This window comes from Balaenoptera acutorostrata, chromosome 10, assembly GCF_949987535.1.
Source record: "Balaenoptera acutorostrata chromosome 10, mBalAcu1.1, whole genome shotgun sequence".
In the NCBI taxonomy this organism is placed as follows: domain Eukaryota; kingdom Metazoa; phylum Chordata; class Mammalia; order Artiodactyla; family Balaenopteridae; genus Balaenoptera; species Balaenoptera acutorostrata.
In genome coordinates, this window is record NC_080073.1 from 44,800,179 (window position 1) to 44,943,638 (window position 143,460).

General features: G+C 43.6%; 5 protein-coding genes across 13 annotated transcripts; all 5 read left to right on the forward strand.

Moving 5' to 3' along the window:
* The first annotated feature begins 25,502 nt into the window (after positions 1-25,502).
* Positions 25,503-60,053, forward strand: ENTPD3 (ectonucleoside triphosphate diphosphohydrolase 3). 2 transcript variants are annotated; one of them, XM_028161682.2, is made up of 11 exons: positions 25,503-25,563; positions 26,368-26,419; positions 29,786-29,913; positions 37,882-37,999; positions 45,353-45,503; positions 47,645-47,804; positions 48,721-48,957; positions 53,805-54,077; positions 54,248-54,358; positions 55,671-55,808; positions 58,674-60,053. In XM_028161682.2, the coding sequence occupies exons 2-11, from the start codon at positions 26,380-26,382 to the stop codon at positions 58,908-58,910; spliced, it is 1,593 nt and encodes a 530-aa protein (XP_028017483.2). In that variant the 5' UTR covers positions 25,503-25,563; positions 26,368-26,379; the 3' UTR covers positions 58,911-60,053. The 2 variants fall into 2 exon arrangements, with proteins under 2 accessions (XP_028017483.2, XP_028017484.1); XM_028161683.2 differs by lacking the exon at positions 53,805-54,077.
* A 28,569-nt stretch (positions 60,054-88,622) lies between these two features.
* On the forward strand, positions 88,623-92,111 carry RPL14 (ribosomal protein L14). The gene is made up of 6 exons (XM_007193427.2): positions 88,623-88,718; positions 89,232-89,333; positions 89,929-90,023; positions 91,309-91,408; positions 91,503-91,556; positions 91,770-92,111. The coding sequence occupies exons 1-6, from the start codon at positions 88,716-88,718 to the stop codon at positions 92,049-92,051; spliced, it is 636 nt and encodes a 211-aa protein (XP_007193489.1). The 5' UTR covers positions 88,623-88,715; the 3' UTR covers positions 92,052-92,111.
* Positions 92,112-94,554: 2,443 nt separating this feature from the next.
* On the forward strand, positions 94,555-106,122 carry ZNF619 (zinc finger protein 619). 5 transcript variants are annotated; one of them, XM_057555644.1, is made up of 5 exons: positions 94,555-94,755; positions 95,313-95,395; positions 99,263-99,389; positions 100,668-100,781; positions 104,553-106,122. In XM_057555644.1, exons 2-5 carry the CDS (start codon positions 95,375-95,377, stop codon positions 105,995-105,997), a joined length of 1,707 nt encoding a protein of 568 aa, XP_057411627.1. In that variant the 5' UTR covers positions 94,555-94,755; positions 95,313-95,374; the 3' UTR covers positions 105,998-106,122. The 5 variants fall into 5 exon arrangements, with proteins under 5 accessions (XP_057411627.1, XP_057411628.1, XP_057411629.1 ...); XM_057555645.1 differs by having other exon boundaries at positions 100,671-100,781; XM_057555646.1 differs by lacking the exon at positions 94,555-94,755 and having other exon boundaries at positions 95,312-95,395; positions 100,668-100,762.
* Positions 106,123-110,626: 4,504 nt separating this feature from the next.
* ZNF620 (zinc finger protein 620) lies at positions 110,627-120,095 on the forward strand. Its single transcript, XM_057555764.1, is given in 5 exon segments — positions 110,627-113,962; positions 114,124-114,197; positions 115,726-115,852; positions 116,325-116,438; positions 118,989-120,095. Coding segments are annotated over 4 exon segments (1,269 nt in total). The 5' UTR covers positions 110,627-113,962; positions 114,124-114,173; the 3' UTR covers positions 119,993-120,095.
* A 4,627-nt stretch (positions 120,096-124,722) lies between these two features.
* Positions 124,723-142,563, forward strand: ZNF621 (zinc finger protein 621). Of its 4 annotated transcripts, XM_057554858.1 has the most exons (6): positions 124,723-125,089; positions 125,526-125,611; positions 128,550-128,618; positions 137,940-138,066; positions 138,646-138,753; positions 140,297-142,563. In XM_057554858.1, exons 3-6 carry the CDS (start codon positions 128,616-128,618, stop codon positions 141,355-141,357), a joined length of 1,299 nt encoding a protein of 432 aa, XP_057410841.1. In that variant the 5' UTR covers positions 124,723-125,089; positions 125,526-125,611; positions 128,550-128,615; the 3' UTR covers positions 141,358-142,563. The 4 variants fall into 4 exon arrangements, with proteins under 4 accessions (XP_057410841.1, XP_057410842.1, XP_057410839.1 ...); XM_057554859.1 differs by lacking the exon at positions 128,550-128,618 and having other exon boundaries at positions 137,882-138,066; XM_057554856.1 differs by lacking the exon at positions 128,550-128,618.
* The last annotated feature ends 897 nt before the right edge of the window (positions 142,564-143,460 follow it).

Here is a 143,460-nt window from a genome sequence, read left to right on the forward strand (position 1 = left end):
AAGAAAATGAAAACACTATTTGAAAAGATATATGCATACCTATGTTCACTGCAGCATAGTTTACTACAGCCAAGATATGGAAGCAACCTAAGTGTCCATCAATAGATGAATGGATAAAGAAGAAGTGATATGTATATATACAATGGCACCCTCCTCAAGCTGGATCATCTTCACTGCGTCTGTCACTCTCCTCAACTAGTGTATTTGGAGATATCAGGTGTTAACATAGTTCTTTGAAGATAGTGCTTCTTTTTCACTTTCTAATTCTCTTTGTTGCTTCTCTTTGTTATAGTGTGGCAGGGATATCTTTTGTAAATTTACTAAGTTGAAAAAAAATAGTAGCTGCAGTACCAGCATATGGCCAATAGCTAATGCTATTGACCTGTTTAAAGCCAGCCCTTATATTTCCTACATAGTCATCTAGTTTGTTTGCTTGCATTTGAGTTTGTTTTAGAGAAAAGGCCTAAAAGTGAGAAGAGATGGAGAGGTTCTACGATACTGGCTAAACTCTCAAATGCTCCAGGCACTCAAGAAAAAAACATAATAAAAACTTTGGTTTAAAAAATGCAGAAAAATGTCCCTCTGGGGACTTATTCCAGAGGTCCAGGACCCCAGCAGGAAGAAGCATTTGCTGCCCTGTGTCGTGATGTCAGAGTGGCCTGCTCAGCCATCCCCTGGAGATGCTTCCCTTGGTGCAATGGCCTGGCTGACTTGCTTTGGACTGCAGAGGAGCAGGCCTCCCGGAACTCACTTTCAAGGGTTAGAAAAGTTCAGGTCTTTAGTTGGGAACGATTTTCCACCAGAATGAGATTGAACGTGGAACTGATGGTATCTGAGAGAGGGTGTGTGTCCTCCTTGGAACAAGTGTAAATCAATACAACTTTCTGGAATGAAACTTGAATGAATTTCATTTGAACAAAATTGCATGTCGAAGGCCTTAAAATGTTCAGATCTTCCACCTTCAGGTATTTTTTAAAGGAAATCATCAGAGGGGAGTGTTAGGAACAATGGAAAGGTTTTGATCGTTTATTTATTTATTTATGGCTGCGTCGGGTCTTAGTTGCGGCACACGGGCTCTTCGTTGCGGTGCGTGGGCTCCTCTCTAGTTGTGGCACGCAGGCTCCAGAGCACGTGGGCTCTGTAGTTTGCAGCACTCAGGCTCTCGTTGAGGCACCCGGGCTCTGCAGTTGTGGCGCACAGGCTTAGTTGCCCCAGGGCATGTGGGATCTTAGTTCCCTGACCAGGGATTGAACCCGCGTCCCCTGCATTGGAAGGCAGATTCTTTACCACTGTACCACCAGGGAAGACCCTTTTGACAGTTTTTTGTTTTTCTTTTTTTAACATCTTTACTGGAGTATAATTGCTTTACAATGTTGTGTTAGTTTCTGCTGTATAACAAAGTGATTCAGCTATATGTATACATATATCCCCATATCCCCTCCCTCTTGCGTCCCCCTCCCACCCTCCCTATCCCACCCCTCTAGGTGGTCACCAAGTACCAAGCTGATCTCCCTATGCTATATGGCTGCTTCCCACTACCTATCTATTTTACATTTGGTAGTGTATATATGCCACTCTCTCACTTCATCCCAGCTTACCCCTTCCCCCTCCCCATGTCCTCAAGTCCATTCTCTAAGTCTGTGTCTTTATTCCTGCCCTTTTGACAGTTTTAAGAAGGTGATTTGGCCATGGGCCCATGAGCCCCATAAGTACCCCACATTTGTCAATCTAGCCATTTCTTATACCCATGAGATCCCTGAGGGAGCCGTGTACATAAGGAACAAGGGACATATAGGACATGAAATTACTGCTTGGTCACTATGCACCTCGTGCCTGCACCTCCCTCTGCAGGTCTTCAGGGAGTCTTGCTCTTAGTTCCTGGCCCCAGTTTCCTTCTCCCAAGTCCAGCTTCTGAATGAAGAACACAGGGACACATGAGATGGAGAGATGGCCAGGTTCCCCCTGAGACCAGGTTTCCCTGAGTGGTTGAGAGGAGACCACTGCAGAGAGAGGCTGTGCTCAAAAGCACCAACTTTTACCAGCCATGCTTGGTCCCATGGAATGTCACCCTCCACCCCAACCACCAAAAAAACTCATTATTAGACTAGAGCAGAGGCTGACTCACCCTAAAATACATGCACTGAAGCTTCAGGAGGCCTGAAGAGGCCTCCTCCAGGTCCCTGAGCCCAGATTTGCATTCATATGTTTTATTTTTCCTTTCTTAAAGAATGTCTCTAAAACTGTATAAGCAACAGGTCCCTGCAGACCGGGGATGTTCCTGCTCTCAGAAGTTTGTGTTGTGAAACTGGGAAATAATCAAGCAGTGAGTAGCAGGCACTGTGGCTTTCTGAAAGGAGGCATGTTAGAGGTCCTGAGGGGAGCAGGAGCAGTGGGCAAGCCAAAGCTCTGTCTAAGCTGGAATGATGAGGCCTCATTAAGTGGGGAGGGCTACAGTGAAGGTGAAAGTGCCTCCCAGGGTTGAGGTGGGGAGTAAATGAGTAAACGAGATGATGTGTATAAAGGTCTGAGCATGTGCTCTACGGAGTCAATGCTTGCTAAACTTTATTTCTATTATTATCACTATTACTATGATTATTATTATTTGCATTGTTACCATGTTACTGTAAAGATCTGCCAAGTCCATTTGCTGAGGTCCCTGGAGCTTCCGTGGACCCAGTTTCAGTCACTTCTAAGGCCTGGCACAACTAAGGTTTCTTTTGCTAATTTCCATGAGAGTCTGTCTCCTTGTGTTCTTGTGCTAAACCCCCATCTTGCACGGATAAGGCCTAACTCTGGCAGGCACCATCTCACTGGCACCTCCGGCAAGGTAAGGCAGGTGACCTAAGCCCCGTTTCACAGGTGAGGAGACTGTGGCTCCAGGAGCTTCTGGGCCTCACAGAAAGTTCCAGAGCCAGGGTGTGATGAGGCCAACACTTGACCTAGATAGAAGGTGCTTTTTCTGATCGTCCAGTGACCTCCCTGAGCAGTTCGGTCAGCTTGGCAGTGGCTATAAAAACCACCCAGCGGTTTGGACAGTCATCTCCGTGGCACCTTCCTTGCTTGGGTTCCATGTACATATCAAAGTGCCTTTACTTCTTTCTTAATTTTGTTTCCCAAGTAAGTAGCCCCTCCCATTGGTCCTCTTATTCAGTCGGCTTTAGGTGGTTTGTGAGAGTGTGGGCAGCGTGGACCAGTCCACCCCGGCTCTGCTCTGGATGGAAATCCAAAGCCGCAGAGCTGAGTGCACCCCCTCCACTCCACGCCCACACCCACAGCAGGTCATCAGGCTAAGTGCTCCTTGACACCCATGAGAGTCAGGTCTGTCCCCAAGAAACCTTTTCCACCTGGTCTTTTAAAAATGGCTGCTTGAGGGGCCCAGGATGGGGAGACTGCAAGGCTTGGGGACCAATTTGATTATTAACCTGAGAAACCACTCTGCATTTGCTACCCCAGACTCTCCCCACACTGGTTCTCTGTGTTTTCATTACCATATCCTTCAACATCTTTTTATCCCCTTTTCAAGAGAAAAAGAAAGGTGTCCCACAAAATTGCCAGGGGAACTGACTACACACAAGCCCGGGAGGGAGGTTCAATGTTACCAGGAGTCCTTGTGCTGCCCTTTCGAATGCTCACCTGCACTAACGACCCAAGAGGAAACAGGCAGCCCCATCTACAGTGGAGTTTCACCTTTAATTAAACTTTAATTCACTCATGCCTTGTCCCTGGGGCCACATGCTGCTGGAAATCAGCGCCAAGTAACCTGGACTCAGGCCAGGGCCTCACAGAACACCCAGAGGCATCACTGAGTAAAAATTGCTTTTCCTGACTATTAAATCCAATGATCTGCTCAGGGGGTCAAAGAGAACACTCCCAAAGGAATCCCCTGGAGCTGCCTATGGGCAAAGAAGACAGATGCTTTCATAAACGCCCCCACACCAACACACACACACACACACACTCACACACACACACACACTTGAACAAATTGTGATTATACAGTTATCCATTTAAATTCATCTCATTTCCGGTGGAAGCCGCTGTTAATACTTTGCACCTATACAGTTTTCCTTCAAAGTGGGATTATACCGTACGTATTGTCTTGTAATCTGATTTTTTAAAACTCCATAGTATATCATGAACATTTTCCCATGCCATTAGACATTGATATGACTAGTTACAGTCACACTGTATTTTCCATAGATGCTAGCACCAGCATATTATAATCCCATCCCGCATGCTCCTCCTGCAATGTGACATTGACATGCCTCCATCGAGAGGTGGCATCTTTGTTTCCTTCCTTTCAACCCAGCCAGACTTTTGTAACTATCACAATAAGTAGAATGTGGCACAGGTGATGCCGTGTGACTTCCACAGCAGGTCATAAAAGGCAATATGGCTTCTACCTGGCTCTCCTTTCTTTTCAATCTTGCAACCAAGCCACCACATGGTGAGAAGTCCAAGCTACATGGAAAGGCCACATGTGATTGTTCTAGCAGACACACCCAGTTGGGTCTCTAGCTGATTATCAGTGTCTGCCAATATGAGAGCAAACAAGCCTTCAGATCATTCCAGCCTTTAAGTTCTCCAGCTGAGGCCCCAGACAACACAGAGCAGAGATAAGCCATCTCCACTCTGTCCACAGAAACCATGAGTGATAATAAAGGATACGATTAGATAACTAAACAGTGCTGCATTGCATGAATATATAATAACTCCCCTTTCTTGGGCTCCAGATTGTCTCCATTTTTTTGTTATTATAAATAACACTGAAATGGGCCTCCAGATAGCTGATTCTTTGCCTAATTAATCAACTATATTTTAAAAATAAATTTAAAGAAGTGCAATATCTAGGTCAAAGGCTATAATCATTTAACCAGGAAGCAATGATTGAGTCAATTTACCCTCCCACCAGTAGTGTATGAGAGAATGTGAAAGCATCCAGTGAGTTATTCTTAGTCACCATCCTCTGGCAACTTCACATTTCTTTTCCTCAAATTGTCATCATCACCTCTGTTGACCGCCTTTTCAAGAATACAGTTCTGGGGGCTTCCCTGGTGGCGCAGTGGTTGAGAATCTGCCTGCTAATGCAGGGGACACGGGTTCGAGCCCTGGTCTGGGAAGATCCCACATGCCACGGAGCAGCTCGGCCCGTGAGCCACAATTGCTGAGCCTGCGCGTCTGGAGCCTGTGCCCCGCGACGGGAGGGGCCGCGATAGAGAAAGGCCCGCGCACCGCGATGAAGAGCGGTCCCCGCACCGCGATGAAGAGTGGCCCCCGCTTGCCGAAACTGGAGAAAGCCCTCGCACGAACCGAAGACCCAACACAGCCAAAAATAAATAAATAAATAAATAAATAAATAAATAAATAAGAAAATCCTTAAAAAAAAAAAAAAAAAAAAGAATACAGTTCTGGGGTTCAGAAACAAATTAGTGGATGCCATGTTGGGAGTTGCTCAAGGCAAGGAGTGGATGGGAGCTGCTGGTGGTGTGACCATGAAGCCCAGCAGATTTGCTGAGAACAAGGGGTCCTAGGGGCTGCCAAGGCTGATCACACTACAGACCAGAGGCTTCTCCTGCCCTGATGAAGCATGAATTGTACAGTGGAATTAGACTCAGCCTGAGGCAAGAGGGCTGGCCTTTTATACCCCATGTCAGTCACTCATTGACTGTGGGCTGCCCTGGGTGGACTGGGGGGGTGTAATATTCCAGGCCAGATGGCTCCTGTCTGCCAGAGCAACTCTCTGAAGCGAGCAGTTGTGAATAATTAATCACTAGCACTCCCAGCTGCTGGGGTTGGGTCCACTGGCCTTGTGGAGGCATCTGGGTGGGACACCAACAGTGTCCACTACAGAGAGGACGATGTTGATTACATTTTTTCATTATGTAAAATGTAATGCCTATCTATGCATTGGATAGCAGCTTTTATTCAATTAGTTATTTAATTATTCAATTAGTTAAATAATATGACCAAAGAGCAAAATAATATCAATATTAATAATAAGATGGGGAGATGAATTAAAACTATCTTTAAGCCTTTCGTAGGACCTTGGTGATTCTTTTAGGGAAAATAATAAGAAAATTAAGTCCACATTTTAAGCTGAGTCTTTCTCAGCAATGCCCAGGGTAGTGAGCGAATTTAAGGGAATGAGGCTGAATACTGTAAATTGTGCTCGGTAGCTGGAGAGTGCCACATCTACCAGGAAATCTTTGCCTCCTAAAAATGGAAAGTCAGGACAATTAAAGCCATTAATCATGTGTAACTGAAAGCTTGTAAGAGAGCAAAACGGGAGTTGAAAACTCCAAATCTAATTTGTCAGTAATGGACAAAAATTATGTCCATTGGGACATCCATTGCAGATAAACAATGAGCAGTACTGGTCCAAATCTTATGCTTTCTTCAATCTAAATTGACTTTGCTCATTAGGAACTGCAGCTTCACTGACTGCAAAAATTTTACAAGCATTAAGGAGATGTCAAACCAACTCAAAGCCTTGGGAGCTCAGAGTGAGCAGTCCTACTGTGGTCAGGGCTGGGGATTAGAGGTCTGCACTACTATAAGAAATGGCCTGGCTTGGTTTTTGTGTTGAGGAACTGAAACAAACACACACCCATTTCCTCCTACACACACAGAACTTACTGTCTGCTTTAACATGACTTCACTATTCCATTGTATGCATTAGTATAACTGCCATGCCAGGAGACTCCTGCTCAGGAAAATAATGTGAAAGTTCATTACATGACCCTCCCAAAAGACACATCAGTGCCTCCATAGGAAGCATCAACAGACAGCTTACTCCCTAAGATTCTTCGAATCCCTCACCTCAAAGTCCTTACCTTGCTGTTGCCACCAATTCTAAACCACCAGTCATGATCTTTACCCAATCCTGATCAAGCATCACACTGAAAGACCCGCTCTGATAAAACTTTCAATTCTCAATAATATCCAGCTTTGCCTTTGCCCCTTGAAGACACAGCCAAAGTTCTGTTGCAGTGGTGTTGGTGTTCTCCCTTCCAGGGTGAGCAATCAATTTAGCATTGTCTTATCAATAGGTTGCGTTGGTGATATTTGGGGAGCTTGCATTTGACAGTGCTTAATCGCTGTAGCTTTTCTCAGGCATAAATCTTAGTTCTTGCTTCTCTCTCATCCTCTGTCTCTTACTCTCATTTCTTTCCCTGCCCTTAATATTATAGTGTTTTCCATTTTACTCTAAGCTCTCTTGAAGAAAACAACAAGGAGATAAATAAATTTTTAGAGTAGGTAAAAGACAGAGAAAGACAAATATCATATGATATCACTCACATGTAGAATTTAATTTTTAAAAAATGGTATAAATGAACTTATTTACAAAACAGATATCCCCAACCCAACTACTTCTATCTACCTCTACTGCTGCCACCCTGATCCAAGCCACTATCATCTCCCACCTGAACAATGATAATAACCTCCTAACCATCTCCCAGCCTCCACTCTTGTCTCCCTACAGTCAAATCTTCATAAAGTCATCAGTGTGAGTCCTGAAAAACTGAGATCATGACATTACTCTGTCCAAACCCATTTCACTAAGAGTCCAAGTCCTGCAAAGCCCTACAAAGCCCTTCAGGAAGTGTGCACACCTGCATACACACACATACACACATACCTCCTCGACCCTCACATTTCAAGTAGGCCTTCCCTGACCACCCTACATTAAATTGCAATCTGTGCCCCCATCCCACTTACCTTACTCTGCTATCTTGGAAAACATTTGTCACTTTCCATAGCACATGTAATATTACTTTAAAATTTGCTTATTCATTGTGAGTATTGCTCATCAACTGCTTCCTCTTGCTTAAATGAGAACTTCACATGGGCAAGGATCTTTGTTTTGTTCACTCTTGGATCCTAAGAATCTAGAACAGTGCCTGGCACACCGTAGGCCCTCACTAAATATTTGTTGAACGAATATGCACTTTTTTCTTGCTAGGATGAAACATTAGCAAGTTTTGACCATTAGGTCACAAAGGGAATGTAGACAAATTTCAAAAAGCGGAGATTATAATGATCAAAATGTAATATAATTACAAATTAATAACTAAATAATGTTTTAAAGATCTTTCTACTTCGATATTTTAAAATATTTTGACTTCTTTCTTTTCTTCTTCCTTTCTCTCTCCCTAGCTCAACTTGCCCTGTAGCCTCCCAACAAACTTGTGATTCCCCAGGGACACTCCGTGTTTTGTTCTACCAACAGCCACTCACACCCTAATACAGAGCACAGCTTGTTCATTAGATCATTGGCTCAATGACGGAGAAAATTGCAGAGAAGGTGAGGCACAGCGTTCTGCGTAGGGACAGTGAGTACTTTGTTCCGATCTAAGATATGATGTGCCCCACAGCAGGGAGTCAGGCAGAGAGCCCGCACCTGGAGACTGGACTGGGCTTTTCACACTGGCTATGAGCACTGGTCCATCTCTGTGTAAGATGGTTATATGGTCCATAGGTCTCCAAGAGCAGTTGTGGCCATGGGACTTCTGATGCTCATCATGTTCTCTTTCATTTTACTTTACTGAATACACTTTTAAAATTGAAGCACACATTCAGAAAAATGTATAAATCATAAGTGAATAGCTCTGCTATGGACTGTATTGTATCCTCCCCCACTAAAAATTCATGTCTTGAAGCCCTAATCTCCAATGTGACTGTATTTGGACATAGGGCCTGTGAATTGCCATATGATCCATATGGATCATATATATATATTAGAGTTGCCATATGATCCAGCAATCCCACTCCTGGGCATATACCCAGAGGAAACCATAATTCAAAAAGATACATGCAGCCACGGGTTTGAGCCCTGGTCCAGGAAGATCCCACATGCCGCGGAACAACTAAGCCCATGCACCACAACTACTGAACCTGCGCTCTAGAGCCCACGAGCCACAACTACTGAGCCCACGTGCTACAACTACTGAAGCGTGCGTTCCTAGAGCCCATGCTCCGCAACAAGAGAAGCCACTGCAATGAGAAGCCCGCACACCACAACGAAGAGTAGCCCCCGCTCACCACAACTAGAGAAAGCCTGCGCACAGCAATGAAGACCCAACACAGCCAAAAATAAATAAATAAATAAATTTTAAAAGAAAAGATACATGCACCACAAAGTTCATTGCAGCATTGTTTACAATAACCAAGACATGGAAGCAACCTAAATGTCCATCGACAGAGGAATGGATAAAGAAGATGTGGTACAGATATACAATGGAATATTACTCAGCCATTAAAAAGAATGAAAAATGCCATTTGCAGCAACATGGATGGACCTGGAGATTATCATACTAAGTGAAGTAAATCAGACAGGGAAAGTCAAATATCATTGATATCACTTATATGTGGAATCTTAAAAAAAATGATACAAATGAACTTATTTACAAAACAGAAACAGACTCACAGTCTTAGAGAATGAACTTATGGTTACCAGGGGGCCAGGGTTGGTCGGGGGAGGGATAGATTGGGAGTTTGGGATTGACATGTACGCACTGCTATATTTAAAATAGATATCCAACAAGGGTCCACTGTATAGCACAGGGAACTCTGCTCAGTACTCTGTAATAACCTAAATGGGAAAATAATTTGAAAAAGAATAGATAGTTGTATATGTATAACTGAATCACTTTGCTGTACACCTGGAACTAACACAACATTGTTAATCAACTATACTCCATAATAAAAAAAAAAAAAAAGAAATAGTCCCAGAGAACACACACACACACACACACACACACACACATGCATTAGGATCAGCAATAGAGAAACAACTGCAAATATGGAAGAGTTTTCTAAAGGATGAATCAATGATGTGAAACTTTATATGAATAAATAAGGAAAACTAGAGCAAATGGATAATTTTTAGGGCAATACAGATGATAAAAATTGATTTAAGAAAAATAAAACAACCTAAAAAGAAAAAGCAGTCAAAGATCTATCCTAAACAATGTACCTGGGGCTAAATGATTAAATAGGACCAGCGAATTTTCATGTTACATAAATTGTTCTACAGCACAAAAGAAGATGGACATCTCCCCAACTCATTTATGATCGTGGCATAAATCTGATATCAAAATTAGTGAATTAGAAGAAAGGGATCTATCAGTTTTACTTAGGAATATGGATGAAAAAATATCCTAATAAAATACTAGCAAATTGAGCTTGGCAGTGGATTAAAAGAATAATATATTGTGGGTTTATTCTAGAAATGGAAAGATGATTGAACATTAAGATATCTATTACTGTAATTCAGTACAGTAAGAGATTAAAGGGGAAAAATATCATTATCTCTCTAGATGCTAAAGTACCATCTGACAAAATTCAACACTATTCTTATTTAATTTTTTAAAAAGCATCTCCTAGCAAAACAGAAATTCAAGGAAACTTTCCTAACTTGATGATGGATATCTTCCAGAAATTTTCAGCCAGCAAGAAGGGGAGGAGGAATCAGCCACAGCTGAACTCAAAGAAGCAGGATTTTGTTTTTATTTTTAAATTTTAAGTTAATCTATTTATTAGTAGATGATGTTTCATGCTTTAAAATTCAAAAGACATAACAGGGTATAGAGTGAAAACCTCTTTCCCAGCCCATCCTCCAGCCACTCAGTTACCTTCTCTAGAGACAAACAGTATTATTACATTCTTGGTTATCTTTCCAGAGCTAGACTGTGCATTTACAAGAAAATTTGTGAGTATTTTTTACACAATGACAGAAAACACTAGTTCTTCTTAGCAATGTATCGTTTCATATCAATACGTAAAAAGCTTCTTCATTCTTTTTTTCTGACTAAAAATTATTACCTTGGGTAAATATATCTTAAATTTGTTCAATTAGCACTCTGCTGAGAAATAGTTAGGTTGTTCCAGACCTTTGCTATGACAGACATGCTGTGGTTAATAAGCTTTACATGTGTGTCATTTTGTACACGTGTGAATGGATATGTAGGATTGTGTAGAATTTGGCCCTATCCAAAGAGATAGTCTGGCTTTTGCCTCCAGCTTCTGGAAGGTAATCTATGTCATACTTGATAGTACTGTCTTTGTTCAGGGTGGAGGCTGGCCACACCCAACAGTGCTAGGGTAGGGGCTGGCCATGCCAGAAAGACCAACCATATGACTTAGGATTGGGGCTTTGGGGCATGCATTATCAGTTGACCTGGAGACTAAGCTCAACCACATAGGCAATTAATCAATCAATCATGCCTATGTAATAGAGCACCAATAAAAACTTTGAACACTGGGCTTCCCTGGTTGGTGATACTTCATGTGTACTGCCACATGGAGATGTTGGGAGGGGAGCATGCCCTGACTCCATGGGGAGAGGACTGTGGAAGTTCATGTTTGTAACCTTCCTGGGCTCTACCCTATGCTTCTCTTCCTTTGGCTCATCTTAATCTGTATCCTTTCCCTGGAATAAACTGTAACCATGAGTATAACCACTTTCAATGAGTTCTGTGAGTTTTTCTAGTGAAAAATCAAGCCCCCAGGTGTTTTGGGAAACCTCTAAACTTGCAGTTGTTGTCAGAAGTGAGGATGCTCTTATGTGGAGACCGTATCCTCTAACCTTGTAGTTGGCCCTAAACTCCTCACAAAGATAAAACCCTGAAAGTAGAATTTCTGGGTCAGAGATATGTGCATTTGCAAATTTGGTCAAGATTAACAAACTGCCCCCATATAATTGTCCCAAATTATATTCCCACCAGGGAGAGAGCACAGGTTTTTATAAGAGGTGGGGTGAAAATAATAATAACTCCCCTACCATGGATTGTGAGAGAATAAAAGGTGATCTGGGGGAAGGCACCCTGGTATACATCAGGGGGTTTGAAGGCAAGGATGTGGGGAAAATATTCCCAGAAGTGTTTAAGGTGGGAGTCATACACAGGGTTTGAGGAAGTGGAGAAGAACAGTGGCTGCATCAAAAACTAAAAACAGAACTACCATACAACCCAACAATCCCACTACTGGGCATATACCCTGAGAAAACCATAATTCAAAAAGAGTCATGTACCACAATGTTCATTCCAGCTCTATTTACAATAGCCAGGACATGGAAGCAACCTAAATGTCCATCGACAGATGAATGGATGAAGAAGATGTGGCACATATATACAACGGAATATTACTCAGCCATAAAAAGAAACGAAGTTGAATTATTTGTAGTGAGGGTGATGGACCTAGAGTCTGTCATACAGAATGAAGTAAGTCAGAAAGAGAAAAACAAATACCGTATGCTAACACATATATACGGAATCTAAAAAAAAAAAATGGTTCTGACGAACCCAGGGGCAGGACAGGAATAAAGACACAGACTTAGAGAATAGACTTGAGGAAACGGGGAGGGGGAAGTGTAAGCTGGGATGAAGTGAGAGAGTGGCATGGACATATATACACTACCAAATGTAAAATAGACAGCTAGTGGGAAGCAGCTGCATAACACAGGGAGATCAGCTCCGTGCTTTGTGACCACCTAGAGGGGCGGGATAGGGAGGGTGGGAGGGAGACGCAAGAGGGAGGAGATATGGGGATATATGTATACGTATAGCTGATTCACTTTGTTATAAAGCAAAAACTAACACACCATTGTAAAGCAATTATACTCCAATAAAGATGTTAAAAAAAAAAAAAGCAAAGGGAAAAAAAAAGAACAAAGTGCAACAGAACATGACAAAGCAATGGGGCAGTAGAGTGCCATCTTTAAAACAGGGTACTCATGCTCCTGGGTGATACCAAGGGATTTCTGAGAGAAGAAAGGATTCCAGATCCTCAACTTCCTGATGTGTTCCTTCCTAGTATAAATTTGTCTGAGAAGAAGCTTGCAATCTTCCATTTATCCTTCTCCTAATTTACCAAGAAAGTCTCATCTCTCACATATCCCAAAGCTTCCAAAGGGAATTATCCTGGGGCACAAGCACCTCTGGGGCATCCAAAAACTGGACAAGTAAAGAATGAATTGCTCCTAGCGGAGACTCTGGCCCTACCTTTTCTGTATAGTGATGTGGTTGTAAAGGAATAGGTACTGCATATTTATTCGAATTTTAAAATGCAGCTTTGGGACTTCCCTGGTGGCACAGTGGTTAAGAATCCACCTGCCAATGCAAGGGACACAGGTTCGATCACTGGTCTGGGAAGATCCCACATGCCGCGGAACAACTAAGTCTGTGTGCCACAACTACTGAACCTGTGCTCTAGAGCCCGCGAGCCACAACTACTGAAGCCCGCGCGCCTAGAGCCCATGCTCTGCAACAAGAGAAGCCACTGCAATGAGAAGCCTGCGCACCGCAACGAAGAGTAGCCCCCGCTTGCCGCAACCAAGACCCAATGCAGCCAAAAATAAAATAAGTAAATAAATAAATTTATTTTAAAATTAATTAATTAATTAAAATGCAGCTTCTTCTGAGTAAAAGTAAGGCTGATTTGGTGGATAGGTTTAACCATGAGGACTGGCATTGCCAATTAGATTGTATGGCAGACAATCCCATAGATTGAATAAGATAAATCTGCAACAACGTTTTGATAAAAATATATTTAAGGCTCATATATAATATGTGTACCTTGGGAGATTCCATCCTTTGCAGTTACTTAATCTTAAGATGAAAAAGAGTAGGTGTTAACTTAAAAATGTGTGAAGGGTACATAGTTTTACAATACTCTTTAGGCACAAGAACTAGAATAAAACTACAGTAGAAGTCTGGTGATGTGAGCACCAGCTAAAGAAAATAGAGATTTTTAATAATCTCTTGGGGATGGAGGTGGTGGGGGGGTGGACATGGGGTGGGAGAGCTTGATTTATCCTAATGGGAGATGGTGGAACCAGAAATCTCAGACTCCACAGCTATTGGGGATGGGGGGAGGGAAGGATAATGGCAGATGAGGAATCTTCATGCTATTCCTTTGAAATCTCACTTGTCTCTCTTGAGAGTGTCTTTTTTCTGTCTTTCCTTTTCTTTCTCTTTGGGTCTCTACCCTCCACCCTTGTCCTTCTCTGTTTATTTCTGTCTTAACCGTATCCTTCCCCCTTCAGATTTGCTTCTCTTCCTATTGACGTCCCACACCACCCCCACCCTTGTTTCATCCCAGCAACTGAATTAGTAACAATACTGAATGAATGATTATGTTCTACTGTTAACTGCATGTGCTAGTGTTTCAGGTTCTCAATTCTTACTTCCAAAAATTGTGTGAGATGTACTTTATTTCTCTCTCTTTCAAAGATGTAATTCATTTACCATTTACTTCTGAAAGATTCCTGCTTGCTTTATTCCCTATGGATCAGAAGCTCTTGACAAGGTAGAAGAAAGCTTCCCATCCTTGTCTTAAGTATATCAAACGATATGCTTCTCCCTTGGGGACAATTCTTTCCATTCTCATAGAGACCTGTGAACGCAGCAGTTCCTGTGGAGTTCCTCCTAAGTGCATGGCAAGCTTCAGGCTTCTCATCCCTTCTTTCCACATACTTTCCCTTCTTTCTTCCACCTTCTATGGATGTCACTAGAGAGTTTTAATTTTATTTCTGGTTTTTGCACTTCTTGATTCTCCCTTCACAGTTTCTGCTGTCCAACCATCACTTCCCAAGGCTCTTACTGCCATGGTCTCCCTGCCCCAGCACGGCTACTCAGATAGACCACGCAGTTGGCCTGGAGGGTCAGGGAGGTTTCTGACCCTTGGGGGCAATTCCTTTCCTCTTGACATAGCTGTTCAGTGAGTTGTTCAATCTGTAAAAAGTCGAGGAGCCCATTCAGTCATGTTTCCAGAACCTCACTATGAAGAGAATTACAGAATGTCATTGCCTACAGCTCTTTTACACTTTTAATAATCTATTGCATGGACCCAAGTAGGTTGGAAGCTGGTCTTATATATATATATATATATATATTTGTTTATTTATTTATTTTTGGTTGCGTTGGGTCTTCGTTGCTGCACGAGGGCTTTCTCTAGTTGTGGCGAGCAGGGGCTACTCTTCATTGCGGTGCACAGGCTTCTCATTGCAGTGGCTTCTCTTGTTGTGGAGCACGGGCTCTAGGCACGTGGGTTTCAGTAGTTGTGGCATGCGGGCTCAGCAGTTGTGGCTCGCGGGCTCTAGTGTGCAGGCTCAGTAGTTGTGGCGCATGGGCTTAGTTGCTCCACAGCATGTGGGATCTTCCTGGACCAGGGATCAAACCCGTGCCCCCTGCATTGGCAGATGGATTCTTAACCACTACGCCACCAGGGAAGTCCTGGTGGCTGGTTTTCATCTCAGTTCTGCAAATACCAGTGAGGCTCTGGGCCAGTTGCTTAATTCCACTGAGCCCCAGCTGGAAAGATAACTTCTAAGGTCACTTCCCGCTCCAGAATCTATGATTTCATCAAGTCCTTTGGTTAGTTGGCATCACAAAAAAATAAAGAGCATCTTGCCAGTGAGCCCTTGTCTGCCTCACTCCTCCTCTGTATAGTTCCTAAACATAGCCCAGTGGTGACACAAGGTAAGCAGTCAATACAACTTGATGTTTGAATGAATGAATAAATGAACAGAAGGAAGATTTTAACAGACTATCTGGAGCCTTTTTTGTCGTGGATGTGGCAAATGATGCGATGGTCACAGAGTTATAAGGACTGGGCTTCTCACTATTTACAGTAGCCAGGTCAGGGAAGCAACCTAAATGCCCATCGACAGATGAATGGATAAAGAAGATGTGGTACATATATACAATGGAATATCACTCAGCCATAAAAAGGAACGCAATTGGGTCATTTGTAGAGACGTGGATGGACCCAGAGACTGTCATACAGAGTGAAGTAAGTCAGAAAGAGAAAAACAAATATCGTATATTAACGCATATATGTGGAATCTAGAAAAATGGTAAAGATGAACTGGTTTGCAAGGCAGAAATAGAGACACAGATGTAGAGAACAAATGTATGGACACCAAGGGGGAAAAGCAGGGGGCCGGGGGGGTGGGTGGTGATGGTGGTGGGATGAATTGGAAGATTGGGATTGACATATATACACTAATATGTATAAAATAGATAACTAATAAGAACCTGCTGTATAAAAAAATAAAATAAAAATTCAAAAAAAATGTGTAGCAAAAACAAAACAAGAAAAAGGACTGGGCTTCTCTCAGCCCTGTTTACAGGACTGTTTACAATTAAACAGGGTGGCCTTTGAGATGTTACTCTTTCCCACTCCATCTCTCCCTCAGCCTCCTCCGTTGGACATCATGCTTAGGAATGAATCCTTAGAGCCTTGGGGAAAGTGTTTAACAAGACTGGATGAAACACCCTGTACTTAATAACAAGTTAGGCTGCCCCCCAAATTGCATCTTGCCTTTACCAATATTTGTAATTGACTTTTAGGTAAACCTGCAGCTAAACTTACCATTAGCTCTGGGAGAGGAATCTATTATCAAGTGTAAGGACAGAACATTTGGCTTGAAGTCAGCATCTTTCCCTTCTAACAGTGGCAGGAGATATAAGAAAATTAAAATCTGAGGCCCATGCCTCTAAGAAAGAAAGAGAAGTTGTCATTATTGCAAATTTGTTGATTTTTAATTTAATGACATAATTATTTCTTCAAAAATGTTATTAAAGCCATGGTATGAATTACTATTGAAAATGTCAAGGAATTAGGACATTCTATTAATTTTCTGCAAAAGTCACTTCACTGCATTAAGATAAAATTTATTTTATTGGACCATGTCAACTACATACCTCAGCAGATTTTCTTTTTGCCCAAACTCCTTTTAAACTAATATTCATTTTAGGGCTTCCCTGGTGGCACAGTGGTTAAGAATCCGTCTGCCAATGCAGGGGACATGGGTTAGATCCCTGGTCCGGGAAGATCCCACATGCCGCGGAGCAACTAAGCCTGTGCACCACAACTACTGAGCCTGTGCTCTACAGCCCGCGAGCCACAACTACTGAAGCCCGAGTGCCACAACTACTGAAGCCCGTGTGCCTAGAGCCTGTGCTCCACAACAAGAGAAGCCACCACAACGAGAAGCCGGCGCACCACAACGAAGAGTAGCCCCCGCTCGCCGCAACTAGAGAAAGACTGTGTGCAGCAACGAAGACCCAACACAGTCAAAAATAAAAATAAATAAATTAAAAAATTTTAATGTCTAATTAAAAAAATATATTCACTTTAATAAAAACAATATAATTAAATTGTCTTTGGAACAATGCACAAGGAAAAAATGTTGAAGGCTTTTGCTGAGGGGAGCCAGGTCGGAAAGGACAGGAAAGAAGACAGACTTTTTACTGTACCATTTGAATTTTGAAACATGTGAAAATACTTTTTATTGTAAAAAATTAATAATAGAATAACAGGCACATTATTTAAAAATAAATAGTGTTAAAAGACAGGTCTCTGCCCCACCTATCTCCACCCCCACCCTTGCCCTGTCCTTCTTCAGAAGCATCTACTTTCAGCTCTTTCAGCTGCTTCTTCTCATACTTAGTCTCACATTTCTAAGTAGTATGCTCTTATTGCCTCTTCTAGATCTATCCATTTTAGAGTGTGTCAGTTAATTCCCAATTATAGTATTTGAGAGTTTCGTGCTCTTATATGTCATGACCACCTGCTTCCTCTTCTTCATCTTAATATGGTTAAATCATAGCTTTTTTGGTTGAACAAACAGCCAATGTAAGTATTATTCACTGGTGAGCCAAGTTGTTCTATGATTTGCTTCCTTCCCTTTACAGTTTTCTATTTTCCCCCCGTTTTTATTTGCTTAATTTTCTGTATTTTTTCAAGTGATCCAAAAGATCTGTTACATGTCTAACAATAATTTTTCCAAATGCCCAAACACATCAAATTTCCCCCAGAATTTTTTTTTTTATTCTGCCTATCTTGAAGATTACCAACGCTGGTTATCAGCTGCAGTACCCAAGGTGATTCACTCTCTTCCTAAGCGCCTCCTTTGTTCACACTAACTTTTCACAGAGACTCTGTTACCAACACAGTCCTACTTGGAGAAAAGTAAATTAAATTGTTTCCTCAGGAGACATGCCCACCTTTCCAGGGGCTGCCAAAACACCCTGAATGTTTTTCCCTTTAACTCCCTCTCCTGCTTCACAAGGTAAGTGGGGCTCAAGGTGCAAATATGCTTCATTCACAGCAGAACACATTTTGACATAACAAGCTGGCTTCACCAGTAGATGAGCATTTGTTTTGGTGCCTAGTATCATAGTGGATGCAAAGTATCAGACATTCCCTGACAGCAAAGACTTTGCAGTCAGGCTCATTAGCACAGCAGTGAAACAGAAATAACAGTTCCTAAGTGCTACAAAACTGTTTTTTCCCCTTTCCATCTCTGATTGATATTTCTTTTACACCTAAAACATAAGGAATCTTTGTCAAATTCTCTTTTTGTTCTTTTCTTCTCTTTACTCTCTTACCCTGTATGACAGATACAACGTTAACATCTTACTGCATGATCCAAGTATTTTCATAAGTTTTTGGAAACTCATTTTGCCTCCAAAGTTTACTCTCTGCTTGACCTTTAACAAGTTAGTTAATCATGTTGCACTTCAGTTTCTTCATATGTAATTGGGAATAATAGTAAAACTTATAAATTTGTTGGGAGCATTAAACAAGAAAGGTCAATGTGAAGAATTTAGCTTACTTCCTGACACTTTGTAAATAGTCAATAAATATTAGCTATTGTTTGTATATTGGAATTATTTTTTACCATCATCGCCATTTTACTTGGTCACAGAAGGGAATCTTAATGCATAATTTCACCATCTTCTAGTATTCAGTGTTATTATTAAGAGGTCTGATACCAATCTGATTTCTATTCCTTTGTAAGTGAACTGTTTGTTCTCTTTCTCCTTCTCTCTCTCTCTGTCTCTCTCTCCAATCTTCTCTCCGTCATCAATGTTTTGAAAATAACATGTCTTCTTTGCCTTTTTTTTCATCCATTGTACTTGGCACTCAATTTAGCACTTTCAATCTGGACATTATTTTTTTCCAATTCTGGGGTTTTTTTATTGTATTACTTCTTTGATAATCTCTCCCCCTCCATTTTCTCTGCTGTATTTCTGGAACTTGTTATTGGATGCTGTACTTCCAGAATTGATCCTCTTTTTCTTATAATTTCTCTTTCCTTACCTTTGTCTTTTTATAATACATCCTAACATATTTCTTCATATTTATTTTCCAAACAGTCAACTGGACTCTTCCCTTCATCTGTCATGTTTTAAATGCCCAACAGAAGTTTTCATGTACTCTAAATAGTTCCCGTTCCATTGTGTTTCCTTCTTGCTTAATGGATACAGTATCTTCAAGTCTCTCTGAGAAGTTCAGTGATTCTGGGGTTTGTTTTTTACCTTTTCTTCTGCTACTTGCATTGTCTTATTTGTTCTATGAGTTCCTTTTTTCTGATCAGTTTTTGTTATTGCTGTTGTTTTTGTTTTCTCTCTATCATGAATGTTGGTGGCTTTGCCCTGTCTTGGCTATTGGTTCATATTTAAGATTCACCATTCAGCCTGGTGAGATCTTCAGTCACCACCAGGCACCAAATTAATCATATAAGTCATACTCCTAGAATCCAGACTGTTTCTAGGAGAACCTCAAAACACCCATCTATAACCTCCTGTGATGAAGCCCTAAAAGGCTCTCGTCATAAGAAATGGAATGAATCAGCCTGAACCTTTTTAGATGGCTCCTTCAGACAAGGTTCTTTCTACAAAACATCCCCAAACACTCCTTTATGACCTCCAAGTCAAGCCCATGTCATACCTTAGAGGAGAAATATGATCACTATTAGCCATCTTTTCTTGAATTTCTCCACATCCTAGGAAAGTTTTCCTTCCTAAGTAGACATCACAATTTACTCCAATTTTTCATTTAAAAAATTATTGTTCTGCAAACTCAAAAGTAGTAAAGCAAGTGAAGATATGCTTTCTGCAAAGAAAAAGCAATGAACCCAAATCAGAAGAATTGCAGAAGCATGGATCAGGTGCAGGGCAGGAAGGTGAGAGCTGAAACTCTCAGGAAGGTGACATTAGTAGATAGGGTCTTGACCTGACACTCAGATACCCCAGCTGGAGGGGCCCCAAAAGGAAAAAGTGCAAGGCATCGTTCTGATGGGAAACAGGCACCAGCAACAGTATGTTGGTAATTTTGCAGGAGAAATAAGTAAACCAAGAAAAAACTTTAAATATTAACAGTCAAAAAAGAAAAAAAGACAGAAATATTAAATTCTTGGAAAAATCTGAAATTTTTTCAGAACAACATTCCCATTTTTTATAAGAAACAATTAAAATGCAGTTGTCATTGGAGGGAGGCTTACTTTCCATCATATATCCTTTTGCGAGACTTCTGTGTGAGCAACAAGGGTGTCTATTTATTTAAACTGGCTGACGGAGACCCCACCACTGAGCAGGAGCTGAGGGTCTTGGTGCTGTGGGGCCGAACAAGCCGGTATGTCCAGGTAGCAGAAGGCAGAAATAGCTCAGCTGAGCAGCATCAGGGGCAGGACGAGCAGGAGAGGCCAGCCCCACAGGGCACAGACCCAGTGCGTGTCACAGCATAGAACCTCCTCCTGGGGGCTCCCTAGGCCAGGAAGAACCACATCTGGGTGCAGTGACCGCTCCCTTGGCTGCAGTTGGCTCCTGCTGTAGGAGCAACCCTTCGATTTCATTGCAGAGTGGCAGGTGTGGGAAGTAGAAATCGAAGGGGTGGCAGGAAGCCCCACTGGACACTGGTTACGTTGTGCAGCACAGTTCTAGGTAAAGTAGGTGCAGCAGTTTTCCCACGAGGACTGACAGTCATCTTTGCAGAGAGGCAGGTCCAGATCGGCTCTCTATGCCCACTCTGGTCCAGCTGCTGGACCCAGGGCCCCAGGTTGAGGAAGCATTCATAGAGGCAGGTGTCCTGGATGAAGGGGCGTTTGCCATCTCTCCACGGTGGTTCCAGTGAGTCTGTTGAGGCAGGACATGTCTTTGTGGGCTTCCTGGAGCAGCCAGCATTTGCCTTCCAGGAACTGCGCTGTTCGTGCAGCTTGTCCTTGGAGCCTGGACTTCCCTTCTGGTGCTTTGGCGTCCATAGGAAACCAAGCAGGACCCTGCAGGGCCTTCCTAGGGATATACCCCCCCACCGTGTCCCCCACCTCTTATTGAGGATTTGAGTCTGTATCCACTGAGAAATGGATGGCACAGAAGTGTCTATTAAGGATGGGGCTGACACAGTGAGATTTGTGTTTTGAAAAGAGGAGGCTGGTAGTGATGGGAAAATGGATCAGAAAGGGAGAAATCGAGACCATTGTCCATATCCAGGAGAGAGAGAATGGTAGCTTAGACCAGTGGTTCTCAAACTGGGAAATCTCACCCCTCAGAAGACACTTGGCAATGTCTGCAGACATTTTTGGTTGGTCCACTGTGTGTGGAGGGATGTTACCGGCATTTTGTGAGTGACCATCAGGGATGCTCCTTAATCACGATACACGGGACTGTCCCCAGAGCAAAGGATTATCTGGCCTGAAGTACAACTAGTGCCTAGACCAAGAAACCCTTGCTCAGACTGTGGTGGTGGTGGAGATGGAGTACATATTGGAGAGATAATTAAGAGGTTAAAATCAGCAGTAATTAGTGACTGATTATGAGGAAGGAGGGAAAGATTACCAAAGATAACCCTCAGCTTTCTGGCTTGCCCACCTGGGTGAGTGGGGGTGCCATCCACTGAAATTAAAAATGTTGGAGGAGGTGATGGTCCAGTGGGGGAGGATAAGGAGCTCAGCTTGAAGCCTAGTAAACTCAGATGCTTCTAAGACATCTGAAGAAGTCAAACAGGCAAGTCTCTAAGTCTACAGCTCAAGGGGGCAAGCCTGAGCAGGAGACGCACTGGAGAGGCTTCTATGAATAGAACACAAGCCGTGGGCATGGATGAGATTACCTAGGGAGAGAGTACAGAGTGACGAGTAAAGAGGGCCCGGGACTACATCTTGAGAAACTCCTGGCAGAGGAGCACAAACCAGCAAAAAGCATCTGGAGAGGTGGGGAGAAAACTAGGGCATGTCACATCCCATAAGCTTCGAAAGAGCCTGTTTCCCCTACACCTTCTCCAGCATGGAGCATCACATATCCTTTGTGGTTGTTGCTGTTATATTCACTAGTTTGTTGTATTTTTTAGATTCCACATATAAGTGATATCATACAGTATGTCTTTTCCTGTCTGACTTATTTCACTTAGCATAATGCCCTCCAAGTTCATCCATGTTGTTGCAAATGGCAAAATTATTTTATATATATATAGACATATACACACACACAAACACACACACACACACGTATCACAGTTTCTTTATCCATTCATCTGTTGGTGGACACTTAGGCTGCTTCCATATCTTGGCTATTATAAATAGTGCTGCTATGAACATTGGGGTGCATGTATCTTTTCCAATTAGTGTTTTTATTTTTTTCAGGTATATACCCAGGGGTAGAATTGTTGGGTCATATGATAGTTCCATTTATAGTTTTTTAAGGAACCTCCATACTGTTTTCCACAGTGGCTGCACCAATTTACATTCCCACCAACAGTGTAGGAGGGTTCCCCTTTCTCCACATCCTCGCCAACACTTGTTATTTGTGTTCTTTTTGATGATAGCCATTCACAGATATTTTTAAGCTTTGCTAAACTGATCAGTTAAAAAAACCTTATTTATTTATTTATTTATTTATTTATTTATTTATTTATTTATTTTGGTTGCTCTGGGTCTTAGTTTCAGCATGCGGGATTTTTAGCTGCGGTGTGTGGACTTCTTAGCTGCGGCATGCATGTGGGATCTAGTTCCATGACCAGGGGTCAAACCCAGGCCCCCTGCACTGGGAGCACAGAGTCTTACCCACTGGACTACCAGGGAAGTCCCCCCAAAAATCTTATTTAAAGATATTAAAGTTTTAATTGGCAACTTTTGGATAAGTAATGAGATTAAACATCTTTGCCATGTTTATTGGCCATTTATTCTTTTTAAATTGGCCAGTGCTTGTCATTTGTCCACTTTTCTACTTTAGATATTCATATATTTCCATAGATTTGTATGACTTCATTATATATCATGATTTTTTACTCTTTGCTATCACATTCTTAAATATTTCCCCACAGTTGATCCCTTTTTTTAGGGGGGGTGTCTTTTTCAAGGCAGTTGTTTTACATTTTTATGGATGCAAGTTTGTTTACTTTATCTCCCTGCTTTAATCTCATGCTAGAAGAGGCTGTTCCTTCCCAAGGATCATAAAAATATCCTCCTTTATTTTCTTAGTATATTAAATCCTTTTTTCTATTCAAAATTTTAATCTACATAAAATCTATTTTTATGTCTGATGAGTGACTGGAATTTGTTCCAAAATATGAAAAGTAGAGGTTTCAAAACTAATTATTGGATAATATGTTCTTTCAATTTCCTCTTGATGCTATACTAGATCCCATACCCATTAACTAGTCTGATACTGAACTATCTCTTATGTTCTTCAGCTCTCTTGGTATATTCCTGTGCCCAAACCAGGCTGTTTTAATTACTGTAGCTTTATAGTATGGTTTGATGCCTGGTAAGGCAAATCTGTATTATTTTAAAATCAGGAAAAACCATAAACCTTTGCGTATGTAGGTATATGTATGTATCTGTGTTTGTTCCTGCATGTGGAGGGTTGATGGGGAAGTGTATGTGTGTGTGTGTGTGTGTGTGTGTCCTTATACATGGAAGGTTGAGGGAGAAGTGCCTTTGAATGACTAGAACTAGTTGGGGAGCCGCAAAGAAGTGTGAGATAGTGCCTGGAACAGAGAGTTTCAGAGAAGTTTGGAAAAATAAAAGTAGATTTGGGGTCTCAAAGGAGGTGGGTGCTCACAATTCCAGGGCCTGTAGATTGAGGAGAGCATTCAAAGTATGAACTGTACCAACTGAATTTCAAGGCCCTTTAGGCCCAGGAAACTCTTCTCAGCTCCTGGGAAACCACTGGGGATGTTAAGGTCAGCGATTCATCCCTCAGAGCCAGTGTTACTGACCCCAGGCCTAGGTGCAGCGTCAGCAGCTGTTTGTGGGTTTATGGTCCCGTAGGTGCAAAGAGTCCCTCATCTTTCAATCCTATGCCTTGTGTTTCACTGACCCACAGCTTTCAATGAAAAGAATTCTTGCAATTTAGCAAGTATTTACTGAATGCCCCACTGTAGACTCCGTACAAATTTCCTGCAAGGGTCCATGTCCATCAGATTCGGGGTGAGTGACTGGTGCTCTTGCATGCCTGTGTGTGTGAGTATGTGCACGCACATACACACACCCAGACCTCTCTGGTCTCAGAGGTCTCAAAACAGGGGCATTGTTCTCTGAAGACCCTCTTGCCTCATGAAGGGTTTGGTCCTACCTGCACAGGACAGAAAACTAGCGGTGCACAGGGCCTGGCTCCCAAGGACATAGTTGGGGCCTCAGCAATTCCTTCCAGACATTCAGGAACCACAAAGAGGGATGATCCAACAGAAGCCTGCTTATGGGACTTCCCTGGTGGTCCAACAGTTAAGACTCCATGCTCCCAATGCAGGGGGCCCGGGTTTGATCCCTGGTCAGGGAACTAGATCCCACATGCTACAAACTAAGATCCCGCATGCCGCAACTAAAGATCCTGCATGCTGCAACTAAAAAGATCCTGCAGGTCACAAAGAAGATCCTGCATGCCCCAACTAAGACCCAGCGCAGCAAAATAAATAAATAAATATTAAAAAAAAAAAAAAAGCCTGCTTATGCCTCTTGCTGGGATCATTCCAAGAGTCCTTGGGGGTCACTCAGAGGGGCCAGAAGGCTACCTGCTGCTGAATTAAAAACAGACTCCTGGGGCATTTGCATGGCTGCATTTTTGTCATCTTTCGTATTTGGCCTCTTCCAGGCAGTGCTTGCGCTGAATTTTGGCCTAATGACACACATATAAAATGCAGTGGGGGAGAGCACTGCTCAGTAACCAGTGAGAATGTCCCTGGGCATAGCCAAGGTGGTTCTGCTAAACTATTTGAGAGGGAACGTCTCTGTATACTTTGCTCTCCTGGTCCAAGTGACCCAGGGACCAGTCTGCTTACTTGCCTCACCCCCAACATGACAGTTGTTTACTTGTCTCGACTTCACAGAAAGGTGGGGCACAGGGCCCACCTGTGCATACCCACGGAGTGCCCAGTCTCTGCCCTGCCCTGCCCCCACTTCCCCTCCACTTAGGCTTGGGGTAACAGTGGTGGAAACTAAAAGACAGATCAAAAGGCTCTTGGCCTCGACATCGAAGACGGCGGCAGGCAGAAGACATCGCCCCTGCCCCACCTTCCCCAGGTAGGTTCGGGCGGGATCGCGGGTGGAGAGCCAAGGCCTCGCCGCGCCTCCCGCCCCTCCCCACCCCCACTTCGGGTGGTGATGAACTAGAAGTGGGAAGGTGAAGAGGTGCTTGGCCTGGACCGGCGCAGGGGGCGGGCCCCGGACGCGGCAGCCCCACCCCCGTCCCGCCTCGCCCCGCCTCCTCAGGAGCCTCCTGCGCTCTGGCCGCCAGCTGGCACTGCGGCAGCGCCAGTCGCCTTCCTCGGGTCGTCTGCGCACAGGTGAGGACAGAGGTCCCCGTGTCCGAGCCGCCGCGGAAGGAACGGGAAGCTTCGTGAGGCTGAGATCTGGGAGGGAAAGAAACGGAATCGGATTCCGCAGGGGGCCGGAGGGAGGGACCGAAGGACGCGAGCCCCACATCCTCGGGCGGTGGGGAGGTGGTCCCCGCCGTGCCGGGAGAGGTGGACACGTCTTTACCAAGCGCTTCTTCGGGTTCGGAGATGCGCTGGGCGTTTGGATGCCTTGGCTGTGTGGAGACGCAGCCCAGCGTGGGGCCTCCCATATCCTGGGGCGCTGGATGCCGGGGGCCCCGACATCCTCTTGCAATGGTCGCCAGCCAGCAGCCACAGACAACCGTCCTGGGTCTTGAAAGGGCGACCTCGGGCTCGCGGGCCGCGAACACACACACAAGCCTCCCTTGCTGGTGTGCTTTGAAGAACAGCCCTTCCTCAGGCTGTGAATGTTCATAATAGGTGAAGGATTTGTTCTTCCCCAGGAGGTGTGTACAGGTGGGAAAATCTGCAGGAGAAGCTTGACTTCTTAGAAATCTTTTTGAGTTTAAAATTCAGCAAATCCGTTCTTCTTCCTTTCCTTCCATTGGTGGGGGGGCGGGGGGGGGGGAGTTGACCTTAGAATGTAAGCCCAGCTTTGGGTCTGTCTTGGAAGTTCTAGGTTCATCTGTCCCCTAGAAGCTTTTCCTTCGGTAGAAGTGAAGTGGCTTTGTGTTTTAACACGGTGCAAGTTTTTGGAACTTCGTAAGTCAGGGGCCACGGAAGCTCTGTCATTCTGTGTTCTCTCACCTGCAGCTGGAAGGAGAGATGTTCACGGTACTGACCCGCCAACCTTGTGAGCAAGCAGGTTAGTATCGCTCAGCAGGCAGCAAATGTGATTTTGTCACATCGCCTGAGAATCCCAGCTTCAGCCCACAGCTCTTCATCCATGTCCCCAGCAAATGACGGTTTAACCTCTTTGGTGTGAGACTCAGTCGCTCACCGGGCTTTCACCACCCGGCATTCCACAGATAAAAGTAATTCTTTTCCTCAAAGCGACACAAAACAAGGACTAACATGCTTGTTTCGCTTAAATGGTTTTTCCGGTTTGCATAATCCATTAATTTGGCCCTTGTCGTTTCCCTTACCCAGCTGTGTGGAAGGTCTGCTTTAGAATATTGTTGATTTTGTGATGAATTGTAAAGCACTTGGAGAGCTTGCCTCTCTTCCCATCCCAGTGTTGTTTCTGGCAAGATGCCTACAGCATCCCCCCCGCCCCCACCCCCGCCATGGGTCAGCGTTGTTACCGCTGATACTGCAGGCACATGTGTAGAATGCTCACACACACACTCACACACACACACTTCCAAGCTTGCCCTGCCTGCCTGCCTGCCTCTGGAGCACATTTTGGAGTTGCTCGTGTGGAAGCCCAGAAGGGTCTGGCCTCTCCACTTTCGGGAGGCACCTGGTAATTACAGTGCTTGTCCAGCCCTAATGACAGCACAGCTCTAGGCTGCGTTCCCTAAATGAACGAGACCTGGTCTAGTCCATTTTGCTTTGTGATAGGCTTTTCTGCTGGGGCAAGGGTTTGCTTAAGGTAATCATAGCTTTTTACCTGAAAACTGCTAAAGCACAGAGGACTTCGGAGGCCAGCCTCCTGGCTGTGGTCAGGAGACTGCTTACATATCACCCCCACTCCCGCCCCGTGGACAGATGTTCTTTAGTGGTGCCCCTAAATTGGGTATTCAAAACACTTTGAAATTTTAACACAATATACTGTAAGGTCACACATAACAGACTAACGTTACATTCCTTCCAAAGGACAAGTTTAACATGGCAGATTAAACCTCTACCTTGTCTTGTTAGGGGGAAAAAAAAAATCCCTTAAACTATAACTGACACTGGCATATGCATTGTTTAAAAGTTGATGCAAAAATTTGCCTCTGTGGATAAACCGGTTTCTGTCTGGGTCATATCCTTTGATCTGGAATCACAGAAAGGTGATCCAGGACCCCTTCAGGGGCTCTTAAGGTTAACTCCACAGTGGCTGGCCTCCCTCCAGGTGCTATGACAAACGATTCTGCAATGAGTAACTTGGTGTACAAGTCATTTAACACACTCGGGGCTAGTTCTGTGGAATAAATTCCCAAAAGTGGGATTTTGAGGCAGATGGTATACACATTTGCAATTTTGATAAATACTGACAAGTCCCCCTCCAGTTCACTCCCAGTGACAAGGTAGGAGAATTAAGGTGTTACAGACCACCTTTGACATCAGGAAGTGTCTGTGGCAGCATCTATACTGCAGGGGAACCAGATGAGGTGGTAAGAGTTGGCTGTTCTGAGCTATTGAGACCCACTGCATGACTGGCCTCCCCAAGTAGTGAGCATTGTGATGAGATTGGATATTGAGGCTGAATCTAACTCTATATGGTAGTATATACATGCTCTTTTTTTTTTTTCTTCCAAGAAAATGTCTCCTAGAAATAATGAAGGAGTAGTAAAGCATAGGTTATGATGATCTAAAAGTATATGTTCTGGAATAGGACAGGATCTACCCCATTGCTATTCAGTTGAACTTCCTGTGATGGTAGAAATGTTCTGTAGCTACACCGCCCAATATGGTAGCCACTTCAGGTTACTGAACACTTGCAATGTGGCTAGTGAAACTGAGGAACTGAGTTTTTAAATTTTATTTCATTTTAATTAATTTACATTTAAATACACAATTAGTGAGAGAAATATTTGGATTCTCTGAATTCAGTGATCTTCCTGTTATGCTAGTGTTTATCATATTTCAGCCATTTGAGTGTCACCACTTATGTTTATGCTGTAATAGTTCTACCAAGACTATTATTTAGTCAATAGTTTAATTAAATATCTTTTTAAAAAATTAGGTATAATTTATATACAGTGAAATGGATAGATCTTAAGTTGTGTCCCTAAATTAGGTATTCTTGCCTTCTGAAAGGATTATGTTTTTTGAATAGGGACAATTTATAAGAATCTTTTTTTTTTTAAAGGGAAATTGTACCTAAGGAGCTGGTTTGCTTTGATTTGCAGTTTTTTCCAAAGAACTTTGGAAAATTTGATAAATTTTGAAAAACGCACGCACCCATATACCCCACAATCCTATTAAGATGTAAGAGCATTTCCATTACCCCAGAAGGTGCCCACATGTTCCTTCCCAGTGGACCCTTGCCCCAAACCCCCATGCAATCACTGTTCTGATTTCTGTCACCTGCCTGTTTTAGAACTTAACACAAATGGAATCATTTCAGAAAGTTTCTTTCTTTTCTTTTATTTTTTTAATAAGTATATTTGCTACTTTATGAAATTTTCACTAGCCCACTGATTTGTTAAGACCCAAGTAAATATTTGCTCATAATCATCTAGTTAAGAAATATTAGTTTAAATTTAATAAATAGAAATAGTCCATTATGATACATTATATATTACTATATAATGCATATAATTATATAATTACCTTTATTCAGAGGCTATATATTTAGTTGAAGACTATTCATATGCTACAATTTTTCTTTTGCTTTTAAATGGATAGATACAGTTTACATAGATAGATATAGTTATGATTAAAATACAAATACCAGAGATTATATGACCACTTTGGGAGGGAACATGTGGATTGGGGTCTAGTTACTCTTTGTTTGTGAAGATGTAGGGGAGACCCTATGCGTTTACTATAGACACAGGAAAAATGACTGAGGTTGAATTCTTACTGGGAACCCACATATCTTAGGAATTCAAACGCATTACTATTTGCTTGACGGTAAGTCACCATGTACTGAACTTTATAATCATTAATTACATCTGAAATACAATATGAATTTCTTTTTATTTATCTGAGATTATTTTCAAATGAAATGTTATATCACCTGCTTTAATAGAAAACCCATAGTTTTCAAATCTACATTGAAACAAATGTTATTGTAAATCATCTCAGGGATGACCAGTAATATGCATAACACACTTCAGGAAATACCAGAGAACTAAACCATGCATACCCTCCCCGCAAACACTGGTTTAGTCCACTCTTTGGAGGAAAGATAAATGGGTATTGAGCCCAGTTGCTGCTCTAAAAGTATTGGTCTCACTAAAGCCAGAGGAAGTGACTTATGCATGTGGTTAAGCATCCAGTCCACAGAGTCTACAAAGAAGGCCAGGACCTTGTTCCCAATTCCCCCTCATGTGTCTTCTGGGTCTCCCCATTTTAGGCCTCAAGGCCCTCTCCCGAATTTCAGCCATCATCACCTTGGTTTTCTTGCTTTTGAGCATTGTGGTGCTTGTAGCTGTCACACTCATCCAGATTCACCAGAAAGAGGTTCTCCTTCCAGGACTGAAGGTAGGTGTGAAGGGGTTGGCATTGAAGGGAAGAAATGGGCTCTGACATCAATGATTCTAAACTCATGAGTTAGAAGAGAAGAAAATTCTTGCCCCTTACCTCTAGCTGGAGCCAGGGAAAGGTGTGGTAAGAACCCAGGGAGAAAGACTGGACATGCTGGGTTTGTGATGTTTGAGGTGAAAGACTGATAGTGGTGACACCTTCTCCTAGGACTGTGAGGTCTTGCTTTGACTCCTGACTGTTAGAACCAAAGCTAGACTCTGTAGCCAAGAATTATAGATGGCTACCAAAGATTTACCAGCTTGTCAGTTCCTCTAGATGACACAAACTTGCTCATGAGTGAAGACCAAGAGACCCGGGCTCTTCTTCTGGCCTAGGCTGGGTAAACAAAATCAAGGACCTGAAAGGACTTCTTGAGCTGTGTTGTGCTACCTCTGTTGAGTCTAGAAGTATGCCATGATCCCTCTGGCTCTTCCCCCCACAAAATTACTCAGGACCTTATGCTATGTTCCAGAAGCCTCTCTCAGCTCTTGATAAGTCCATCCCCAAATGGATGGTCTCTGGTAGGCTGAGAATTGTATGTATCCCTTCTGCCTTGGCTATTAAGGGTGATAGGAGGTGATCCCATGAGAGACTGTCAAATGAAAGGTGAAGAGAGTCAGTGAGTCCTTCAACCTTTTTGGGTAGAAGTCAGCAAACTTTCTCTGTAAAGGGCCAAACAGTACACATTTTAGGCTTTGAGAGCCGTTTATAGTCTCTGTTGAATATCTTCTTTTGTTTTTGTTTTTGTCTTCTTATGACTCTTTAAAAATATGAAAACCTCTCTTAGTTGGACAAGGGCCATAGGAGCTATGTTATTTGAATCTCATTTAGTATTTATCCTTGACCTTAGAGTCCTTTCTACATCTTCCTGCTGTTAGGGAGTGTTCAAAGGCTATATCTGAAATAGAGGTTTTTAAAAGGTAAAAAAGAAACTAATATTGCCTTGGCTGCATGGGTGAGTTTGCTCTACCATCCTGAGTTCACTTTTCTAAAGGATTAAAGTAAAATCTTTTTTATTTAATTAATTATTTATTTATTTATTTATTTTAATTAATTTATTTTTTTTGCCTTCACCGTGCAGCTTGTGGGATCTTAATTCTCTGACCAGGGATCCAACCTGCGGCCCAGGCAGGGAGAGCGCCAAGTCCTAACCACTGGAACACCAGGGAATTTCCTAAAAAAATTTTTTTAAATTTATTTATTGTTTTTGGCTGCGTTGGGTCTTCATTGCTGTGCGCAGGCTCTTTCTAGTTGTGGCGAGCGGGGCTCTTCATTGCAGTGCCGGGCTTCTCATTGCGGTGGCTTCCCCTGTTGTGAAGCACAGGCTGTAGGCACGCAGGCTTCAGCAGTTGCAACTCTCAGGCTTAGTAGTTGTGGCTCGCAGGCTCTAGAGCACAGTCGCAGTAGCTGTGGCGCATGGGCTTAGTTGCTCCACGGCATGTGGAATCTTCCTGGACCAGGGATCGAACCCATGTCCCCTGCATTGGCAGGCGGATTCTTAACCACTGTGCCACCAGGGAAGTCCCTAAAATCTTTTTTAGATAATGGAATTTGGTTCTTTTATAAGGTATTTTACTTAAGATTCTCAGCCCCCCATGAATAGCATGAATAAAAAAGAAAAATAAAAAGCCTTATGCAGCTGTCTAATGGTGAGAGGAAAACAAGTTATCTGGTTGTCCAAAGACATTAGCTAAGGCCTAGAGAATCTGTTTTCCCAAGTTCCAGGCACTGCCTTCTCCTATAAACTATATAAAATCAGGATTGCAACTAGGGGAAATACCATCCCCTTACACTTTGTAAATTGCTATTCAGTTGAGTGAGCATTTTTCCCTGAATTATCTCACTGAACTCTTATGCCAACTATGGAAGGAGGACAAGCACTGTCACCACCACTTTGCAAGTGAGGAAACATAGGTCTGACCAGTGGATGGCAGGACCAGAACTGAAACCCGGACCCTCTTGTTCCTACGGCTCTCTTCACTTACCTCCCGCTGTTCCTTGATCCTAAGTTCTGAACAGGGAACCCAGGAGGAGATACTGGCCTCTGCTGGGAAAACACGTCCTCCTTTGCACAGGAGGGAAGGAGGGAGGATGGATGCAGAGGCAGGAAGGTGCTGATTTGGAGGAGGGACGTGCCTCCCAATTGCGGAGAAGGCTGGTTCCACTTAGACCCCAGTAACCATTCTTAGACCCCAGTACCACCCTTAGACCCCATAAATCAAATAAACCAGCTCTAGCTGCGTTCCAGGTATATCTCTCCATGGCACAAGGGAATGTGCCCACCAAGAGTCATGCTTCCCTTCTAGAACATGCTGTGGTGCCTGGGACCCCAGAATCCAGGGTCTGTGTGGGCCTCCTGCTGAGGGCAGACCTCACCACTGGTCTGAGGGGTGGCAAAGGGGCAGCTGCTTGCAGGGAGAGTAGACAGAGCATGGGTGTGGGGTCTGAGTTAGCCCACCCTCTACAGTCAACATACAGGTGCATGAGGCTGTTTACTCTGTGGATTTGCCTGGGGGTGGGAAGAGGACAGGTCGGGGTGGGGCAGGGCGGAAGTCTTCATTTATAAAATTTTCCCTCAGGCCCTTTAAAAGTGAGGGATGAGCTGGTTAAGGCAGTTGTTTTGGGAGATGAGAGGTAAATTCAAACTGGAGGGATATGGAGGAATTAGAAGACTTGAAGAATAAACTGAGTACAGAAAAGTGGGTCCCCGAGCAGTATGGAGGGCAATGTTGAAAGAGGAGACCACACATGTTTAGTTCTGTGTCAGAGGGGTTCCCCTAGTCAAAGATGCCTGTGCAAGATGGTCATCTGGGGGTGACCCCAGGAAGAACTGTGGGGGGATGGGAAGTGAGACAGAAAGGAAGGCAGCCAATGCAGAGGCTATTACCCAGCAGGTTACCACTGTGGGCAGCTGGAGCTGTCCTGCTAGGGATTTCTGGGAGCCAGTGCAGAACTCTCACCTCAGGGGTGTCCTCTGCCATGGGCGTATAGAACATCTGCCTCACAGTCATCCTACTCAAGGGCGAATTTACACACCAGCTTCCATTAGTCATTGGTTGAGGGCTGCTCCCTGGGGAACATTAGCTCTCTAGTATTTCTGGCATATTGTGGGCTCGGGTAGGTTCAGCCAGTGGAGACAGCCTTCAGGCAGGTAGAAAGTGCATGGTTGGACATCACAGTGGTAAGGTCTGAGGGCTTGTGGGCAGGGAACCCTCAGTGACTGTTCCCTGTAGATAGATTATTATTATTCCCTTTTTTTTTTAATTTTTTTATTTATTATTTATTTATTTTTATTTTTGGCTGTGTTGGGTCTTCGTTTCTGTGCGAGGGCTTTCTCTAGTTGCGGCGAGTGGGGGCCACTCTTCATCGTGGTGCGCGGGCCTCTCACTATCGCGGCCTCTCTTGTTGCGGAGCAGAGGCTCCAGACGCTCAGGCTCAGTAGTTGTGGCTCACGGGCCCAGTTGCTCCGCGGCATGTGGGATCTTCCCAGACCAGGGCTCGAACCCGTGTCCCCTGCATTGGCAGGCAGATTCTCAACCACTGTGCCACCAGGGAAGCCCCTATTATTCCCATTTTGAAGATGAGAAAACAGAGGAACAGAAAGGGCAAATAGCTTCCCACGGTTACACAGATTGGAAATAGCAGACTTGGCATAGAAGGAAGAAAAGAGAGCAAAGAACATTGGCCTTAGGCAAGGGTTTGGAAGGACCAGTAGACGTACCCTCACCAATTAGAAGACAGTTCAGAGAGGGGGTTTTTAATCTCTTCAGAATCTCGCTGTCGGGCCCCAGTTGTAGGGGACAGGAAGTTGTATAACACAGGAATATTGGCTCAGAAGGCCCATTCTGCTTCACTGAGTGGGTTAGTTATAAGAAAAGACAGATGTCCTGGGCCAGCTGAAGCAGGAGCAGAATGACAGCTTGGAAGGGGGCGTTCCACATGCAGCTTTTCTCAGGCTGCCCAGAGACCTTTTCTTTTGTTTTGCAGTGTGTGCTAGGGGCAGGAAGGGCAGTGTGGAGGTGGAGACCAGTGAATATAAAGGCTTTTTCATTGTTTATGCTTTCATACCTTGAGCCTTGCTTTGCCTTTTTGTGTGCTGCTGACAGTTGGTTTTGAGGGGCCAGCTCCACAGTGGCCTATCTGAGGGGCCCTGGAATGTTCCTCAAGACCCACAAGAAAAGTCATGATATCTGGCTATTAAATCCAACGTTGGCCTACCTAACCTTGGTTTATCTGAGTGTAAAAGCGGAACTATTAAAACTTAGCCAACGGTGGAAATATCCCCAGTCCCTTTTTCACTGTCACTGGTCTGACCTGCTCTATCAGCTTGAAGAGTAAACATGATGACGTCGCCTTTATTTTTCACTCAGCACCCCCCACCTCAACCCCGCCGCTTTATTAAGTCCAATATCTTCCTCTTGATGTTTCGCCCTCCTAACCACGTCACAGTTGTTTAGAAGCCCTGGAGCTTCTCAGACCCATCTGATCAATACCCCACTGCCATTGCCACTCGCAGCCACATGGTGCCACTGTTGAAGAGGGGCCTGCAGGGTCCCAGGTTTCAGGGACACTCCTTTTCTGCCAGTCAGATCCCCACCTTGGGTCACATGACTCTCCAAAGCACAACAACTGGGCCAGGCTGTGTTAAAACCATTTCCTTCTAACCCTCATCCATTCTCAGTCATCAGCCTGGATATCTAGTGCCCTGTGGCCCACCCTGGTTTACCTCTTGGAGAACAAGAGTTGGGTAATTGGTTTTTTCCTTTCCAGAAGGCCCTGGCTCCTTATTCAAATTGGTGATTCTTCTCTCCAGCCAGATCTGCACACCACTTAACCAAGAGTTTGCTTCTGAGGGTCTTTGTCTGAACAAAGAAAGTCTGCCGTACCATACCAGGCACCTTCTTATTAATCAGTCATCCTGTTAAGACTTGTTTTCCTTGGAACTCAGTGAAAGCACAGGGGCTATGAGTATGGGTTTGAGAGTCAGTTAGACCCCGGCTTGATCCCAAGTCTGTGACCTTGGCTAATTATTTAACCCCTGTGAGCCTCAGTTTCCCTATCTGTCAAGTGGGGATGATGATAACACCTGCCTTATAAATGCAAAACTAAAGCCCTTTGTGCAGTGCCTGGCATATCATAAGTGTTTGCCAAATGTTTATTACTACCACTATTCTCATTATTATAGTAAGAGTAATAATGATGATGATGACGATAATGATAATAATGATAATAATAATAAACACATCTAAGAAAGCTGATCTTATGACCTTTGCTTTTGCTTTTGTTAGAAGCTCACAAAGTTCTTGAGTTTCGTACCATGGGGTTCATATGTTTCCTTTTGGTTCACCCACTGACTGTATCTTCAGCTCCACATTCAGACCATGTTTGTTTGTTTCTTTTTCTGACACTGCATTAAACAGAAGGTGACTTAACGCTTCTCATCCAAACACCCCCCACCTAGCTGAACTGAATGACATTCACTCTCCCCTTCCCCCTCCCTCCATGGAACCACACTGAGTTGCACTGATCTAGGCAAATGAGCTCTGAAAACTGATTAAAGACCAGTTTTTTCACTTTTGAAAATGCCAGTGAACGATGGTGGGGTGGGGGTGGATCGTCTTAGTGCAAAGTAGCACTGGGCCTCAAGGCTGCCCCTGTCACCACATCAGCAGGCGCCCAAGGGGCCGCCATTTCTCCTGCAAATCTCAGAGCAAAGTCTCTGGCTGCTGCCCATTCTGGTGAAAACTGAATCCCATTTTCCTGGACTTACAAATGAGAATGGACATTCTTCATTCTTTCTGATCTTGGCCCAGCAGCCTCGCGCATTCTTCATGAAGGGTTGGGATAAAGAAGATTTGGGGACAGACAGGCACCTTCTGGAGTAGCTGCCCTTTTATGCTCTCTCTCCTCTTATCAGTACCAGTCATGGAGGGGCTGGTGAGCAGCTCGGCAGCAGAGGGAAGGAAAGAAAGCAGACTGATACAGAGGCTCAGACCTCTGGAGTGCCTGGTTTCCTTCAGTTTCAACCTGTGCTTTAATCTCACGGGGAGCCTCTGCCTGGAACAGATTGTGAACAATGCATCCTCTGTTTGCCATGGGGGGTGTCATGTCAGGATCCCAGGCAACACGCACCAGACTGAAGAGCTGAGGTGAAGAGGCTATTCAAGTTCAAATACCAATGTACACAGGATGTTCTATCTTAATAGAATGGAGAAGCTGGAGTAACATTTCTTTATTTGCTCCTATTTCAAATGAAGCAAGCATTCGTGATAGAAAGTTTAGAATCAGAGGATTGGTTAAATCAGCTACTGTACATCTCATAGTGAATGTGATGAATGGCTTAAAAATCATGTCAGTATTTTCACTGGTAGGGAGGGATGTTCATGATATACTTTTATTTATTTATTTATTGGCCACGCTGCACGGCATGCGGGATCTTAGTTCCCCGACCAGGGATCGAACCCGTGCCCCCTTCAGTGGAAACGTGGAGCCTTAACCACTGGACCACCAGGGAAGTTTCCCATGATATACTTTTTAAGTAAGAAAAGGGCATTGGAGAAGATTATGTGTAGTGTAATCCTGTGTTGATTTAAAAACATATGTCTAAACACATATGTGTATATGTAGTTGTATGCACAGAAGACCACTGGAAAAGATATATAACAAGGTGTTAAAACAGTAGTTGGATTTGAGGGTGTTATTCACTTTTTTTCCTCTTTTTCTTGCTTTGCAATTTTATTTATTTTGCTTCACTGATTTTTCTATATAGCCTGTATTTATTGAGCAGCCACTAAGCATCAGGCAAATGGTCTCCTATTTACTTCTGAAAGGAAGTTGTCTGAAGACGAGGGAACCCAGAGAGGTTAGGTCTCTTATGCAATATCAGAAAAGTAGGAATCCATCTGATTTGACCTGCCTCCAGAACCCAACGTCATCTTCCCCTCTGGGACAGGCTAGGCTAACTCAATGGTGGGGGAATTGGGGGAAAGGTGCCACCCAGAAGCCTCTGATACCCTGGGCTGATTCCAAGCCCAACCAGATAGTGACCTAGGTCAGCATAACTCATTCCAGTGCCCCTAGGCTGCTAATGAATGCTCCTTCCTAGGCAGGCCTGGTCCAGGGCCTGGGCTGGGCCACACCTTCAAGCGAAGCTCCCTGGCACCTGCCTCAAGCTGCGTGAGATGGCTGGCAATACCCTCCTGTCCATTTGTTCACACACATGTCACCAAAGTGGGATAATATGTCAACATTCGTTTGTATTTTAGTTTTTTCCTCCTTAAGCAGGAATACTTTCATTCTGAAGGCCAATGCAGATATCAGTGTGTCACTCCCCTGTGAGAACTTCCTACCTATGGTTTCCTTTTGGTTGTTTATCCCAGGCTGATAGGCCAGGAAGTTTGGAGAATAGAGGGCAGCAGGTGACTGACTATATTCATTGTACTCCTGAGACCAAGGTGGCTTCTGACTGCCCCCCGCAGAGTCTGGATGAGGAGGACTCAGGAGACTGTCTTTGCATGCAAGATCTTTGGGGTACTCATCTTCAACCTTGGCTGCATACTGGAATCACCAAGGGAGCTTTAAAAACTGTTGGTGCCTGGGTCCACTGACAGAGATTCTGATTTAATGGGTCTCAGGTGCAGCCTTGGCACTGGGAGTTTCAAAAGCTCCCCAAGTGATTCTAATGTGAGGCCAAGGCTGAGAACTGCAGCCTAGAACACCTGACCCATCTCCCCCCAACCCCTCCATCCAGAGTCCATGGAGACAAAGTTGGTTTAGAGAAAATAGTTTTTTCTTTTTGGTCAGCTCCTACCTAAATGAAGCAGTGTGGGTTAAGCTCTTGGGAGGACTCAGGGTTCTCGGTGGCCCCCTGGGAAAAGGGGTCCTCAGATGCCTGTCTCTGACTCTCCCTCCCCGCCTTTTATTCAGTATGGAATCGTGCTCGATGCCGGGTCTTCCAGAACCACAGTCTACGTGTATCAATGGCCAGGAGAGAAGGAGAATAATACTGGAGTAGTCAGTCAAACCTTCAAATGTAGCGTGAAAGGTAAGGCCCAAGGGAAGCAAGGGAATGTCATAATGTCCTTCAGAGGCCTGCAGGAGTCCTGAGATGCTGCCCAGAGGCAAGGACTGAGCACTGGGCTGGGTGTCGGGGAAATATGAGACCTTGAGTTAGTGCTGCTACTCATCAGTACAGTGACCTCAGGCCAGTCCCTTCCCTTCTCTGGGTTTCGGATTTCTCATCTGTAAAATGGTGGGGGGATGTCAAGAACTGTGAATGGTGTGAGATTCTACCCTGCTGCACTTTCATGGATGCTGGTGGAAGACCCAAGACTCCTGGGTCAGAAACAAAGGAGAGTTTATTACTCACAGAGACAGCTGTAGCCCGAGTATCAGCATTTTCTTGTGCTGGTTCTGAGCCCCAATTTGCACAGGATGATGTAAAAAGGGCCAGATGGTACCTGCTCGCACAGTGGGTTATGTTACAGAAGAGGAACCCTGAGATTAGGGAATCTGAAACATTTATAATGCATACCTGCCTTTTGCTCTGGAGGGAAACACTATATCTTCTGAGCCTGTTCATTATGCAAATATCCTTGAAAAAAATAGTCCAGAACAAAGGCAGTCAGTGCCTCTGCTCATAATGCATAAACATGAGAAATTCAAGGAAAACTGTATTCCAATAGGAAAATTATATTCCAGTTGGCTGTATATGGTGGGGAAGTGGGTAGAGAGAGATAGACAGAGATGGACAATCTGTAAACCAGTAGGCGTTTGTGGCTCTGTTCCAGTAAAGCTTTCTTTATGGACCCTGAAATTTTGAATTTCATATAATTCTCAAATGCCACAAAATATATTAAAAAAAGATTTTCCCCACCATTTAAAAATAATGTAAGAATATCTTAGCTCACAGGCTGTATAATAGAAGGTGGTGAACTGTATATGGCCAGTGAGCTGCCGATCCCTGACACAGAACAGCATCAACATCTTTAATGACCCTCCACGCACTCCCTGCCTCCTCCACAACATATTCGGAATGTTAGATTGATGGTTTACTTGTTCTTCTTTAGTTTTGTCCTTATGCATTTAGTTTTTCCTGGTTTTGAAAATGGAATCAAGCACATATTTATTTAATTAGAAGCAAACGTTTATTCTGTAATTTGCTTTGTTCACTACCACTGGGTTTTTAAGATTCATCTATGCTGCAATGAGTAGCAGTATCTGGTTCATTTTTCCCTGTTGATGGATATTTGTATTTCCCTGGTAACTAATAAGGTTAAGTATATTTTTATATATTTATGACTCTTTCTATTTCTGTGAAATGCCTGTTCATGTCTTTTGCTCATTTTTCTACCAAATTGCTTGAATTCTTCCTTTTGAGTCCTAGGAATTCTTTATCTATATTCTGAATATGAATGCTTTGCTAGTATTATTATCATATTGTTGCTAATATCCTCTCACAGTTTATGGTGTGTCTTTTTAATTTCTTCATGATATCTTCTGACAAATAGAAGTTCTTAATTTTTATGTAGGTACAATTATCAATCTTCTCCCTTTTGGTTTGCACTTTTATACGTTTTATTTAAGAAATCCTTCCCTATCCTGAGGTCATAAAGATATTCTTCTATCAAAAGTTTTGGACTTCCCTGGCGGTCCAGTGGTTAAGACTTCACGCTTCCACTGCAGGGAGCATGGGTTCAATCCCTGGTCAGGGAACTAAGATCCTGCATGACGCATGGAGCAGCCAAAAAAAAAAAACAGTTTTATAATTTTGCCTTTTACAATTAAGCCTTTAGTCCACATAATCAAGCCCAGTTAGTGAGTGTGTATGTATGCACCACCCTCTTTAGAGCATTATGATCTTTGACTTGGCCTGGATCTTCCCAACCAGTATGTCCTGAATGGGTTACAGGGATACCCTCAGCCTATAGGACAAGTTATAGACTCTGAACCAGTCCTCCCAACCCAAGCAACTTCCTTCATTTCCCTCAATGAGCTGCCCAAATAGAATACTTTCTTGCAGGTCATGGCATGGAAAAAGTTGGGAAGCAGAATTAGCCTTTCCCATAGGGAGACCAAGCGTCTTCTCTGGATAACCAGGGTGCGTTCTGATCATATGCCCTTCCATGGAGGGCAGCCAGGAGCTCGCCTTCCCTGGGACATAGGTGTCACAGTTAAGATGTCCAGACAGAGTCTGGGATGCAAGGGAGTGATTAGCAATCCGCACCCATGGAAGGAAGGCGGAAGAAGGAGGATTGGACAGAAAGAGAAGTCAGATTGCAACCCAGGCCTGACAGAGCTCCAGCCAATTAGAGATGTCCTGCATTGGGTATGAATGGGCTGACATGGCTGGGCTGTGATCCCCCCGTCACTGTCAGTCATTGGATGTTGCCATCCTGGGAAGAAGATGTTGAGCAAGGCAGCTCTCTGCAGCTGAGGCAAACCCCGAAGGAGCTAACTGCTGAGACACTAAGCCTTCCTTTGAAGGGGCATCTGCATGGCACCTCTCTGGGCTCCTCACAACAGGGGACTTCCATGTTTTCTGAGTACTGCTTGCATTGTTCCCACAATTCATAAGCGGCAGCACCGTCGCTCAAACTTCAGCCAGAGATCCCATCTCTGTTCTCCTAACTTCCGAGCCATTTCTTCACCCCCAAGCATGAAAGAGGATGCTTTCTTTAGGAAAGAGAGACCAGTCATTCCAAGCGGAGAGGATAGTGTAGGACAGTGATTAAGATGTCACCTTATCCCTACTGCGGGAACTCTAGAAAGTTATCTAACCTCTCTGAGTCTTGACTCACTCATCTCTAAAATAAAAAGCATAATAATAGTAATACCAACCCCACAGGAATTATTTGAATATTAAATGACATAATATATATAAAGCAGGTAGCAAATGCCTGGCATACAGTAGGCACTCAATAAGTGTTAGCTATTATTAATTATGGGGCACCACACTTTAGAGTTCCTGGTGGATATTCTTGCTAAAAGGTTATCCTAACATAGCTGTAAGATCTGCCTCTATACCCGGGAGGGCAATTCAGCCAAGTCAGTCCTGATGGCCTCGGACTGTAGAAAGAGGTGGCACTTTCATGGGGAGGGACCCAGGCAGTCTCTCAGGGGTAGGGGCCCTTGGCCCACCCTGGATGTGATTTAGGGGAGGGGCAGGGTCACGGAGCCCACACCACATCCATAAATGGATCTTCCCTTTGATCACAGTAGCCTCAGGGATCCATATATACTCGCAATGACCAGAAGACCAAAAATTACAGCTCAAATTACAGAGTTAAAGTTTGGCAAGTGTCATCCCCTGGAAGACAGGCAGCTTCGCCAAGCATAATTTGGGTTTCTAGTTTCTCAGTTGCAAATTTCCCCAGGTCTCCCCTGCCTTGGCCAGTTTGAGGGGTTGGTGAGTGCTTTCTTGCCCAACAGTGTTTCCCGAATGCCCAGGGCCTCAGAAATTTCTTTCTCAGGGGGTCCCTGGTGAGTATCCAGGCCTCAGGTGCTGTTTTCCGTGAGTTCACTGGGTGCTGCTTTAGCTGCTGGTCCCCACGCTGGTGTCTGTTGCTCTGGCTGCTTGTTTTAAAGCCATTCCCTCAGGGTCACTGGTTCCTTGCCTGCCCCTCATCTCTTTTGCAGGAGGCACTGCTTATGGTTCCTGCTGCCTTCTCTCACAGGAAACATTCATGTTTTCCCTTTAAATCAGCAGTTAAAAATTCTTTAAACTCCACTAGAGCCTAAACTTAACCATCTCCTCCACTGAAATACCTTAAAAGAGTTGCTCTAGGGACCAGGCCACTACAGTATTGGAAAGTATCCCTTGCTCATGTCTTTTGCTTTTGTCCCACCTCAAGTAAGTCTTGTGCCAGCTGTCCAACCCTCTCTTCCCAGATTGGAATAGCAGTTTTAGCTCTTTTCTTGGGATTGTGGATCCCAGTATCCCATGAACCTATGAATCCAATCTCCTTTTCCCTCTGGGAGGCTTAAGGAACCTTATGCAAATAGGCCCCCGAGGGGCATGCTCAAATACCCCACATTTCCACATTCTAGCAAGGCTCCTAACCTGTTCCTATCCAGAGACCAGCTCTGGCAGAATATATTTTGTTTGCTCTAGATTGGACTACACAATCCCCTTACTATAGTATTGTGAGCTGATGTGAAAATCTCATTGACTGATTGACTGATTGATTCATGCACTTAATAAATATTTATTGGGTGCCTGCTGTCTGCCAGTAACTGTTCTTGACACTGGGAATTCTAAAATAACCAAAATATACAAAGTCTCTGCTGTTACAGAACTTACAGTCTAATGAAGGAGACAGAATAAATGGGTATATGATGTCAGGGAGAAGTGCTGTGAGGAGAAACTAAGCCAGCTAGGTGGATAGAGAGTGATCATTCTATTTCATGGGAGAGCAAAGAAGGTGATAGCTAAGCAGAGACCAAACTGAGATGAGAGAGTGAGCTGTGCACCTGTTTGAGGGAAGAATGTGCTGAGCAGAGGGCGTGGCAAAAGAAAATGCCAAGGGTGACAGCTGCTCAGCATTTTCTAGGAAAAGCAAAGGGGCCGATGTGGCTGGAGCAGAACGAGTAAGAGAAACAAAAGTGAGAAATGAGGCCAAAGCTGTCACCGAGGCCAGCTCATAGAGGACCTTGAGATGCAGTAAGGGGTTTGACATTTACTCAAATGAATTTTCTTCAAAGTATATTGGGAAGCCATTAGGAGATTCTGATCAGGGAACTAACACGATACGACATAATTTTAACAGGTCACTCTGTCAATGTAGAATACGTAGTCAAGAGACTAAGATTAGAAGCAGGGAAACCAGGGCTATTAGAGCAGTGCAAGTGGGAGGTGACGTTTTGGTGGTCTGGCCTAGACTGGTGCTTCTCAACATGGGGTGATGTTGCCCCCCAGGGAATATTTATCAATGCCTGGGACATTTTTTGGTTTTCATAACTGGGGTTGGCCATGCTGCTGGCATCTAGTAGTAGAGAACAAGGATGCTGCTAACCATTGCATAACTCACAGACAGCCCACAAAACAAAGAATAATCCAGCCCAAAACATCAGTAGTGCTGAGGTTGAGAAACACTGATCGAGAATGGTTCTGGGAAAGGGAGTGAGAAGTGCTCAGATTTGAGAGGTATTTTGAAAGTAGAGCCAACAAGATTTTTATGATAGATTCAATATGCAGCATCCTGGTTGATGGTGCCTGAACATTAGTTCTGACCTGAGTAACTGCATGCATGAAGGTACCATCTCCTTAGAGTGGGCAACACTGAGGGTAGAGTAGGTTGGGGCCATGGCAGGGATTAAGGAATTTGGTTTCAAATATATTAAGTTGGAGATGCCTATAAATCATCTAAGTCAAGGGACAGCAAACTTTTCCTGTAAAGAGCTAGAGGATAAATATTTTTCATTTGTTGGCCATATGATCTCTGTTGTAACCATTTAACTCTCCCACTTTAGCATGAAAGCAGCCATAGACAATATGCAGACAAATTAGCATGTATGTATTTCAAGAAAGCTTCATTTATGGACACTTGTACATGCCTAATAGGATACACCCTAAGGACAAAAAGAACTTCAAAAAATCTTAAATTGTTTTCAATAATCCTATAATTGGTGGTAGTGCTTGTCATACTGAGACTGTTGTGTGTGGATTGTGAAATAAAGCAAATGAGTTATTAAGTTGGAGGGGCTGGGAAACAGGCTAGGAAAAGGAAGATAAAGATACAAGATCAATGAATTCAAGGAAGAACTTGAAGTTTTGAATTAGAAATACCGCTAAGAATTCATGATGTGTTTTCTCTTGAAATAAAGTTTTCTCTAGGTCTGTCTTCTGGAAAGGCTTTCAGTAAGCAACCTAGCTTCCAAATTTTGAATGCTAAATACTGTTACTCAATAAAAGAAACCAGGATTCCTTGGAGAAACAGCAGATTCCAGATCTGGGGCAGGAAATATATAGGTCATTGATACATCTCATCATATCAGAAAGCAGAAAAGTTCTTAAAGGTTTCTGAGATCATGTCAAAAGGACTCAGCTGCCAAATTGAAGAGAGCGCCACTGGACAAGATAGGCCACCAATAAGAATAGTAACTGCAATGAATTGAAACATATCAAATATATCTTTAGATTCATATGCCCTTAAACAAACAAACAAACGAACAAAATCCCTTATTGGTTAAATTAGGTAGATACTAGCGATGCAATCTATATTTTTTAAGCTGGTAAATAAAGGGAAAGAATCAAGCACTTATCCCCTGCCTTCCCTGTACAAACTGTACTGTAGGGTAATCAAATAGTTAACGATGAGGAAGTTTTCCTTTTATAAAAGCATTTTAGGTAAAAAGTGAAGCAAGAATGATGGAAATAAAATATCAGCATTTCATAAACCCTAATGAATGGAGTAATGAATGGATCTAAGCAATGATCATTGATGCTTGTTAACAGCACAAAGAGAGAAACAACCAGATGCTTGTGCCTCTTATTGGAAATGCACATCCCTATAAACTACTCTTTCTGAAAAAGTTCAAACCTGAATCTGATTAAGCCTCTGCATTCAGTTACCAATTTATAGAAAAAAACTGGGACCAAATAACATGTTAAATGAATCATGGGGCTGCAATCAGCGAATTCTAGACTGTGGGAAACTATAAGACAAATGAAATTGCAAGGAAAAAAATGTTTAATTACAAAGAAAAATTAGAAAGGGGGGGCAGAATCTATATATTAAAAGAGACTTAAGAGACATGCCAACCAATTATAATGGATGGAATTTATTTGGGCCCTAGTTCAAACAAACTAGAAAGAAAGAGAGAGGTGGAGGGAGAGAGAGGGAGAGAAAAAAATATGAATATGGAGGAAACGTGAACCTTAATTAGATATTTAATTATATTAAGGGATTATTTTTAACATTTTTAGGTAGAATAATGAGACTATGGTTATGTTTCTTTAAAAGAATTCTTATCTTTTAATGATACATACTGAAATATTTATAGAATGAAATGATACCATGTCTGCAGTTTGCTTCATGAGGAGAGAATGGGAGAGTGCAGATGGAGCAAGACTGATCATTGTTGAAACTGGAAGATGGGTGCATGGGTTTGTTATACTCTTCTCCCTACTTTTATTTATATTTGAAATTTCCATGATGAGAACTTTTTTTTAAAAGCAGGTCTTGGCTCATTACTTTTTTCACCTTTGTAATTCTTTCCTTCCATATTTTGGGAATTGACTCATCTGTGTGACCACGTGGAACTTAGCACATACACAATTTTCAGCCCCCTACAAAAACCCATTAATTTCCAGAGCTGATTTATTTTATATTTAAAAGTTGTACTGCTCTTGTTGGTTCCTGGGAAGGCTAAGAAGTGCTGACTGCTTGCTCTTCAGGCTCTGGGATCTCCAGCTATGGGGAAAACCCTCAAGATGCCCCCAAAGCCTTTGAGGACTGCATGCAAAAAGTCAAGGGGCACATTCCAGCCCACCTCCATGGATCCACCTGCATTTACCTGGGGGCCACAGCTGGGATGCGCTTGCTGAGGTAAGGGCTGGAATGGCACACAGGAGCCCTTTGGACCAAAATAACCAGGAATGTGTTGAATTCTTTCCAAGAATGTAACTCTATTTCTGGGAATAAATCCAAAAGAAAGAAGCCCATATTCTGCCATAAATTTAGGCTTTAAAAGTTGGGAAACTTTTAGTCTTTATCTTAATACTCAGAAAGAAACAGTTCTATATTTGATTCCCTTCCCCATGGTGATTTTACTGAGCACTCTGAAAATAAAAAAGTGACAGGAAATCTAATCATGGGATGTACCTCTAGTTTTCCAGAAAAGTAGAAACTGTTTTTGACTCCTGGTATTTTAACACCTGTGGACAACCGTCTCCACTAAATGCAACCCACTATACTACTAAGCTGTTTAGCTTCTACCCATGTACAAAATGTCACTGAGATCTGCTTTCAAATAATGGGATTTCTGCTCCTCACTCCAAAGCCTGTGGCTTTACATAAAAACAAACATCTCATTTCATTCAATTAAGCAGTTCCTTCTAAATTTGTAGCCATGACTTTTAGCCCAGTTGCATTGTTTTTGAATGTCCTTTCTCTTCATTTTTTTCTCCATGATAATATTTCCTTGACCTTGAAATAAAAGAAAAATAGTTTTTAAAAAAAACACATCAAACTTAAATCTACCTAAATTAAAGGGTAGATGCTGCCCTAAACTTTGATAATAAGGCTTTCTCCCCAAAAGATGACACTCATTCTGCTTCAAAGCCACTTTGTCTGTGATCCCAGGAATGTAAAATTACATGTATTTTCTTCATGTGGGCATGAAGAAAATACAAAGGAACAACAGAGGCACTTTAAGATGATCATCAAAAAAAATCATGAAGCACTCTCAGTTGGACTGAGCCCTTTCCTTGTAGTTTTCCTCTCCTTTTTTCTATTCCTCTGTGCTGGTTGACCAAGTAGAATGCGGAAAGAAGTCAGATTTCTTTGCTTACTCTTGGAATCTGCAGTGTGTTTTCAAAATTATTGTGTTTACCTGAAATAGAAATGTCATAGAAATCCCCTTCTTCTGCCTTTTCTTTCTTACGGAAACAAAGAACTCAACTTTTTCTTGGTTGCTTTTTTCTCCCAGTCCTCTCGGTGAGAAATCATTCAAAGGCTCTGTAATTTATAGCCCATGACAAAAACCATGGAATACAAAAGTTTGCCAGTTGGGGAAAAAGTGAATGTCGCATTTGAATAAATTAAATATTAATGCCTCCTTGTGAAACTTTCTGATGGTGATCCATTTCTTCTGAGGAACTAGTTGATATTTTAATTGCTAGAAAAGTCAAATATAGAAAAAACAATAATTTGAGAATCTCTGGGATGGGAATTAATAAAACTAGGAAAATTCTTAATTATTTTCCAAGCGGTGATAATTTGCTACTGAACTGGAATGGACTTCTGCTTGTAGCATTTCTCTTTCTTCTTCTTCAGCCAAGAGTGAGCCAGTGCCCCTGGCTTTCTTAACCCACTGATGAAAGGGAAAAGAGTCTCCCAAGTGAGCTTTCTTTCATAAAATGGCAGCAGATGAATGATAGTATTACTCTACATCATGGGTGACATGAACGCTATGTTACCACTCCTCCATGGGTCAGCACACCAATGAATTTCAATTCAGTGACAGCCATGATGGCCATCATATCCCCTCACGATGAAGCCCTCCCAAAGAGCAAAGCTGGGACAGCTGAAAACTCAACCCTCTTCCTTTCCCCCTCCCTCCTAAGCTCCCCTTCCTTCTGGCCTGATGAGGGCTTCTTTATATGGTGCCCCAAGAGATTACTTATGCCACTCCTATGCCTTCACCGATCTCCTTTCCTCTGCTGATCTGAGACAGAGCAATGGTGACTGAGTAGGAGGCTCTTTTCATTAGCTGGTTGCTAGAGAGAGGGATAGGAACAGGTAGGGGAGAAGAGAACAAGCGGTATTTTTACTGGTAGCTATTTTCCTGCTTGGCAGTTTGACAGGTAACAAGTGCATCCTGCCTTGCCTGGGAAGCTTCAACTTGTACAGGGGGTTGCCATGTCTTATATACATCTGGAAAACTGTCCCTGCCTGAAGGGGATGGGGGTGTTATTTTAAGATTGTTGTCTGGGCACTCAGCCTTTTGTGTTCTGTGCCTTGCATAGGTTGCAAAACGAAACAGCAGCTAATGAAGTCCTTGCGAGCATCCAAAACTACTTCGAGTCTCAGCCCTTTGATTTTAGGGATGCTCAAATCATTTCTGGGCAAGAGGAAGGGATTTATGGATGGATTACAGCCAACTATTTAATGGGAAATTTCCTGGAGGTGTGTGAAAACAAATGCATGGTTTTTAATCTTGCTGTTTATCCTGTCCCCTGTGGTTGGTAACTTAAGCAGAGGTACATGCCAACAGGGCCATCTGTCCTGCATTGTTCCTATCATGTAATGAATTAGGGAAACATCTATGATACAACAGCTAAGAAAAGACACGTATAGCTAGGACAAAGCCGTGGATCCTAAACAGGACCAAATGCATGGGGGAGGGGGAATATCATCATTTTACTAGCTAATAAGAAATTAGAGGCAGGGGAGGATCTAAATCTAGCAGTGGGCTATGAGTCTTTTGAAGGACACCTGGAAAATGACCCTTCCAAGAAGTCCCATAGCCATCTGGAATTTACAGAGCCCTCAGGCAGCTTTCTTCCCAACTCATTCTGTGTCCTCAGGTCTCCTCACATTCCAGTCTCCATACTTCCTGCTCCTTTGGTGCAGAGGACACCATACTATGTTCAGCCTAAGAGCTATTTTCTTCCCCCTTGAATATATTTTTAATTAAATTAAATTAATTTAGTTAATATTTTGGAAAATTCACATAAAAATCCACATTTCTGCCCCCTTCACTCCCCAAAAGTTGGAGGAGATGGTCACAGCAGACTCACATTCCTGCATGGCAACAACCAACTGGAACAGAGTATAGCTGATGCATTCCCCAGTTTGTCCCAGGCCCCACCATTCCCTACAGTCTACACCTCATTCCCTATTGTCTACTCACTCATTTATGTTGCCTGTACAGTCCCTGTAAGCATTTGAGTTCACCACCCCTGAAATAAAGGAGAGATCTGGCCCTGAATGCTTCCCATGTCATACTTAGCAATAAGAGATGGGTCTTGGGTGAAGAACCCTAGCCAATCAGAGATGGTACCTTTGGTCTTTTTTCTTGTTTCTTTTTCCCACTGTGTAGAAGAGCCTGTGGCATATGTGGGTGCATCCGAATGGAAAGGAGACCACAGGTGCCCTGGATTTAGGCGGTGCCTCCACCCAAATATCCTTCGCGGTGGAAGAGAAGAACGTGGGGCTGAACACCAGCGACATCGTGAAGGTGTCCCTGTATGGCTATGAGTACACACTCTACACACATAGCTTCCAGTGTTATGGCCGCAATGAGGCTGAGAAGAGGTTTCTGGCAATTCTCCTTCAGGTACGTGAGCCAGGGGGCAACGGGTATTCCCTCGGGGGTCTTAGCTGAGAGGAAGATGCCTTGCCTTCTGGGGTCTGTCCTTTCCACTCCAATTAGAAGGTGGATGGAAACAGCAGCATTTTCCTGTGTACTTGTGGGCATCCAAGCTCTCTCTCTCTCTGATGTGTTGACCATTTCCAGTGTATTTGAGTCAGAAGTCCAGGGAAATTCCAGAGCTCCAGATGTTTTATAAATGATTCAGGACTTGGGATCCCTTTATGGACACAAGCTGTTTTAAACCAGTAGCTAAATAAACCTGAGAATGTTGAGACTCCCCTGAGTGCAGACAAAATAATAAAAGTGGTCACATGGGAAATGCTTGCTGACAGGGGAGAGGGCAGAGCCCTCCCCAGGCTCAGGCTTCTTTTACATGAGCCTATATTAGGCAGATTTCATGCCCTTTATATGGTGGGATCTTAGAGCAGCCGAATTCCATCACATCAGTCAGTAATTCATATGGTAAATGATGAATTAGGCACAGATGGCTACTTCAGGCATCAGCTAGAAGGCTGTCACTAATATGAACTTGACATTAGTACTGTATGTGTCAGCAAGGGCACTAGCACCATGGATGCGACCCAAGATCCCAAACTCCAGTGCTAAGAGGACATCAATCTCAGCCATGGATGAGAAGGGAAGATGAAGACGAAGGGAAAACGAAGGGAAGGAGGCTTGATCACCTAGAGGGGCATGGGGCCAACCGGAGGCCACAGATCCTGGCTTCTGATGGGGCCCAGGGGCAGGAGACAAGAGCTGGGTCAGCATATGAACATAGTGGACACAGCATCAGTAGCTTAACCCCCACCACTGCAACCTACTTTGGTCATTGAAGAAGGAAGCAGTATTCCCCAGCCATTAGCCTGTAGAAAATTGGGTTGGTTCACAAAAGTGTCATCAGCAGAACTCACATCTTCAGATCCCTGTATTTACTGAGTAGTCATGCAGGGTAGGTGGTGAGAATTCACCCTCCAGGTCTGGCCCTCTTCCCAAAACTTCTCTTTCAGCCTCACAGGAAAGGCTGGAGCCCCAGTACACATGCATGCCACATGTATTGTTGGGAGAGCCTGAGCACTCCTGGGAAGGACAGAGCGGAAACCCTGCAGGCAGCCCTGAGCTACACTTCCATGGCTCAGGAGACTCAGTGCCCACCCCAGACTCTCATCCACTCTACACTCAGCCAAACCAAACCCCACACAGAGCTTAACCAACCCTCGTTAACTGGGGCTCCTCTTTTCTCTCTCTCCTTTTATTTTTAGCAATACTTATTGCCCCTTCCTCCAGCTCTGGCCCTGGTGGGGGTGGAGGGTGGAGCAGGGGCTCCTCTGAACTTTAGACAGGAAAAGGGAAGCAGGTGAAATCACCCTTTTTCCAGGATGAGTGGAGGTTTGAGAAGCTAACCTCTTAAATTTGACTGGCCCTGAGGAAGAGAGAGTGTGTGTGTGTGTGTGTGTGTTTATGCACACACTCCTACAGTGTTTATTAAAGAATGTCTATGTACCCAACAGTCTACAGTAGAGAAGTGAATACTCCACCTGGGTAAGGTCTCATTTGGGTTTGAGAATGCAGGTCTCAAGGTGTGAGCCCAGGACTGGGGGCAGAGGTGGGAGACCCCAGCCCCTCACTATAGATAGTCAGGTCACAGGGACAGGGTGTGTCTCCAACTTGCCTGATAACATCTGGATGCCTGAGAGGGTGGCTCTGCCCTCTAAGCCTTCTGACTCAGGTGAGGGGAAGGATCCAGGTGTGATGAGGATCACCCACAAATGCATGTCCCAACTTGCCTGACCAATACTTTCATGTCCCAAAGATGTGTTGCCAAGCCCCAACTTAGAAGGTTCTCAAAGATTACTGCATCATGAACAGGCTGAGTAAATGCCACCAGTCCAGGACTCATTTCCCGGTCTGTAATATAAGGGGCTGTAGCCCCTTATAAGTGTGGTGAGAGTGACACCTAGATATACACTTTGCAAATTATTTTCTTAATAAGGAGTCTCCAGTCACCCCAGGGCTCAAGTCTCACTCTGAGAGCATGTTAGACGTTAGGGACATGAATTCACTTTCTCTTCCTCTTTAAGTAAGACTTAAGTATTTATTTATTTTTGGCTGCATTGAGTCTTCATTGCTGCACGTGGGCTTTCTCTAGTTGTGGCGAGTGGGGGCAACTCTTCGTTATGGTGCGCGGGCTTCTCACTGAGGTGGCCTCTCTTTGTTGCGGAGCATGGGCTCTAGGCACGCAGGCTTCAGTAGTTGTGGCACGAGGGCTCAGTAGTTGTGGCTCGCGGGCTCTAGAGCTCAGGCTCAGTAGTTGTGCCTCATGGGCTTAGTTGCTCCGCGGCATGTGGGATCTTCCCAGACCAGGGCTTGAACCCGTGTCCCCTGCATTGGCAGGTGGATTCTTAACCACTGCGCCACCAGGGAGGTCCTCTTCTGTTTTTAAAGTAACACATGTTCAGTGAAAAAAAATTTAGAAAATACAGACATAAAAAATATAAATAATAAACAAACAAAACCTGGAATTAGCCACCATCAACACAGTATTGCATTTTCTTCCAGATTTTTTTTTCATGCAGGAATATGTGTAGTATTTACAAATTTGGCTTCATATGGTTTATATATAATTTTATATCCAGCTTTTTTTTAACCTAAAAATATATTGTGAGCAGTTTCCTGTGTTGTTAAACATCTTTTGAAATTATTACTTTTATAGGTGCATAATATTCCAAATACCATTATTTAAAAAGAAAAACTATATTGGTCATTTTATTATAAAAGAAAGTACATGACCCTTTCATGCCAGTGCCCTGCAAACACTAAATTCAGGGAAGATTTATTGAATGTTGAGGGCCTAAGCAACTTGGCACACTGGCAAATTATATTCAAGGAATGCCATAACAAATAATTCACACTCCAAAGAGAGAAGTGAAATAATCTTTACTGAGCTTCTTCTGCCAGAAATAATTTATATTATCTTGCTTCTTCTCCAAGCCAAGCCAGAAATGATTTAATTATTTAAAAAGTATAAGGCAGATTTGGAGGGAGAAACTAAATAATCAGTTGGTTGATTTGATTTTTTTCTTTCAACGAATATTTCAGCCATAGGGTGACCATGGCATGATACGTTACAAATTAGACATAACACCTTTTGAACACCATAGATTTTTTCATACCACTGAGGCAGAAGGGGGCCTGTTTGCTGCCTCCACAGAGTCATACGAAGATCTTTCTGCAGAACACTCATGTCAGTTATACTGGATGAGTGTTGGACTTCTGTAGGATTCTGTGTAGAATCCTACCACTGCCTTTTGTTAAATGATTACATTGTTTTGATGTGTACCTCAGTTTCCTCAGCAGTAAAATGAAAGAGTTGGGCTAAGTGTTTTCTGGGTCAAGATTTTACAGTAGGGGGTAAAATAGGCCTTGGTAGCTTTGAAATTAGAGTTTGAATCCAATTTCTTGGGAAAGAGAGTCCATAAATAGAACCAAACACATTTTGGAATTCAGCATTTGATAAAGGGAACATTTTTTTTTTAAAGGGAACATTTTTGACCATAGATAAAAATTGGATAATCATCTGGAAAAAGTAAAATCAAATCCCAACCTTAATACCAAATTAATTACAAATAGATCGAAGATTTCTATGTAACAGGATATTTATTACAGCATTGTTTTGTAATGGCAAATGATTGGAAACTACCTAAATTTTCCTCTAGAGGGGACTCCCTAAATAAATTATAGTTTATTTGTACAGTGGAGTGCTATGCAGCTTCTAAAAAGCCACTCTTACACTTAAAATGAAAGGAAAATCTCAAAGACATATTTTTAAGTAAGAAAAGCAAGGGGCAGAACAGTGTGTATACAGTACTACCATTTATGATTTAAAAATTTTAGGGACTTCCCTGGTGGTGCAGTGGTTAAGAATCCACCTGCCAATACAGGGGACATGGGTTCGAGCCCTGGTCCGGGAAGATCCCACATGCCGCAGAGCAACTAAGCCCATGAGGCACAACTACTGAGCCTGAGCTCTAGAGCCTGCGAGCCACAACTACTGAGCCCTCGTGCCACAACTACTGAAGCCTGCGTGCCTAGAGCCCGTGCTCAGCAACAAGAGTGAAGTCACCGCAATGAGAAGCCCATGCACCACAACGAAGAGTAGCCCCCGCTCGCCACAACTAGAGAAACTCCGCACGCAGCAACGAAGACCCAATGCAGCCAAAAATAAATAAATAACTTCATTAAAAACAAAAATTTTTTTTTTAATTTTTAAATTTTGAAAAGAAAGAGAAGGTAAAAGAAAATATATTTGCACATGCATATAAGAAGTATACACAGAATCTCTGGTAGAATACACAAAACTGGCAATAGTGGTTACTTCCAGGGAGGGAATCTGGGTGGGGAAAGTGGGTGGGAGGGAGCCTTAATTTTCATAATATATTTATTTGTACCTTTTGAATTATTTTTTTAGGTGGATAGATAACATTCTCTTCAAAATGGTCAATGAATCTAAACATATCTTGTTTTCTCATCAAAATGGAGTTCATAAAATCTGCTTCACAGGGCTGTGGTAAGGGCTGGAGCAGACAGTGTAAGCAAGAGCCTAGTGTTGTGCCTGGTGCAGGGTGACCATTCCCCCACCCCGACTTGAGTTATCTAGACAACCTGGGAGCTCCCTTCTACACTGACGCAGAATGGCCTTTTTTCCGTTTCTCTCTTGGCATTGGCGGGGGACAACAGTAAGGATTTGCACTGAGGATTTGTACTTGGGCCTCCACAAAACAGTGATATCTAACACCTCACTCTTGTACCTACAGAATTATACCACTGAAACCACATTTGCCAACCCCTGTTACCCTCGGAATTACAAAACCGCCTTCACTGAGGCACATGTGTTTGGCAGCCTGTGTACAGAGGACCTGAGACCTGAAAGTTATGATCCCAACAACAACATCACTTTTGAAGGAACCGGGGACCCATCACTGTGTAGGGAAAAGGTGGCTTCCCTATTTAACTTCAGTGCTTGCCATGACCAAGAAGCCTGTTCCTTCAATGGGGTATATCAGCCAAAAGTTAAAGGGTCATTTGTGGTAAGGGCAAAACTATGGAAAGATTCCGTTTTTTCCCCATTGAATATTTCTTTCTCACCTTTCTGTTTTTCCTCTGCTAGCTGTTTCCCACTTCCTTATTCAGTACCCTGAAACCTCCATATTATATCCCATTCTGAGAACTGATTTCCTTCTGCACGACTTCCTTACAGGCTTTTGCAGGATTCTACTACACAGCCAGTGCTTTCAACCTTTCGGGTAGCTTTTCCCTGCACACCTTCAACTCAAGCACCTGGAATTTCTGCTCACAGAATTGGGGTAAGGTCAGTATTTAAAGAGAAAGGATCCATATTGGTACGAAACAGTAGAGCAGAGTAGATTCCATTTGTGTGCATGTGTGTGTATATTCTGAATTTGGCTTTTATGCTGTCCTCCTTTCACCATATCCGTAAGATGGGGGTAGTAAGGGACCCCACCTCATAACTGCATTGTGGATTAATGTTCTAACCATGGGCACAATGATTATAACAGCGTTTGGCACGTCATAAGCACTCTATAAACTTAGATTGTTCTTCTGTGATGTTGTATAGGGATTTTTATTTTTTGGAAATATAGGAGATATGGTGTATATGTACAATGGAATATCACTCAGCCATAAAGAAGAACGAAATTTTGCCATTTGCAACATGAGTGGACCTGGAGGGTATTATGCTTAGTGAAATAAGTCAGATGGAGGAAGACAAATACTGTATGTTATCACGTACATGTGGAATCTCAAAAATAAAACAAATGAACATAAAACAGGGATATTTTTATCATTGTATTATTTTATAGTAATTATAATTATTAAATTCTGGGTGATAAGATTCTTTAAAATATGACGGCTGACCTAAGCTGTTCTGAAATGTGGTTTTCTTTAATTTTTTAAATTTATTTATTTTATTTTTGGCTGCATTGGGTCTTCATTGCTGCGTGCCGGCTTTCTCTAGTTGCAGTGAGTGGGGGCTACTCTTCGTTGCGGTGTGCAGGCTTCTCATTGCGGTGGCTTCTCTTGTTGCGGAGCATGGGCTCTAGGCACGTGGGCTTCAGTAATTGTGGCGCACGGACTCAGTAGTTGTGGCTCATGGGCTCTAGAGTGCAGGCTCAATAGTTGTGGCACACGGGCTTAGTTGCTCCACGGCATGTGGGATCTTCCCGGACCAGGGCTCAAACCCGTGTCCCCTGCATTGGCAGGCGGATTCTTAACCACTGCGCCACCAGGGAAGTCCCTGAAATGTGTGTTTTAAAACCTGCCTCCAGGGCTTCCCTGGTGGCACAGTGGCTGAGAGTCCGCCTGCCAATGCAGGAGACACAGGTTCGATCCCTGGTCCGGGAGGATCCCACATGCCGCGGAGCGGCTGGGCCCATGCACCGCAACTGCTGAGCCTGTGCCCTAGAGCCTTCGAACCACAGCTACTGAGGCCCGCGCGCCTGGAGCCCGTGCTCCGCAACAACAGAAGCCACCGCAATGGGAACCCGCGCACAGCAACGAAGACCCAACGCAGCCATAAATAAATAAATAAATAAATTTATTAAAAAAAAAAAAAAAAGAAATGTATAAAACCTGCCTCCTCCCTGTTTTGAACCTGCCTTCAGCTCCCACTGCTGCTCCCCCGGTTTGATGAGGAGTATGCTCGCTCCTACTGCTTCTCAGCCCACTATATCTACCACTTGCTTGTAAACGGATACAAATTCACCGAGGAGACCTGGCCCCAAATACATTTTAAAAAAGAGGTAAGTCAAAGCACAAACTGTTTCCTCCTCTTTCTCTCAAAATAGATGTTTGTGTGTATGTGTGTGAATGAAATGTAGAAGATAAGCGGGACTTGGGGATTTAACTTGCTAAATGGAGCCAATGAGACTTGACCCCTGGTGAGCTTATGAGAAGAGATGATTCTAGGGGAATTCAGAGGAAGTGGTCAGTGGAAGAAACCTTCCACATGAGTCAAGGATTGGATGCCAAGCACCATGGCCTCTGAGCTCCGTGGCGGCAGCACTTGTTTTATCGTCCTCATATTCCTAGCATTCAGCACAGGGCTGAGAACATGGAAGGTGCTTAGTAAATGTTGTTGAGTGAATACATAAATATGTTAAGGAACAGAGACTTTTCATCCTGACAAGAAGCTTCAAATGTAACAATTTTGTTAAGAGAATAGTAACTAATTGCTCTCCATTTTACACAAATGTCAGAGTGAGATCTATGCTTCAGAGAACAGGGATTAAATAAGCAGCATTAAATAAGAATTTGATCTTAGAATGAGCCTGAGGTCACTGTATTCACTCTCAAGTGTCCAGAATGGTCCAATGCTGGAATTACAGCTCTTACCAGGTGACTATTTGGTGAGGGGCCTCTGTACCTTGCTTTCAGGACTCAGCCTTGCTGATATTTTCATCCAGCACTCTGTTCCCCAGATTCTGGAAGGGTTTTCTCATTTCAGGAATAGCAGATGTAAAGCCTGAAGTATGTCTGGAGTCAGTCTGTTCGATGTTAGCTTCGGCAATAATTAGATTAAAGCAAGCAATATCCAGCATTAGGCCTGTGACTGTTTACTTTTACATAGATAAAACTGAGTCATCTATAAAAATTAAGGATGTCTGGAGATGTTTAAGGACTGTTGGTGGCATGTACTCTCCAAGCTTTGTTTCTAATCAATCTAATTACCAGGAAAGTACATTATGAGAATGGGGAATGATTTTCCATTAAATACCAATTTGGGGGGATACAGAATTCTACGTTTCCAGTTCCTTTCCTTTATTTATAAAGAATTTAATACTCAGTCAAATTAGTATTCAAATGTGAGGGTATAAAAAGACTTCAGAAGATTTGCCATGCAAAGATTTACATCCAAAATATTTTTGGAGGACGTGATCAAATAAGGAGAGAAATAAATCCAGATGTATAAAAATATAGGAAGTAAGAATAAATGATGTTGTGGCTTAAAATTTATATTAAAAAAGAAAAAAGAAAACTAACACCAAAGAAAAGTAAAAGAAAAGAATCCATTTATAACAACCCAGAATTCTAGTATAGCTAATATCCAATGTGATGGGGGTATGGTTGAGGGTCATAGGATACAGGGACGTAAGAGTGGCCTAAAACTCTCATCTTGTAAAGTGGAACATATTTATATCATTTTTAAGGCAATAAAGGAAAAAAATAAACATAGGGAAATAGCACTTATTGAAAATTTAAAACTAAGGTATTAGAAAGCAGTCCAAATATATCAATAATCACAATAATCATAAATGGACTAAACCTACCAGTTAAAAGGCACTGTCAGATTGGATTTTTTTAAATGAAGTATATGTTGTTTATAAGAGAAACAGTCTTTAAGGACATGGAATGTTTTTTGGGTTTTCTTTAAATTTTATTGAACTATAGTTGATTTACAATGTTGTGTTAATTTCTGCTGTACAGCAAAATGATTGTTATACATATATATATTCTCTTTCGTATTTGTTTCCACTATGGTTTATCATAGGATATTGAATATAGTTCCCTGTGCTATACAGTAGGACCTTGTTCATCCATCCTATATATAATAGTTTTCATCTGCTAATCCCAAACTCCCAATCCATCCCTCCCCCACCTCTCTCCCCCTTGGCAACCACAAATCTCTTCTCTATGTCTGTGAGTCTGTTTCTGTTTTGTTCATTTGCAAAGGACATGCCAAGTTTGAAAGTTAAAAAAAATTTTTTTAACTATCAGGCAAATACTACCCAAAAGAAAATTGGTGTAGCTTTTTAATATCTGACAAAACAGTCTAAGATAAAGAGCATCATTTAAGATAGAGAGGATAGAAGATTACAAATTTGAAACATTTATACATCTAATAAAATAGCCAAAAAACATGTAAACAAAAATTGATGGAACTGCCAGATGAAACTGACGAAGTCTGCTTCCCACTTAAACTGACCTTCTTTTCTTTTTTTTTGATTTTTATTATTATTATTTTTTTGATATTTATTTGGCTGCACCAGGTCTTAATTGCAGCACGCGGGACCTTCATTGCTGTGTGTGGGATCTTCAGTTGCGACATGCGGGATCTTTTTTTTGGTTTTGGCATGTGGGATCTTTTTTTTAGTTGCGGCACGCAGGCTCTTAGTTGCGGCATGCAGGATCTAGTCCCCTGACCAGGGCTTGAACCCGGGCCGCCTGCATTCAGAGTGTGGAGCCTTAATCGCTGGACCACCAGGGAAGTCCCCTGACCATCTTTTCTTAGAAACTGGTCCTGGGTTCAGTAAAACATGCATCACCCTCTTTCTTTAGCTATAGGCACTTCTGTACCCGATGACAGAAAAACTTTCACTGTTATTAACTGTGCCCTCTTCACGCTTGGCTGCGACGAGGCTGTGAGGATTAGTTCTTCTGGCTGTTTCCTCTGCAGTGTGGGAGATTGGGCCCTTGAGCCTTTGCAGTCACAGTGATCTGGGTTCTAGCCCAGTCTCTGCAGTGTCTGAAATTAGGCAAGTCCTTTGACCTCCTTAGGCCAAAGTTTCGTGGGGGTGTCTCAGGAGGGTGACCATGGTGTGCCCTGGGGATGTAATCCGTGCCTCAAGCCCAGCCCTGAGAACTGAGCCATCTCCTCTACTCCACAGGTGGGGAACAGCAGCATAGCCTGGTCTCTCGGCTACATGCTCAGCCTGACCAACCAGATCCCAGCCGAAAGCCCCCTGATTCGCCTGCCCATCAAGCCGTCTGCCTTTATGGGCACCCTCGCCTTCTTCGCAGCAGTGGCCTTGCTGTGTCTGACATATCTTGTGTACCTGTGTGTGTCGTCCAGGAATCAGAGGCGCTCCCAGCACGCCTTGGACAACACAGTGGACTCTGAGTGAGCCTCACAATGTGGCTCCTGGAGCCTGAGGGCTGCCCATAACCAGCCTGGGGGGCACCAAACAATGCAAGCGAAATGTCCATCTTCAGGAAACACAGCTAAAGTCCAATGCCTGTGTGCCTCTCAGATACTGATTTATGCCAAAGCACCTCTTGGGGAGTCTCTCAACTGTTCTGTGTACATTGCTCCGCCAGAGACCCCACCACCCACTAGCTGACCTATTGGGGAACAGAGGAGAGACAGGCCATCAAGGTCAGGCTCTTTCATCCAAGTGCCCCAGAGGAAGAGTAAGTTGAGAATATGACAGTTTAATGTTAAAGAATATGCCAGTTTAACGTTGAAGAATTGACCTCAGGGCTCAGTTTGCATTTTCCCTCCTTCAAAAATGCCGTATTCCTCCCAGCGGGTTTGGAAGCTGTCAGGTGTCTAGTAAGCATCTGGCCCCGTCAGATATCTCATTTTATGGCTTCCTCTCATTGGTCCTTAACTAAGACTTTCCTTAACAACCCCCAAAACATTGAGCTCCCTCAGACTGGGAGAACATTGTATCTGGGGGAAAAGCCTCCTTTACCCCAAGGACAGTGGCCCCAGCCAAGCTTCTGTCATGTAGGCAGAACCTGAAGGACAGAGACACGCAGAATGTCTACCAGAAAACTACAGGCCATTCCTGAAGTGGGATTCCCTCTCAGGGCTCTGGTCGTTAGATCGCCACCTGTGTGTGTATCATCCTCCTTGCCTCCCCTTCCCATTGCTGTGTTCCTCTGTAAAACGTTTATTCCTAGCAAGGCTATCATGTTCCAGATCATTCTGCCTTTGCTAGGCTTTTGCTTACGGTTGGCTTTCCATCGTTACACCGTACGCATTTCACCCACCATTCCGACAGGTACACCTGATGCTGTCACAAGACATCCTCTTCTATGATTTGCTTACCAATTATCAGTACTTTCCTAGATGGTAGGCCTCTGCATAGTAGCCACAGTTCTTGACTTTGGGAAAAGAAAAGGAAGCTGCGGGGACATTTAACTCCAAAGTGGGATGGGAAAGAACTCTAGCAAGTCCAATGGCTACAAATTAAAAATAAACATTCTTTCAGATTATAGTTTGTTCGCTAAATACAGAATAAATGACTCTTATTTTATTGTGACTTGCAGTATGTGTGTTTGTTACCTTGCATATGGTACTCTTTCTCCTAAGGACCCAAGGTGGCATTTATGAAAGGACGTTTTAAAAAGTAAAAAAATTTTCTTAAGGAAACGTTCCTAGTGCATTAAGAAAGACATGCATTAATATCACCTTTATTCCAGAGAGTTCAAAGTGCTTCACTTTAATAAATCTTTGTTTCCTTAAGATAACTGAGTCAAACATTTCTTTACTTTTTTTGACATTGCAAAGCTTCTGTGAGGCTACAACCTGCCACTCAGATCTTGATTCCCACCCAGAATGGCTGCTCCTGTCCCAAAGTGTACCTTTGTTCACACAGTTCTTCCTACCTAGACTGTGGGTCATCCTCTCACCCATCCAAATAATATTTCTAAAGGCCCAATCCTAGCTCTACTTCTTCCACAAAGCATTCCTTGCACACAAATGTGCACGCACACACACACACACACACACACACACACACACAATGATCTATCTCTTGGACTACTTTTTAAAAACTAACTACATAAATTCTTATATTGTTGCTTATCTTTGTGTGTGCATATGGCTTATTCTAAAATACACAGTAGGCTACATAAGGGCAATTCATCACTCACACATTCATTCAACAGATATTTAAGAAATACCTACTATGGGCCTGACACCTTGCCAAGTGTGATCTTAGATTTGGATAAGTGCTATGACTGTATTATATACTCAACATATTTGTTGATTGATGGTTCCATAAATGACTGAGGGGTGGGCAATAAGCTCTAGAGATATCAGATAAAATAGCATCCAAGTCACCAAGAGTTTGCAAATAAAAAGATATGTCTGTGCAGTAAAGAGGGTCAAAGCTCCATGAAGACGAGTTGTAGTCAACATTTCTAGCCAATTTGGGAATTTGGAATGAACTAATGAAGTATTTTGAGTTTTCTGACATATATCAAAGAATTCTTTTCAGACAGACCATCTCGAAATCTGCAGGCTAAGTAATGTATCTGGTACTACCGTGGTAGGCAAAAGTCTAACATGGTCCCCATCACCTTCACCCTCTGGTGTTACTCCTGAGATTACATCATTACATGGCACAAGGGATGTGCAGATATTAATCAGTTGACCTTAAAATGGAGAGATTATCCAGGTAGGCCTAATTGTATCACATGAGCTCTTTAAAAGCAGAGTATTTTCTCCAGAAAAGGAAGTCATATTCAAAGCATGAGGAGGATTTGACTATTGCTAACTTGAAGATGGAGAAAGCTAGGTAGAAAGGGCCTGAGAGCAGCCCCTAGGAACTAAGAGCAACCCCTGGCTGACAGCCCGCAAGGAAGAGGGACCTCAGTCCTTCAACTGCAAAGAACAGGGTTCAGTCAACAACCTAAATAAACTTGGAAGCAAGTCTCCCCAGAGCCTCCAAATAAGAGATTGACCCAGTTGACATGTTCATTTCAGCCTGTGAGCCCCTAAGCAGAGAACCCACCCATACTTCTGAACTCCAGAGTTGCAAGGTCAGAAATGGGTGCTGTTGTAGGCCACTAAGTTTGTGGCCACTTGTAACACAGCCATAGAAAATTAATACAACTACAGAACTCCAAGCCCCAAGGCTCCAAACAGAGCAAGTGCTTACATTTGAAATACATAGTAATGATAAAATGATTAGGTGTCACAAATTGTGCCTATTCCTTACAATAACCATGCAAGAAAAACATGGGCTCAGAGGTAAAATAACATGCCAGCATTGCCAGCTGGAAGCATTTTTGGAGATGGAGATTGTGAGTTGAGATTCTAGTTAAGTCTAAAATGCATTATGTCCATCATATTTCCTTTCACAGACAAAGGCAGTATCGTGGCACTTACGAGTTCGACTTTAGAATTTTGTAGTCCAACATACCCATTCACATACAATTGCATGATTTATGACAGAGGTGTCACATCACAGCAGTAGTGGAAAATGTGGGACAATTGGATTTCCATATGGAGAAAAAAGGAAATTCAACCCTTTTCTCTTACATTTTCAAAAATCATTCCCAGGTAGTAAGTGTGAAAGACATAAGTGTGAAAGATAAACCTACAAAGGTTTTAGGATAGAATGGAGGAAAAAAAATTAAGATCTTGAATAAGGGAAGGGTTTCTCAAACACTACATAAAAAGCATTAACCATAAGAGAATACTGGGTATGGTTGATTACATTAGATTAAGAACTTCTGTTCATCAAAAAACACCATTAAAAGAGTAAAAAGACAAGCCATAGAGTGGAAGAAGGTATTTGCAACATATATAACTGATAAAGGACCAGATTGTATGAAGAACTATAAATCAGTGAGAAGAAGGCAGATGATCCAGTTTTTCTCAGTGGGCAAAAGGTTTGAAAAGACATTTAACAAAAGAAGAAATCTAAATGCCCAATAAATATAAAAAGGTACTCAATCTCATTAAATAGATAAGGGCAATGCAAATTAAAACTATAACAAGATAGCACAATATACCCATTAGTCTGGCAAAATATAAAAGCCTGACAATACCAAGTGTTAGTGAAAGTATAGAAAAATGGAACTCTCTTACAGCAGGTGGGAATGTAAGTTAGTCTAGCACTCTGGGAACCTGTGCTATTGTCTAATAATGTTGAAGATATGCATACCAGATAGCCCAGATATTCCAGGCCAAGGTATATACCTTTGAGATGTGTGTTCTAATGTACATTAGGATACATGCCTAAGAATGTTCTTACCAGCAACCAAGATGCCCATTCCATAAAATGGAAGAATAAATAGTAATATATTTGTACTAGAAAATACCATACAGCATAAAAACGAAAGAACTACAAATATATGCTCAATATGCATGGATCTTACAAACATAATGTTGAGCTTAAAAAGCAAGTCATAAAGTAGGTAAGTAGATAGATAGAATAATTCCATTTATATAAAGTTCAAAAACAGGTAAAACTAAACAAAGAAGGTAAACTCTAAGGAAAAGCAAGGAAATTATTACTCTTAAATTTGGGGGAAGATAGAGGTTGTGTTCGGAAAGAGATAACAGATGTCTTAGTCAGCTACGGCTGCCATAATAAACTACCATAGACTGGGTTGCTTAAACAACGGAAATTTATTTTCTCACTGTGCTGGAAGCTGGGAAGTCCAGGATCAAGGTGCTGGCCAATTCAGGTCCTGGTGAGAGCTCTCTGGTTTGTATACAGCTACCTTCCCGCTGACCTTTCCTCTTTGCTTATGCAGAAAGGGAGAGTGAGCGCTCTCTTTTTATAAGGGCACTAATCCCGTCATGATTAGTGGACCCCCCTCATAACCTCATCTAACCCTAATTACCTCCCAAAGGCCCCATACCCAAACACTACCACATTAGGGGTATGCTTTCAGCATATGAATATTGGCGGCACACAAGCATTCAGTCCATAACAACAAGACTTCTGGGGTGACAGTGATGTTCTATAACTGGGTATAGTTACAGGTGTTCCCTTTTTTCAACCATTCATATACTTTCTGTATGTCCTATATGGCATTTAAAAATAAAATTATAGATCTGGGGTAACTCAAGGATTTGCTACTTGCTACCTCTATGATCTTCACAAAGTCTTTCAATCTCTTTGACCCTTAGATTTCTTCATGTATAACGGGGATAATAGGTACCTCATGGTAAATTTTTTTAAAAGAGAAAATTTAGCACTCAGCTAGTACCTGGCACAGAGTATAGCCAATGAATAAAAGTATAAAAAAGTATTTCCTTCACCCATTTATTTATTCACTCATCATACATTTACCAAAAGTGTATCATGTGCTAAGTAAACCCTGGGCTGGGAGACTGAGGTTGGGAGAGAAATGATACGTTACTTTCCTCTTGAAACATGAGACACTACTGCCCCCTGCTGGAGCCATGGAGAAAATCCTTCCTGGTTGTGCTTTTTTTTTTCTCCATAACTAAAATGCTGAAAAAAACTCATAGTTCAAAAACATTTTCAGGGACTTCCCTGGTGGTCCAGTGGTTAAGACTCTGCTTCCACTGCAGGGAGCACGGGTTCGATTTCTGGCCAGGGAACTAAGATCCCGCATGCCATGTGGCGCGGCCAAAGAAAAGGTTTTTTAAAATTTTATAAAATAATGAGACAATTTGAAATTTAAACATTTGATATTATCAATGAATTGCTGTTAATTTTTGTTTAGGTAAGATAATGGTATTGTGGATTTTTTTTCAAGAATCCTTACTGTTTGGAAACTTGCTCAACTATTTCAGATGAAATGATGTATGTGTAGTATAGCAGTCAGGATTTAATCCGAGAAATAGAACCAATAGGAGATACATTGATACATATAATTTCAATTTCATAAGAAATTGTTTTTGCAAGAAATTGGCTTATGTGATTGTTGGGGCTAGTGAGGCAAGTCTGAAACCCACAGGGCAGCCTCACCTAGATTACGTAGGATAATTTCCCTTACTTAAAAATGACTGATTATGGTTTTAATCACATTAGATCAATGAATAATGGAGGATTGTAGCCTAGCCAAGGTGACACATAAAACTGACCATCACATCTGTGAATTGATTCAAAATAACATGGAAGGGAGAATACAGATGGGACAGGACTAGTCCATGGTTTGATGGTCCTTGAGGCTGGGGTGATGGGTACATGGAAGTTTGCTATAGTTTCTGTCTGCTTTGTGTATTTCACAATTTTCTACAATAAGAGGGTTTCAAAATATACTTTAAAAGCACTCAGAAACTCACTGCTTTATATTTGATATCTTTCTGGATCTTTATCTCTATACGTTTTCACATAGTTAAGATCATGCTGGAGTTACATCTTTATATCTACTTCTTTCATAGCATTATACCATTAGCACTTTCACATCTCATTAAAAATTCTTCCCAAATATCAATCAAAATGATTAATAACTCAGGCTCTGACATCACACAAACCTGGTTTGAATCCCAGTTCTGCTATTTGTTGCTGAGTGACTTTGGTCTAAACTTCTTAGGCTCTCTATTCCTCAGTTTCTTTTAATATATTCCTTCATTCATTCATTCAGCTAATATTGTGAGTGTCCTGTGAGCCAGATCCTGTTCTTGGTGTTGTGGCTACACTCATAAACAAAATAGACAAAGTCCTTGCCATCATGAACTGACATCTGTGGAGGAAACTGACACTAAGAAACTAAATACATATTGTATAGGGGGTCGCAACTAATCCAGAGAAAAATGAAGCATAGTAAAGGGGATAGGGAGTGCAGGGATTGCTACTTCATACAAGTAAGTCAGCAAAGTCTTTTCTGATAAGGTGACATTTGAACAAAGACTTGAAGAAAGTGAAGGGGTCAGCCATTTGAATATTTGTTAGAAGACCATTCTAAGGAAAGGAAACGGCATATGCAAAGGCCCTGAGGTAGGAGCACAAGGTACAGAGAGGAGGCCAAAGTGATTGGAGCCGAATGAAAAACTAGAAGATGTGGGAAATGAGGTCAGAGAGTTAGCAGGAAGTAGACTGTGCAAGATAGAGTCATTAGGGGGTTCTGAACAAAGGAGGGACATCTATCTGGCTTCTGGTTTAGAGGGTTTACTCTCTAGCTGCAGTGACAAAAATAAAGTGAAAGGGGCAAGGGCAGGAACAAGAAAAACAACTGGTAGCCTATTAGAATCACCCAGACAAAAGATGCTGGTAGTATAGACCAGGGTGGTAGTGCTAGAGGCTCTGAGCAACCGTTAGATCCTGCATGTATTTGAAAATAGAGCCCACAAGGTTTGCTGAGTGTGTATGTGGGGTGAGAGAGGGGAGGAGTCTAGGATTATTCTAAAATTTTTGCCTGAGCAACTGGAAATATGGGGTTGCCATTAACTGAGCAGTGAATGCATCAGAGGGAAAGAGTTTAATAAGGAGGAGGTTAGGATCCAGACTGCTTTTAAAAAGTCTGCTCGTACCAGCACAAATCCACAAGCATGGGAGAACAGGACAGAAGAAAATGGCAACAACATATTTGACACATAAAAAGCTGATGGACCAGGGTTAATGGCTTAGCAAACCAAGAAAGCCTAATCCTAAATCAATGAGGAAATTGAGAATCAACCATTTTAAACAGCAGCATCTTCAGAAAGCTCAGAAGTTCATGGTATCATGTACAGCTGGAAGCTGGGTTGGGGGGTATAAAATAAGGATGATTAAAAGATTAAAGATTAAAACAGTTTAAAGTTGTTTAAGAATTAGTAGCTCCCTAATCCCTTCTCCCACTCTTTGCTAATGGATGACTACCTCTCCCCAACTCAAGCAGAGGACTTGAAAGCACAAGTCACAGTTGAGGTTGGAGGTGTCATACCCCAAACAGCAGGATTTAGAGAACCAGAGCATATTCAGTGTTTAGACCTCAAGCCCACTAACCCCATCAACCCTCAGGTTCTGGCTAACTCTCCCTCCAAACAGGCCTTTAGAAGAGTTTTCTATTATGGGGAACCCAAACAGCCCAGGAGAAAGGACAAAATGTGCTGACATTTGGAGTTCCACAGTCAGATCATCCAATAGTGAAGCTTGAGTCAACAACTCAGAACTTACATCACCTTTTTATCCCACCCACGCTTAAAAATGAGATGATAAACAAGGATTGCCAAGTATCTAAGCAGAGCCTTATTTTATTTTTACTGGAGTGTCAGGAAAGAATACAATTATATGTTTGGGTTCTATCATACATCTTTACCCAGAGTCTGTCTGTTGTTATTCTTACCACCCCTCTACCTTTTGTCCTTTGCCCTATTCTTTCCTTAAAAAAAAAAAAAGTGATATTCCAAGAGGCCCCTGATTTTGCTCCTTTGTTCTTGTCTGCCTAAAACTCACCTCTGAATCATCTTAGAACTTGACCTTTCTTCAGGGGGAAAGTCACATTGCTTTTCTCTGGATTTCAGAACCATGGTCAGGGATAAAAACACACTCCATGGGGTGATGTGGGCTCCATCAAGCACTCCTGATGGGGTGTAAATTGGTGTCAACATTCTGGAAAATTATTGGTAATATGCTGCAAGACTTTAAATGAGCAACCCAACAATTTCTAACTTCTAGAAATTTATACTAAGGAAATTTTTTAATGTGAACATTATTATTAGTGATACATACTGAAGTGTTTATGGATATATTGATACAATGTCTAAAACTTGCTTCAAAATAATCATATTTGGCGGGTATGTTTACATTTTCTCATATGGAAGCCACTAGGCACATAGTCCCATTTAAGTGTGCTATAAATGTATAATACACACTAGATTTTTAAAAAAATATTTATTTATTTGGTTGCACTGGGTCTTAGTTGTGGTACGCAGGACCTTCATTGCCACGCACAGGATCTTTGTTGTAGCATGCAGGATCTAGTTCCCTGGCCGGAGATTGAACCCTGGCCCCCTGCATTGGGAGCGGAGAGTCTTAACCACTGGACCACCAGGGAAGTCCCTACATACTAGATTTTGAAGACTTGATACCAAAAAGAAAAGGTAAAATATGTCATTAATAACTTGCATAGGGCTTCCCTGGTGGCGCAGTGGTTGAGAATCTGCCTGCCAATGCAGGGGACACGGGTTCGAGCCCTGGTCTGGGAAGATCCCGCATGCCGCGGAGCAACTGGGCCCGTGAGCCACAATTGCTGAGCCTGCGCGTCTGGAGCTTGTGCTCCGCAACAAGAGAGGCCGCGATGGTGAGAGGCCCGCGCACCGCGATGAAGAGTGGTCCCCACTTGCCACAACTAGAGAAAGCCCTCGCACAGAAACGAAGACCCAACACAGCCATAAATAAATAAATAAATAAATAAACGTGAATTTCTTTAAAAAAAAAAAAATAACTTGCATACTGGTTATATTGAAATAATATATTGAAATAATATTTTAGATATACTGGAAAAAATATATATACCATTAAAATTAATTTCACCTATTTCTTTTCTTTTTCAAATGTAGCTACTAGAAAATTTTAAATCACATTTAAGTAACATTTTTAATTATAACTGTGGCTTGCATTTGTGGTTTACATTATGTTTCTATTGGACAGCACTGGTATAAAATCTATATACAGTCAGCTCTCCATACCTGCAGGTTCCAACATCCTTCGGATTTCACCAATCTCAGATCAAAAATATTCAGGAAAAACAAAATTCCAGAAAGTTCCAAAAAGCAAACTTGAATTTGACATGTGCTATTAATGATTTACATAGAACAGCTGACCCTCCAACAACCCTAGGGTTAGGGGTGCCAACCCTCCAAGCAGTGGAAAATCTGAGTACTGTATAACTTACCGTTGGCCCTCCACATCCATGATTATTGCATATTTGACGTCCCCAGCTATGGATTCAACCAACTGTGAATTGTGCGGTACTGTAGTATTTACTATTGAAAAAAATTCAAATATAAGTATACCCCTGCAGTTCAAACTCATGTTGTTCAAGGGTCAAATGTATTTACAACTATTTACACAGCATTTACATTGTGTTAGGTATTATAAGTAATCTAGGGATAATTTAAAGTATACATACAGGAAGATGTATGTAAGTTATATGCAAATACTACATCATTTTTTAAAAGGTACTTGATCCTTTGCAGATTTTGGTATCTGTGGAGGTCCTGGAACCAATCTCCCATGGATACCAAGGGATGACTGTTTACTATCAATAAAACAAAACTTTCCATTAAACATGAACATGTTTGGATGACTGACCATAAAGGGGTAATTACTGAAACTAGGTGATGGGTACACAGGAATTCATTATATCATTTTCTATAGTTTTGTATATGATTGAAATTTTCCATAATAAAAGTTTTAAAATATATGACTAAAGCTGTTTTCAAAAAGGTGTTCATTCCTGTTTATAGTAAAAACTGAGGAAAAAAGGCCCAGTGCTGATAACAATAGAGGACAGAGGACTGGTTAAGTTACTTATGTTCATCTATGTGCTGTATGCAGTCACTAAATAGTAAAATAAAAGTAACATCTAACATTTGAAGTCTAATTATATTCCTGGCTCTGGGCTAATATTCACAACAGCTATATGAGGTTGATAAAATTTGTATCCTCTGACCTCTCCCATTGACTACAGATTTATATATCTAATAGCCTGCCAATTGACATCTATTAGCTGGAATATAAGGATAAAGAACAAAACAAATTAACAGGAGAAAGTGAATTGAAAGAAATGGAAACTATGCATGGAACAGAAAATTTTAAACAAAAAAGTAAATTTTGATTAATATCCTCAGAGAAATAAAAGAAAATATTGCTTCTACTAAAGAGCAACAATTTTTTTAAAATATGTATTTATTGGGACTTCCCTGGTGGTGCAGTGGTTAAGAATCTACCTGTCAATGCAGGGGACATGGGTTTGAGCCCTGGTCCAGGAAGAGCCCACATGCCATGGAGCAACTAAGCCCATGTGCCACAACTACTGAGCCTGCGCTCTAGAGCCTGTGAGCCACAACTACTGAGCCCATGCGTCACAACTACTGAAGCCTGTGCGCCTAGAGCCCATGCTCCGCAACAAGAGAAGCCACCACAATGAGAAGCCCGTGCACCACAACGAAGAGTAGACCCAGCTCGCCACAACTAGAGAAAGCCTGTGCACAGTGACGAAGACCCAATGCAGCCACAAGTAAATAAATAAAATAAATAAATTTTTAAAAATGTATTTATTTACTTATTTGGCTGCATCAGATCTTCATTGCGGCATGAGGGAATCTTTTGTTGCAGTGTGCGGGCTCCAGAGTGCTCGGGCTCTCTAGCTGTGGCACGCAGGCTCAGTAGTTGCAGCGTGCATGGGCTTAGTTGCCCTGCGGCATGTGGGATCTTAGTTCCCTGACCAGGGATCGAACCCACATCCCCTGCACTGGAAGGGGGATTCTTAACCACTGGACCACCAGGAAGTACTGTGACAAATTTTTTAAAAAGGTAGGTGGGATTCAGAAGAAACAACTCTTGAAAATTAAAAACCTGATAGCAGACGTTAAAAGCTAACTAGAAGGGTTGGAAGATAACATTGAGGCAAACCCTCAGAAAGTAGAGAAAAGACAAAGGAATGGTCTCACACCAGCCAGAATGGCCATCATTAAAAACTCTACAAATAACAAATGCTGGAGAGGACATGGAGAAAAGGGAACCCTCCTACACTGTTGGCAAGAATGTAAGTGGGTACAGCTATTATGGAAAACAGTATGGAGGTTCCTCAGAAAACCAAAAATAGAATTACCATATGATCCAGCAATCCTTCTCCTGGGCATATATCCAGACAAAACTCTAATTCAAAAAGATACATACACTCCTATGTTCATAGCAGCACTATTCACAATAGCCAAGACATGGAAACAACCTAAATGTCCATCGACAGAAGAACGAATAAGTGAGCTGGAAGACAAAATGGTGGAAATAACTGCCGAGGAACAGAATAAAGAAAAAAGAATGAAAAGAATTGAAGACAATCTCAGAGACCTCTGGGACAACACTAAACGCACCAACATTCGAAATATAGGGGTCCCAGAAGAAGAAGAGAAAAAGAAAGGGTCTAAGAAAATATTTGAAGAGATTATAGTCAAAAACTGCCCTAACATGAGAAAGGAAATAGTCACCCAAGTCCAGGAAGCACAGAGAGTCCCATACAGGATGAACTCCAGGAAAAACACACCAAGACATATATTAATCAAACTAACAAAAATTAAGTTCAAAGAAAAAATATTAAAAGCAGCAAAGGAAAACAAAAAATAACATACAAAGGAATCCCCATAAGGTTATCAGCTGATTTTTCATCAGAAACTCTGCAGGCCAGAAGGGAGTGGCAGGATATACTTAATGTGATGAAAGAGAAAAACCTACAACCAAGATTACTCTACCCAGCAAGGGTCTCATTCAGATTCAATGGAGAAGTCAAAAGGTTTTCAGACAAGCAAAAGCTAACAGAATTCAGCACCACCAAACCAGCTTTACAACAAATGCTAAAGAAACTTCTCTAGGCGGGAAACACAAGAGAAGAAAAAGACCCACAAAAACAAACCCAAAGCAATTAAGAAAATGGTAATAGGAACATACATATCTATAAACACCTTGAATGTAAATGGATTAAATGCCCCAACCAAAAGACACACACTAGCTGAATGGATACAAAAACAAGACCTGTATATATGCTGTCTACAAGAGACCCACTTGAGACCTAGGAACACATATAGACTGAAAGCGAAGGGATGGAAAAAGATATTCCATGCAAATGGAAATCAAAAGAAAGCTGGAGTAGCAATACTCATATCAGATGAAATAGACTTTAAAGACTGTTACAAGGGATAAGGAAGGACACTACATAATGATCAAGGGAATCAATCCAAGAAGAAGATATAACAATTATAAATGTTTATGCACCCAACATAGGAGCACCTCAATACATAAGGCAAATGCTAACAACCATGAAAGGAGAAATCGACAGTAACACAATAATGGCAGGCGACTTTAACACCTCACTCACACCAATGGACAGATCATCCAAACAGAAAAAAATTAAGGAAACACAAGCTTTAAATGACACAATAGACGAGATAGATCTAATTGATATTTATAGAACATTCCACCCAAAAGTGGCAGAATACACTTTCTTCTCAAGTGCACATGGAACATTCTCCAGGATAGATCACATCTTGGGTCACAAATAAAGCCTCAGAAAATTTAAGAAAATTGAAATTGTATCAAGCATCTTTTCTGACCAAAACATTATGAGATTGGAAATCAATTACAGGAAAAAAAACTGTAAAAAACACAAATACATGGGGGCTAAACAGTGCACTACTAAATAACCAGATCACTGAAGAAATCAAAGAAGAAATTAAAAAATACATAGAAACAAATGACAATGAAAACACGACAACCCAAAACCTATGGGATGCAGCAAAAGCAGTTCTAAGAGGAAAGTTTATGGCAATACAATCTCACCTCAAGAAACAAGAAAAATCTCAAATAAACAATCTAACCCTACACTTAAAACCACTAGAGAAAGAAGAACAAAGAAAACTCAAAGTCAGTAGAAGGAAAGAAATCATAAAGATCAGAGCAGAAATAAATGAAATAGAAATGAAGAAAACAATAGCAAAGATCAATAAAACTAAAAGCTGGTTCTTTGAGAAGATAAACAAAATTGATAAACCCTTAGCCAGACTCATCAAGAAAAAATGGGAGAGGATGCATATCAATTAAGTTAGAAACGAAAAAGGAGAAATCAAAACTGACACTGCAGAAGTACAAAGGATTATAAGAGACTACTACAAACAACTATATGCCAATAAAATGCACAACCATGGAGAAATGGACAAATTCTTGGAAAGGTACAACTTTCCAAGACCAAACCAGGAAGAATTAGAACATATAAACAGATCTATTCACAAGTAATGAAACTGAAACTGTAATTTAAAATCTTCCAACAAACCAAAGTCCAGGACCAGATGGCTTCACAGGTGAATTCTATCAAACATTTAGAGAAGAGCTAATACCGATCCTTCTCAAACTCTTCCAAAAAACTGCAGAGGGAGAAACACTCCCAAATTCATTCTACAAAGCCACCATCACCCTGATACCAAAACCAGAAAAAGATATCACAAAAAAAGAAAACTATAGACCAACATCACTGATGAACATAGATGCAAAAATCCTGAACAAAATACTAGCAAACAGAATCCAACAGCACATTAGAAGGATCTAACACCATGATCAAGTGGGACTTATCCCAGGGATGCAAGGATTCTTCAATATATGCAAATCAATCAATGTGATACACTATATTAACAAATTAAGGAATAAAAACCATATGATCATCTCAATAGATGCAGAAAAAGCTTTTGACAAAATCCAACACCCATTTATGACAAAAACTCTCCAGAAAATGGGCATAGAGGGAACCTACCTCAACATAATAATGGCTATATATGACAAACCCACAGCAATAATCACACTCAATGGTGAAAAACTAAAAGTATTTCCACTAAAATCAGGAGCAAGACCAGGATGTCCACTCTCACCACTATTATTCAACATAGTTTTGGAAGTCCTAGCCACAGCAATCAGAGAAGAAAAAGAAATAAAAGGAATACAAATTGGAAAACAAGAAGTAAAACTGTCACTTTGCCAATGACATGATACTATACATAGAAAATCCTAAAGATGCCACCAGAAAACTACTAGAACTAATCAATGAATTTGGTAATGTTGCAGGATAGAAAATCAATGCACAGAAATCTCTGGCATTCCTATACACCAACAACAAAAAATCAGAAAGAGAAATTAAGGAAACACTCCCATTTACCATTGCAACAAAAAGAATAAAATACCTAGTAATAAACCTGCCTAAGGAGTCAAAAGACTTGTACTCAGAAAACTATAAAACACTGATGAAAGAAATCAAAGATGACATAAACAGATGGAGAAATATACCATGTTCTTCGATTGGAAGAATCAATATTGTGAAAATGACCATACTACTCAGAGCAATCTACAGATTCAATGCAATCCCTATCAAACTACCAAAGGCATTCTTCAGAGAACTGGAACAAAAAATTTTACAATTCGTATGGAAACACAAAATTTCCCGAATAGCCAAAGCAATCTTGAGAAAGAAAAACAGAGTTGGAGGAATCAGGCTCCCCAAATCCAAACTATACCATAAAGCTACAGTAATCAACACAGTATGGTACTGGCACAAAAACAGAAACATAGATCAATGGTACAGGACAGAATGCCCAGAGATAAACCCACACACATATGGGCACCTAATTTATGACACAGGAGGCAAGAACATACAATGGAAAAAGGACAGCCTCTTCAATAAGTGGTGCTGGGAAAACTGGACAGCTACATGTAAAAGAATGAAATTAGAACACTCCCTAACACCATACACAAAAATAAACTCCAAATGGATTAAAGACTTAAATGTAAGACCAGACACTATAAAACTCTTAGAGGAAAAACGCTCTTTGACATAAACCACAGCAAGATCTTTTATGACCCACCTCCTAGAGGAATGGAAATAAAAACAAAAATAAACAAATGGGACTTAAATAAACTTAAAAGCTTTTGCATAGCAAAGGAAACCATAAACAAGACAAAAAGACAACTCAGAATTGGAGAAAATATTTGCAAATGAAACAACAGACAAAGGACTAATCTGCAAAATATACAAACAGCTCATGGAGCTCAATATCAAAAAAACAAACAATCCAGTTAGAAAATGGGCAGAAGACCTAAATAGACATTTCACCAAGGAAGACATACAGATGGCCAAGAGGCACATGAAAAGATGCTCAACATTACTAATTAATAGAGAAATACAAATCAAAACTACAATGAGGTATCACCTCACACTGGTCAGAATGGCCATTATCAAAAAATCTACAAACAATAAATGCTGGAAAGGGTGTGGTGAAAAGGGAACCCTCCTGCACTGTTGGTGGGAATGTAAATTGATACAGCCACTATCGAGAACAGTATGGAGGTTCCTTAAAAAACTAGAAATATAACTACCATATGACCCAGGAATCCCACTAACAGGCATATACCCTGAGAAAACCATAATTCAAAAAGAGACCTGTACCACAATGTTCATTGCAGCACTATTTACAATAGCCAGGACATGGCAGCAACCTAAATGTCCATAGACAGATGAATGGCTAAAGAAGATGTGGCACATATATACAATGGAATATTACTCAGCCATAAAAAGAAACGAAATTGAGTTATTTGTAGTGAAGTGGATGAACCTAGAGTCTGTCATACAGAGTGAAGTAAGTCAGAAAGAGAAAAACAAATACCATATCCTAACACATATATATGTAATCTAAAAAAAAAAAAAGGCACTGATGAACCTAATCGCAGGGCAGGAATAAAGAGGTAGACATAGAAAATGGACTTGAGGACATGGGGTGGGAGGGTGAAGCTGGGGCGAAGTGAGAGTAGCATTGACATATATACACTACTGAATGCCAGGTGTTTGGCTAGTGGGAAGCAGCAGCATAGCACAGGGAGGTTGGCTCAGTGCTTTGTGATGACCTAGAGGGGTGGGATAGGGGGGATGGGAGGGAAGCTCAAGAGGGAGGGAATATGGGGACATGTGTATGCATATGGCTGATTCACTTTGTTGTGCAACAGAAACTAACACAGTATTGTGAAGCAATTATACTCCAGTAAAGATCTATTAAAAAGAAAAAAGATACATGCACCCCTATGTTCATAGCGGCACTATTCACTATAGCCAAGACATGGAAACAACCTAAATGTCCATCAACAGATGAATGCATAAAGAAGATGTGGTACATATATACAATGGAATACTACTCAGCAATAAAAAAGAGTGAAATAATGCCATTTGCAGCAACATGGATGCAACTAGAGATTACCATACTAAGTGAAGTAAGTCAGAAAGAGAAAGACAAATACCATATGATATCACTTATATGTGGAATCTAAAATATGACACAAAGGAACATATTTACGAAACAAACAGACTCACGGACATAAAGAACAGACTTGTGGTTGCCAAGGGGGAGGGAGTTGGGTGGGAAATGGAGTGGGAGGTTGGGGTTAGCAGATGTAAGCTATTATATATGGAATAGATAAACAACAAGGTCCTACTGTATAGCACAGAGAATTATATTCAGTATCTTATGATAAACAATGCTGGAAAAGAACATTAAAAAAAAAGAATGTATATATAGGGACTTCTCTGGTGGCACAGTGGTTAAGAATCCACCTGCCAATGCAGGAGACACAGGTTCAAGTCCTGGTCCAGGAAGATCCCACATGCCACAGAGCAACTAAGCCCATGCACCACAACTACTGAGCCACAACTACTGAGCCCGTGTGCTGCAACTAGTGAAGCCCACACACCTAGAGCCCATGCTCTGCAACAAGAGAAGCCACCACAATGAGAAGCCCGTGCACCGCAACAAAGAATAGCCCCTGCTTGCCGCAACTAGAGAAAGCCCGAGCACAGCAATGTAGACCCAACGCAGCCAAAAATAAAATAAATAAACAAATAAATAAATAAATATAAATATATACATATTTTAAAAAGAATGTATATATATGTATAACTGAATCACTTTGCTGTACAGCAGAAATTAGCACAACATTGTAAATCAACTATACCTCAATTTAAAAAGAGGAGGGGAAAGAAAGGAATGGGGAAAAGGAGCGAAAAGACAAAAAGAATTCTAAAACCAGTCTTCAGGGCTTCCCTGGTGGTGCAGTGGTTAAGAATCCGCCTGCCAATGCAGGAGACACGGGTTCGAGCCCTGGTCTGGAAAGATCCCACATGCCGCGGAGCAACTAAGCCTGTGCACCACAACTACTGAGCCTGCGCTCTAGAGCCCATGTGCCACAACTACTGAAGCCCGCGCACCTAGAGCCCATGCTCCGCAACAAGAGAAGCCACCACAGTGAGAATCCCGCACACCACAATGAAGAGTAGCCCCCACTTGCTGCAACTAGAGAAAGCCTGAGCGCAGCAACGGAGACCCAACACAGCCAAAAATTAATTAATTATTAATTAATTTTTTAAAAAGCTCTTAGAACATCCACCTGGCACACACTTAATTATTCAATACATTATTACAGAGACTAATTGAAGATGGATTCTGTGATAGGTTAAGGACCTCATCTAGACCAGGGGTTGGCAGACCATGGCCCATGGGTCAATTCTAGCCACTGTCTGTTTTGGTAAATAGCTTATAGGAGCAGAGCCACACCCATTCATTTTTGTGTTATCTATGGCTGCTTTTGCACTAAAACAAATGAGATGAATAGTTGTGGCTGAGATTCTATGGCCAAAAAGTCTAACATATTCACTATGACGCCCTTTACAAGGAAAGTTTGCTGATTCCTGACATAGATTATTCCTTTTAGTCCTAACAGCCCTTGGAAGTTGACATTTTTCACCCTTATTTTACCACAAGGGAAACTGAGGTTTAGAGAAGGCAAATGACTTGCCCAGATTCACAGACATTAAGTATTGGGAACATGATAAAACTGTCTTTTGACAATAACATATGGTCTCCTGTTAGAGTCATTTCCCCACCTCATGGGAACTTTGTCTTGTAAGGAATCAATGAGAGGACACAGTAGGTCATAGAATTCCAAGGTATTTAAGTATTGAGCCAGCCAAGATATCATGAGTACTCTCACTGGAGCTAAAGGCCATCCCATGTATCTTTGTCCCTTTACTTTTTCAGAAGTGACCCTGTCCACTGGTGCAGGAGCACCAACCTTGTTCTGTGATCCCAACCAACACTCTACTCCTTCCCACAAATTCCCCCTACATCTCTATCACCCCTTCCTCCAGCAGAAAGCCTGACCTTCTGAGGTAAATTCATTCTACAGTTGGTTCAACACAGCCATCATAAAGGACACTCTTGTCCGTCTCTGCCAGAGTTCTGCCAGCCCACACTGAGGAAAAGCTCTCATTCCCAGGCTCAAATGAGCACAGAGGCGAGAGTAAACCAGGTCCAACTCTCCAGAGGGAAAGGCAGTCCCAAGCTAGGATACATGGTCCAGTCAGGTGAATTCATTCCAGGCGGCAGCACTGAGCTATCAGAGGCTAGAGCAAAGAGTCGTCCCAGGATAGAGTTTTTTGAGGGCAGGGCATGTCTTATTGCCCACAGGGCCTACTTAGCACAGCGTTTGGCACAAAAAAATATGTCCAACAAATAAGAGCCATGATCGTTATGTGTTCATAAGCGTTTGCTAAATAAATTAATCAACAAACAATGGTCTCGTTACAAACCTTTCAGCACCAGGGTAGTTAAACACATATACAGTCTTATAATTTACAAATTATTTTTCACATCCCCTATCTAAATTCACCCTACCAACAATGTTTAGGGAAATAGAGAAAGCTTTTAAACCCCATTTCACAGAGGAAAGGAGATTAAGAGATTAAGTAACTCAGACCAACATCACACTGCCAGGGGGCGGGGGTGAACCCAGAGAGGACTCAACAGCCTGTGTTTCTGCCAGAGAACCAGAAGCAATGACTGAATGTGTCTGCCCACTCCTTGCCACGCCACAGGCATGCCCTTCTTTTTTCTCTATCTCTTCCCTTCTCCCTAAAGGTCTCATTATTCCTCCCTCTCCCCTGTCTCAGGTTCCATAAAAAGGATTCCTTGACTGTACTAATGATTCTATACTAGATACTGTTGCCTTTTTAACAAGTGTGCCTGAGTTTCTACCCAAGGTTTCTCTGCAAAGTTTCATGTTCTAATAACAGGAGGTAAAGAAAATTTAAAAGGCCACTTGCATTTAAGAGATCTGCACACAACTCTTTTTTCTTTACTGAACCACAGTGATTGGATTTCAAAAGTATTGAACATCCCTGCCTGCCTCTTATGCTATTGTCTCTCAACCTGACTGCACTAAAGGTTTGCAGGATCTATTGTTAAGTAGTTAGTCAGACATGAGCAGGTCCCCACCCCGTCCTGGACAGGGTCATCGTTCCCTCCCCCCACCTGGACACTGGTGATCAGAACACACCGTTTTGTAGTCAAGGACCGCTAAGTTTCCAGCCTCATCAGGATCAAGCAAGATAAAACCAGCAGCACAGGTTGGCGCAGGTGCACCAAAAACTAAAAAGTAGCACAAAGTAACCTGGGGTTCATGATGCTATATTTGTAATAAATTAACATTGCAGTTTTGCACACACCCCCAACCCCGTGGGTTTCACCTGGGTAAGCACCTGCGCACAGGAGAAAAGTTATATAAGCTAAAGCTGTCAGTCAATCAACTTGTCAAATAACACAGGACACAGGGAGGGACCACCACCCTAAAAAACCCAACCCTATTCCCATTGCGAGGCTGCTTCTGGTTTCCAGACAGCCTGCTCTCCTTTCCCGGGAACATACTTTCATTTTGCTTAATAAAACTCTTGTTGCTTAAAAACTGCTCGACGTCTCTCGATTGCATTCTTTTCTTCGGGAGGACAAGAACCGAGGAATTGCCATTTCCTTGGTAAAACTACTTCCCCTAGTACAAGTACAAACTCCATTTACTGGAAAGCCTTTCTAAAACTTTATTTTTTTGACCGCACTGCGCAGCTTGTGGGATCTTAGTTCCCCGAATAGGGATTGAACCCTGGCCACAGCAGTGAAAGCATGGAGTCCTAACCACTGGACCACCAGGGAATTCCCTAAAACAATCTTATAAAACAGACAGCAAATCCCAAAAACATGTTCAGCAGACACATTTGCCCTGGGGCAAGTTCCAAGTACCCGTATACTCAGCAACTCAGAAAACATTCCAACCACGGTCAGTGTGAATATGGGTCAAAGTCATCCAAGACCTCATGCATATCAGCTGTACTGAGGAATACATGTCAGGGGCAGCCCAGGCAAGCTCTTGCTTCCTTCCAGAGTGCTTCTTGCAGATTCTGATACTCTCCACCCTCCAGGCAGGACATGGACAGGTATAGTGGCCAAAGTAGTGGCCAGAACGGAGAGGGCTGCATTAATGCTGGGGTAGGAGATGAGGTTCAAGTGTTACAGTGCAGCAAGGCTGTTATTATTTGGCTGTTCTTGCCTGGGAACATCCATCTACCCAGCCATCTACCTCTGCAGCTGTGCTCTACACCTGGCCATGTAGGGAGTATATCTCCCTTGAAAGCCTCATACAGTGACACCTCGGCCTCACCATTCTCCAGCAAACACAGATTGCTTGGAATGAGGGACTAAGCAATTAATCACAGCAAGAACTTTGCTGTTCCTGCACTTCAAAAATGACATGGTTCAGAAGGGGAACGAACAAGGCCTTTCTGGGGCTCTCCTGGAGGCCCGTGGCTGTGAAGACATTGTGGGGAAATTTTTGGCCACACAACATGGGCAGAGTAGGAGGAGATTCTTCTATTTCCATGCTTTACTTCATTGTACAAGGACATCAAGCCTGGGTCTCACTGTCCTTCATTTTCAGGAACCTCTGGATTACAAGGTGGCTTCATTAAACAAGTGAATGAGGTCAGTATCAGCCTGCTGCATGTCCTGAGGCAAGGAGTTGGTACGTGAAAGGGTTTATTCAACACACCATCATCACTAGGAAGTCAAACTTGGTGATGGAATTTAAAAAAGGTCTTTCAGCACCCTTGTGTGTGCCTATTTCCTGAAAAACTTTGAGGATGATTGTGCACTTAGCCTTGAAAAAACACAGACACTGAGATGCCGTCCACCTGGTATTTTCTCTGATACTACTCTGTTCCTCCTTGAAAAGGGTTCCCAGAATCAATTACAACGTGTGTGTGTGGAGGCTTCCCCACACCAACAAGAAATTCTTAGACACCAGCAGGGTGTCTGAGAAATCAACTCAGTTCTGACACTAGCTACCCAGGTAAAGGGCTCAGTCTCACAAGACCACCCTTCACTTCAGACGCCAGTCGCAAGCCCAGGTTGTTATCTGTGCTTCTGACCAACCGGCTACAAATCAGAGGTTCCCAGGACATCCTCCTTGGGTCCAACTGATCTGGTAGAACGACTCACAGAACTCAGGAAAACCCATGTACTCACCAGATTACTCATTTATTATAAAAGGATATTAAAGGATACAAATTAACAGCCAGACGAAAAGACATACGGCGAGGTACCGAACAAAGGCACTTCTGTCCTCTTAGAGCACGGGGCCCTCATGTGAGCATGAGGAAGCACTGTCGCTCTCCAGGTGGAAGCTCTCCAAAAATGGGACCAAAAGCTGTCCTTCTGGGTTTTTATAGAGGCTTCATTACATACCTACAATTGACTAAATCACTGGCCAATGGCAACTGAGTCAATCTCAGGCTCCTCTCCCCTCTTCCTGAAAATCAGGGGCTGGGACTGAAAGTTCCAACCCTCTAATCACAGAGTTGGTTCTCCTGGCAACCCACGCCCATCCTACTTCTAAAAGTCACCTCATTAACACAACAAGAGACACCTTTATCACTCTGAACATTTAGGAAATTCCAAGGGTTCTGGCCATCTGGATGACCAAATATATATTTTCCTTATAAATCACAACATCCCACTCCTCTTCCTCCTCCCAGTGTTCACCCCATTCATTCAGGAATGCCTGCAGCAAACCCAGCTGAGCTGTGAAGTGCTCTGAGAATGCCGTTAGCGTACCATGACTTTGCCCACAGTGTCTAGAAGTTTGGTGACTGGCTCCACTGCACAGGACCAAATAATAGCTGAGTCCAGCTCCTGCATCTTAGAAGCCAAGAACAAATCCTTCCAGCTAGCCATTCATGGGATCACCCCCCGATCACAGAAATCCCGCAGTAATTCCTTTGGTAAACCGCAGACTGCTATTCTCTGCAAGAAGCATTCTGTCGGGAGATTCTCAGTCATGTCAACAGCCTCTACAAAATCAATCAGATATTAAATAAAACTCCACTTACCTTCTTCACTCTGGTGAAAACAGCACACAAAGAGGGAGAGATTTTCTTTGGAAGAGATACCAGTGTTCCCATCTATGATCACACTCAAGAATTCGGCTACTTTTACCGGCTCCGGGAACTTGTTCTGGGTTTGGAGGCCTGTTAGCTTATCAGTTCATTCTGCATTTGTTCAGCTATTTCGAGCACCATGTGGTACGTAGCTAATTTTCTCTTTCAAAACTGGGTCCAGTCCTGTAATATAATGTGAGAATGCATATATAACCTTGGTGTTAGTGAGCCTTCTATGCAACAGAATATTCTGTGTTCCACAGAAAATGAGGAGTTTAATGATCTATTTTAGAGCATGACAACTGTTTGCCAACAGCTTCTAATATTCAAAGGCAACAAAAGCCACCAACTTTGCTGTGGCCTCACCATGTTCCTTAGATCTGATATGTTTCCCAAGTATTTTTTAAAATTTATTTTATTGAAGTATAGTTGATTTACAGTGTTGTGTTAACTTCTGCTGTACGGCAAAGTGATAGTTCCCTGTGCTATACAATAGGACCTTGTTGCTTATCCATTCTATGTATAATAGTTTGCATCTGCTAATCCCCTTGTTCTAGCACCATATTTCCCCAAATATTTTCTTGACACTGGACCAATCTGTATTGGCACAGAAACCAACACTAACTCCTTGGTTGTTAAACAGAAAAGACAAACCACAAAATACCCCATCCAGGCATTTGGAGTATTAGACAAACTTGCACTACTGAAAGAAACTGGGCACTGCATCCCAAGAGTCCTGACCCATTTCAGGGTCCATCAGCCTCTTTGGGAACTGGAAGTTGGAAGTGAGCAACCACTGGCTTGCTAAGTAAGCTTCATTTGATCTAATTCAGGTTCCTGTGATTTAATAGGCCAGTGTCCTCCTCATGATGGACATCTTGCTCATCCAAGTTTATGTCACCACCTGTGGTTTGTGAGTTTACCTCCTGCTTTGCAACAGAAAAGATCTAAAATTTCCCCATTGATGAAACCCTCAGGGTACCTTCCTGCTATATCGTCAACATTTGTTAAGTAAAAATTAGCTCTGGGGACTTCCCTGGTGGCCCAGTGGGTAAGACTCTGTGCTCCCAATGCAGGGGGCCTGGGTTCAACCCCTAGTGGGGCAACTATATCCCGCATGCCGCAACTAAGTCTGCGTGATGCAACTAATATCCTGCACAGCCAAAATAAATAAATAAATAAATATTTTTTAAAAAAGTTAGCTCTGAGAAAGTAAAACCTGCATGGCTAGTCACTGGGCAGGAAAAACAGATACAAATAAAGACAACTGTAAAGTTAACAGGAAACAATATTTCTGCCAATGAATGCTACATCTATGAAAGGTCATAATAACCCTCTTCTTTGAGTGACTACTGATTTCTTACTCATTGAGAAACTTTGTTCTCTAAAATCAAAGATTCTCAGAAACTTTGATGTTTTACATTTTAGCAGTAAGAATGAAACAGTTTCAATTTACAACCCAGGAGCAAACCTTCAGAAAAGGGGTTTCTGGACAACAGTTTCAAAGAAACAGGACCATGGGTTCATTCTGCTGTCTAGGGCTGATGTTGACCACTTTAGAAAGTCCTGCTTTCCTCTGAGTCTATAAAAACAGTGTTTCATTTAAATTTCATCTAAACTTCACATCTCCCCACAATCCTATAACCCCCTCTCTTCTTAGTGGTCTTAGGTTGATTGGGCTTGGACCCTGTTATGTTCAGCTTCCAGGCTCCTAAGATGAAAATTTTGAAAATAGATGTGTGAATGAAAAATGTTGCCTGACATATCAGTAAACAAAGGCTATTGCGGCCATCAACCCATCAACCACTAAAGCCACTCCAACTGTGCACTCTGAGGGGATTCAGGATGGAAAAAAGAACAGTATATTGGTCCTAGATAGCTAAGGTGCATATCAAAGGAATAACTTCAATGAGCCCAGACTCTTGCAACTTCCCATACACAGATAAGCCCTAAATTCATTAACTTGAGATGTCTGGTTTTCTTTTTTTTTTTTTTTTTTCAATTGGGGTATAGTTGTTTTTGGTTTTCTTATTAACAGTAATCTTTTGATGTTCCACTACCTGGTTTTTGTTGCAAAACTCGTATATATCCTGGCTCCTCCCTTGCCTCTTGGGAGCAGTCCCCCAAAGCGATCTGAGAGGCTGTCTTCCTGGCTTAAGTCCTCAGAAAAGCCACCAAATAAAAAATAATTCTCAACTTTTAGGTTGTGCAGTTTCTTCACTTCACAGATGTAACATGCATTTTTCATTCCTAAATACATCATGCCAGGTAGGCATACATATGACGGCCATGCCAGTTCCATCATAACCGGGATTGGTTCATAACTCAGAAAGGTTACAGGAACAAGGATGTCAGGGTTCTGCGTAGCTTTTGCTTCACTTCTTGAACAGGCTTAGATTTTTTTCTCTTTTGGGCCCCAGACAGTTTGTCTGCTAAACTGAAGCCTCCATCCCTCATGACTGAGGGGGAAAACAAAAAACAAAAAAACCCAGATACATCTACTCAGCTGAAGCTCACAGGTATACTGGGGTCCAGCGTGTACAGGTGGACAGCTCTGGCCACGCTGACACCCGTAGGGATTCTGGAAACAGCGGGGAAGGGGGCGAGCTGCTGCCCTCCCCCGCATCGCCCGGCCTGGAGCCGACATCAGCGCTACCCCTCTGCTCGGAGCCTCGACGCTGAAACCCGAAGCAGGACGTCCGCCCTGCCCTTCACATCCACTTCTTGCCACAGACAGGCGCTGCGGCGCGCGGTTTCAGAGGAACATAATTTCCAACACAGCTCACGCCAACAGCTGACAAAAGACCTGAGCTCTAGAGCGTTCTGCGGTCGCCATGTTTGTAGCAGGCACGGACCTTGACTCGCCTTTCCTCTCCGTGATTGGACGCGTAGGGATGGCGTACGGCAGGGGCGTGGCTCCGCAGGGAGAGGCCCCGCGAAATAACGGATGGGGCCAGGACGCCATCTTGGATCCTGGCGTCGTCCCCGACTTGCCCTTCCTCCCGGTGATTGGACGAGCCGGTTGGGTGTCCTGGAAGGGGCGTAGCCGGCCAACCAGACCTGGGCGTGTGCTTTGTCTGGTTCCTTTGTGTTTGAACCGTATAGATGCTTAAGATGCTCTTGCTTATTACTGGACGCCGGCGATGTAGCGAGGTAGAGAAGGCTTGCTTGGAGAATTATCTTGCCATTATAATGGAGCTTTGAGGAACTCTGAAAACCGCCTGGGGCTGCTTTGAAAGGTGTCTTAAGATGCTTCTTCAGGGACTTCCCTGGTGGTCCAGTGGCTAAAACTCCGCAATCCCAATGCAGGGGGCCTGGGTTCCACCTCTGGTCAGGAATCTAGATCCCACGTGCTGCAACTAAGAGTTAGCATGCTGCAACTAAAGATCCTGCATGCAGCAACGAAGATCCCGCGTGCCGCAACTAAGACCTGGTGCAGCCAAATAAATAAATATATATTTTTTAATTTATTTATTTTTATTTTTGTCTACGTTGGGTCTTTGTTGCTGTGTGCGGGCTTTCTCTAGTTGCGACGAGCGGGGGGCTACTCTTCGTTGCGGTGCACGGGCTTCTCATCGCGGTGGCTTCTCTTATTGTGGAGCACGGGCTCTAGGGTCGTGGGCTTCAGTAGTTGTGGCTCACCGGCTCTAGAGCGCAGGCTCAGTTGTAGCACACGGGCTTAGTTGCTCCGCGGCATGTGGGATCTTCCCGGACCAGCGCTCGAACCCGTGTGCCCTGCACTGGAAAACCTTTTTTTTTTTTTTTTTTTTTTTAAAAAAAGATGCTTCTCCAAGGATGGGTGGCGCAGTGGTTAAGAATCGGCCTGCCAGTGCAGGGGACATGAGTTCGAGCCCTGGTCCGGGAAAATCCCACATGCCGCGGAGCAACTAAGCCCATGAGCCACAACTGCTGAGCCTGTGCTCTAGAGCCCGAGAGCCACAACTACTGAACCCGTGTACCACAACTACTAAAGCCCGCGCGCCTAGAGCCTGTGCTCCGCAACAAAGAGAAGTCACCCAATGAGAAGCCCGCGCACCGCAACGAAGAGTATCCCCACTCACCACAACTAGAGATAGCCTGTGTGCAGCAACAAAGACCTAATGCAGCCAAAAACAAAATAAAAAAGAAAAGGAAATTCTAGTTTCCTTTAAAAAAAAAAAAAGATGCTTCTTCAAGGATACACTGTCATTTTTCAGGGAGAACGATGGGGAGCACATTCTAGGAAGAGGGGCGCTGACTGCATGAAAAGCCACGAAACGTAGCTATAGAGGGATTAGGGGTGAGGGGCGCAGAATGGCGAGAGAAGCAGCTAGGAAGGGGTTGGGGTGAGATTATGGAGGGCCTTGAATGGCTAAGGAGTTTGGACTTTATCCTGTAGATTAAGTGATAAAAATGGACTTTTGGAGGACTTTAAACCAGTGTGACATAACCATTTAGTGAACTCTAGAAAAATAATTCTGTAACTGGAGAATCCCAGTCTTTCCCAAAGTGTGTTCAGTGAACCACTTGTGGAGCTTGTTTATTAAATGCAGATTCTTGCCCCTCCGCAGACCTGCAAATCAAGATTCTCTGGTTGTAGAGCCAGGAAACACATTTGCGGGAAAGAAATGCACAAATCATAAAGGTAGAGATTTGAAAGTTCACAAGCTGAACACACTAGTGTAACCAACACCCAGATAGAGAAACTCTCCAGCAGCTCAGAAACCCCCCTTCCCCCTCCAGCCATTGCTGACTGCACCAGGGGTAAAAGTGACTACTTCTAATATCATAGATTAGTTTGCCTGTTTTGAATTTTCTATAAATGAAATCACAGAGTATATACTCTGTCTGGTTTATTTTGCCCCGTGTTGGGTATAAATTCATCCATGCTGTTCCCATGTAGTTGCTGTTGACTCCATCACTGCAAACTTCCACAATTTATCCATTCTCTTGTTTATGGCCTTTGGGTAGTTTCTAGTTTGGGGCTGTTACCAAGAAAGTGCTGCTATGAATATTTTTATTCACGCCTTCTGCTTTATAAATTATAAAGCAGGATACCAAGGCCTAAAGACTACCCAATTACTGAGCCCCTCCCTATTCAGGTACTGTACCAAGAAAAGATTTCAAGTTTCTGCTTTCATGGAACTTATGTCAATTGGCACAAAACTACAACCTAAGTGAACGGAAAAATCAGTCGAACAATTGCCATTATGATAATAGCTCTAAGGAAAACAAAAAGCTGAGCTAGAAAAGGGAGAAGTAGAACAACTGCAATTATTTTATGTGGTAGTCAGGTTAAGTCTCAGGAGAGGTATCTAGAAAAAAATACAAGACATAAGTTGCTACTGCTATTCAATGAGTATGAAGAGGGAAGGGCATTCCTGGCAGGGAGACACCATGTACAAAAGTCACAGCACAAGACAGTTCTTGGTGGCCTGGTCAAGATCAGTGTGGCTGAAGCACAATGGTGAAGGAGGGATGGCATAAGATGTGTTTGGATATAGGAACACATGATGCAGGGCCTTGTAGGCCAGAATAAGGAGTTTAGATTTTATTCTAAATACTGTAGAAAGCCACTAAAGCATTTTATTTTATGTATTTATGTATTTATTTATTTTTACATATTCTGGACACAAGTCCCTTATCAGATATTTGATGTGCAAATATTTTCTCCTATTCTGTGGGTTGTCTTTTCATTTTCTCTTTGTTTTGGCTGTGCACCGCGGCTTGCAGGATCTTAGTTCCCCACCAGGGGTCAAACCTGCGCCCCCTGCAGTGGAAGCGTGGAGCCCTAACCACTGGAAACCAGGGAATTCCCTGAAGTACTTTAAAAAGAAAGTGATGTGATCTGATTTATTTTTTAAAAAGATCCCTCTGACTGGTGAGCAGAGAACAGAGTAAAGGGAGCAATGGAGAAGGCAGGTCACTTAGAAGGCTGCTAGAACAGTCCTGGGAATATACACTGGCAGAGAGCTTAGAGGAAAGGACTGAAATACATTTGGGAATTGTCAGCACAATGATCAACACCTTAAGGATGAAAGTTAACATTGCCATATTGGGACAAAGATATATCCTGCAGGTGTTCTGATGTGATGCATCAAGGACACGGCATTTCTACCAAAAACTGCATAATCTGAATCTAATCATGATGAAAACTACAACAAATCCACATTGAGAGACCGTCTACAAAACAACTAGCCTGTATTTTTAAATGTCAGTACTGTGAAAGACAAGAAAAGGTTTACTAGAGATTTTAAAAGACTAGACGTGATAACTAAATACAAATTGTAACCCTTCATGAGATCATAGACCAGGAAGATTTTTTTTCATTTGCTGGAAATGACATAAGTGGAACAACTGATAATATTTGAATAAGGAGTGCAGATTAAATAATAGACTATGTAGGAATTCCCTGGCTGGTGAGGATTCTGGGATTTCACTCCCGGGCCGGGTTCGATCACTGGTCATGGAATAAGATCCCTCAAGCTGTGCTGTGGCCAAAAAAAAAATAATAATAATAATAATGTTATTATTAATTTCATGAGTTCGACCACTGAACTGATTATGTAGAATAATGTCACTGTTTTTAGGAAATATCACATTTAAGTGTGTAGGGATAAAGGAACATCATGTCTGCAATTTCCTCTCAAATGGTCCAAAAAAAAAAAAGATTAAAAGATAAAGCAACGGTAAAATGTTACCACTTGGGGAATCTAAGTGAAACGTTCATGGGAATTATTTGTACCAGTTTTGTAACTTTTCTGTAAAGTCTGAAATATTTTAAGATGAAAGGTTAATAAAATTACTGGAGTCACTTACGGAAAGAAAAAATCTAGTATTAAGCCATCGGTAACATTTAGACAAAAATCGGGAGAGAACGTACTGAGTAGCGGAAGGAAAGATGGAAGAACGTTAAAATAGAAAGTCGAAAGGAATGAGGACAGAGTCACAATGGAAAGCACAGCTTCTGCGCCTTCACCCTCAAGCCCTAAGAGACAACCTTCCTACAAATTACCCGCGGTATCAACTAAGCCAATCCCGCGATTCCAGTCAGGGAAAAGGAGCGCGGGTTCGGCACGCTCCAGCAGCCTCCGGCTTGTTTTCCCAGTGAGCATGCGTGCGCGTACGGGCGAACGTCCCAACCAATCGGTGCCCACGTCGGCGTCTCGTTCATCGCAGGGGCGGAGCGGCCTTCTACACATGCGCACGGTTGAGGGGGGTTTTCTTCCTTTTCGCCGAACGCCGCCAATATGGTGAGTGTTCCAGGCGTGGGCTCCGGGTCTGCCCGCCATGCCGTTCCATCTCTGCTTGGGTTGGGGAGTGGAGGCGCGGAATGGCGCCCAGTGGGTCTTAGGTAGCGCGCGGTGAGGGTCCTCGGGTGGGCAGGACGTGGAGTTGGGAGCTTTCCGGACGCGCGCCTGACTAGCGCGTGTGGGGCCCGGTAGGCCCGGCGCTGCCTGGGCACGCGTGCGCGCTTCGGCCGCCTGCCCCGGACCGCTGGGGTGGCCACCGGGGCCAAGCCGGGATGGGGCTGGTGATCCGGCCGTGCAGGCCTCATAGGCCCGGAGGCCAGCGGGAACTTGGCTTTTGCCGCCGCCGCCGCCGCCTCTGCGGATTTCGTCCATCTAGGTTGCTCCATGGCACCTGGGCGTGTTACCCTCAACATTCTTTTTCCCTGTTTTTAGCCACACTACCTTTAAGCTGCAAAGCCTTGCAAACTAGGGAGTATATTTAATCAGTTATTCTCCCCCACCTCTCAATTTTAGGTGTTCAGGCGCTTCGTGGAGGTTGGCCGGGTGGCCTACGTCTCCTTTGGGCCTCATGCCGGGAGGCTGGTCGCGATTGTAGATGTTATTGATCAGAACAGGGTAAGTGCAAAGGAAAAGCGTCACAGCTTCACATGGCAGTGGATGGTATGCAGTGTAGATGATAATGGTAATTGTCCCAACAGCCATCTTAGGATAGGAGTACCACGGGTGGTAGCTTTATTTTAGGAAACAGCCAGCGCAGATAGGGGTTAGGAGTACAGACTTGAATTGGCGCATACTACTGGGTTTGAGTAATACTTCTGCTCCTTCAGCTAGGCAGAGTTTTTAACTAATTATGGGCTAAAACATAGGTGAGGTTTAAATCAGTTATTATGTTTAAAGCAAGTTTAGAACAAAGCCAGGCACATAGAAAGCCGTTATTTGCTATTGTCACTGTTTGAGTACCACAACTAAGGGATTGACCAAAGGCCGTGAATAATCATAAAGTTATTTGTTGGGAGTGCAAGGGTTAAAGACTTTAAATTATATGTAGTTGGGTTTTATGCTGTGCTACTGTTGCTAAGTCTTTTTAACCTTTAAAAAAAGCATTTAAATATAAGAATTTGATGATTCTGAAAGGACTATTATATAGAATATCTGCATTTTGAATGCTCTTACATTTTTACACTGAGTTCCTTGGTTTTACGTCTTCTAGGCTTTGGTGGATGGACCTTGCACTCAAGTAAGGAGACAGGCTATGCCTTTCAAATGCATGCAGCTCACTGACTTCATCCTCAAATTCCCACACAGGTAACTATCCACCAACCGTCACCCCTCCCCTAGTTTTGTTAATGCTAGCAAAAGTTTGCTTAGTTTAATTTAAAAATGTTTTTGCTATTTTGTTGTTTTTCTCTTGAGAACATAGTAAGCAGTGTGAAAGTGAGAGCAGTTTAGGAGAGGGATTTACATCGTAGAAGTGGACAGGCATTATTTACTTCTAAGATGCCCTGCGGTCCGGTAGTTCTCTGGCTTTCCCTTTATCCAGATTTCCCATCCTTTTTCTCTTGTTCCCCTTTCTTTCACGTTTTACACAACAAAAGCCTCCCTATATGTGTGGTTCCCCCAACATATGTTAGTCCATTTTAGCTTCAGAACAAAAATAGCAATTGTCTCTTGCAACTCTATCATTAGTTGAGCTTTTTGTATGTGTTGGCTATTAAGTATTTAATATACATCATCTCCTTATGACAGCCACAAAGAGGTTCTATTCCCAGTTATTTATAAGGGATTAAGGCAGTCATTCTGTGATTCTTGACGTGATTTAGGTTATAGAAGTGAAACACTATGGTGTGTTGCTGTGCGGTGACAGTTGTTTGCAATGGAACATGTGCTGTGACATATTACTAGTTTATTTTCTAAGCATACTGCGTTTTGATATTTGAAAGGAATTTCAAAATGATTATAATTCCATTTTTTGGTGTTTGAAGAACACATCTTTATAAGTGTTATTGTACAAAATAAAAGCATAAGGCATAAGGATTAACTTTACATCATTGTTTATGAAAAGGAAAATGCTTTTTACACATCCACTATCTGAGTGATATTATATACATGATCAGGTGATTTTTAAACCCAGAAAGTGGAATGGTTTGCATATTTTTATTAAAATTGTGTGTTTGAGATTATAAGACATTCTGGCTTAGTGAACACCCTTCAAACAAGTAAAAGATACTGATACATTGTGTCAGGTGGTATGTTTTCTATGGAGACAACTAGAGCTGGAAGTAGAAAAAATGAGAAGGGTTCTTTTGGCATTTTCCTTATGCTTTTTTAATTTGAGGGGTATAAATTGTGCCTTTTCAGAGGACGAAAAGCTGTCCTTGGATCTCTGTGGCTTCAAAGATGATATCTGTTTGTTTATTTATTTTATTTTTTGGCTGCACCGAGTGTTAGCTGCGGCATGCGTGTGGGATCTAGTTCCCTGAGCAAGAATCGAACCTGGGTCCCCTGCATTGGGAGCACGGAGTCTTAGCCACTGGGCCACCAGGAATGTCCCAAAGATGATTTCTTAATCTATGGTCTTGGCTCTGTCTAGTGCCCGCCAGAAGTATGTCCGAGAAGCCTGGGAGAAGGCAGATATCAATGCAAAGTGGGCAGCCACAAGGTGGGCCAAGAAGATTGAAGCCAGAGAAAAGGTAATGATTTAGAGTCATTTGAATTTGGACCTTTCCTGGGGAGGATTACAAGGTGGTATGACAGGGATTTTTTTTTTTTTTTTTTTTTAAACAGAAAGCCAAGATGACAGATTTTGATCGTTACAAAGTCATGAAGGCAAGGAAAATGGTAAGTTTTTAATTAATTCAGGATTGTTGTATTCCAACCCTAAACTTGTTTGTCTGGTTAATTCTGCTTGCCTAAGCTTATAGACCAAAGTTGACTTCATAGGAGTCTTAGACATCATAAGGGTTGTCTTCTATACATACATATTCCATACATATAAGATAGATATGTGTTTTGTATGCATATATGATAAACATTTCTCTTGAAATTTTTCAGAGGAACAGACTAATCAAGCTTGAAGTTAAGAAACTTCAAAAGGCAGCTCTCCTGAAGGCTTCTCCCAAGAAAGCACTTGCTGCTAAGGGGGCAGCTACGGCAGCTGCTGCAAAGGTTCCAGCAAAAAAGATGACTGCTACGGGTAAGAAGGCTCCAGCCCAGAAGGTTCCTGCCCAGAAAGCTGCAGGCCAGAAGGCAGCACCTCCTCCAAAAGCTCAGAAGGGTCAGAAAGCTCCAGCCCAGAAAGCACCTGCTCCAAAGGCATCTGGCAAGAAAGCATGAGAGCATAAGAGGCTGTTATAAACAGAATAAAGGTTCTTTTTGACATGTTGGCAAATCTAATATATGGATTAAAGTCTGTTACTGGGGCCGGGATTATGAGGCAGATTGATGGTAGGGTTGTTAACGTCGTCATTGGAGAATCAGTTCCTTAGTCCCACTCTGCCCAGATTCAAAGTCATCACACAAAGTCATAAGTAATGTTCTCATGGGAAATCATGATAATTAGACCACTGGGTTAATTTTTTTCCCTTGTACAAATATATTTCCCATAAATAAGTAAAATCCCAGCTGCTTTTGATGCTGGAGTTTAGTAAATTTTCTTATAAAAATAAACTAGGAAAACAAATACATTATACATTGGTTCCTTAAAGTTTCTGGTTCCCAATCATTTCTAATCAAAAGCTGGCTTCTGAGCCTCACTAGGACAAGGAGGACAGCTCATTTTTGCTTGGTGGTATTAATAGGCAGGTGATAGATACAGTGTAATAGTTTCTGTGATAGAGGAAATACAGGCAGTTTTGGGTTACCTGTCCTTGGCTGAGGGGGTTGTCTAAAGTGGAATCTTCAGCTTCCACCCAAAAGAAAGATGGTGTAAGGGGAAGGGTGGTATGAACCTTAGGAATATAGAGGACTGGCCAGAGGCCACTGGACCCGGAAGCCAGTTGTTGGGTCTGTGTTGGGCAGGTGGGGTGTAGAAAGCCATAGGGTGTTTTTAAATGGAATGATACCTGAGATTCAGATCGTGTGCTGTTGAACTGAATGAAACAGGGGAACAAGAGTGGGAAGGTCAGGTGGTGTCAAGCTTGGCAGTATTCCTTACCTTGACAAGAGTCCAAAACAAAGTGGCAGTGGTGATGCCATTTGGTAGTCTTCATATTAATGTAAATAAGTGATGTCTTCTACTAGTGTCTTGGTTTACCACTGGTGCTTCTGTCCCACCTTTTCTTCTTGGATTAATTTTTTTTTCTTTTTTTTTTAGTTTCATGAACTGCATTCTATAGTATTCCAGGTAGCATTCATGAGTAATAAACTTTTGAATGCTTACTTGTCAAAGTATTTTTATTGTGCGCTTATGAGTTTTTACTCACAGCCATCTGATAGCGAATGTATGGGGTTTTTGGTTTTGTTTTTTCCCCCACACCATTTCTCTAACTCTCCACACTTCAGTTCAATTCTGACCCTTAACTACCCAGGTGAACCTCAGGTTAAGGGGTCTGCCCCAACTTCAGACATCAATTGCAAGTCCCAGGCATCCTGTACTTCTCACTGTGCAGCTGAAAATTGGAGTTCCCATGACTCCCTCCTTAGGTTTAACGGTTTATTAGAGCTAAGGCTCATTGCAGAACTGAGAAATACTTCGTTACCAGTTTGTCACAAAAGATAAAACTAGGGAACAGCCAAGTGGAAGTGCATGGGTCAAGGTGTGGGGGGAAGGGGCATACAGCTGCTGTGCCCTCACTAGCTTAGCACCCTGCCAGCACTTTTCATGTATTCATCCTGGAAGCTCTCTGAGCCCCCCATCCCTTGAGAGTTTTTATTGAGGTTCATTAGGTAGGCACGTTTGTTAAATCATTGGCCATTGGTGATTAGATGGATCTCCAGCCCCTCTCTGCTCCAGGCGGTGGGGCCACGTGGTCCCAATCCCCTGGTGGATTCCTCTGGTGACCAGGCCCCCCCAACTGTCACCTCGAAGTTAGGAGCCCCCAGCTACCGACGTATCAGAAGACACAAAGGCAGTCTCACTACTCCGGAGACTCCAAGGATTTTAGAAACTTCTTGTGTCACAAAGAAGTGAAGACCAAATGTGTATTTTTTTTTTTAATTTGTTTAATTTTTTAATTTTTTGGCCATGTGGCATGCGGTATCTTGGTTCCCCAACCAGGGATGAACCTGTGCCCCCTGCAGTGGAAGCGGGGAGTCTTAACCACTGGACCACCAGGGAATTCCCCAAATATGTATTTAAATCACAGTATTACAGCCTGTATCTATGGGATAGTTTAGAACCAGAAGTTATAAGTGCTTTGCATGAATTGACTGAGTCAGTTAATCCATTGAATTTATGAGTTTGAAACTATTACCATTCTCAACTGAAAAACTGAGGAAAAGGTTAGTAATTCGCACAAGGCCATACAATGAATAAATGGTGGAGACAGGATTTGAACCTGGATAGTCAGACCCCAGACTTCATGATTTTAGGTCACAGTCCAGGCCATCAGCCACTAAGCGGGAGAATGGGGCTTTACATTCATTAGGTTAAGTTGCTGCTAGCAAACTTTAGCGCCAGAACTCGAAGCATCACAAGAAGTACAACGTGGTAACTGTCCTTAAGGAAGTGATCGTCAACTTCGGGTGAGCAGCCATAGGGAAGAGCCGGTGAGGGAGCAGTAGTCGGGTCTGGTTTGGGGGAACCATGGAGAAGGGCCAGCCTCCCGGCTTCCTAGAGAGGCGCCCAGGGCGCCGGCCTGGAGCGCTTCCGCTTTGGCTCTGTTCGGCTGGGCTGCCGGCACTCAGGGAGCGGCTGGGGATTCCGCAACCCTGCTCCCCAGTAGCCCAGCCCTCCCCATCCCAGAGCTCGGGCGTCAGGGCCTGGCACTCGCCGCGGAGGGGCCCTCGGGGCGCCACGAGCCTAGTCCCAGCCCTCTGCCGGAGAGGCGCCATAGACCTTCCTGCCTCGAAGAGCCGGCTGGATCTCCTCTGATTCGCGGTACTCAGGGTGGGGTCAGGTGACGTTTGGGGTCGCCTGCTTCCCAGGGTGGAGTGTTAAGATGTGGATGTGGTCTCCGGTCCCCATCGCCCACTGGGACGTTGAGCGTCTTACCTTTTCCTCCCGGGGTCAGAACACCCCTTGCATTTTTTTCTGCAGCCGGTGCAGAGGTCCACGGACCCCCCTTTACCCTACTTTCTCTTCAGAAGCTTGTTTAGAGTCTTTGCCATTCATGATCAGTAGAAGCATTCAGTGCAGACTACTTAGTAACGCATTCACAGTGGGTCAGGGATTTTCTTAAAAGCCATGAATACACTGCAGTCCTTGACTTCAGAGATTCTTTCTAGGAATTTCCATCCTCACCAGGCAAATTTGTAGAGTGTACAAAGGAGCAGTTGCAGCGCACAATGAATCCCTAGCGAGGGTGCAGTGAGGCCATCCACAGTGTCCTAAGAGTATGTTTCCAAGGATAGTGGCAAGGAGACTGAGGGAGGAAGAGGTGGCAAGTGTGGGAAACAAGACAGGGTCAGTCTCATTGTGGTTCTTTTTCCTCTTAGCTCTGCAGGTTCTTGCTTTTCCAAACAGAGAGGGCACCGTGTGAAGCCAGGGGTCATCAGCCATGCTCCAGACATGGTCCCAGGTGAGCTGAGCTTTCTTCCAGCTTTCCATATTCAAAACAGATATGAAAGGGCTTTACAGGACCCGTAGCCTGCCTTGAACAGTCCTGTGCTTAGCTTTGCATCCATCGAAGAGTATGGCAAAGGAGTGTGTTAGGGGAGTTGATGAGGGAGAGTAGGATAAACTTGGGAGGATCAGGTTGGGAAAGAGGGGAGCACCAGCCAAGAAATTCTCCTAGAAACTGAGAATCTACGTCCATGCAAACTGCAAGTACGGTGCACCGATGAGCAGCTTTGGTCTCACTAGGGGGCTCATTAGAAAGGCAGAATCTCAGATCTCCTGAATCAGAAGCTACATTTGTACAATATCTGGGGAATTAATGGGCAAGTTAAAATTTGAGGAGTGCTAGTCTGCGTGACAATACACAGAGGAAGGCTGCCTCCTAAGATTAAACAGGCACGCCCACAGGAGGAGTTTACTCTGCAGACCACGGAGTCAGGGTACAATGCAACCCAAACTGGGAGCATTGGAGGGTGTGGATTGATGAAGGAGGTGAATTGTTGGAGGAATGCTGAGTTTGGAGCTGAAGCCAGTGCCTCTAGCCCATTGCAAAGACTGCAGCTTAACCTGTGTAAGAGGCTATATCCATTGTTGGCACAAATTCATGCAGCATTGAAGGAAGTTTTCCCTCCGGAGTTTTCTTAGTGGTACAGGATAATTTCAGTAAATTTTTCTCAAGAGTCCTACATCATGTAATGAGAAAGCTGGGTATATCACGTAATGGATGTATCATATAATGAGAAGGGTCCATCCCAGAAACTTAAGAGCAATGTATATTTGGTTCATTTTTCTGGACACTGGACCATCCACTTCTGTTTCAGCACTTAAGCCAACATTAGTTCTGTGTCAGGAAATGTTTAAACATCTTTTGGGACAGTCTGTTCTCTCCAAGTGCTTTGCCTGGACTATAGTAGTCATGGGGGATTATGTTCCACTAAGAGAACCCCAAGTGACAGTGGCTTAAACAAGATAGAAGCTTCTCTCTCACAGCAAAGAAGTCTGGGAGAGGCAGCCTAGGGCTAGTGTGGCAGCTCCACTGTCATCACACATCAAGGTCCTTTCTTTTTTTAATAAATTACTTTCGTTTTAAAATTAATTATTTAATTATTTTTGGCTGTGTTGGGTCTTTGTTACTGCGTGCGGGCTTTCTCTAGTTGCAGCGAGCGGGGACTACTCTTTGTTGCGGTGCGCGGGCTTCTCATTGCGCTGGCTTTTCTTGTTGCGGAGCACGGGCTCTAGGCACACGGGCTTCAGTAGTTGTGGCACGTAGGCTCAGTAGTTGTGGCTCGCGGGCTCTAGAGCGCAGGCTCAGTAGTTGTGGCACACGGGCTTAGTTGCTCCGTGGCAGGTGGGATCTTCCCAGACCAGGGCTCGAACCTGTGTCCCCTGCATTGGCAGGTGGATTCTTAACCACTGCGCCACCAGGGAAGTCCTTCACGTTCTTTCCGTCTTTTTGCTCCACTGGCCTAGCACTGGCTCTCATGCCCAAGGTTACTTCATGATCCAAGGTGGCCGCTTGATTTCCAGCTGTCATGTGCATTACAGCTAGAAGAGATGCTAAAAACTCAAACCTCTCAGCTGAGTTGCTCTCTTTTAGGACCTCTCAGAAGTGAGATAGATAGATAGATATAACTGTCAGCCTTTGCTCCAGTCTCTATGAGAAACATTTGTTATTTGGAATCTTTTAGGAAGTTCCCCTAATCTCATCTGTGGTTATAATAAGTGCTGAGATTTATATAACATCATGTGCCAGGTGATGTTTGCTTTACACATATTAATTCATTCCATCCTTACAAGAGCCCCATAAGCTAGGTACTGCTGTTGTCCCAGTTTTCCAAATGAAGAAACTGAGGCACAAAAAGTTAAGTGTCTCATCCAAGTTCATACAGCTAATGGCTATAGGGATGGGATTTGAACCTAGGGAGTCTGGCTCTAGAGCAGGGTTTGTCAACCTCAGCACTGTTGACATTTTGGGCCAGGTAACCCTTTGCTGTGGGGGACCCTCCTGTGTCCCCCACAGTAACATCTGTCCCTGGCCTCTACCCACTAGGTGCCAGTAGCATCACCACCACCCGACAGTTGTGACACTAAAACCATCTCCAGGCATTGCCACATATTCCCTGTTGGGCACAGTATCTCCCCCCGCCCCGCCCCCCGTTGAGAACCACAGCTCTAAAGTCTGTGCTGTTAGCCATTATGCTGTGCTGCTCTTATCTGCTTCCCACATAGAGGAATCTACAACGCTGTTGATTTAATAACAGAGAAGGAGGAAGTACTAGCAAAGGACCAAAGCAGAGTGATGAGAGATGGAGCTGGATGTTGAGAAGCTGAATGTTGCAGAGAACAAAGAACGAAGGACGCATCGATAATTAGAGAGGAGAGGAGGGTGGAAGCCATAATGTGAAGGAAGAAGGTCAGGACCATGGTCTCAGCTGTTGACTCTCAAGGAAGTAAAGACAGAATATTAACATTCAGGATCAGCAAAGTGTCTGTTCTCTCCCCTGTTCAGTAAGGGAGCCACTAGCTACAGGTGCCTATTTAAATTAAAATGAATTAAAATTAGAAATCCAGTTCATCAGTCACACTAGCCATGTTTAGATTTCCTGGTCAAGGTGTTATCTGATTTCTTCACTGTATGGCTATTATTTTCCCCTTGCAACTGATAAATCTGTTGGGAAACATTTAAGAGCATGCACATATCCTGCTCCTCATCAAAATTTCCGCCTAGATTTAGCATCCAGCGATGGTTCTTGTCTGAACCAATCTTTACAATGATGGCTACAACCCTCCGATACTTCTTTGGTTATTTCCTCCACCCATAAGGGACTAAGCACAAAGAGACGGTTGTTGACATGACAGACTGGGATAGGGGACAGTGTGATTCAGGGAGAGATATTATATTATAGTAGGACTAATTTATGTAAGTGGTCAGTTCATTTTGAAATTTTTGCTTCCTTATTCAACCTTGTAATAAATACTCAGATAAAGAGGACTCATTTTTGTCTATTTGAAAGTGCTTACTATCACTGATCCCCATCATCTAGAAATGGGAATAATAATTCTTACTTCACAGATGTGTTCTAAGGATTGAGCTAATTGATGTGAAAGTAACTGACACGGGACAAGGCACAATGGCCTAAACAAGCTATGACTTTCCTTCTCCCTTGGGAAGGTGGAAACGGCCCCAGTGGGAGGCAGGAAGAGACACACCTGGTGAAGAGGACAGTGTTGGCAGGTCGGACAGAGCTTAGGTGATCAGGGACAGGTCCATGTTGAAGAATGGAGACTGCCTTTCTGTCCCTGGAGTCAGATGTGTTAGGAAAGGAGGAGGTGACATTGCCTTCATGGGACAAACAGCTTCCTGATAAGGCAAGATGTTGGGAAGAGGAAGAATCGCCCCTCTGTCTATACTAAAAGATATGGAGGGGGCCATCCAGAGAGGAGCTGAGCGGGAGGCCCTGATGGGGGCTCCAGGATGGGTGGAGGCTGGGCAAAAGATACCTGCTGTGGTCATTTTAGAAAACATGCCAGAAAGATGGACCCAGCCCATGGAACCAGACCCAGGGTTGCTGTGATCACCAGGCAGACAACAGTAGGTGCTGCACTGTGTGCTTGGGATGACAGTAGTGGGGCCCCAGAGGCAAGCACATTGAAAATGGGGATGCTGGCTGAGGGCTGTGCCTGACTGGGGTGCTGTGTGGCTCTTCTTTCCAGTACACACCCTCCCTGGGGCTCAGAGCCATGGACTCCAGGAGATTCCTCCCTTCCCTGGAGTTCAGGCCGCTCCCTCTGCCCCATCCAGGGCTTGAGCAGGAACCTGTTGTTTCAGGAATCAGTGAGCTTTGAGGACGTGGCCGTGTACTTCACTCAGAACCAATGGGCCAGCCTGGCCTCTGCGCAGAGGACCCTGTACAGGGAGGTGATGCTGGAGAATTATGCAAACGTAACTTCCTTGGGTGAGTCCTCCTTCCTTCCTAAAACTCAGCTTTTTTTTTTTTTTTTTTTTTAATAGTTACTTTATTTATTTATTTATTTATTTTGACTGTGTTGGGTCTTCGGTTCGTGCGAGGGCTTTCTCTAGTTGCGGCAAGTGGGGGCCACTCTTCATCGCGGTGCGCGGGCCTTTCACTATCGCGGCCCCTCCCGTTGCGGGGCACAGGCTCCAGACGCGCAGGCTCAGCAGTTGTGGCTCACGGGCCAAGTCGCTCCGCGGCATGTGGGATCTTCCCAGACCAGGGCTCGAACCCGTGTGCCCTGCATTAGCAGGCAGATTCTCAACCACTGCGCCACCAGGGAAGCCCTAAAACTCAGCTTTTGCCATTGTGGGCTCCTGGCTTCCTCCTTAATGGATCTGGGATCTCTAATACTACCAGGACTGATGCTCCATGAGCTGAGCGCCCCAATCTCCAGCTCTAGGAGTAGCTGCTGGAGAAAGATCTGGGTTTACTTTGGTGTTTTTTTTTTTTTTTTAATTATTATTTATTGGGCTGTGCCAGGTCTTAGTTGCGGCGTGCGAGATCTTCAGTTGTGGCATGCAGGATCTTTAGTTGCAGCATGTGTGATCTTTAGTTGCATGTGAAATCTTTAGTTGTGGCATGTGAACTCTTAGTTGCAGCATGTGGGATCTAGTTCCCTGAGCAAGGACCGAACCCGGGCCCCCTGCATTGGGAGTGTGGAGTCTTAGCTACTGGACCACCAGGGAAGTCGCCACTTTGGTTTTAAACGGGACTTCTCGGGAATTCCCTGGCGGTCCAGTGGTTAGGACTCTACGCTTTTACTGCCGAGGGCTCGGGTTCAGCCCCTGGTTGGGGAACTAAGATTCCCACAAGCTGCAAGGTGTGGCCAAAAAAAGACTTCCCCTCTCTCCCTGTGGGAACTCTCCTGGGAGGGGCTTTGCTCTGGGCACAGAGCACTGAGAAGGTTCCATGTTTGTTCCTTCACTCTTTCAATTCCCTGGAGGAGACTCTGGTCCCATCTCCTCTGTGTGAGAGTCTCCTGGGGGCCCCCCATACACACTTCCAATGACAGTGGGAACTTTCTTTGTTCTCAGAGCCAGAATAAACTTCCTCCTGAGCAAAACAATTTGAGCCCTCACACCCCAGAGTCTCTCCATACTGGCCTCACTTCATCTCCTAGGACATCACTTCTTTTTCCACCTGGCAAAGCAGAGGGTGGGCTGAGAGGGGTCAGAGGAGACTCTCCTCAGCTTCCTGTTCCTTTTCTTTCTCCTTCAGCAGCATTTCCGTTCCCAAAACCAGATCTGATATTCCAGCTGGAGCGAGGGGAAGCACCAGGGGGCCTGGATCCCTGGACACCCATCAGGAGAGAGGTGAGAGGTGTCTGCACAGGTAAGCAGGAGAACCTACCATGTTCCTCTTCAGCTTTGCCTCCTTCGGTCTTTTAATGATTTAACATGAAAAAGGTTCCCTTGCTGGAGCTTCAGACCCAAACTGGAGAAGACGAGTCCAAACATTTCATTTTCTGTCATTTTTCTTTGTAAAACTAAAGGATTTCAAACCTTTTGTAGTGAAAATAGGTTTCTGTTGGTCAACTTAAGAATATAAACAGAATATAGTAAGAACTTGTTTCTGTAAGAATATTTTATATGGGTGTGTGTGAAACTGTACAGGAGAACGGAATGTTTATGAATTCCTGAACACTAAGTTATAAATTAGCTTTTGGAAGAAAGCCTGTTTATTTTGGGGAGCGTTTTTTCTACTTCTGTAAAAAATACTATTGGCATCTTGATAGGGATTGCATTGAATCTCTAGATGATTTTTGGTTGTATTGACATTTTAACAATATTAGTTCTTCCAATTCATGAACACAGGATATCTTTCCATTTATTTGTGTCTTCTTTGATTTTTTTTTTTCCCTCAATATCTTGTAGTTTTCCGAGTAGATATCTTTCACCCCCTTGGTTAAATTTGTTCCTAAGTATTTTATTGTTTTTGATGCTGTTGTAAATGGGATCAATTTCTTTATTTCTCATAAAACTCATTGTTAGTGTATAGAAATTATTCAGATTTTTGTATGTTAATTTTATATCCTGCAACTTTACTGAATTCATTGATTAGATCTAACAGTTTTTTGTTGAGTCTTTAGAATTTTCTATATATAAAATCATGTTATCTGCAAATAGAGACAATTTTATTTCTTCCTTTCCATTTCTGGTACCTTTTATTTCTTTTTCTTGCCTGTTTTCTCTAGCTAGGATTTCCAGTATTGTATTGAATAGGAGTGGTGAGAGTGGGCACCCTTGTCTTGTTCCTCATCTTAGAGGAAAAGCTTTCAGCGTTTCACCCTTGAGTATGATGTTAGCTGTGGGCACGTCATTTATGGCATTTATTATGTTGAGATATGTTCCTTCTATGCCTAATTTGTTAAGAGTTTTTATTGTGTATGGATGTTGAATTTTGCGAAATGCTTTTTCTATATCTATTGAGATGATCATACAATTCTCTTCTTTCATTCTATTAATGTGAAGTATTGGTTGGTTTGCAGAAAGCATGATTGGGAATGAGTGGTTTCCTTTTTTGAAAGATATTGAATTGAAATAAGTGTAAAGAACCATCCAGAGATTTGGTGTATAGCCTTTCTCATTCAATTGGCCCTGTTCTTATACTCTCTCAATCGCTAATGCTATTCAGAACCTCTGTAAACCAAATGCCCCTTTATTATTCACCCACACTCTGTTTTCATCGGTACCTTTAGGTTGACTCCAGCACTTCAGGTCACCTTGATGAAACCCTTTCCCAGGGACCCACCTGCAATTGTCAGTGTCTCCCTTTGCCACAGCTACACATTGTTTAGTTAGCCTGCCAACAGCTTTAAACCAGCATTGTCCAGTAAAGCTTTCTACCGTGATGGAAGTGTTACATATCTGCACTCTCCAATATGGTAGCCATTAGCCGCATAAGCACCTGAAATATGGCTAATGCAGCTGAGGAACTGAATTTTTAATTTCATTCCATTTTAATTAATTTAAATTTAGATAGCCACATGTGGCTAGTGACCACCTAATCAGACAGTGCAGCCTAAAACCATTAAAAAACAGCCTCCAACTGCCTCTTTTAGTTTCTAGATCAGTGGGTTTCAAACCCTAGTGTGCATCAGAATCACTTGCAGGGCTTGTTAAAACACAGACTGCTGGACACCACCTTCAGAGAGTCTAATTTGGCAGATTGGGGTAGGGCCTGAGAATCTGAATTTCTAACAAGCTCCCAGATAATGATGGTCCTGGAACCACACTTTGAGGACCACTGTTCTTGAGAATCTTGAACTGTGTTTTTAAAATTCTGGGTTGCAACTCCTCAGTGAGTTGTGCTCAGCATTTAAAAATTAGACTAGACTGTGCTAGGCTTAAATTAAATAGACCAAACTTGTATAAAATCTGTCACATGTTCATCACTCTATTTTTTTTTAATGATATTCTTGTCTGCTTACATTCTTTTTATGTATGTATGTATGTATGTATGGCTGTGTTGGGTCTTCGTTTCTGTGCGAGGGCTTTCTCTAGTTGTGGCAAGCGGGGGCCACTCTTCATTGCGGTGCGGGGGCCACTCTTCATCGCAGTGCGCGGGCCTCTCACCATCGCGGCCTCTCGTTGCCGAGCACAGGCTCCAGACGCGCAGGCTCAGCAATTGTGGCTCACGGGCCGAGTTGCTCCGCAGCATGTGGGATCCTCCCAGACCAGGGCTCAAACCCGCGTCCCCTGCATTGGCAGGCAGATTCTCAACCACTGCGCCACCAAGGAAGCCCCATCACTCTTATTAAGGGTATCATTCTGTGAAACTTTTGTTTCTGTTTCAGTTTTGTACGAGTGTATACATTTTTGTGTGGAAGCATGTGTGTACTGAGTGAGTCATGGTCAAAATAACTCAAGAAACACTAAGCTAGAAGTTTCACTTGTCATATCTTTGGTGCCTGAAAAGGCAAAAACGGCTTCCCTGTTGTAGTGCCACCAGTGAGAGTGTGGGTCCCCCTTGCCCGCCAGTTGCCACCTCCAGTCCTAGAAGGGTCTTGACTAGCCATGTCTTTTTTCCTTTCGTGGGTAAGTCTCTCTCCCAGGGGACAGCACATAGGTTTTGAAATTGCGGTCCTTTTATGAACCTCTCAAAACCGGCAGTGTTACAAACCGTTTTTTCCCCAGTCAGACTTGCTATAGAGCACATCTCTTTAAAGATTACAGAATACTCTAAAGCATTTGGACAGTTTCTTGCCTTGACAGGGCCTTGAGATCCACTGTTGCAGACAGCATCTCCCAGCCCTCTGGACGCTGTGTGGCATGAGAGCTGCTTACCCAGCTCTCTTTGCTGTAGTTCAGAGATCGCCTTCCTCTACCTCAGTTCCTTATGCTTTCCCTTTTTTTTTTGGCTGCTCTGTGCGGCTTGCAGGATCTTAGTTCCCCAACCAGGGATTGAACCCAGGCCCACAGCAGTGAAAGCGCTGAGTCCTAACTACTGAACCACCAGGGAATTCCCTCCCTCTACTTTTCTTAATTCCTTTCCATTCCAGCAATTTCTCCACCCCATTCCCATTTTTCTTCTTCCATTCGTCTCCATTAACAGTTTCTGCTGTCTGCGCTGGTTTTGTTGTCTTAATGGCATTGCTTTCCTTCTCCACCTCCAATATTTTTAACTGTTCCTTCAGGGCACCATCAGGAGGCTATGTCTCCCTCCAAAAAGTACATATGTCCCAGGCAAGCTAGTACTGCTTAATCCCTTTCTCCTTCTAGCATAAATAGGTGACTGTTATGTTTTCTTTTTTCTTTTCCTCTTGTTTTTCTTTGATACCTTTATCTTTATGCAATGCCCTTCTTTGTTTTTTTGTTACAGTCTTTGTTTTAAACTCTATTCTGTCTGGTATGAGTATTGCTACTCCAGCTGGTATGAGTATTGCTACTCCAGCTTTCTTTTTGTTTCCATTTGCATGGAATATCTTTTTCCGTCCCTTCACTTTCTGTGTGTGTGTGTGAGTGTGTGTGTGTGTGTGTGTGTGTGTTTATTTATTTTAATTTTTACTTTATATTGGAGTATAGTTGATTAACGATGTTGTGTTAGTTTCAGGTGTACAGCAATGTGATTCAGTTATATTATGTTTTCTTTTTATCATGCTAGGTGGTAAAACCAAGACTGAGAATGGAGGGCAAACTCCAGAGCTGAGCATTTCTAAAGGACCAGAGTCACACAGACCGATAATGGAGGTACGGCTGGTGGATGTTCCCCAGCACCTTCACTTTGAGAACAGCTTAGAGAAGCTGAAGCTGTATGACATGGGGAAGAAAACAAACTCAAAGAATGGCGATTTCACAGATTTGCCAGTCCAGAATCATACATCTTCCACTGTTGAAAGAGAAGAGATAGCCAGACAACTGGAAGGAAGATGTGGTGTCCACACACATCTCATTGCAAAGCAGAGCCTCCCTAGAGAACAGGTATTTTATAAATGTGGTGAGTGTGGCAGATATTTCAACCAACATTCAGACCTTCACCAGCATCAGAGAATTCACACGGATGAGAAGCCTTACATATGCAAAGAATGTGGGAAAGCCTTCAGATATAACTCGAAACTGTCACGGCACCAGAAAATCCACACTGGGGAGAAACCGTACCCGTGCGAGGAATGTGGACAAGCCTTCAGTCAAAACTCCCACCTCCTTCAGCATCAGAAACTCCATGGGGGAGAGAAACCCTATGAATGTAGGGACTGTGGGAAAACCTTCAGCTACAACTCAAAACTTATCCGGCATCATCGAATCCACACTGGGGAGAAACCCTTTAAATGTAAGGAATGTGGGAAGGCCTTTCGGTGTAGCTATGACTGCGTCATCCATGAGCGAATCCACACTGGGGAGAAGCCATACGAATGTAAGGGGTGTGGGAAAAGCTTCAGCTCAAATTCAGTCCTGATTCAGCATCAGAGAATCCACACTGGGGAGAAACCTTACGAATGTAAAGAGTGTGGCAAGGCTTTCCGCCGGAGTTCGGTATTTCTCCAGCACCAGAGGTTCCACACTGGGGAAAAACTCTATAAGTGTCATGAATGTTGGAAAACTTTCAGCTGTAGCTCACGCTTTATAGTACATCAGAGAATCCACACCGGGGAGAAACCTTATGAATGCCAGGAGTGTGGGAAGGCGTTCAATCAGAAAATCACCCTGGTTCAGCACCAGCGAGTTCACACTGGGGAGAAACCTTACAAGTGTAAGGTGTGCGGGAAATCTTTCAAATGGAGCGCAAGTTTCATTCAGCATCAGAAACTGCATACTAGGAAGAAACCTGCCCAAGTTACAGGGCCGTCCCTGGTTAAGCCCCACTGCCCCACTTCAGTCCTCTCCCCTCCGCCTCCCCAACATGCGAGCCCTGACCCAGCCATGCCAGGGTCTCCCCCGTCTTCTCCACATGCAGTGCTACTTCCTCGCTCTGTGCCTCTCTTTGTGCTGCTCCCCTCATCTGAAATGGCCAAGTCTTCACCTGTCCAAATCATGCATTTCTTTCAGGATCTTGCTTCTCCTGGGAAGTCATCCCCTCATAGCCTGAACCCTTTATCTCATTCCCCATGAGCTCCCTCATGTTCTCAACTCCATTGTCCCTAAGGTAGCAGACTTTCCTCTGGGCTCCTGGTCATGTCTTTAATCATACTCTTCTGGTCTTCCATAAGTAAATCATTATTGTTTTCCCAGCTCCATTTAAGTTTCATGCTTAAGGACCGTGTTTGATTACCCTCTTCTATCCCCCGGGTAGCAAATGGTAGCATTTTTTTTTTTTTTTTTTTTTTTTTGGGCCATGCCTCGCAGTTTGCAGGATCTCAGTTCCCTGACCAGGGATTGAACCCAGGCCACAGCAGTGAAAGCCGGGAATCCTAACCACTAGCCCACCAGGGAATTCCCTGTAGTATTTGCTCTTTATCATACCCAGTTTTGGCCTCCCATCAGTCTGCTCCTGCCTTCTGGGGCTACTAGAGTTGGAAGAGTTGGCAGAACATTTTGGGCTTTAGGGGGATGGCATTACAATGAGATGGGCCATCGTAATTCAACAAGTAGGGAAAACGCAAAGTCTGTGGGAGGAAGTAATCAGAAAAAGTATCCAATGATTACCTTCAGGATTTAAGGAGGGCCATTTGGTGGGGCCAGTAGCAAATTTCATTGTGGGGAATCTGAGCCTTGGATTTTCTATTACCTTGATAATGACCATTATGAGGATCTTGTGTAACTAAGCTATAGTGCAAGGAAATAATCAGTGACAAGAATATGATTGAAAGGGGATGTGCTTTTTCTGTTTGGGTTTCTTTGCTGTTCCCATCCATATCATTGTTTACTTTTAGTGCCCACTCAACTATGTAGGTACAAAAAGTGACTTGGGCTTGTGCAATTGAGGGCAGGTGCCTGGGTGTATATCTAAATTATACATGGGGTGATGCTGTTGGCATCACACTGGGGAACGCCAGAGGGAAGGAGAAGAGAAACCCAACAGTGACTTGCTGTAGCTCCTGCCTTAGAAGAGAGCTCATTCCTGATCAGTTACCATACGTGCCTCAGCCTGTTATCACACCTACTCCACGTCTCCTATCATTCATTTGTGAGGGGTGGTGCTTTTGAATTAATTTCCTAATGAACGACTTTGGTAACACCAAAGAGAAGAGTTTAAAAGACGCTAATCTTACCAGATGTTATGATCTCACTGGCTTGGCCACACTGTCCATCCAGTGGTTAGAGGCCCTGACCTTTCTCAGAATCACTGCTTCAGGACAGTGTAGTGACATGGAAGGGTACTTTAAATAATTGCATGGGGGTAAGTACTAAGAAAAGGATACATACATTGTCATTATAACACCATAAAATTAAGTCTGTAAGGGAGGGCAAAGAAAGGCAGTTTTGGTTTTGGTTTTGTTTTTGGTCAGGCTTATTGAGATATACTTTATAGACAGTAAAATTCACCCTTTTAAAGTATACAGTTTGGTGAGTTTTGACAAATGAATACATTTGTGTAACCAAGATACAGAAAAGTTCCATTACCCCAAAAAGTTCCCTCAGCACAGGGAGAAATTTAAAAGGTTGGCAGGATGTTAAGGATATTTTCTTTATTTTCATTCCTTGATAAAGTTTGTGCAATACATAGAATTCAGGGGACTAAAAGGCAGAAACCAAACTTACTTACCCAGCTGTGGTCAGAGCTTCCAGAATATGCAAAGATGCCTCATCCAGAATCATGTTAAGAAAAGCAGTCAAAATATAGGAAAATGACAATAACTGTGGTTTCTTTATCATACATATTTCTGACACATGCACACATATATATATGTGTGTGTCAAAAACATAATAATATATATTTATATGTAATATGTGTGTATATATATGTGTGTAACTATATAAATTTTGTCCTATTTATTTTCCCAAAACACCATTAAACAGGAAGGGGCTCAGGGCACCTGGGAGGATTATAGCAAGGAAGGGTGGGGGTGAGAGACTCTAAACTAGCCAGACTTCAGAAAAGGGGAACTTCTAAATATAGTTTGGCAGGGAGCAGATTATACCATGAGAAGAAAGCAAGGAGTGAGGGAAAAGTAAACAGATCTGCTCTGGGCTGAAAGTGGCTTTTGAGTGCCCACAGCCAAGAGATTTATGGGTTTCTGACTTTGGTGACTTTTATTTTCTTATTTATTTCCTCCTTTATTCATTAATTCAAGAGGCATTTAGAGTTTTTCCCTGTTGTTAATTGAATGTTATTACACAGCCTCCACAGCACCTACTAGGTGCTGAAAGGTGAGCGACGTGCCGTCCTTTCTGATGCAGGGACCAGCATTGCCAGGTGTCTGGCACTTAATTAGATACTCAGGAGTTTTTTTGAAAAGAGCCATAATGTAGCTCACAGAAAGGACACGTGTATAAATAAACTCACACATAAGTTAGTGTTCTGGGGCTTCCCTGGTGGTGCAGTGGTTAAGAATCTGCCTGCCAATGCAGGGGACACTGGTTCGAGCCCTGGTCCGGGAAGATCCCACATGCCGCGGAGCAACTAAGCCTGTGCGCCACAACTACTGAGGCTGCGTGCCTAGAGCCCGTGCTCCACAACAAGAGAAGTCACCGCGCTGAGAAACCCGCACAGCGCAATGAAGAGTAGCACCCCCTCACCGCAACTAGAGAAAGCCTGTGCGCAGCAATGAAGACCCAATGCAGCCAAAAGTAAATAAATTAAATAAATAAATTAAAAAAAATAACTTAGTGTTCTTTCAGGAGTTTCTATTTTCTCTGAAAGTGAAATAATATAACCAGCTGACCGCCCCGCGCCCCCCAATTTGCATGAGGACTGCCTGCTTCCATCTAGAAAGCTATGTGGGTGTCATTTTACCTGAGTTATTCAGTTTTGAGATTTTTGCCTTTACCAGTGACTTGGCTTAGTACGTTATGTAGGACTCTGTTTCAGAATAGCAGAGACCTACTTGAATTAACTAAAATATACTTAATTTATTATAAGGACTCCTGTGTGCATCCTGACACCCAAGGGCAAGACTGCAGCCAGGAGGTCCGGAGGCTGGAAACCCAAGCAATCAGAACCACAGGCGGCACAGTCGGGCTCAGCATCAGCAGGCTCTTCGCTTCCCATCTCCTCTCCCCCCTTTGAATTCCTGTTTTCTTCATCCCCAGGCACAAGGCAGAAGTTGCCACAGGTCCCACAGTTCACAACTCCACTCCAGGGGCCAGCCTGAATTGAGACTCTCCCAGACTTAATTCCAAATTCCTAGGAGAGAGAGTCTGAATTGCCCAGTTTCGGTGTTCACTTCTGGCCTACTCTCCTCTGGTGGGGGGTTGGGGGGTGGTTCATACAGTGTAATGAGGCTGCTGGGGCCCCACCCTGTGGTAAGGGGGCAAATATCCAAAAGATATCTGTTGCTGACTTCTTCGATTACAATCTTCCCTCATTTCTATTGCTCCATGTCTCCTGGCAACGAAGATAACTTCAGGATATTTTTTCCCCTACTGCCTGGAATCTTTGGGCAATTTATCTTTGACAGTCTTCCATTGGATGTGTTGATCATCCTCCATTAACGTTTCCTGGCTCACAGTAAGCTCCGTCTGTGCATTCAGACTTTCGTTTGTTGTTGGCTTGTGGCTGTCTGGTTTGGGGGTAGATTTGCTGGTGGGGTTATGTGAAGCGATAACCCCTCTGATTTCCTCTGTGCTCTGTGTTTGGGGTAGACAGGTACTTCTGGCTATGGGTTGAGTGAGGGTGAATCTCTGTGGCTCTTGGGCCTTTTCCTTTGGGGTGTATGTGTGTAGTTGACCCAGCAGTGGCAAGGCTGGCTCCCTGGTTATAGCTCTCCATCTAGTTCATTTCTGGTTATAGTTCTCCCGCTTTTCCTTCTCTGTTCACAGTCACTCCAAAGTGGAAGCTGGGTTGTTGATCAGAAAAACAATGTGGCTGCATGATTTCTCCCTTAATCTAGCTACCACTGCCACACCTCTGGAAGGAATAAGCCTCCAGCAGGGTATTCCCTGCATCTCCCTTAACTGCCCCCGCCCCTGCCCTCATCCCGCCAAGCTGAGACTTCTTAAGCAGCACCTTCAGGGAGATCTCATTCTGTACACTCCCTGTACCCTACACATAACAGAGATTAGGCAAGCTGCGAGGCAGGCCTCTGTCTGCTCCTACAGTTCAGTTTAAATTGTAATGCGCTCCGCTGACAGTCCTCAGCATTTATAGTGTGAAATCGAGCTAATTCTCTAGTTTCTAGCCTTCTCCGGGAAAGTTAGCCCTTAGTATGTGAAATTTTGCCTTGTTAACAAGTTAGAAGGAACAGCGATTGAGCCAACTTCAGACTGTTAGGTTAATCTTTACCAGTCCACCCTTGGACTGTGTCCTAGGAATAGGGAGGGATTAAGAAGAGATACAAACATTTGTTTCCATATATGATGTCACATCCTGGAGGCCAAGAATCCCCGCTTTTCGATCACAGTTGCACCAGCCCTACTGCGGCCCCATCTGCAGCCAGCCGCTGAGATCTAGGCAGGCAGGGTTGCCACAAAAACGTCGCTGCCGCCACTGGCCATCTCCAACTTGCGAAGATAGGGCCAGGTGAAGCGGGAGGGTCACGTGAGCGCCCTGGACTGGCACCACCGAGAGGAAACCTCCGGGCTTCCTAGAGCGGACGGTGGGTTCCCGCCGTCCTTCCGGCTCGGCGCTGGCTGGGGGAGCCCGCCCTCCGGCGGGAGGGTGGACGCTTGTGCTGGACGTCCGCCGGGGTGAGCACAGTCTCAGAGGCGAGGTGACTCGGCGCATTCGTGGTCTTGGCTGGCTCAGAGGCGAGGTGGCTCGGCGCATTCGTGGTCTTGGCTGGCTTGAGAGCCTTGACCTGGAAGAGCCTGGCCGAGGAGGCCCGCGCCCCTGCCCGCGGTGGCGGGTTCATTCGTCTTCCTCCGAAGGGCTTTCTGTGCCCGCCTTCTTTGTTGGCGGCTGGAGATGTCGGCGTCGCCTGCTTCCCGCCGCTCCGAGCGGGCGTGCGCCCAGCATCACCCACCGGTCCACTTGAGCATCTCTTTATCCTGTTTTGACCCGCTGCCAAGCCTCCACCTGCATTTTGTGCTGTAGCCCCTCTCGGTCCAGGCGCCCTCTTTCTCTCCAGAGGAGACCTCTCTTGGTCATCGTGTCAAAGTGTCCAGGGTGAACTGAAATCAGCTTCGGCTTGTACAGAGGTGACCCGGTCTTTGAAAGGGAGAATGAGAGAGTAGAGAGGGGACGAGTGGAGACTCAGTAAAGCAGGGAGGTCAAGTGAAACCCGTCTGGGTTTGCTAACTGGCGCTTATGGAAGTTAGGCTCCTACCCCCTCCCACAGAGACTGGGAGACAGAGGCCCTATCTTCAGGAGTTGGGTGGAACAAGCACTACATTCTTTAGACAACCTTGAATTTTCTCAAGCAGACCCTCTAAGAGGGGGTAGGGTCATCCTAGGGATGTGGCCTTGAACTGCTAGAGATGATGTTAATGTCTTGTTCATGTCTTCATAGGCCAGGGTTTGAAGGCTAGCGGAGAAAGGGCTCAGAGGAGCCTGCCAAGAGTCTGGTCAAGGACAGAATCTTTGTCACTGGTCAGGGTCACTGGACATATTTAGTAAAAATTTTCTGTTCTAACCCAAGCAGTCACTGAGGCCAGGATTCTCCTCTAGCCGAGACTCAGTTCTGGATAATGTAGTGTTGTGGCATATTTTGAGAAGCCTTGTGCCTTGCCAGCAAGTGGATGGAGCAGTTATAACTCCGTGGGTGAGGGGAGGGGCCGGGCTGCCATGGAGTGGTAGGGCAGTCATTGTCCTAAGAGTTAAGCGAGTCCAGGGATGGTGGTGAGAGATGTGAAGGGGAGTAATGCACATACGGGCTGCGAGAGAGGGGCAGTTTCACTTGGAGCTCTTTTCTCCTTAGATCTGAGACTCTTCCTCTTCCCAAATCAGAGAGCAGTGCAGGAAGCCAGGGGACGGCAGCCATGCTTCAGACAGCGTGGTCCCAGGTGAGCTGGCTTCCTGACAGCTTTTCTTAGATCAGCTCTCAGAGAAGTCTACGCCAGACTCGGGCCTGACTTGGGTTCCCCTTTGCCAGGCAGCTGTGGATGTGTGTCTGTGCGGGTGAGGGTGTGTTTGGGGAAAAGTGGTTTGAGGTGAGATGAGATTATCCCCAGTGGGAGATACCTTTGGCTACACAGAGAGGACATGATTTTCAGAAGATCCATTTAATTGCATGAGGTGGAAGCACCTGCCAGAAATCCACATCAGTTTCTACAGATGAAGTCTACCAACAGGCAGGTCTCCTGTGCCAGTAGTTCGCACCTGTCCTTGGAGGCCATGGAACTTAGAAGAATTTGGAAGACACCCTGGGAATGCTAGATGAGTAGAGCATGAATCTAGGAGGGGCAGGAGGAGGACTGCAAAACCGATGACATTAGGCAGTTCAGACAATTATTGGGGAAATAAAGGAGGACTGAGTAGTGCAGCAGAGGCTGTGGGGTGTGGAGCCAGAGAATTCTGTGTCATGTTTCCATGGTGTTTAAAATGCTTTCCAGCTCCCAGGAGAAACTGCATGGGTATTGGTTAATGGGCTTTTCTAGCTGTGTGGTCTTGGATTACTTCTAAACCTCTTTGGCTTCCGTTTCCTCAGTTGTAAAGTGAGGAACGTAACAGTACCAATCTCAAGTGAAAATGAAAAGTGATGATGCTTATAAAGCCTTAGCACAGTTTCTAGCACCTATTAAGCTCCCATAAATCTTAGCTATTATATAAAGACCATTTAAGTGACTAGTGCAAGGAAGTTTAATTAATGAATATGAATTGATTGCAACAAAGTAATACATTTGTTTAATGTATTTAAAAACATACTAGTTCTTCCTTTTGGATTGCGGTTGCTGTCTAGATGATTCTGTTTGGTTTCAATATCTATTTATATGTGTAGTTACAAAAGGGAGCTGGGCTGGAGCAATGTGCAGCAGATGCCTAAGTGCAGGAGACTCTGGTTACACGGTGCGTGAAAGGCCCCCATCATTGGGCATTTGAGACAGCAGAGGAAAAGTCTCTGGATACTGTAGCACCTGTGGTCACAGAAGAGAAGCCATTCCTGTTACCATCCAGGCCCTCTGTCATGTAGTTGAACTAACTGAAGATGCCTTTGTAATTAAAACCTTTCTGGGTAGAAGCACTGAATTTCTCCAGGTTGGGCCTGGAACACACATCTGGGTATACGGTGGGAAAGGGCTCTAAGGCTAAATGTTAATAGCTGTTTCCCTACACTGTGTCACACATTGGAGCCCAAGCAGCACTTGTATCTCTAAAAACAACACAAACTTGTAAGCACTTATTACGTGCCAGGCACTACTGTAAACACTTTGCCAATCCATGAATTCATTTAATATTAACCTTCAACAGCCCTTTGTGGTTGGTACCACCATCATACCCATTTAACAATGAAACAGGCAAGGCAACTTGCTGCTGGTCCCACAGCTAGTAAGTGGTACAGCGGCCAGGTTTTTGGACCAGGTGCTCTTTGCTCTCAACCCATACACATCTGGCTGTTGAAGTGATGGGCTCCACTCTTCCAATTTCCAATCCTCCCACATTGGTGTAGCCACAGAACCCAGGCCTCTTGGGCACGTGTGGAGCAATGGTCCCCTCAGTGCCTGGAAGGGCAACCAGAAGTAGTGAACGCCAGAGAACCCTGGGTAATTCCCAGGATTGAAACCATTCTGTGGCTTGAGCCAGCCAGACTACATACCCCGGAGGAGCTACCGAATGGGGGCGCTGCAGGACCCGAGCCTCCGGCCAGCAGCTCTGTCCTTTGCCGTCTCCCAAAGTACGGACAGTATGGCTGCAGCTGCGATAGGGAACCACAGAGATGGGAAACTTACCAGGTTCCTAGAGAGGAGGGGAGACGGTTAACGCACTTGCCACTGAACCTGTTGGAAGCTTTCCCAGAGGCCGGCTGCAGTCCCATGCTTTCTCTTCGCTTGCACAGCGCGGGGTTAGTGGCTTCCTGAGATGCGGGTGCCGGTGTCCGGGTAACAGATTCGCTTTTCCCGGGTGTAGTACCGGGTTCTCCAAACCCTTTGCCTTTGTGGTGACGGGGTAGCGGAATGGAAAGGGGCCGAGGCGGACAGAAGGTATTTGCAGGGTGCGAGGCAGCATCACTGTTACCCGTGCCTCTGTATTTTCCTTTCAGTGTCACATCTCAGGACCTGGAGGGCAGTGTGCGAAGCAGAGACGCCTGCCATGCTCCAGATCACCTGGCGCCCGGTGAGCGAGCATCCTTTCAGCCTCTGTGGCTCCCCTTCCCTGCCCTCTCACCCTTTTGATGTCAAGAGAGCAGGTATCAGCTCTGCATCCAGATGCAGGTCCAGGCCTGTGGCTTCCGTTGTGCATCTGTCATTGTCGGGTGTGTTTGGGGAAGGGGAGGAGTTAAGGGGAGTGGAGAAATGAGAATTCCCAAACTAAGACATAATCAGGATGGAAAAAACAAGTGAGTGTGGGGGATTGATTGGGATAGATTTGGCAGTTTGGGCTGAAAAATGGAAATGCACTAAAAAGTGGAAATCTGCATCACAGCATACAAGGAAGACCCTTTTCACTTCTGTCCACAAGATTGAAAAAGTCTTTGCTTGGATAAAGCAATTCTAGTAGTGTTTTTGTAGAATTCCGGGGCTCACCTTTCTGCTTCCCATCTCTCAGGAATTGGTGTCCTTCATTGCCTGATACCCAGTATCTTGAAAACCATTGTTTTATGTAATTTGTCTTATTTTGATTCAGGCAGGAGGATAAATCTGTTCCCTTTGACTCCATCTAGATAAGAAGTGCAAGTTTTTCCTCAGCATTTAAAAAACATGATTCCTTTTACTTTGCCATCTCGACTCCCAAGTCTTCATGTGTGTGTTGTTTTCCTTCTCTGAAAGCCTTTAGGATCTTTTTTAAGTCTCTTTTTCTGAGGCTTCTCAGTGATGTGCTTTTGTGTAGGTATTTTTCATTCATTCCCTATATACTCTGGGGGTCCTCTCTCCTCCCTGGTGCTTTGAAACAGAATGTGTTACCAAGTTATAAATCAACTATACTTCAATCAGAAAACAAAAAAACCCAAAAAAACTAAAAACAAACTTCCTTTTAAATAAATAAAAACTAAAAAAAAAAAGAATATTTTACCAAGTTACAAAAAGCAGTTCACAGTTTAAAAATATCCAGAGCTCATCCTTTGTTCTGTGGTGTGAATCAGGCTCCTTTTTGTTTGCTACCTCCTCCACCAGCAGTTAAGATTCAGCTTTCCCTTCTCTTCTGTGTCAGTTACCATTTATCCTTTTTCTGCCTTTCAAAATTCTGTTAATACCTCTAGTCTGATTTGACTCTTCTCCTGTTGGGCCTTTGTGTTCCAGTGACCTTAGCGGGATTAGGGAGGGAGTAGAGATCAGTACAAAAGTGCTGTGGGCTGTGTTTATACAGATTTCCCTTGTGCAGGTTCACACAAAACCCACGTAGGGGAGAGGAGCCAGAGGGACCCATGGGCACACGAAGCAGGACACAGCAGAGTCGACACAGAGATCAGCTGGTGAAGGAAGGGCTGTTTGCTGGGGATGACCACAAGGGATGCAGTGAGTCCGGGGGTCCCCTACTGATGAGGGCAATGCTGGCTGAGGGCTGGCCCCTGCGGAGAGGGGTGTAAGGGGCTTGAGCACTGGATGGCTGTCCTCGGCAATTACACCAGCCCCAGTAAGTCTCTGCCCTTTACTTAGGCTCCTCTGCCCTCACACAGGGCTGGAGCAAGAACCTCTTGTTTCAGGAGCCAGTGACCTTTGAGGATGTGGCTGTGTACTTCACCCAGAATGAATGGGTCATCCTGGATCCTGCGCAGAGGGCCTTGTACAGGGAGATGATGCTGGAGAATTATGCAAATGTGGCTTCCCTGGGTGAGATATCTTTTCTCCCTGCTCTTGTCTGCCTCTGCCCTTTGAGCATCCTGGCTTCTTTCTTCCTTTGACTTTGTGGGGTCTCTAATAACCCTTGTGGGCAGTTGCTCTGGAGGCTGAGCTCCCCAGAGGCTACTGGGTTGGGAGAGCCCTGGGTTCCCAGGTTTTGAAATCACTGTCCTCTAACCCTGGGAGGGACTCTGCCCCATGCGTGGAGGGAAGTGAAGAGCTGTCAGGAGCTCACCGGAGCCTTTGCCTCTGTCTTCAAGTTCTCTGAATATTTGGGACTTGAGTAGAGGATTATTCCAAGACTCTGCCCTGCTTTGTGGGAATTTTCTGTCCTCTAAGATGCACAGGCTGACTTCACTTTGTTTCTCCCCACCTGGCTCACTGGAGAAAAAGAGGGCTGAGAGGTGACCCTGCTTCATGATTCCCTCTACCTTTGTTTTCCTGTTTCTTTCTCCCTGGGCAGCTTTTTCATTCACCAGACCTATTCTGGTCTCTCAGCTGGAGCGAGGGGAACTGCCATGGGGCCTCGATCCCTGGGAACCCGTGGGCAGGGAGGCCCTCAGAGGAGTGTGTCCAGGTGAGTATGAGACCCTACCTTTCTTGCTTAGCCTGCTTTCTTGTTTTCACATTTCAATATGCACAGAGTGTTTCCTCTCTTGTGAGACTGTTTTCATTCCTCTGGAATCGTTACATGTGATGCTCTGCATTCATAGTGGTTGCCTCCCTCAAGTGAGGAAGGGCCCTTCTCTTCCAAGAAGGGTGTGGCTGCAAGATTTCTTCGCGTGTTCACATTTGCTCTCCACCTCACCATCTGCCAAGGGACACTGTCTGAGCAGCTCTTTTCATCCCTGTCATGTGGAAACATTTTATTTTTCCATCAGTTTGTTTTTGCAAAGATGAGGATGTCAGCCACCTTATGAGGAAAATAGACTTCTGGGGGCCTGTCTGGCAATCTGCGTATGCATAGGGTACATTATTTGTATGGGAAATTGAAGTATGTGTTCCCAAACACTAACTTAACAAATATTAAAAATTTATTTTTTTTTTTATTTTTATTTTTTTTTAATGAGGATCTTGAATCAGATGCGTATGTTTTGATTGATTGATTGATTGATTGATTTTGGCTGTGTTGGGTCTTCGTTTCTGTGCGAGGGCTTTCTCCAGTTGTGGCAAGCGGGGGCCACTCTTCATCGCGATGCGCGGGCCTCTCTCGTTGCGGAGCACAGGCTCCAGACGCGCAGGCTCAGCAGTTGTGGCTCACGGGCCCAGCCGCTCTGCGGCATGTGGGATCTTCCCAGGCCAGGGCTCGAACCCGTGTCCCCTGCATTAGCAGGCAGATTCTCAACCACTGCGCCACCAGGGAAGCCCAAAAATTTATTTTTATAATGGAAATTTTCACACATATGCAGACACCAGCCCAATGCACCCAGTGTACCCCTCACCTCAACAGTCCACCTATATCCTGCCATTCTTGTTTCATCTTCCCTCCATGGACACTTAAAAATATATGGATACCTCCCTGGTAGTCCAGTGGGTAAGACTCTGCACTCCCAATGCAGGGGGCCTCGGTTAGACCCCTGGTCGGGGAACTAGATCCCGCATGCATGCCGCAACTAAGAGTCCACATGCCGCAACTAAAAAGTCTGCATGACACAATGAAGATCCCCCATGCTGCAACTAAGACCCAGTGCTGCCTAAATAAATAAATATTTAAAAAATATATATATATGTGTGTTTTTTAACAGATGAACTTTTGAAGCAAAACTTGTAAATGAAAGTGAATGGCTTCCTCATTTTGAGAGGTATTGATATGAGAATTAGAAATAACAACATAGTATATATACATATATTTTTTTTGCCTTTGTTATTGTGCTTCACCCATTCTCTGCCTGTTAAAATTTCCTGTGCTGTTCAGACTCTTTACAGAGAATGTCCATTAATAATGCACGTCTCAGGACTTCCCTGGTGGTCCAGTGGGTAAGACTCCGTGCTCCCAATGCAGGGGGCCTGGGTTCGATCCCTGCTCAGGGAACTAGATCCCACATGCTGCAACTAAAAGAGTTTGCATGCCACAACTAAACATCCCGCATGCTGCAACTAAAAGATCTCGCACGCCGCAACCAAGGTCCCGTGTGCCACAGCTAAGACCCGGCGCTGCCAAATAAATAAATAAATATATAAAAAAAATAATGCACATCGCTCCCCACCGCCTCCGTGCTCCAGCCTCGTGTGCTTTTCTGGATATGACCCCAAGACTTCAGGTTGTCTGGGTTAAAAAAATATTTTCTAAACAGTTTGCTTGTAAACACATGAGGTTTTTCTCTGGCCCAGTGCTGATGATTATATTAGTTTTTCCTTTTTAGTTAGTTTAGGATTTCACATTCCATGTTATTGTGTTAGACTGTGTATACCTCCTGTATAGAGTTTTAGGAAAAAGGACAACGATCATTATGTGGTTGTCTCTAGGACTGATGTCCATTCTTGGAAGGGTTCTTCACGTGTCCAGTGCTCTTTTCTTTTAGAGGCAGGCCTGCACGTCTTCCGCTTCCTTCTGGATGCTGTGGTGTTTGCCCTGCGTGGTCCCCTCAGCCGCAGCATGGGAACCTGCTGCTTTACTAGAGCCAACTTGATGACAGAGGTTGGGTCTCTCTCAAAGATTATGACACGGATAACATTTTAAAAAATAAGCAGCTCTTAAGGAATTTCAGCCTGTGGGACCTTCTGTAGTACTTGAGCTGCTCGACTGGCCCTTCTCCACTCTCAGCGGTCTTTCTCTCACCTCGGGCTCTCCATTCGTCACTTCTTTACATCTGCACTGATCCATCTGATCCCCTTGGGAGACAGCAATTGGTCCTTCTGCCCTAGTTAACAGACTCTGCTGTTTTCCAGTCTTCACGCTCTTCACGGGAATGCTCTTGGCCTCGCTGGCCTCCCTGGCCTCTTTCACAGAGTTCCACTTGTGGGGCTCTGCTGTGTGGTGGTCTTTGACCATTTGGTGTACATATTGGAAAATATCCCCTTACTCAGGGCAAATCAGAACCACTTGATCCTGTTTCCTCTTTAGCATAAGTATTTTCTTTTTGTGATATTGGGGGCTGACACTTGTATTTTCTTTTCATGATATCAGGCGGGGAGACCAGAACTGACAAGGAAGAATCAATGCCAAAAGAACACATTTCCAAAGAAGCAGAGTCCCATGGACTGACATTAGGAGGGCTGCCAGGGAATGTTCCCCAGCACCTTGGCTTCAGGAGCCGCCTAGAACAGCACAGCCACGGGATGATTAAGAGGACAAAGTCAAAGAGGAGAGATTTCACAGATGGGTCAACCAGGCATCAGGAGGCCTGTGCTGTGGAGAGCGGGGAGAAGTGTGAGAAACTGGGAAAATACATTAGTGTTAGCACACAACTCACTACGAATCAGACAGTTTCTAGCGGTCAGCTATCTTACAAGTGTGAAAAATGTGACAGATGCTTCATTCGGATGGCAGACTTCCACAGACATCAGAGATGTCACACTGGTGAAAAGTCTTTTGAATGCAAAGAATGCGGAAAATACTTCGGATATAATTCCTTACTTATCCGGCATCAGGTAATCCACACTGGGAAGAAACCATTTAAATGCAAAGAATGTGGGAAAGGTCTCAGTTCAGATATGGCCTTGATTCAGCATCAGAGAACCCACACTGGAGAAAAGCCCTATGAGTGTCAGGAGTGTGGCAAGGCCTTCAGCTGCAGCTCCGTCTTCCTCCAGCACCAGAGGTTCCACACTGGGGAGAAGCTCCATGAGTGTGACGAATGTTGGAAAACTTTCAGCTGTAGCTCAAGTTTCACCGTCCATCAGTGAGTGCACACTGGGGAGAAACCCTACGAATGTATGGAGTGTGGGAAACGATTAAGCTCCAACACAGCCCTGACTCAGCATCAGCGGATCCACACTGGGGAGAAACCTTTTGAATGTAAGGAGTGTGGGAAGGCCTTCAATCAGAAAATCACCCTGGTTCAGCATGAGCGTGTCCACACTGGTGAGAAACCTTACGAGTGTAAGGTGTGTGGGAAAACCTTTAGTTGGTGTGGAAGTTTCATCCTGCATCAGAAGCTCCACGTGCAGAAGACATCTATCCAAGAGTAGCACTCTCCACAGCTAGGCTCACAGTGCCTCTTCTTGTTTCTCCCCATCTTCATGCTTTTGATCAATGTCATCACTGCCTTTTCTGAACTGTGCTAATTCTATTTATTTATTTATTTATGGCTGCGTGGGGTCTTAATTGCAGCACGCAGGATCTTTCGTTGTGTCGCACCAGCTTCTCTCTAGTTGTGGCGTGGGCTCCAGAGTGTGCAGGCTCATTAGTTGTAGCTCGCAGGCTTAGTTGCCCTGTGGCATGTGGGATCTTAGTTCCCTGACCAGGGATCGAACCCGCATCCCCTGCGTTGGAAGGTGGATTCTTAACCACTGGACCACCAGGGAAGTCCCTAACTGTGCTAATTCTTAAACATCTGCTTCTCTCTGCATAACTGCAACGCGTGCTCCTCTGGCCTGTCCCACTAGGATGTTTAATTCAGACTCTCAGCTTCCATCATGAAACTTTCCTCAGGTTCTCTTAACCCTTGTTTCCCAAGATGAACTCTCTTTACAGTTAGAAAAGACAAGAAACAAACCCCCAAACTTAAAAACATCAAAGGAAGGTTTCCAGATTGAAAGGATACACCAAGTGCCCAGCAAGATGGATTGGGGGGAAACCTACATCAAAGACCATCACTGTGAATGATCAAAGCACCAGGTTTAAAGAGATGTTAAAACGTTTCTAGAGAGGGAAAACAAAAGATCAGGAGTAAGAATAGCATTGGATTTCTCAACAGCAACCTTGACATATGACAATGGTGTATGCCTTTGACATTCTAAGGGAAATGATTTCCACCAGAATTTTATACCCTCAAGTGTGAGTATAGAATAAAGACATTTCAGACCTTGTACCTCTTAAAACTTTATCTCCCCTGCATCCTTTCTCAGATGTGCAACCCTAAACAAGTGTTAAGAAAAAGGCAAGATATGTGGACCCTCTATTACAATCTGTATATTGGAAGTCTCCTAAACACAAAAATAGAGGGCCCCTGTCTGTGTGGAGCCATCTGCATCTTGGAAGGACAGTCCTAATAGGGTGCAGACTTCCAGAGACCTACCTTGGGTACAGTGCCCACCCTCACTACTTCTGACTCTGCAGTGACTCTTCACTACTCAATTGCAGTCTATGCCTTTGCAAAAAATGGGGTGTTTGTACACTTTGAATCAGATGCAAGGCCCTATTTGTCTTAAATTTGTCCATCTCATTACTGTTCCAAGTGACCTCCCATCAGCAAACATTCCCTTGCAATTTCATCTAGTTATTTTTTATGATCTAGAAGAAGCCACCATTATTTTCTGTTACCTGTGGTTACAAGAGAAGTAAATATGTTCTGTTGTAGCATCCACTCGTGCAGACAGCTTGACTTTGCCCACTGCAGGAAGCAGAGGGTAGTGGTTAATCATTCGGAGCCAGGCCAACTTTGGTATGAACCCAGGCATGTGACCTTGGTTAAGTTATGGAAACTGCACTAATTTCCTTATCTGTAAAATAGGGATGACCGTCTACCTCACAGGATTGTGCTGAGGATTAACTGCATTAATACACACAGAAGTGGTTAGAACAGTGACTGGAGCATAATAAAAGTGTTATTTATTATCATAATATCATTGATAAGTTTTGACTTATCACGTATATACCAGTGAAACAATCACCACAATCAAGATAATAAACATAGCCATAACACCCAAAACTTTGCTTATGCCCCTTTGTAATCCCTCCCTCTTGGCTCTCCCCCAGCAACCACTGATCTGCTTTCTGTCACTGGGGGGTTTTTTTGTTTTTGTTTTGTTTTTTTGTTTTGGCTGCGCCTTGCGGCTTGTGGGATCTTAGTTCCACGACCAGGGATTGAACTTGGGCCCTTGACAGTGAAAGCGTGGAGTCCTAACCACTGGACAGCCAGGGAATTCCTTCTGTCACTTTGGATTAGCTTTCCTTTTCTAGGATTTTATACAAATGTTAACACCTTGTATGTATTCTTTTTGGTCTGGTGTCTTTCTCAGCATTTTTTTTTTTTTGTGCCAAATCCTAACCACTAGACCATAGGGGAACTCCACTCAGTATAATTATTTTGAGATTCATCCATGTTGCATAATATCAGTGGTTCATTCCTTTCTATTGCTGAGTAGTGTTCTACTATTGATATACCACCATCTGTTTGTCCATTCACCTCTTGATGGGCGTTTGGGTTATTTCCAGCTTTTGGGTATTACAAATAAAGCTGCTGTGAACATTTGTGTTCAAGTCTTTGTAAGAATGTACACTTTTATTTCTCTTAGGTAAACACCAGAAGTGGAATGGCTGAGTCATAAAGTATGTGTATATTTAACTTTTTAAGTATCTTCAGATTGTTCTACCAAGAAGTTGTGCCACTTTACCTTCCTACCAGCACTGTGTGAGAGTTCCATTTCTAATACATCTTTGCCTACACTTGATGTTGTTAGCATTTTTAATTTTAGCTATTATAATAAGTGTGTAATGCTATTTCATTAAGGTTTTAATTCGCTTTCCCTAATGACTAATGATGTTGAGCGTGTTTTCACGTGCTTACTTGCCTTCCATTATGTCTTCTTTGGTAAAGTCTCTGTTTATATCTTTTGCCTATGTTTTTACTGGCTTTTCTTTTTATTGATCTTTGAGAGGTTTTTATATATTATAGATACGGGTCCTTTTTCGTATATGTGATTTCCAAACATTTTCTCCCAGCCTGTGGTCTGTCTTTTCATTCTCTTAACAATATCTTTTGAAGAGCAGAAACTTTTAATATTGATGAGGTCTAATTTATCAGTTTGTTCCTTTATGGATTGTGCTTTTAGTGGCATATTTAAGAAATCTTTGCCTTACCCAATTTTACAAAGGCTTTTTCCTATTTTTCCTTCTAGGAGTTTTATAGTTTTAGATTTTACATTTAGTTCTGTCATCTATTTTGAATTAAACTTTGTATAGGGCATGAGGTATGGATCCAAGTTCCTTCCTCCCTCTCTCTCGCGCTCCCTTCCTTTTCTAATGGGTAATTTGTTGTAGCACCATTGTCCATATATGTGTGGGTCTAGTTCTAGATTCTGTTTTGTTCCGTTGATCTGTTTGTCCATCTTGATGCCATTAACACACTGCATTAATTACTATAGTTTTTCTAAGTATCGAAGTCATATATTGTTAGTCCTCCTACTTTGTTTTTTGTTGGTTTGGCATTTCCAGGTCCTTTGCATTTCCATATGAATGTTAGAATCAGTTTGTCAATTTCTACAAAATATATCCTGGGATTTTGATTGAGATTGTATTGAATCTATAGATCAATTTTGGTATAATTGACATCTTAATTATATAGACTCTTGATTCGTGAACATGGTAAATCTCTCCATTTATTTAGATTTTTATTAATTTCAGCAATATTTTGTAATTTTTATTGTATAGTAACTAACTCCTGGGATAGAGTCATATATACAGATATCTAGGGTCATTCTGTCTTCTAGCAGTGGGAGGCCAATTTCCCCTTTTAGCTCTGAAGTGCTTGGTGAGTAGGAACCATATATATGGAACTGTGTTCAGTAGACCTATCAGTGGTCAAAGAAGAAGTCTGTTCATGTTGGCAACAACACTGGCAAGAAGTGGTCACTGAAGTAAGGCTACTGTTGACCCATTGATTTTCAGAAGCATCGTCACTGTAGTGAGGCATTTGCTAGTTAGCTGTTGTCCAGTGGGTAGGACTGTCATTGATTGGCTAGCTTTCAAGGGCATTTGTCACTGATTGGCTCATGTTCTGAAGATTGGGGCTGCCATTGATTTGATAACTCTCAGAAGCATAGTTGCAAGGGTCACCAAAGTGAGACTGTCACTGGCATTGGCTGATTTTCAGAGCATGTGTGTTGACCCGAAGTTATGTAAGTTAACGGCATTTACTTGTTCTTAAGGGCATTTACTCGTTCGTGGCTTGGAACTTTGGTCAAAGAACAGTCTTTTCCTTTCTTGAATCTGAAAAAGTCCTTTTAATGTTTCAATTCTCAGCGCCGCCCCCCTTTCCTTTCCTCAGCCAAACCCGCCGGAGAGACTGTAAGGGATTATCCAGATCTTCAGTTGTGGAGGTATGATTGTTTTTTTCAGCCAGTGTTGAAATTTAAGTTACTTGCCAGTTAACTAGTTGGAATAGCTGTAAACTACGGAAGTTTTGTACTACATTGAAAAAAGCTAAACACAGGACATTTAGGGCGTCCTGCCAAAGTCAATACAGGACAAAATCATTTAATATAGGACTTGTATATACAGGATGCCTGGCAACCTTAGTCACTGTTATTTTGGTTGTTAAATGAATCTGTCCTAAAAGGTCCCACACACGCCTAGGTCCTAGGAAGGGAGAGGGCTTTAAAAAGGTAGATGGGAACCATGGTTCTCCTAAGGGCTGCCCAGCCTAGGACCCAAGCAGGATGCCTGGCGTGGGCCTCTAGGAGATGACACAACAGAAGCCATTCTCCCCACACCTGCACAGCCCAGGCTCCAGGTGACCCAGGGAACAAAGGGGCCGACAGCTGATGGGGCAGTTGGTTAACTGGGGCCCCACCTAGATCTAGAGGCCGAGATCTGAGCAGAGCAAGGTGGCATCAGGACCGTCACAGCCCGCCCTCAGTCGGCTCATTGGTTGAAGCACAGGAGCGGAGGCACCCGCCGCTAGCACGGCGGTGCGGCGCCCGCAAGTGACGTCACGGGCAAGAGCCCGCCCTAATCCCTGCCCCTCGGGTCACGTGAGGCCGCGCCGCGGGGACCACCGAGATGGGCCGCCTCCGGGCGGCCTAGAGGGGCGCTCGAAGCCCGTGCTCGGTTCCGTATCGGCTTTCGGAGACTCACTTCTTGGGGTTCTGAGGGAAACAGGCTCGGTTCAGGCGAGTTCTTCGTGCCAGTCTCGTCCGGCGCCAGCTTCCTCGCTTTCCTTAGCGATTCGTCAGCACCCCGCCCCTGAACTCGCCTCTCTGACCCGGTGCTCGGGTGTCTGGGCCTCGCAGAAGCCGCCGAGGTGGCGGCGGGGCCTCCTAGAGCCCTGGTCCAGTCCCTTGCCCACCGAGGCGTGATCGTCTTTTTTGTCCTAAAGAAGTTGGCCCAACTGCCTCCCGTGCCCGGTACCGAATTTTCTGATGTTTGGGGTCTCCTATCATCATCACCCACTGGAACACTTGAGTATTCTAGCTCAATCCAGATCCAACCACCCCTGTCTCCCTTCTCCAAAGGCACCCTTTTTGGGGTCAATGTCATGGTCCCTCTAAGCGCTTTTTTAGGTTTTTGTTTGTTCAGACCCAGCACCGTAGGGACAGGATTCGTCTTGGATCCCTAGGTCCGCTCAATGTGAATGGGCCCCGGAACGCTCTTGGGCAGAGCAGGCAGGTGGTGGATTGTCCCGAGGACCAGGCAGTGCAATTCATGAGGAGTTTGGGGCGATCAGCCAGAGCGGGGCTGATAGTCTCCTGCCAGTGCTCGAAAGGAAAAGACGGAAGACTGTAGGCGGTTGTGGGTGACGTAGCACAGGGACTATTGCACTCATGGCTCTTCTTCTCTTAGCTTTTAAGGTTCTTGCTCTTCCAAACCCAGAAGACAGTGCACGGAGCCAGGGAACATCAGCCATGCTCCAAACCACTTGGCCTCAGGTGAGCTGAACTTCTTTTCAGTCTTTTAAAAATCACATTAGCTATCAGGTAATCAGGAAAGGACCAAGAAGGCCTAACTTGGCCAGGCTATGGTTTCCCTCTTGCGTCCATCCCCAGGGCTATGGTTGTAAATACGTGGTGGAGGAAATAAGAGTCTTGTGTGTACAGAGTGATGAGTTTGGATGAATAGGTTTAAGTGGAAAAAGGGGGACCCAAGCCAAGAAATTCCCCCTGAATGTGGAAATCCAGATCATGTTCTACAAATAGAAGTTGCAAGCACAGATATAGCAAACAGCCTTACCAAAGGGGAAATGAGTTGGGGGTGGGGGATAAATTAGGAATGTGGGATTTAAAAAAAAAAAGGTTGCCTGCCGAGATCAGAGAAATTCTTTTTTTTTTTTTTTTAAATAAATAAATAAATAAATAATTTATTTTTGGCTGCGTTGGGTCTCCGTTGCTGTGTGCAGGCTTTCTTTAGTCGCGTCGAGCGGGGGCTACTCTTTGTTGCGGTGCGCGGGCTTCTCATTGCGGTGGCTTCTCTTGTTGCGGAGCATGGGCTCTGAGTGCACGGGCTTCAGTAGTTGTGGCACGTGGTCTCAGTAGTTGTGGCTCACAGGCTCTAGAGCGCAGGCTCAGTAGTTGTGGCACACGGGCTCAGCTGCTCCGCGGCATGTGGGATCTTCCCGGACCAGGACTCGAACCGGTATCCCCTGCATTGGCAGGCGGATTCTTAACCACTGTGCCGCCAGGGAAGCCCCAGAGAAATTCTTTATTGAAGAGATTGCTCCACAAGTAGTAGATGTATCCCAGAGAGACCAGCATTGTTTTTTCCATATGTGCTTTCTAAATGCTAGGTGCATAGTACTGAATAATGCAGACAGGTTCCCTTTTCTCATGGAGGGTACTTTTACCAAAAACAAATAAGTTACCATAATTACCTGTTGCTAAAGTACAGTGCTTCGTAAAAGTGTGGTCCTTGGGTGGGCAGCATCAGGATCACCTGGGTGCTCATTAGAATTGCAAATTGTTAGTCCCACCCTAGACGCGGAGTCAGATTGGGGAGGAGGGTAAGTGGGGTCAGGAATCTGTTGTAACAAGATCTCTGGGTGATTCTTACACACCTTCTCAAATTTGAGAAGCCCCAAAGAAGCTACCTTTGAAGGTAGTGGTCAGGGAAGCCCTCATGGAGGTGGTCACATGACGTTGAGACCTCAAGGATGAGGTAGAAATAGTCTTGAAAACTACTGGAGAAAGAAATAAAGAAGAGCTTTCCAGAGAGGAGGACAGCAAATGCATCGGCCCTGGGCTGGGAGAGAAAGCTGGGTGTACTCTGGAGACAGGGAGAGGTCAGAGGAAGTAGTTCATTGTGAGGTGGGACAACTAGGCACATGGCTTGGAGGTCACTGTGAAGACTTTGGTTTCTATTCTGGGTTCAGTAGGAAGACACTAAAGTATTTTAAGCAGGGGAGTTGAAAGGGTTGGATTTATATATTAAAAAGGTTTTCAGCCCGTAGTGGTGCATTGGTTGCAGAAGAGTGTGAGTCAGGATGATATTGCAGTCCAGGTAAGAGATTAAGTATTGCTCTCCCTGCCCCTTTCCCTTTCTTTTTTAGTAGACTTTATTTCTTTAGAGAAGTTTTAGGTTCATAGCAAAATTGAGCAAAAAGCACAGAGTCCCCATATGCTTCCTGGCTCCACACATGCAGAGCCTCCGTCATTATCAGAGTGGTACATTAGTTACAATTGATGAACCTACACTGACACATCATAGTCACATAAAGTCCGTAGCTTGCATTAGGGTTCGCTCTTTTTTTTTTTAATAGATTTATTTTATCTATTTAATTTATTTTTAATTTATGTTTTGGCTGCGTTGGGTCTTCGTTGCTGCACACGGGCTTTCACTAGTTGCAGCGAGCAGGGGCTGCTCTTCGTTGCAGTGCGAGGCCTTCTCATTGCAGTGACTCCTCTTGTTGCGGAACACAGGCTCTAGGAGCACAGGCTTCAGTAGTTGTGGCACGTGGCCTTCAGTAGTTGTGGCTCGTGGGCTCTAGAGCGCAGGCTTAGTAGTTGTGGCGCATGGGCTTAGTTGCTCCGCAGCATGTGGGGTCTTACTGGCCAGGGCTCGAACCCATGTCCCCTGCATTGGCAGGTGGATTCTTTTTTTTTTTTTTTTTAAAGTACTGTTCAAACTACTCTTTTTTTTTTTTTTTTTAATTTAAATTATTTATTTATTTTTTTATGGCTGTGTTGGTCTTCATTTCTGTGTGAGGGCTTTCTCTAGTTGTGGCAAGTGGGGGCCACTCTTCATCGTGGTGCGCGGGCCTCTCGCTATGGCGGCCTCTCTTGTTGCGGAGCACAGGCTCCAGACGCGCAGGCTCAGTAATTGTGGCTCATGGGCCCAGTTGCTCCGTGGCATGTGGGATCTTCCCAGACCAGGGCTCGAACCCGTGTCCCCTGCATTAGCAGGCAGATTCTCAACTACTGCGCCACCACGGAAGCCCTGGCAGGTGGATTCTTAACCACTGTGCTACCAGGGAAGCCCAGGGTTCACTTTTGCTTTTGTACATTCTATGGGTTACAAATGTATAATGGTATGTATCTATTATTGTAGTATCATACAGAGCCTCTTCACAGGCTCTAAAAATCCTCTGTGTTCTGCCCTCCCTTCCTGGCAACTATTGATCTTTTTGCCTTTTCCAGAATGTTGTGTAGTTGGTATCATACCTTTTCATATTGGTTTTGTTCACTTAGCAGTATTCATTTAAGGTTCTTGTGTGACTTTTCATGGCTTGATAGCTTATTTCTTTTTAGTGCTGAGTAATATTCCATTGAATGATTATACCAAAGTTTATTTCTCCATTCACCTACTGAAGGACATCTTGGTTGCTTCCACGTTTTGGCAATTATGAATAAAGCTGCTATAAACATCCTTGTGCAGGTTTTTGTGTGGACATAAGTTTTCAACTCATTGGGAAGATACTGAGGAGCGTGATTGCTGGATCATATGGTAAGAGTATGTTTAGTTTTGTAAGAAGCTGTTAAACGTCTTCCAGAGTGGCCGCACCAGTTTGTATTCCCACCAGCAATGAATGAGAGTTTGTGTTGCTCCACATCCTTGCCAGCATTTGGTATTGTCAGTGTTTTGGATTTTGGCCATTCTAGTAGATGTGTAGTGGTAGCTCATTGATTTAATTTGCATTTGCCTGAAGACATATGTTGTAGAGCAGGGGTCCCCAACCCTGAGGCCAAGGACCGGTACTGGACTGGTCCTGTTAGGAACCAGGCTGCACAGCAGAAGGTAAGCGGCAAGCAAGCGAAGCTTCATCTGCCACTCCCCATCGCTCGCATTACAGCCTGAACCACCCCCCAGCACCCCCGTCCAGTCCGTGGAAAAATTGTCTTCCACGAAACTGGTCCCTGGTGCCAAAAAGGTTAGGGACTGCTGTTGTATAGCGTCTTTTCATATACCTGTTTGCCATCTGTATAACTTCTTTGGTGGGTGTCTGTTCAGGTCTTTTGCCCATTTTTTAAATCAGGTTGTTCATTTTCTTATTGAGTTTTAAGAGTTCTCTATATACTTGGGATAATAGTCCTTTATTATGTCTTTTAAAATATTTTCTCACTCTCTATGGCTTGTAGTCTCGTTTTCTTGAAGTATTGTCCTTTTAAGGTAGGGTTTAATTCCCCCTCATCTTTTCTTTCAAAAATGTATTTCCTTCAAAACCTTCTCAGCTAGTCTTTCACACTTACTTTTTTCAGATTACTCTCAATGATCCCCTACCCTTGTATAAATCTCATTGATTTTTTTGTGGGGCAGTGGATTTTTTTGAATTCATAGGCAAAACTGGGGTAATTGACTTCTTTACAAGTTTGATTCTTCCCATTCAGAAACACTGTATGTTTCAGTTTATTCAGTTCCTCTTTTATTTATTTTAATAAACATTTAGTTTTCTTGTCTTGGTTTTACAGGTTTTTGTTAGGTCTGTTCTTAGCTATTTTCATATGAATGGCATCTTATTTTCTCTTTTTGTCTTCTAATTGTTTATGGTGGTATTTAGGAAAGCTAATCATTTTTGTTCACTTTTCCTATATCTAGCTAACTTAATGAATTATTTTGTCAGTTTTAAATGTTTTTTTGTTTATTCTCCTGCGTCTTGCATATTTTTTAGGCAGATAGCTATTTCATCTGCAAGCAAAAATGTTTATGTTTCTTTCCTATATTTATGCTCCTTCCCCAGTCTTTCACAGAAAGTAGAACCTCAGTGCGTGGTAAATTATCAACCATCAACTTTAATGGATGTGCTCTGGCACTTCACTGTTAATGTGGTATTTGCTGTTGTTTTCTGACCTTCTTCATAAGTGTAAAAATTTTTATTGGTGATCAAACCATTTTTGAAATTAATTCTTTCAGCAAATTCATATTAATCATCTTGCATCTGCCAGGCAAATGTACTGTGCGCTAGTAAACCAATAATGAACAAAACAGAATCCTTGCCTCATGACTTACAACCTGGTGGGGGGAGGTAAACAATAAAAGTATAATTTGTCAGATGATGAAAAATACTGTGGAGAAAAATAAAATAAGTTGAGGTACATAGGGACCATCCATAGGAGGAAGAAGAATGTATCAACAACCTAACTGTCTTGAAAAAGTAAGTTCTCCTTTAATAACTGGCATTTTTTTTGGACTCATGATACCTGGGGTTATTTGACAGCAGATGGGAAGAACAATTTGGGGAGGAAGATGGTACTGGGTGGAGAAGGTTGTGAGAACAGCTCTGAAGATGTGAGGGAGTGAGGTTTGACTTGCTGCACGCAGAGGTGAACTTTGGTTTACCTGTGAGCCTGTGGTCGCTGTCCTCAGAAGCCCTTTAATGCCTTGTTGAAGCAGTGATTACTCACAGGACATCATGGTTCTGTCTGATGTTTGGATTTGGGGCTCAAGCTATTTGGGGGGCCCTTTGGACCTTGTCATTGCCCAGCTTAAGGGTCAACTCTCCCTTTGAGAAGTTTCTAAATTTGTTCTTCTTTCAATGTCTCCTTTTGAACTGAGTTCCCTAGTTCTTGTTTGCAAAGGACCCCCTTAGAAGGACCTGAGTGTAGCTCCAGTAGAGTGGCTGGGAGCAGTTTAAGTTGCCAGCATTGATGCTTGGGGTATGTTTCTTCCCTGCTTCCCCCAGGAGCAATTGTGAGAGCATTCCCTTCTCCCTGTCCCCTCTGCTGACTCCAGTGCACAGGCTGCCGGGAGAGACTGGGACACTCAAAGAGTAAGGGGCTTAGCTGAGCCCCTGTGGGTAGGTGTCTTCCTTTTCATTGGGCTGAAAAGAACAAGGCTGACTGCATAGGGTGGTGAGACTCTCCTAGGAGACGGAATCATCTGTGGGGTCACGAAGGTGAGAAGGTGCAGAAGGCAGGAAACCCCTCCAGGCTGAGCCCAGTCTCTGTGGTCTGCACTGTGCTGTCTATAGAAGCAGAGAAAGTAGCCAGTGGACACCGTTAGAAACTGCTCCTACATCTCATGGAAGATGCAGAGGCTCTGGCTCCTAGGATGGTATGTGCGGTTTTGAAATAGCTGATCCCTCAGTGTTGATTGGGGGAGGGGCCCCATGTGGCCTGGAGGGAGCACAGTAAAGATGGCTTGATAGGTAATTTTGGAAGTTGGGTTTGAAAAGATGTTCTCCGAAGATGGGGCAACACCAGGTTATGATGAGGTTCAGGGGTTAGCCATGTGTTCGGAGAAGTTCATGACCCTGTGTCGGAGGCAGCATGCTATGTGGGAAGAGCCCAGGTTTGCTGTTTGACAGGTTTGGGTTGAAGTCCCAGCTGTGTCACTTCCTGACTGTGTGATCTTGGGCAAAGTAATGAATTTTTCTGACTCTTAGTTTCATCCTTTGAAAAATGGGAGTAACAACTCTGACTTCATATATATGTTGTAAAGAGTAAATGAAAGAGAAGATTTTTTTGATGTGGACCATTTTTAAAGTCTTTATTGAATTTGTTACAATATTGCTTCTGTTTTATGTTTTTGGTTTTTTGGCCACGAGGCATGTTGGATTTTAGCTCCCTGACCAGGGATTGAACCCGCACCCACTGCATTGGAAGGCGAAGTCTTAACCACTAGACCACCAGGGAAGTCCCAAAGACAAGATTTAAAAGTACCCACCCAATGGGGCTTCCCGGTGGCACAGTGCTTAAGAATCCGCCTGCCAGTGCAGGGGACACAGGTTCGAGCCCTGGTCTGGGAAGATCCCACATGCCGCAGAGCAACTAAGCCCATTCGCCACAACTACTGAGCCTGCACTCTAGAGCCCGCAAGCCACAACTCCTGAGCCCACGTGCCACAACTACTGAAGCCTGTGTGCCTAGAGCCTGTGCTCCACAACAAGAGAAGCCACCACAATGAGAAGCCCGTGCACCGCAACGAAGAGTAGCCCCCGCTCACCGCAACTAGAGAAAGCCCGCACGCAGCAACGAAGACCTGACGCAGCCAAAAATAAATGAATGAATGAATGAATGAATAAATAAAGTAAAATAGATATATTAAAAACAAAAAAAAGTACCCACCCAAGAGCCTGATGCCTAGGGGCTAATCCACAAATATGAGTTCCCTTCACTCTTGGGAAGATGGAGGTGGCCCAAGGGAGACAGAGGGGGTACCCTTTGGCAGGTGGGATGGAGCTCAAGACGGGGACATGCCTGTGCCCAGAGATAGCACATGGCCAGCCTTCTTTGAAGACAGGTGGTTTGGAGGAGAGGCCACAATGGGCAGGCTGCAGGTTTCTTTCAAGAGAGCTAGCTTTCTGATAAGGTAAGAAGGTATAAAAAGAAATTTGTAAAATACTGGGACTATTTCTTTTTGTATTTTAACTTTTTAAAATATATCTTTATTGAAGTATAATTGCTTCACAGTACTGTGTTAGTTTCTGTTGTACAACAAAGTGAATCAGCCATATGCATACATATATCCCCATATCCCCTTCCTCTTGAGCCTCCCTCCCACCCTCCCTATCCCACCCCTCTAGGTTATCGGAAAGCACCGAGCAGATCTCCCTGTGCTATGTGGCTGCTTCCTACTAGCTATCTATTTTACATTTGGTAGTGTATATATGTCCATGCCACTCTCTCACTTCGTCCCAGCTTCCCCTCCCCCACCGTGTCCTCAAGTCCATTCTCTATGTCTGTGTCTTTATTGTGCCCTGCCACTAGGTTCATCAGTACCATTTTTTTTTTTTTAGATCCATATATATGTGTTAGCATACGGTATTTGTTTTTCTCTTTCTGACTTACTTCACTCTGTATGACAACCTCTAGGTCCATCTGTCTCACTACAAATAACTCAATTTTGTTCCTTTTTATGGCTGAGTAATATTCCATTGTATATATGTGCCACATCTTTATCCACTCATCTGTTGATGTACATTTAGGTTGGCTCCATGTCCTGGCTATTGTAAATAGTGCTGCAGTGAACATTGTGATACATGTCTCTTTTTGAATTGTGGTTTTCTCAGGGTATATGCCCAGTGGGATTGCTGCATCATATGGTAGTTCTATTTTTAGTTTTATAAGGAACCTCCATACTGTTCTCCATATGTATGATATTGATATTGTAAATGTATCAATTTACATTCCCACCAACAGTGAAGGAGGGTTCTCTTTTCACCACACCCTTTCCAGCATTTACTGTTTCTAGATTTTTTGATAATGGCCATTCTGACCAGTGTGAGGTGATACCTCATTGTAGTTTTGATTTGCATTTCTCTAATAATTAGTGATTTGAGCATCTTTTCATGTGTCTCTAGGCCATCTGTATGTCTTCTTTGGTGAAATATCTACTTAGGTCTTCCACCCATTTTTTAATTGAATTGTTTGTTTTTTAGATATTGAGCTCCATGAGCTGTTTGTATATTTTGGAGATTAATTCTTTGTCCATTGTTTCATTTGCAAATATTTTCTCCCATTCGGAGGGTTGTCTTTTCATCTTGTTTATGGGTTCCTTTGCTGTGCAAAACCTTTTAAGTTTAATTAGGTCCCATTTTGTTTATTTTTGTTTTTCTTTCTATTACTCTAGGAGGTGGGTCAAAAAAGATCTTGCTGTGGTTTATGTCAGAGTGTTTTTCCTTTGTTTTCCTCTAAGAGTTTTATAGTGTCTGGCCTTACATTTAGGTCTTTAATCCATTTGGAGTTTATTTTTGTGTATGGTGTTAAGGAGTGTCCTAATTTCGCTCTTTGACATGTAGCTGTCCAGTTTTCCCAGCACCACTTATTGAAGAGGCTGTCTTTTCTCCATTGTATGTTCTTGCCTCCTTTGTCATAAATTAGGTGACCATATGTGCGTGGGCTTAACTCTGGGCTTTCTATCCTGTGGGTCTTTTTCTTCTCGTGTGTTTCCCGCCTAGAGAAGTTTCTTTAGCATTTGTTGTAAAGCTGGTTTGGTGGTACTGAATTCTCTTAGCTTTTGCTTGTCTGAAAAACTTTTGATTTCTCTGTCGAATCTGAATGAGTTCCTTGCTGGGTAGAGTAATCTTGGTTGTAGATTTTTCTCTTTCATCACTTTAAGTATGTTGTGCCACTCTCTTCTGGTCTGCAGAGTTTCTGCTGAAAAATCAGTTGATAACCTTACGGGGATTCCCTTGTATGTTATTTGTTGCTTTTCCCTTGCTGCTTTTAATTTTTTTTCTTTGAATTTAATTTTTGTTAGTTTGATTAATATGTGTCTTGGTGTGTTTTTCCTAGGGTTTATCTTGTATGGGACTCTCTGTGCTTCCTGGACTTGGGTGACTATTTCCTTTCCCATGTTAGGGAAGTTTTTGACTATAATCTCTTCAAATATTTTCTCAGACCCTTTCTTTTTCTCTTCTTCTTCTGGAACCCCTATAATTCGAATGTTGGTGTGTTTAGTGTTGTCCCAGAGGTCTCTGAGATTGTCTTCAATTCTTTTCATTCTTTTTTCTTTATTCTGCTCCTCGGCAGTTTATTTCCACCATTTTGTCTTCCAGCTCACTTATTCGTTCTTCTGCCTCACTTATTCTGTTATTGATTCCTTTTAGTGTATTTTTCATTTCAGTTATTGTGTTGTTCATCTCTGTTTGTTTGTTCTTTAGTTCTTCTAAATCTTTGTTAAACATTTCTTGTATTTTCTCAGTCCTTGCCTCCATTCTATTTCTGAGATTCTGGATCATCTTTACTATCATTACTCTGAATTCTTTTTCAGGTAGATTGCCTATTTCCTCTTCATTTATTTGGTCTTGTAGGTTTTTACCTTGTTCCTTCATCTGTGACATATTTTTTTGCTGTCTCATTTTTTTTTTTTCCTTTTTTTTTGTGAGTGGGATTGTGTTCCTGTATCACTGGTTGTTTGGCCTGAGGCTTCCAGCACTGGAGTTTGTAGGCTGTTGGGTAGATTTGGGTCTTGGTGCCAAGACCTCTGGGAGACCTCACTGCGATGAATATTCCCTGGGGTCTGAGGTTCTCTGTTAGTCCAGTGGTTCAGACTCGGAGCTCCCACTGCAGGAGCTTCAGCCCGACCCCCAGCTTGTGAACCAAGATCCTGCAAGCCGCGCAGGGTGGCACAAAAAAAAAAGAAAACAGAAAAAGGAGAACAGTAACAAAGTAAAAAATAAAATTAAACTAGGAAACTAACAGATACGTTAGAAAAAATATAAAAATAAAAATATAGATGAAACAACAACCAGAAGGTAAAACAGAACCACAATAGTAAAAACAAGGAGGAGAAAAAAAAAAAAGGTGGAAAAGGCCTTGGCTCTGGAAGGCACGGCCTAAGCAGGGGCAAGGTTTGGGCGGTGGGCAGGGCCTATGATTAGGACCCACAGGGCTGGAAAAGGCCCTGACAGGTGTGGGGGGTGGGGCTTAGGCTCAAGAGAACAGAAGGGGCCCAGGCATACCTCCCGCCTCTGGTTTCAGAGGGTGGGTGACCCCCCTTGGGAGCTCAGCAGGCATCCTGGGCCCCATTGGGCAGGACAAACGCCCTCACTCCTCTCCTGCTCCTCCAGTGCCGGAGGGCCCCTCCCCCCGCCTCTCCTGTTCTCCCCGGTCTCCCTCCCCAGGACCATGCGGCCTGGAGTGGGCTTTGGAGGGCTGGGGAATCAGCCTGGGAGCTTAGCAGTCTCCGTGGGCCCGAGTGGGTGGTGCACACGCTCTCTGCTCCTCTCTTGCTCCTCTGGTCCTGGAGATTGGGTAGGGGAAACGCTGGGTGAGCTCCCCATGATCCGAGCCCCTGAGGGTCCCATCAGTCATGGGAACCCCTCCCCCCTCTCAGCCACCCTTCAGGGCCGCCGGTCCTATCCAGCCTCCACTTCTCCTCCCCCCTCAGTCCCCCCACGTCCTACTGGTTCACTTGGGGCTTCTTACCATCTCCTTGGGCATTGGGGTCCCCCACCAGCATCCGGCAGGTGCCCTAGTTGTAGGGAGACGCAAACTCTGCGTCTTTCCACACCGCCATCTTCCTGATGCTTCCTAATTTTTATTTTATTATGGAGTATAGTTGATTAACAATGTTGTGTTAGTTTCAGGTGTACAGCAAAGTGATTCTGTTATACATATACAAGTATCTTTTCCTTTTCAAATTCTTTTCCCATTTAGGTTATTACAGAATATTGAGCAGTTCCCTGTGCTATACATTGGGTCCTTGTTGGATATCTTGTTTTAAATATAGCAGTGTGTACATGTCAATCCCAAACTCCCAATCCGTCCCTTCCCCCCACCGCCAGTCCCCTGGTAACCATAAGTTCACCCTCTAAGTCTGTGAGTCTGTTTCTGTTTTGTAAATAAGTTAATTTGGATCTTTTTTTTTTTTTTTTAGATCCTGCATATAAGCGATATCATATGGTATTTGGCTTTATCTGTCTAACTTACTTCACTTAGTATGATAATCTCCAGGTCCATCCATGTTGCTGCAAATGGCACTATTTCATTCTTTTTAATGGCTGAGTAATATTCCATTGTATATATGTACCACATCTTCTTTATTCATTCTTCTCTCAACGGACATTTAGGTTGCTTCCATGTCTTGGCTATTGTAAACAGTGCTGCAGTGAACATTGGGGTGCATGTGTCCTTTCGAACCATGTTCTTCTCCAGATATATGCCCAGGAGTGGGATTGCTGGATCATATGGTAGCTCTATTTTTAGTTTTTTAAGGAGCCTCCATACTGTTCTCCATAGTGGCTGTTACCAATTTACATTCCCACCAGCAGTGTAGTGGGTTCCTTTTTGTCCACACCCTCTCCAGCATTTATTGTTAGTAGATTTTTTTGTTAATGGCCATTCTGATTGGTGTGAGGTGAATCTCATTGTAGTATTGATTTGCGTTTCTCTAATAATCAGAGATGCTGAACATCTTTTCATGTGCCTCTTGGCCATCTGTATGTCTTCTTTGGAGAAATGTCTGTTTAGGTCTTTTGCCCATTTTTGGATTGGGTTGTTTGTTTTTTTAATATTGAATTTCATGAGCTGTTTGTAAATTTTGGAGATTAATCCCTTGTTGGTCACATTGTTTGCAAATATTTTCTGCCATTCTGTGGGTTGTCTTTTTGTTTTGTTTATGGTTTCCTTTGCTGTGCAAAAGCTTTTGAGTTTAATTAGGTCTCATTTGTTTATTTTTGTTTTTATTTCCATTACTTTAGGAGACGATCAGAAAAGATCTTGCTGTGATTTATGTCAGAGAGTGTTCTGCCTATGTTTTCCTCTAAGAGTTTTATAGTATCTGGTCTTACATTTAGGTCTTTAATACATTTTGAGTTTATTTTTGTGTATGGTGTTAAAGAATGTTCTAACTTCATTTTTTTACATGTGGCTGCACTGGGTCTATTCCTAAGGAGTGGCTCCTCTGCGCATAGTGGAAGCTGTTGAGGAAGGCCAGGAGAAGCTGGGGCAGGGAGTACATGCGGCCGTGCATATGTACTTCGGCTGAGTGGAGACAGAGAGAGTGGTTGGTGTACAGAAAATTAGGTGACAGGTTAAGAGTACATGAGGGCAGCAGGTGCTAGAGGGACAGATCCATGGAGAAATGAACATAGGTGTTGATGCAGTTACCAGGCAGGAGAGCCCCAGATGCCAAGTTATGAGGTTAGGATGACAGTTTGGAGCCCCAGAGCTGAGTAGGTGGGAGAGCATTGGCATTCCGAATTTGGAGGTGGGAACACTGGCTGAGGGCTGGCCTCTGGCTGGGGTGCTGAATGCTCTTGTCCGTAGAGCAAACCTTCCACGGGGCTCAGAGTCACAGACCCTGGCAGGTCCATCTCTTCCCTGCAGCTCAGACTGCCCCCCTCTGGCCCTCGCTCAAGGCTTCAGCAGGAACCTGTTGTTTCAGGAGCCAGTGACCTTTGAGGATGTGGCCATGTACTTTACCCAGAACCAGTGGGCCAGCCTGGAGCCTGTGCAGAAGGCCCTGTACAGGGAGGTGATGCTGGAGAATTATGCAAATGTGGCTTCCCTGGGTAAGGTCTCTCTCAGTGGCCCTCTGTGATAGTTTCACCTCTTCTCAGATGTCTTGGGGATTCTAGTAGTCCTTAGGTTTGATGGCTCCAGAGGGGAGTTCTGCACTCATCAGCCTTTGGAGATGCTGGGTGGGGAAATCCCAGGTTCCCTTTGGCTTTGAAATTGGACTTCATTACTTCCCAGGGAAGAGCGTGGTTCTGGACCCTGAGGGAGAGGATTCTCCCGGGTACCCCTGGGAGACCTCTGTTCCTCCGTCCTTCCAGTGTTGTGGGATGTGGGCCCTCTCCTGTGTGGAGGAGCCTCCCAGGATATCAGTACATACATCCTTCCTGAAGGGATTTCATTTCTTCTGAGTCAGGGTGAGCTTGCACTTTCTCCCTGAGGAGAATCACTATCTCCCTGGGCATACCTTGGAGCGCAGTTTGGACCCCTTCCTCAGAACCCCTGGTGGCTCATTGGTCCCCTGGGCAGTCCACTTCTCCCCTCCCCAACTAGCCCACAATGGGGTGGGCAGAGAGATCTCAGGAACAGCTCTGGATGTCTCCCCTCAACTTGTCTCTCTCTCTTTCTTGCTGGAGAAGCACTTCCATTCCCCACACCTGTTCTGATCTCCCAGCTGGAGAGAGGGGAAGCACCATGGGGCCCAGATCCCTGGGAAGCAGAGATTTTGAGAGGCATCTGTCCAGGTGAGTAAGAGGACCTAGTGCTGTCTGGTTTTGCCTTCCTGGTTTACTAGAAATATTTGTCCTGCACAGAGAACAAAGCTCCCTGTAGTTTTTATAAGGTAGTACTCAGTACACTCTCTGACCTCTGTTGAGTTCCCACACTGAGCCCGGAAGGACCAGTCCCTAGGAGTGCATAGCTGCACGCTGTCCACATCCACGTGGCTATCCTCCCACGGAAAAGCTGTGACCCACTACCTCTGAAACCACCTCTTTTCTCACTTACCAGGGAAAATATTTAATTTTATGCCAATTTTCATGGCAAAGAAGTAGGGTTTCAGCCATACTTTAAGGGAAATATTATTCTGTGGGTCGAACTGATTTATCTGTGCCATAGCTATGATTTTATTTGCCTCTTTAGTGTTTAAATCATGTTTAGTATTTAAAAGTTCCTGATGTCATAATCTTGAGGTTTACGATGTATTTGTTTTCTATAGGGCTATAGAGGAAAGGGCAAGAATAGTCCCCCAATACCACACCCAACACACCCACCCACCCTAAAATTTCCCACAGACTGCTTACCAGTCCCAGGAACTTTTGTTTACTTGGGTTTTCTTACTTTTAGGAAGAAAGTTTCCAGGCCTCTTTTCTCACACATACTGTGACATTGTAAATAGTGGTTCCTTTAGCAGTAATACCACAGTGGCCTACAGCTCTCTGATCAACTTGTGTTCTGACTGACTTTCTGAAAGAACTAATGTTTTATCCCAGAATATTATGCGGATTTTTTTTTTGGCTGTGCCGTGCGGCTTGTGGGATCTTAGTTCCCCACCAGGGATTGAACCTGGGCCCTCAGCAGTGAGAACACGGAGTCCTAACCACTGGACCACCTATGTGGGATATTTAAAAGTAGAATTATCAGGCCATTATTTAGAATTCGGAATAGGGGGTGGTTTCCTGGCTTCCAGGTGGGGCATTGAGATCCATTGTGTCTCTGTGTGTGTTACTGCGCTGCTCAGCCGCTCATCTCACGGGTGTCTTTTCCCTTCTTTGAGGTCTCCCTCTCTCTCTTTTAAAACCTGTTTCCATTTCTTGCTGATTCCTCTCACCTCTCCCACTCTTTTTTCTTCTTTTTTTCCCCTCCTGCCTCTTTTCCTTACCCCCCTCCCCTTTTTTAACTGGCTGTGCCGCATCGCTTGCGGGACCTTAGTTCCCCAACCAGGGGTTGAACCTGAGCCCCCTGCAGTGGAAGCATGGAGTCCTACCTAACCACTGGACCGCCAGGGAAGTCCCCTTCCCATTCTCATTCTGCACATTTCACCTGCCCTGGTTCATTCCCCAGCCCTTCCTTATAAGAGGCACTTCCTGGACTGTTTCCAGTGTCGTCACTTCTCCAGTTATACGTTATTGTTTTTCTTTTTCTCTCTCATCCTCCTTTATGGATGCTTGTAGCCATCTTATGGGTATATTTTTAAAAAATCACTTCCTACGAGAGAAAATCAGGACCACTGGATCCTGTTTCCCTTCCAGTTCAGTAACGAGGAACACTTGTGGTTTCTTTGGTCAGGTGGTGAGTCCTGGACTAAGACAGAAGAGCCAGTGGTAAAGCAGGAAGCCCCTGAAGAAACAGAGGTGCACAGCATGCCAGTGGGAGGGCTTTTCAGAAACGTGACTCAGCACTTTGATTTTAAAAGCAAGGCACCATGGCAGACTTTCAGTCTGAATCCCAATCTAATACTTCGAGGTGGAATGAAGTTCTACGAGTGTAAAGAATGTGGGAAGATCTTCAGATATAACTCAAAGCTCATTCGGCATCAGATGAGCCACACTGGGGAGAAGCCCTTCAAATGTAAGGAATGTGGGAAAGCTTTCAAGTCCAGCTATGACTGTATCGTACACGAGAAAAATCACATCGGCGCAGGACCCTACGAATGTAAGGAGTGTGGCAAAGGTCTGAGCTCCAACACAGCCTTGACCCAGCATCAGAGGATCCACACGGGCGAGAAGCCCTATGAGTGTAAGGAGTGCGGCAAGGCCTTCCGTCGGAGCGCAGCCTACCTTCAGCATCACAGGCTACACACTGGGGAGAAACTCTATAAATGTAAGGAATGTTGGAAAGCTTTTGGGTGTAGGTCACTTTTTATCGCCCACCAGAGAATTCACACCGGGGAGAAACCCTACCAGTGTAAGGAGTGTGGCAAGGCGTTCACCCAGAAGATTGCTTCCATTCAGCATCAGAGAGTTCACACCGGAGAGAAGCCTTATGAGTGTCAGGCATGTGGGAAAGCCTTCAAGTGGTACGGCAGCTTTGTTCAGCATCAGAAATTGCACCCCGTGGAGAAGAAGCCTGGCAAGGCCCTTGGGCCGTCCCTGCTGTGTCCCCAGGGCCCCTCTTCAACCTTAGCTCCCATGCCTTTCCAGGGCCCCTGCTCTGCTCCGGCTGTGGCCATGCCTTCACTGGCCTTGCCACACGCCGTCCTCATCCCTGCCTCCGGGCCCGTGTTCATGCTGCTGCCCGCCTCTGGAGTCCCTTCTTCTCCTGTCCAAATAGTACGAGTCTTCCAGGGTCTTCCTCCCACTGTGAAGCCTTCCTCAGTTATTCTGACCCCTTCTCCTCACCCCTCGTGAGCTCTGTCTTGGCACTTCTCTGGCTGTTACACACAGCAGATCTCCAACCTAACTTAAGCTTGATTTGTGGCTTTTACACCGTACATGTGTTACAGCTGTTGCGGCATAAACGCCATTGTAATTGAGATATATTTAAAGACTGTGTTTGTATAATATATTCTGTTTTTTTCTGGGTAGAAAATGGAAATACTTGACCTTCATATTGGTCCCTTTCAGGCTTGAACAGTAACGGCCGTGTCTGCATTGTGAGGCTGCTGGTGGTCGAAGTGCTAATAGGACGCTTTGGTGAATTAGGGACGTTTGAGAGAGGACATCCCCGCATTAGGCCCCTGTGATTAGAGAGAAGCAGCCTGGGAGAAACAGAGGAGGCATTTAAGACCTGTCAGAGTTGAGAATTGGAATGAGCTTCCAACCATAGCCTTTAGAAATGAATGCAGATTGTTCAGTGGGTGAAGGTGTTGTGTATTGATGCAGTTGAATGAGCTTTGAGTTGGGTTGCTATTGACACAGATCATTGAGGATCTTGTACGTCTCTGCAAAAGATCATTTGAAATAACCAGTTTAAAAACAAAAAAAAAAACATGCAGTGATAATTATTTATATGATCAATAGCAATCATGTCTTAAAACATGAAGTTGTTTTTTTTAATCTTTAGTTTTGCTCTTGATATCTAAATGTTTCCTTGTAACTTTGGTTTCCTAAGTAAATATACACCAAGGCATTCATCTTTGCTCCATCCGTTGCATAAGTTTTTCTTGGTGTGCATTCTGGTTTCCTGTGTGCAAGCACTGGTTTCTACATTGACTTTTCTTCAAACTGTAAACATGAACTTTGGCAAATTACTAAAGAAATAGGAGCAGCTGATTTGGGGGAAATCTGAATATGCCTGCAGAATTGTATTTTAGGAATAAAGAGGGCTATGTAACGGGTCAGTGGTTAAGCTTATGTGACAGGTTAGTGCAGTGGAATTTTGGATTGCTCTTGCTTTTGACCTTAGGTGAGAATCTTTTATAACTGTGCAAAGGAGTGTGTGAAGTAATTCCTGGAAAAAGAACTTGAGTTATGCATTACAGGCACACCTTGTTTTTTTGCACTTCACTTTATCCATTTCGCAGATACTGTTTTTTACAAATTGAAGGTTTATGACAAAACTGCATTGTTGGATAATGGTTAAGATTTTTTAGCAATAAAGTATTTTTTAATTAAGGTATGTTCTTTTTTTTAGACAATGCTATTACATACTTCATAGACTATAGTGTAAACAACTTTTATATGCACTGGGAAACCAAAAAATTCGTGTGGCTTGCTTTCTTGCTATATTTGCTTTATTGTGGTGGTCTGGAACTGAACCAGAAGTATCTCTGAGGTCTGCCTGTATTAGCACTAATATAAAGTAAATCCTTAAATGTTGATGGAAGGGGCCGTACATTTTTTTAAAGTTGCTTTTGCTGTCTACATGTGTCTCCATTGCAGTTAACAGAAAAACCTTTACATTATTGGTTTTTAAAATTTACCATGTGTCTGAATAAGCTGGTGTAAAAAGAGTAATTTTCTGGCCTAACTCTTGGAGATTCTGATTTTGGATATCCATGGTGATGCCCAGACCTTTAGTGTGGACCACACTTTGAGAGAGGTGCCTTGAGCAGCAAATGCCTGGGGGGTGTACCTTGATGAAGAGCTTGCCCATTTCACAGTGATCTTTAGGAGAGAAACCTCTAAAAGTAGTTTGGGTGGTATCAGTTTAGAAGAAGAGAGAAAAGTAAGTGAAATTTGGTCTGTAGGGAAAAAAAGAAAGGGGCAAAGAGAACTGATGTAGCTTATGAAGAGTTCTTGAGGTCTCCACTGCCAGAAGGTTCGTGGGGGTTGACATTGGTTACCTTTTGCTGTTTTTGTGTTTTATTTGCATGTTGGATGAAAGAATGAGGAAAATTTTTTTCTTATATAAAGTTAGTACACTTCAAAATAGCTCTTGGGTTAAAGAGAGCGCAAAGTGAAAGCTGCAGATGATTTAGAACTGAACAGCAGTAAGAATAGGTCATAGCAGGGTCTAGGGGATGTGGCGAAAGGTGGTACTTGGAGCAATGTTTACAGTCTTGGATGCAT

Excerpts from the sequence above, each read along its gene's own strand:
- ENTPD3 (XM_028161682.2), top strand. The coding sequence starts at position 26,380 with ATGTTCACGGTACTGACCCGCCAACCTTGTGAGCAAGCAG. Across the intron at positions 45,504-47,644 it reads GCTGGGATGCGCTTGCTGAG|GTTGCAAAACGAAACAGCAG; the intron begins GTAAGGGCTGGA and ends TGCCTTGCATAG. Across the intron at positions 47,805-48,720 it reads TAATGGGAAATTTCCTGGAG|AAGAGCCTGTGGCATATGTG; the intron begins GTGTGTGAAAAC and ends CCCACTGTGTAG.
- RPL14 (XM_007193427.2), top strand. Across the intron at positions 89,334-89,928 it reads ATGTTATTGATCAGAACAGG|GCTTTGGTGGATGGACCTTG; the intron begins GTAAGTGCAAAG and ends TACGTCTTCTAG. Across the intron at positions 90,024-91,308 it reads ATCCTCAAATTCCCACACAG|TGCCCGCCAGAAGTATGTCC; the intron begins GTAACTATCCAC and ends GGCTCTGTCTAG.
- ZNF619 (XM_057555644.1), top strand. The coding sequence starts at position 95,375 with ATGCTCCAGACATGGTCCCAG. Across the intron at positions 95,396-99,262 it reads TGCTCCAGACATGGTCCCAG|GAATCAGTGAGCTTTGAGGA; the intron begins GTGAGCTGAGCT and ends CTGTTGTTTCAG. Across the intron at positions 99,390-100,667 it reads TGCAAACGTAACTTCCTTGG|CAGCATTTCCGTTCCCAAAA; the intron begins GTGAGTCCTCCT and ends TTTCTCCTTCAG.
- ZNF621 (XM_057554856.1), top strand. The coding sequence starts at position 125,588 with ATGCTCCAAACCACTTGGCCTCAG. Across the intron at positions 125,612-137,939 it reads TCCAAACCACTTGGCCTCAG|GAGCCAGTGACCTTTGAGGA; the intron begins GTGAGCTGAACT and ends CTGTTGTTTCAG. Across the intron at positions 138,067-138,645 it reads TGCAAATGTGGCTTCCCTGG|AAGCACTTCCATTCCCCACA; the intron begins GTAAGGTCTCTC and ends TTCTTGCTGGAG.